The 144,179-nt window shown below is 44.5% G+C and overlaps 1 long non-coding RNA gene and 1 pseudogene across 2 annotated transcripts; both read left to right on the top strand.

Annotated features, from left to right (window-relative positions):
- The first annotated feature begins 18,545 nt into the window (after positions 1–18,545).
- LOC147959096 (uncharacterized) lies at positions 18,546–22,176 on the top strand. Its single transcript, XR_015610685.1, has 3 exons — positions 18,546–18,772; positions 20,192–20,260; positions 21,865–22,176. It is a non-coding gene; the product is annotated as an uncharacterized LOC147959096 (long non-coding RNA).
- A 24,023-nt stretch (positions 22,177–46,199) lies between these two features.
- LOC125518670 (protein decapping 5-like) lies at positions 46,200–141,580 on the top strand (annotated as a pseudogene). The gene is made up of 9 exons (XR_015609839.1): positions 46,200–46,323; positions 134,802–134,902; positions 135,892–135,960; positions 136,091–136,345; positions 138,044–139,303; positions 139,425–139,502; positions 140,449–140,637; positions 140,712–140,822; positions 140,895–141,580. The product of XR_015609839.1 is annotated as a protein decapping 5-like (transcript).
- Positions 141,581–144,179: the final 2,599 nt, after the last annotated feature.

Here is a 144,179-nt window from a genome sequence, read left to right as displayed (position 1 = left end):
ATTCTTCAGCTGGGTGACTTCCTCCACAATTAGGGCATTCATCCTTGTGTTCTTTATGGGTGTGTCCTATTTCTCCACAAATCTTGCATGCACATGGTTTCCTCATATCCTTTCCATAAGGCTTCAACTTCTGGGACACAAACTGTCAACTTAAATTCTTTCCAAGTGGTTACTCCTTGCCATCCATTGATGGGTTGATACATCCTCCACCAAGTAGCAGCACCTCTTTCAAAGCATTGAAGAGCATGCTGGGCCATATCCTTTCCGACTATAGGGTTGTTCTCCATATGATCCTCCATGTTCTGAATCCATCGGTCCGTCTCCAATTGACTCATCGGTCCAGAAAATACAAGCTCATCTCCATTCATCCTCTATTGGGTCCATGGGTTTGGGGTGAGATAAGAGAGATCAAGAGAGGGATGCACACAATGCAAACAAAAGTTTTGAAAAGACAGATTTTATTTGTGGCTGTCGGGAAAACATCAAACAAATGACAGCTCACAATCGTCGCATCTAGCGTAGGTATATAACAGGGGTTTGGTCTTCTAAAGGTCAACGTCGCCAAACTCTTCAAGTCTTGTTCATGCCTCCAATGGCTTCTTCCAATCATGCTTGTCCTTCTCAAGTTCTTTTGCTAGATCAACTCTGTTAACGCGAAGTCTCTCGTGACATCCTTGAATATTCTGGAATTGCATTCCAAACTTCTAGGTTTCAACATCCTTCACATGAACCATGGTCATACTATCCTCCAGTTCCTGACAAATCTCCGGCATCTCAAGGTTTTGCTCCTCCAGCTTGGCTACTCTCATCTTCAGAATCCTGAAATACTTCCTTGTCTAATACGACTTCCTGGAGCTCCACCTTAAACTTCTTGATGTAATACTCCAGATCCTGGTGATACACCGGCTAGGGCTAAAACTTCATCTTATGATAGGTGCTACATCAGCCTTCTACCATTTAATCCTTCCATGCATATGCATGCTTAGCTCAGCTCGGTGACCACAGTATCAATGGTGATGACATCACGGATAACCGTGTTTCTGCCCTTGTCATTGCCATGAGCTATCTTGCCAGTTGATATCTCCTGCCTTAGGGTTTCTTTGACAAAACTTCGAGTTCTCATACTCCTTGTTTCAGTCTTTCTCCGATACACCTTGATCTCGGGTATTGACAACTTCCATAATCTGTCAAGTTCCATAAGGGTAGCCTTCCTAGGTCATACAAATCTGGGAATTCTTCAGAGCGTCCAATTCTCCTAGTCTTCAGAGTCTTCAACAGCTGTAGTTTCCAGTATCATAATGTATGGTAAAATCTCCTTCATTCCATAGTGGTCTCAGTTGTCCGATATCTTGTACTTCTTGGAGTGGTCTCATCCGTCGAATCTTCGAATGGTCAAAAGGGGAAAGGGGTATGGTCTCACTAAAGAGAATTTTTGAATAAGCTTAGAAGAGAAGAGAGGTAAAAGATCTTTTTAAAAGGGAAAGTTGTAGGGAAAATCTTTGCTATGGGCTTGCCAGTTTCTAGGGTCACGTCCTACAGTCAACATGTGCTCTGATACCATCTTGTAGCGACCCGACCCGAATGGATCAAGTCTCTGTGCTTATGTGTCATCCCTGGATCAGTATGCTGACACACACAGTACTCGAAGGATTTATAACAGAGGTAAATCACATGTATAAAGTAACGTAAATACTATTACCTCAATCCAAACTCGCGGAAGCAACAAGGTTGTGGTTACCCATCAACACCAACGGCAAAGTTGAGTGTAGAAATCGTAACCCTAACGTATCACTTACTCGTCGTAAGAAACCTGCAACATAAGACGTTGCAGCCCGAAACGGGTCAGTACATTGAATGTACTGGCAAATTCACACCATAGAGAATGATGAACAATGGCTATCACTATATGCATATTTGGCTGGTGGAAAAGCTCTATGGTTATAAGGTTTTTGCGTAAAGCCAATTTTTCCCTACTGCAAAGGAATAAGATTAATTACTATCAGGGTGGTTGTGAAACATTGAGAATGGTTGACAGCATTCTCAATCCCAATTAAAAATAATTAAAACCCAACAACATTAATTAGAAGTAACATGATGAGATTCACAATGATATTCAAGTACTAGATACTCAAGTTGTCCATAACCGGGGACACGGCTAATCATGATTAGTTTGTAAACTCTGCAGAGGTTTGCGCACTTTTCCCCACAAGACTCGATCGCCTCCGTTTGGTTTCTCGCACTACATGGTGTTTGAGAAGACGGATGACCGAGACATAGTCTTTCAGAAGCGCTAGCACCTTACATGTGGGGTAGACCGGTACACCTACATCCCCTACATCTGCTAGTCCACCCCGTAAGAGTTCGCACTACTTAGTCAACTATGCCAGAGCCCATAATGGCTTGTGGCTGCACACGGAAGTTTCTAGCATGAAAGATCTTATGATCCCTTTGAGCCTGGGTGGCGGTCCAAAAAAAAACAGGCAAGTCCTGATAGACATCAGGTGCCTCAATCCACCCAGATGTGTGTTTAAGTTGCCACCTTAGATAAACCATTAAAATTATCAATCTCACATCTGTCATGGATATCACTCACCCAATCCACGTCTACTAGCACAGCATGGCATAATAAGCAACGTAGAAGTAACTCCCAAGGGTTTGATAATAATACAGGTAATAGGTACTACCTCATCTACTTCCCATCCCACAATTTAATTAGATCCTAATCATGCAATGTGTGAGGATTGATCTAATGCAATAAAACTGGGTTGTAGAAAAGGTATGATCAAAGTGTGAACTTGCCTGCAATGTTGATGAAGATGATGCGCACTCAAAACTCTTGATAGATCTACTCGTCACACTCCGGTCAATCTATCGTAGGCAAGCAATAGTAACCACACAATAAGTACTCATCTAATACACAGGGAAAAATCGAACAAGAGAACGAACCAGAAGGTTCAACTTAAGAACTCCGGTTGCAAAGAAAGAACGAACCGAACAAAGAAACGAAAAACAAACGGCGGCAGAAAACAACTCGGTTCTAGCAAGTTGAAACTAGGTCAAATTTTACTGTAGCAAAAACTTGTTCAAGTTGATTAGACAGAACGGCGGTTTCGAGGCGAAACTCCAGGCGCTTGAATCACCTGATTCCGATAAACGAGCGAGAAGATAAACTAGAACGAAGATCGGATCTGAGATCGCGATCGCGGAATAAATCCGACGAGAAGAAAAAGAAGAACGGTTATACGAACAGGCGTCGTTAACCGAGAAATAATCGGTGATCACGTTCGTTGAGACGAACGGTCCGAAAGAAGAACGAAAACCGATCTAGGGTTTTCGGAAAAAGAGATCGAAACGAAAAACCGATCTAGAACACCGGAACGGTTTAGTGAAAAATCGGAAAGAAAACGAATCGGTAGAGAAGAAAAGAATCGGAACGGTTTATAAGAAAAACCGAACCGAGGGAAAGAAGAGATGCGGCGCGGTACCTCCGGCGAACGGCGGCGACGGCGGTGCACAAGGCGGCGGCGGTGGTGACGCAGGGCGGCGGCGGCGCGGCAAGGTGCGGCGGTGGCGGTGACGCAGGGCGGCGGCGGCGCGGCAAGGTGGGGCGGTGGCGGTGACGCAGGGCGGCGGCGGTGACGCAGGGCGGCGGCGGCGCGGCAAGGTGCGGCGGTGGCGGTGACGCAGGGCGGCGAAGATGCGGCAAGGTGCGGCGCAGGGCGAGAGGCGCGGCGCGGGTGAGAGGCGCGGGGTGGGGCGCGGCTTGGAGAGGAGAGCTTTGATTTGATGTGTTTAGAGGGGGGGTGCTTGGGTATTTATATTGGGGAGGGGAGGGGTTTACTTGGGGTAGAGGACAAGGAATTAGAATAGGAGTAGGAAAGATCTAGAAAATAAACGAAAGTAGATGAATCCTACTAGGAATCCACAAAGGACGGCGGCTCCCTGGCGCCTTGCGCCTGGTGCGGCTCCTCCCTGGGCGTGGCGCGCGAGGGCCTCTGGCCTGGCTGGCTCGGTGGCTTGGGCCTTAGGCCCAAGTTGCTGGAGCTCTCTTTCTCTCTCTTTTTTTTTCTAAAACTGTTCCGCGCTCGGAAAAAAAAAACAAAACGAGATCTAAACGAACTCCAAATCTAATAAAGTAAATTTTCTCCGACTCCTAAAAATGAGTCGAACAAAATGAACTTTACTCCGGGCCTAAAAAGCAAATTTTGAAAACGCGCATTTTTCCCTATCCAAATAAAACGCGAACAAAACTCCGGCAAAAGCAAAATTTGATCTATTTATTAAATCTTCATTTTTTCCATAATTTCGGGAAAGTCATTTTATTCCCTCTCTCTTATATTTTTTTTTGATATCGGAAAAATTATTGAAGATGGAATAAATAAATCAAAAGATCATCTTTCAAATTTGAGAAAACTCCCAACTCATATTTCATATAATTTGAAGAAGTCATTTTATCTTCTCTCGTGAAAATCATTGAGTCGCATAAAGTTTCAGAATTGGAATATTTTCAAATGAAATTCAAATATTTTCAACACCCCTTGTCATTTAAATAAATGGAAGAAGTCATGTCATCTTCTCTCCAGGGTTTTGTGGTGAAAAGGATTTGAATTCACGGAGAGCAGAAAGCAAATATGAAAGTTTGGGAAAGTCCTTTTATTCCCTCTCATTTAACTTTTAAAAAGTTCGAATTCACTCACTTTCAGACAATCAATCAAACAATCAGTCAAATCTATCTATTTGTTTATAACATTCCAAAATTTAGAATTTTGGGATGTTACAAACCTACCACCCTTAAAATGAATCTCGTCCTCGAGATTCGGAGAGGCTAGAAAGAAATAGGTTAGGGTTTGGGGGTCTTCTCCAAATCCATCGATCGTCTTCGGGGTCTGGGGTGCTACCACCCTTAGAATCATTGTTACGGTTCCATCAATACTCATATACTCCATCCATATTCTTGACAGCGTCGGTCTTCTCAAATCCTCGAGAAAATTTCTTCTCTGAGCTCTTCAGGTAGTGGCATAACCTTTACCACAATTCTTTTGTCCTTTCCTCTTGGTCAGGTTATTTCGAGATTGGGTCTTCTTAGCTGACGGGTCTGGCGCCAAAACTAAACAACTATCGATATCTCATGGTGGTCAACAATTTTTGGTTTCTCCTGCAGGAAATGGGTCTGGGTTGATCCTCACCGTATAACCTACGGTTGGCAAAAAGCTGCCGTGTACAAGGGAAAAATTCTTATACCATTCTAAGGTTTAACAAGGTTTAATATCGTCGTCTCTCTACTATAGGTAAGTCACTCAGATTTACCATCCCATATAGCAAGGCGAATAATAAGAGTAAGTCGGTATGGTGATCAATCCATCCCGCACCCAAATCATTACCATGTATACAGTTTAGCGAATCTCGCATTCTAACACTCGGTCATCCTCACAAGCATTGCAGAATTTCTCTTGTCGACGAACTAAGTTCGGATAATCCATGGATTCTGCAAGCCAGACAAACATCTATCGTTCCTTCACAACTCTCAGGTTTTGCGTAAACTCCTATAAAACCGTCTGTCGACAAAGGTATATCCACTTCCAGGGTTTTTCCTTCAGCAAGATGGTGCTTGCTTCTTGGCAGGTCCTGGGGCCTGTGGGTTATGGCACATCTCATCACTTGTAGTCCTTGAACTTATTATCGGGCAACTGTTCATTATTCCAACTTCCAACTTCCTAGTATTCTTAAATCCATCCAATTGTATCATCTTCCTTCCTTCTATTGGCACCAACATTAGGACATGTTTACTCAGACTCATCATGGAGTTTCCATTGATCCATATTTCCAACATCATTCCTCCTGTATATTCAATAGTAATTCAGCTCTTCATCCTCGTGGGTTATTCCACATACCGAGATAAAAACTTATACTTATGAAGTCCATATTCCACTTCATGGAACATCATTATCCTTTCCAGGGTCAAGCGTCCTTACAGGGGAATATTGGCCATCTCCGCATGGCACTTCTTCAACTGGGAAATGTGAAACACATCATGAACTCCTGACAGTCCTTCGGGTGACTCCAACTTGTTGGCCACTTCTCCATACGCTCCAAAACTCGGTATGGTCCTACAAATCTCGGGGCTAATTTTCCCTTAACTCCAATTTTTTTAACTCCTCGCAGAGGGATCACATGAAGACATGCTCTATCTCCAATTTCATAGACTACCTCCTTGCGTTTCTAAGTCTGCATAACTCTTCTGCCTGGACTGAGCTACCTTCAGTCGATTTCGAATAAACTTAACATTCTCTTTTGACTCCTTGATCACAGTTGGTCCAAACAACTGACGGTCTCCAACTTCATCCCACATACTCTTGGGGCATCACACATATCGAGACAAAACTCGTATTCATTTTGTCCAAAATCCACGCAGTGGAGTATCTTTATCCTTTCTGGGGGTCAAAGGTTCTTACAGGGTACTTTCACCCTTAAAATGCACAAATCTTCCATAGACCATATTTCTCTTATCCTCAAAATGGTCAAAATTCTTCTTCATAGAGTAACAACTCATAAAATCCATATCAGTACCAACGATGCTACTTTATTCATTCTCAAATGTTTACAATCTCTCGCTTCTCCATTACATGTCTCAACTCAACACCTCAATATAAAGGAAAATTTCCTCACTACTACGACTATATTTCTTCTGTTACAAACTCAACTATTTATCAGAAGTCTCCTTCTCCTTCGGACAACCTCTGGCAAAGTGCCCTGCTCCATTACAACTGAAACATATTACTTCTGGCAAGTATCGAGGTTTCCTTGTGATTATATAGCCTCCTGGGGTTCTTGGCTTCCTTTTTGGGCAACTGTGGAGGTAGTGCCCTGACTCCTTGCACCTATAACAGGTGATATGACTTAGGTCCTTCCTGGAATCCAGTCTACTTCTCTTTCTGGACTTTTCCATTCCAATCAGGGCTTCTATTTCCTGTGGGTCATATTCTACTTCCTCCGTCGGGAATTCTACTAGATCCCCATTCATACAATTCTGGGAGATGTGTCCCTCTTCTCCACATGAATAGCAAGACTTGGTGTAGGGTTTAATTGGTTCTTCTTTGGGTGTGTCCTCCATCACAGCTTCTTCTAAAATTTCCATGAGGGCTCCCTTCATTACTTCTTCCTTCTGCTGGATGGTTCTTTGTACCAAGGGGTAAATGTGACACTGTGCAGGGTAGTGGGTAGTCCCTTCACACAAGAAACAAGTGATCTGCCTAGTTGGGCATTCTTCAGCTGGGTGACTTCCTCCACAATTAGGGCATTCATCCTTGTGTTCTTTATGGGTGTGTCCTATTTCTCCACAAATCTTGCATGCACATGGTTTCCTCATATCCTTTCCATAAGGCTTCAACTTCTGGGACACAAACTGTCAACTTAAATTCTTTCCAAGTGGTTACTCCTTGCCATCCATTGATGGGTTGATACATCCTCCACCAAGTAGCAGCACCTCTTTCAAAGCATTGAAGAGCATGCTGGGCCATATCCTTTCTGACTATAGGGTTGTTCTCCATATGATCCTCCATGTTCTGAATCCATCGGTCCGTCTCCAATTGACTCATCGGTCCAGAAAATACAAGCTCATCTCCATTCATCCTCTATTGGGTCCATGGGTTTGGGGTGAGATAAGAGAGATCAAGAGAGGGATGCACACAATGCAAACAAAAGTTTTGAAAAGACAGATTTTATTTGTGGCTGTCGGGAAAACATCAAACAAATGACAGCTCACAATCGTCGCATCTAGCGTAGGTATATAACAGGGGTTTGGTCTTCTAAAGGTCAACGTCACCAAACTCTTCAAGTCTTGTTCATGCCTCCAATGGCTTCTTCCAATCATGCTTGTCCTTCTCAAGTTCTTTTGCTAGATCAACTCTGTTAACGCGAAGTCTCTCGTGACATCCTTGAATATTCTGGAATTGCATTCCAAACTTCTAGGTTTCAACATCCTTCACATGAACCATGGTCATACTATCCTCCAGTTCCTGACAAATCTCCGGCATCTCAAGGTTTTGCTCCTCCAGCTTGGCTACTCTCATCTTCAGAATCCTGAAATACTTCCTTGTCTAATACGACTTCCTGGAGCTCCACCTTAAACTTCTTGATGTAATACTCCAGATCCTGGTGATACACCGGCTAGGGCTAAAACTTCATCTTATGATAGGTGCTACATCAGCCTTCTACCATTTAATCCTTCCATGCATATGCATGCTTAGCTCAGCTCGGTGACCACAGTATCAATGGTGATGACATCACGGATAACCGTGTTTCTGCCCTTGTCATTGCCATGAGCTATCTTGCCAGTTGATATCTCCTGCCTTAGGGTTTCTTTGACAAAACTTCGAGTTCTCATACTCCTTGTTTCAGTCTTTCTCCGATACACCTTGATCTCGGGTATTGACAACTTCCATAATCTGTCAAGTTCCATAAGGGTAGCCTTCCTAGGTCATACAAATCTGGGAATTCTTCAGAGCGTCCAATTCTCCTAGTCTTCAGAGTCTTCAACAGCTGTAGTTTCCAGTATCATAATGTATGGTAAAATCTCCTTCATTCCATAGTGGTCTCAGTTGTCCGATATCTTGTACTTCTTGGAGTGGTCTCATCCGTCGAATCTTCGAATGGTCAAAAGGGGAAAGGGGTATGGTCTCACTAAAGAGAATTTTTGAATAAGCTCAGAAGAGAAGAGAGGTAAAAGATCTTTTTAAAAGGGAAAGTTGTAGGGAAAATCTTTGCTATGGGCTTGCCAGTTTCTAGGGTCACGTCCTACAGTCAACATGTGCTCTGATACCATCTTGTAGCGACCCGACCCGAATGGATCAAGTCTCTGTGCTTATGTGTCATCCCTGGATCAGTATGCTGACACACACAGTACTCGAAGGATTTATAACAGAGGTAAATCACATGTATAAAGTAACGTAAATACTATTACCTCAATCCAAACTCGCGGAAGCAACAAGGTTGTGGTTACCCATCAACACCAACGGCAAAGTTGAGTGTAGAAATCGTAACCCTAACGTATCACTTACTCGTCGTAAGAAACCTGCAACATAAGACGTTGCAGCCCGAAACGGGTCAGTACATTGAATGTACTGGCAAATTCACACCATAGAGAATGATGAACAATGGCTATCACTATATGCATATTTGGCTGGTGGAAAAGCTCTATGGTTATAAGGTTTTTGCGTAAAGCCAATTTTTCCCTACTGCAAAGGAATAAGATTAATTACTATCAGGGTGGTTGTGAAACATTGAGAATGGTTGACAGCATTCTCAATCCCAATTAAAAATAATTAAAACCCAACAACATTAATTAGAAGTAACATGATGAGATTCACAATGATATTCAAGTACTAGATACTCAAGTTGTCCATAACCGGGGACACGGCTAATCATGATTAGTTTGTAAACTCTGCAGAGGTTTGCGCACTTTTCCCCACAAGACTCGATCGCCTCCGTTTGGTTTCTCGCACTACATGGTGTTTGAGAAGACGGATGACCGAGACATAGTCTTTCAGAAGCGCTAGCACCTTACATGTGGGGTAGACCGGTACACCTACATCCCCTACATCTGCTAGTCCACCCCGTAAGAGTTCGCACTACTTAGTCAACTATGCCAGAGCCCATAATGGCTTGTGGCTGCACACGGAAGTTTCTAGCATGAAAGATCTTATGATCCCTTTGAGCCTGGGTGGCGGTCCAAAAAAAAACAGGCAAGTCCTGATAGACATCAGGTGCCTCAATCCACCCAGATGTGTGTTTAAGTTGCCACCTTAGATAAACCATTAAAATTATCAATCTCACATCTGTCATGGATATCACTCACCCAATCCACGTCTACTAGCACAGCATGGCATAATAAGCAACGTAGAAGTAACTCCCAAGGGTTTGATAATAATACAGGTAATAGGTACTACCTCATCTACTTCCCATCCCACAATTTAATTAGATCCTAATCATGCAATGTGTGAGGATTGATCTAATGCAATAAAACTGGGTTGTAGAAAAGGTATGATCAAAGTGTGAACTTGCCTGCAATGTTGATGAAGATGATGCGCACTCAAAACTCTTGATAGATCTACTCGTCACACTCCGGTCAATCTATCGTAGGCAAGCAATAGTAACCACACAATAAGTACTCATCTAATACACAGGGAAAAATCGAACAAGAGAACGAACCAGAAGGTTCACCTTAAGAACTCCGGTTGCAAAGAAAGAACGAACCGAACAAAGAAACGAAAAACAAACGGCGGCAGAAAACAACTCGGTTCTAGCAAGTTGAAACTAGGTCAAATTTTACTGTAGCAAAAACTTGTTCAAGTTGATTAGACGGAACGGCGGTTTCGAGGCGAAACTCCAGGCGCTTGAATCACCTGATTCCGATAAACGAGCGAGAAGATAAACTAGAACGAAGATCGGATCTGAGATCGCGATCGCGGAATAAATCCGACGAGAAGAAAAAGAAGAACGGTTATACGAACAGGAGTCGTTAACCGGGAAATAATCGGTGATCACGTTCGTTGAGACGAACGGTCCGAAAGAAGAACGAAAACCGATCTAGGGTTTTCGGAAAAAGAGATCGAAACGAAAAACCGATCTAGAACACCGGAACGGTTTAGCGAAAAATCGGAAAGAAAACGAATCGGTAGAGAAGAAAAGAATCGGAACGGTTTATAAGAAAAACCGAACCGAGGGAAAGAAGAGACGCGGCGCGGTACCTCCGGCGAACGGCGGCGACGGCGGCGTTGGGCGGCGGCGGCGGTGCACAAGGCGGCGGAGGTGGTGACGCAGGGCGGCGGCGGCGCGGCAAGGTGCGGCGGTGGCTGTGACGCAGGGCGGCGGCGGCGCGGCAAGGTGGGCGGTGGCGGTGACGCAGGGCGGCGGTGGCGCGGCAAGGTGCGGCGGTGGCGGTGACGCAGGGCGGCGGCGATGCGGCAAGGTGCGGCGCAGGGCGAGAGGCGCGGCGCGGGTGAGAGGCGTGGCTTGGAGAGGAGAGCTTTGATTTGATGTGTTTAGAGGGGGGGTGCTTGGGTATTTATATTGGGGAGGGGAGGGGTTTACTTGGGGTAGAGGACAAGGAATTAGAATAGGAGTAGGAAAGATCTAGAAAATAAATGAAAGTAGATGAATCCTACTAGGAATCCACAAAGGACGGCGGCTCCCTGGCGCCTTGCGCCTGGTGTGGCTCCTCCCTGGGCGTGGCGCGCGAGGGCCTCTGGCCTGGCTGGCTCGGTGGCTTGGGCCTTAGGCCCAAGTCGCTGGAGCGCTCTCTCTCTCTTTTTTTTTCTAAAACTGTTCCGCGCTCAGAAAAAAAACAAAACGAGATCTAAACGAACTCCAAATCTAATAAAGTAAATTTTCTCCGACTCCTAAAAATGAGTCGAACAAAATGAACTTTACTCCGGGCCTAAAAAGCAAATTTTGAAAACGCGCATTTTTCCCTATCCAAATAAAACGCGAACAAAACTCCGGCAAAAGCAAAATTTGATCTATTTATTAAATCTTCATTTTTTCCATAATTTCGGGAAAGTCATTTTATTCCCTCTCTCTTATATTTTTTTTTGATATCGGAAAAATTATTGAAGATGGAATAAATAAATCAAAAGATCCTCTTTCAAATTTGAGAAAACTCCCAACTCATATTTCATATAATTTGAAGAAGTCATTTTATCTTCTCTCGTGAAAATCATTGAGTCGCATAAAGTTTCAGAATTGGAATATTTTCAAATGAAATTCAAATATTTCAACACCCCTTGTCATTTAAATAAATGGAAGAAGTCATGTCATCTTCTCTCCAGGGTTTTGTGGTGAAAAGAATTTGAATTCACGGAGAGCAGAAAGCAAATATGAAAGTTTGGGAAAGTCCTTTTATTCCCTCTCATTTAACTTTCAAAAAGTTCGAATTCACTCACTTTCAGACAATCAATCAAACAATCAGTCAAATCTATCTATTTGTTTATAACATTCCAAAATTTAGAATTTTGGGATGTTACACTAGGGGAGAATCTTCATCATCACTTTCATCAATATTATCAGTTTCAATAATTTCATTCTCTCTAGCCCTAGCAAGTTGCTAATCAAGAAATTCACCTAATGGCACAGTAGTATCAAGCTTAGAAGTAGTTTCATCATAAATATCATGTGAAGCAAAAGTGGCATCATCAATAACATGTGACATATCAGAATGAATAGCAAGTGTAGGTGTCGCAAGTTTACACAAAACAGAAGGTGAATCAAGTGCAGAGCTTGGCAGTTCCTTACCTCCCCTCGTAGTTGAGGGAAACATCTTGGTTCTTTGATCTTCCAAGTTCTTCATAGTGATAAGCAGATTTAAATCCCAAGTGACTAAAAGAATAGAGCTATGCTCCCCGGCAACGGCGCCAGAAAATAGTCTTGATAACCCACAAGTATAGGGGATCGCAACATCTTTCGAGGGTAGAGTATTCAACCCAAATTTATTTATTCGACACAAGGGGAGCCAAAGAATATTCTCAAGTATTAGCAACTGAGTTGTGAATTCAACCACACCTGGCAACTTAATATCTGCAACAAGGTATTTAGTAGCAAAGTAATATGATAATAATGGTAACGGTAGAAAAAGTAATATTTTTGGGTTCTGTAGTGATTGTAACAATAGCAACGGAAAAGTAAATAAGCGAATAACAATACATGAAAAGCTCGTAAGCATTGGATCGGTGATGGAGAATTATGTCGGATGCGATCGAGCATGCAATCGTTATAACATAGGGTGACACAGAACTATCTCCAGTTCATCAATGTAATGTAGGCATGTATTCCTAATATAGTCATTCGTGCTAATGGAAAAGAACTTGCATGACATCTTTTGTCCTACCCTCCCATGGCAGTGGGGTCCTATTGGAAACTAAGGGATATTAAGGCCTCCTTTTAATAGAGTACCAGACCAAAGCATTAACACATAGTGAATAAATGAACTCCTCAAACTACGGTCATCACCGGTAATGGTCCCGATTATTGTCACTTCGGGGTTAAGAGAACATAACACATAATAGGTGACTATAGACTTGCAAGATAGGATCAAGAACTCACATATATTCATGAAAACATAATAGGTTCAGATCTGAAATCATGGCGCTCGGGCCCTAGTGACAAGCATTAAGAATAGCAAAGTCATAGCAACATCGATCTCAGAACATAGTGGATACTAGGGATCAAACCCTAACAAAACTAACTCGATTACATGATAAATCTCATCCAACCCATCACTGTCCAGCAAGCCTACGATGGAATTACTCACGCACGGCGGTGAGCATCATGAAATTGGTGATGGAGGAAGGTTGATGATGACGATGGCGACAGATTCCCCTCTCCGGAGCCCCGAAAGGACTCTAGATCAGCCCTCCTGAGAGAGTTTAGGGCTTGGCTGCAGCTCTGTATCGTAAAACGCGATGAATCCTTCTCTCTGATTTTTTTCTCCCCGAACACAAATATATGGAGTTGGAGTTGAGGTCGATGGAGCGTCAGGGGGCCAACGAGGCAGGGGGCGCACCTAGGGGGTAGGCGCGCCCCCACCCTCGTGGACAGGGTGTGAGCCCCCTGACGTGGATTCTTATTCCAGTATTGTTTATATATTCCAAAAATAATCTCCGTTGATTTTCGGGTCATTCCGAGAACTTTCATTTCTGCACACAAATAACACCATGGCAATTCTGCTAAAAACAGCGTCAGTCCAGGTTAATAACATTCAAATCATGCAAGTTAGAGTCCAAAACAAGGGCAAAAGTGTTTGAAAAAGTAGAAACGACGGAGACGTATCAGGAATCGATCACGGAGGGCTTCTGTATCAACACCATAGCCTCTTCGAAGATGTGTGAGTAGTTTACCACAAACCTTCGGGTCCATAGTTATTAGCTAGATGGCTTCTTCTCTCTCTTTGGATCTCAATACAAAGTTCTCCTCGATTCTCTTGGAGATCTATTTGATGTAATTCTTTTTGCGGTGTGTTTGTCGAGATCCGATGAATTGTGGGTTTATGATCAAGATTATCTATGAACAATATTTGATTCTTCTCTGAAATGTTTTATGCATGATTTAATATCTTTGCAAGTCTCTTCGAATTATCAGTTTGGTTGGGCCTACTAGATTGATCTTTCTTGCAATGGGAGAAGTGCTTAGCTTTGGGTTCAATCATGTGGTGTCCTTTCCCAGTGACAGCATGGGCAGCAAGGCACGTATTGTATTGTTGCCATCTTGTGACGCCCCCGATTTGACCATACACTAATCATACACACAAATTTGTATGATCAAGATCAAGGACTCACGGGAAGATATCACATCACAACTCTAGACACAAATTAAAATAATACAAGCTTTATATTACAAGCCAGGGGCCTTGAGGGCTCGAATACATAAGCTCGAATACTCCTACGGATAACTTTGTGCACCTATCGAGTATCCGCTCATCCTCAGTTGATTCTTGTACTTCACAAAAGTCTTCGTAATACCATTCGTTCTTGTGAAAATCCTCAACAGCCTATTGTTCTTGAATTTCCTGCTTGGTTGCATTATGGTTAATACCATAAGTCTAGTAATCTTATTGTCAGCCTTGTCATTATCATTTTGAGTCCGTTGATACAATATGTTGCGAATGCTCGCAACCCTCAATCAGGTCCTAGAATTCATCCTTCCGGCTCAGACGTCATTTTAACATGTGCTGAATCTCGATCAATCAAATCGCCATCTATTGTACCCCTAAGGCTATTCTACCTATACATCCCTAATCAGAGCATTGCTTCTGATCCCTTGTCATGGAATTCATAATTCCTTTGCAATTGAACTTTGAGTTAGTCAGTTGTTTCTATAATCTGATCTCCTTGCATTCTTTCTTCCTCTGGTTGAGTACTGATGCTCACATCAGATCCCTTGTGGACCACCAAACCCCCCTTTTTCGGATTTTACCCGACAACGTCCTTCATATTCAATAAGCTTGTGAGCCTTTCCTCGGATACATAATGCTTTTGGTAAATTGTATCCTCTGCTTTCTCAAGCATGCTCTACTACCGAGATCGCGTTATTTATTCTTGGAATTTATGATATATGTTCCTAAGATGCCTCGATGGGTTGAACCTATGCCTTCCCTAATCTATGTGAACTCGGGAGTTATGCGGGTTATACTCTACTGGCTTTTCGTCAGATAAATTTCAATACTACAGTTTCATCAAGAGCGAGAAATAAAATGAAAGGTTGTGGATTGTAGAAGTGGGAGTTGACCTTGAACCTTTGTGTTCATGCCCACAGACATGGTGTGGAACTTATCATGAAAGCTTCTTGCAAGGATATTTAATCTTTTGAATAATTCTTCCGGTATCTTCTTGCAAGGATATTTAATCTTTTGAATAATTCTTCCTAAGATCCCTTGCATTTATGGTCCCGACCATATTTCCTCCTTGATCCCATTTACTGGGTAAGTTAAATTACTTATCCTCTACAACTCATTTCCCCTGTCCAATCTCTACTCTGATTTACCTTCTGGCATTGCACCTAGTACTTGATACTGGGAAGCTTTATACCCCATCACATCATTCCTAGCCCGATCAGCTATATTTTTATCATATAAACTTTTTAACTGTGCTACCTGGTCCTTATGCCCGGAGCAACTTCCGAAGATGATCTAAGCTTACGTCGATCTTCCTCATCTTATCATTTCGCCTTGAACAACAAGCTTAATTTCGAGTTTGTGTCGTACCCATGGTCCCAATAATATTTCGATTCATCATTCCTTTGACTAGATGTCATCACCGATCGATTACGTCTTCATGAAATCTCTCGACAAATGTGTCATGATCATCATCAACATTCTGAGCTTTTCCAGGCTATCAATCGAATTCATGATGAGAAATACAATCCTTGCCCCTCGATGATTTGTGTTATCATTGACAACATTCTTATATTTTCCCCAACACAAACTTGTTCATATAATTTTGGAATTACATCCTTTTTGACAGGTCGATGGATCACAGCTGAACCCATCGGCCACATCCCCATCTATTTCCTGATAACAAATTCATGATATGTTGTAGAAAATTCCTGATGGATCCGTTGTGAATCCAAGGTCCGACCTTTACCCGATGACCATGTCAATGCTATCCCGAAGCATGATTGTTGTACTCAAACATCAACAAGAACATTGGAATCATAATGCTAAATGTTTTTTTATCATCTATCCAAACACCGTTGTACAGGTAACATCATGAATTCCCTCACCCCTTTACCTAATTGGTTATCTACTTACTATCGTATCGTGGATATCATCCTCTGCTTGTCCTTGGGAAGGATATACTCCTGATAATTTTGTTTAACCACATTTTCCCTTCCATTATTTTGATTAATATACTAATCATATTTTCCTTTCCATTCTTTTGTTTAACCTTTCTGGTAAACTAACTTATCTCATTAGAGATAATTTCCTACTTATGTAAACACCTCGGTGTACAATTTGTCAGTAATACCCTGTTACTATTGTTGATGACATTTTGGTAACCACCGATGGACGAGAACTTTGCCTATTGGTCCGCCTCGTTTCAACGAGCAGGAAAATAGTTCTCTTCGTCCCTCGCCCTTGGTACCAACGTTGTTGGCAACATAATTGGCAGTCTATCATCTGCCATGCCTTGCTATCGGTCCCCTTTCTACTTTAAACCCACATGGTGGGCCCATAACCCACAGTTCCACAGGATCGAAACCTTACTCTCATGTACAATATTGTTTTCGAAACATTCTTTGCACTTGGCTTTGTATGTAATTCACGAGCCAACTTCCACCCCATGTTTCATTCTGGTATCAGAGGCAACATTATTCTTCATTGCTCTGAACCCCATCATCACTTGTTTTAGGCATCCGCTGGATGCCTACCTGGTTGAAACTTGTTGAACCTCCTTATAGCACTCTTGATACATTGCTTGGTGCTTCTAAGATCTCCTTCCTTGAGATAACTATCGGATGTCGATCCTTTCAGACATCCGCTCTTATAGCTTCCCTCTTATTTCACTCCTTAAATCTCGGGACGAGATTTCTTGTAGTGGAGGAGAATTGTGACGCCCGAAAAATTAAGCTACAGTAATCCAAAGTTAATTGTGCCATGTCATCATTTTTTTCTGTTGCTAAATCCCACGTTGTTCCAAACCGGTTCAAAATTCAATTTCAAATTAAAGTCAAAATTCAGATTTGTCGAACGGTGAAACTAACATGTTTGAATAATTCTATAAATTCCCCTAATCATTGTCATGTTGGAACCAACCTCATTTGAATTCCCGAAATGCCCGTGAAATTTAATTTGGTGGTCCAGCAACAATTAAATTGGCCTATCCAATTTCTAAAAATCGTTAGGCAACTCCTTTTGAGCCCAAACTTTTTCGTGCCTTATAAGAATATTGTCTAGTATTTATATGACATGTTTCACATTTTACAAAAGTTTGTTTGGTGGGTCAACCAAATGCAAAAGTGGAGCTAAAAACTAAAACAGAAAAGTTTAAAAGGAAAACAAGAGAAAAATGAAAAAAAAGCCTCCCCCCAGGCTTCATAGCCCACTTGGCCACTAGGCCGGCCCACCTACCCCACCCTCCTGCTCCTTCCTGTTCACGAGAGGTGGTGGCGCGCATCCGACCACCATGGCCGCGGCTGTGAGTGCGTGGCGGCCATCCCGCGGTTCCCCGTCATGTATAAGCTGGCCCCGACGCCCTCCTCCCTCCCTTGACGAACCCTAGCCGTTTCCCCCCCCCCCCCCCACTCGATCGCTCCACTCCTCTTGCTCCCCTCTCTCTCCCGAATACAGCCGACACCATGCATCGCTCGTAAGGATGGCAATGGGTCAGGTTTGGATCAGGTTGAACAATATCAAATCCATATCCATATCCATGAAGACAGTCTTTGCCCGTCCATGAATAAGTCCACGGGTGAAAAATTGTGTCCATGTCCAAACCCGATGGATATCCATACCCACTGGATATCCATTGGGTCCTCTCAATATATACAAATATGACATAAGACAATGTTAACATAAGATCTTCCATTCTTCACCTCGTGGCAAGCTAGACTTCACTTATTGTAAACATCATCTTATGGTAAATGAGCGTCCAGTAACAATCTAATATCATTTAGTATTTTACTAAAAGATGGAATAATGAGTCATTTAACGAGGAGATAAAAATAAAGGAAGGGGCGCTGGAGTATGTTAGTGGGGATTGAATGTCAACTAATGAAAGTTACGATGGGGATTGTGCAATTCCTTTTGCATGATTTACATAACAAAGTTTAAAATTGCAATGGGAGATGTGACTATGGGGTAGGGATAGCAGATTTTTGCCCATTAATGCATACTATCGGGTCGGATTTGGATATATCCATGGATACAAGATTATATCCATGCCCTACCCGCGAGCAATCGGGTCGGATTTGGGCACCGCCCATGGGCACAAAAATATATCAAAACCCTATCCATTCGGATCGAATATCCATGAATATGCATGTCCATGGTTAAAATTGCCATCCTTAGTCGCTCGATTCCGCGGCCACCGGCGCCCCCGCGCTCGGGAGCCTTGTCTGCGAGGTGCGCCGGCCACCACTTCTTCTTCCTCGACCATTGGTTGAAGCCGGGGCGATCTACAGCGAAGGAATCGAGCCCTTCTTTGTCCTCGAACGGGCTTCTTCCCGGCGAACTCCGGCGCCGTCGATCCTCCCCGAGCCTGCTGCCCTCCCCTACCGAACCATAGTGAGCACATGCTCCCCCTCGTCCTGTTTGCTTTGATCCTCGTGCCCCTAGCATTTTTTTGCCTTAGCCGTTGACCGTCGCGCCGCGCCAGAGCTCGTGTCGAGCTCACGCTCGCAACCGCCATCGCCTGCTACCTGCGCCGCACGAACCTCGGCTGAGCTCGCAGTCGCCCTGACCGTCCGCGCTTCGGACGCGCTCACCGCGCCCGCACACCGAGTCCCGTCCGCACCCTGACCGCCTATGTCTGCTCAGGGCCGCGCCCTCGCACGTGCGCGCGTGCTCGGGGGCCGCCCTCCCTGCCTTGTGGGCTGCTGCTACCTGCTGCTTGTGCTGCTGCATGTGCACGCCCGCATTATGCCCGCAATTGCTCGCCGCGCCCCCCTGACTTGAGCTGTTGCCGCTGCTAGCTGCTCTGCCCGCACATCACCTCTGCCGCTCGTGCGCTCGCCCCCTGGCTAATGCCGTGACCTCCGGCGCGCCCGTATGTGTGCGTGCGTGCAGTGTGTGTGCGTTGAGTGGGTGGTCGAGCCCGCTCTGCCCGGCCATGCCCACCTCCAGCCTCGCCGCACCGCTGCACTACTGCTGCTTTCCTGCTCCCGCGGTGCCTGCTGCTATGCTACACTGCTACAGTAACATTCAGTTACTGTAGCTAGTGCTAGCTTTTCTAATTTGACATTGTCTGGCCCTCTGTACAGCCTCTAAAGAACGTCTAATCAGCGGTTAACATGGGTAAAATTAATATGAGTAGAAAGTACACTTGACAAACTTCATTTTATCCCACTAGACGAAATCCTTTCGATGCGTGGATTAATTCCTACGAAAATCACAAAGTTCAACGTTCTGTTAACTGAAAAACTGAAAACAGCTTTATTTTCATAGCTACTTTAGAGCTCTTGATGATCAAGCAAATGAACTCTAATATGGATGTAGTTGGTACTAACATGTAGATCACAGAAAAATTCTCAAAATTGATATAAGACACAAAATCATAGGAGGTACAGATCCATAGTTGTAGCCTTTTGAAAACAGCTAAGTGATGTTAAAAACTGGCAAATTCTCAGACTTAGCAGAATTTCAGAGGTTTTTCAGAATATTATTTAAATCTTTGAAAAATCTTAGAAAATAATCCGTAACTCGGATGAAAAAGTTTTATACATGAAAGTTGCTCAGAACGACGAGACGAATCGGAATACGCTCTTCGTTCGTCTGTCACATGCCCCTAGCATAGCAAACATCGAACTTTTCCCCTCCGGTTCATCTGTCCGAAAATGCCTAACTCCGGGAAAACATTCCCGGATGTTCTCCCCCTTCTCCGGTATCGTGTAGCACCGCGTTAAAACATACCTAGCTCTGCATGTTGTCCTGTTATGCATTGTTTGCTCTATATTTACTATTTCTTCCCCCTCTTCTCTCCGGTAGACCCCGAGACCGATGTCGCCCCTGTGTTTGACTACGTCGACGACGACCCCTCCTTGCTAGAGCAACCAGGCAAGCAAACCCCCCCTTGAGCATTCCGATATCGCCCATTTTCTTTCCCTCTCATGCTTGCATTAGAACTGCTACTGCTTTCTGTATGATCCTACTCGGATGCATAGCCTGTTTTTGTTACCTGCTTTCATACCTTACTTGCTTATCCTAAACTGCTTAGTATAGGTTGGATAGTGATCCATCAGTGACCCCCACCTTGTCCCAGTTGCCCCGCTTTATGTTCAATGGCTCGATCAACGTGATCGACGTCCAGGCCCCGACACCGCACATCACCCCCTAGTTGTATGACTCTGTAGAGTTACCATCGAGTGCCGAGGGTGGAACCTCTTACATCACTCCTGATGAGATCTCTGTAGTGTAGCTATATGGTCGAGGTCATCGAGGGTGATTTCCTCCTTAACCACTTCCGTTACGGCTCTGTCGTGCAACCCATCAAATGTGAACCTCGAGGGTGGATCCTCTTACGTTCACCTTGATGATAACATCGAGTGGGATTCACCGGGGGTAATTCCTCGGGTTTTCCCCTTGGTGTTCGACACACAGTTACTATGGTTACTATGACTTTGCACTGAGCCATGTTACTAAAGACGGGTCGACCCCGAGGGGTACCCGCGCGAGCTTAGTAGCGAGTGATGTGGAGTCGGGTTGACCTGGAAGGTGCCCGCGAGATACTTATGAGGCGTGGCCGGGCATTATTAGCCCTTGCCGCAAGTACTCAAGATGGGGCGACGGGGTCACATTGATCGTGAGTCTCTGCTCGTTACCGCGTGCTCCTAATCCACTACAATTTGGATATTTGATCCGAGGGGCCTCTGGCCTGATAGCACTAACCATCACGTGGGCATAGTATGGGTGTTCTACGTCGTATTCATCAGCTGAAGTTTAATAGACGTCAGCGACTGAGCGGCGCGCGCCGGGTTGGACTGCGTAAGCTCCTTCCTTGTTGAAGGAGGTAGCTAGGTCTGCTCACCGGCCGCCCACGCAACGTGCAGGAGTTCCCGGGGAGATGGCCCATGACCCCTGGGGGCACAGGTTTAGTCCTGCGTGCTGACCTCTCTATTAAGCCTAGGTCGGGTTGCGGCGTATTGTTTGGCCGAGGCCGGTCATGACCCAAGAAAGTGTGTCCGGCCGGAGTTAATCAAGCATGGTGGGTAAGTTTGTGCACCCCTGCAGGGAAGAAAACATCTACCGATAGCCTGTCCTACGGTAACGGACCCTTGGAGTTGTATCCCGATCGATACAACTAGAACTGGATACTTGAGTTGAGAAATGGATATGAGAAATGGATAGTATGTCTCTGGGATTGCTTTCTCGCAGGGAGTCGAGAAAGGATCTCTGGCCGAGGTTGATAACACTACTACTTTACTTTATGCTACTCTTATCTCTCCTGACGCTTGAAGATGCTTGAAGATGCTAGTCTTCGATAGGCTAGGCTTTCTCCTTCTCTTCTGGAATTCTGCAGTTTAGTCCACAGATACAGCCCATTTCATCTGATACAGATGCATACTTAGTTTAGATCTGATGTAAGTCTTGCGAGTACTTTGGATGAGTACTCATGGTTGCTTTGCTACTTCTTTTCCCCCATACCCGTTTGTTGCGACCAGATGACGGATCCCAGGAGCCAGACGACGCCACTGATGACTACTACTACCCGAAGGATGCCTACTACTACGTGGAGACCGCAGACGACTAGGAGTATTTAGGAGGCTCCCAGGCAGGAGGCCTTGCCTTTTCGATCATTGTTGCTTTTGTGCTAGCCTTCTTAAGGCAATCTTGTCTAACTTATGTCTGTACTCAGATATTGTTGCTTCCGCTGACCCTTGTCTATTCAAGCTTATGTATTCGAGCCCTCGAGGCCCCTGGCTTGTAATATAAAGCTCGTATTATTTTAATTTGTGTCTAGAGTTGTGATGTGATATCTTCCCGTGAGTTCTTGATCTTGATCATACACATTTGTGTGTATGATTAGTGTATGGTCAAATCGGGAGCGTCACAAGTTGGTATCAGAGTCGACTGCCTGTAGGAATCCCCCTTCCAAACTCTTCGGCCGAAGTCGAGTCTAGACATTGAAAAACTTTTACTAACATGGATGTGTGCCTTACGGGCCCACGTCGCCATTTGGGTGGTATTAGGATCTTTTACTCCTCGATCTATACTCTGGGACTCTGATCTCTCTTCTATTCGGGTTAAATGATTTTACTAAATCAGACTCTAGGTTCTCGTAACTACATCCGCCCGGAGAGTCCCTTATTTCAGATGATCGCCTGCTGCATCAGAAGATTCCGAAGATACTCGACGATTTTCTCTCAAGACTTTGTGCCTGTTGCCTTTGCAATTCCCTACCACCGAAATATCCTTATGGATAACTACACACACTTACCAACCTTACATTATATCCCATTGATCTTGTTATTACAAGATGCCCTGAACTGCTCTCCTTTTCCAAGAATCCTTTGAGCTTACTGCCTTGCAGTTCCTTGTCATCTGAATACTCCTACGGATAACTTTGTGCACCTATCGAGTATCCGCTCATCCTCAGTTGATTCTTGTACTTCACAAAAGTCTTCGTAATACCATTCGTTCTTGTGAAAATCCTTAACAGCCTATTGTTCTTGAATTTCCTGCTTGGTTGCATTATGGTTAATACCATAAGTCTAGTAATCTTATTGTCAGCCTTGTCATTATCATTTTGAGTCCGTTGATACAATATGTTGCGAATGCTCGCAACCCTCAATCAGGTCCTAGAATTCATCCTTCCGGCTCAGACGTCATTTTAACATGTGCTGAATCTCGATCAGTCAAATCGCCATCGATTGTACCCCTAAGGCTACTCTACCTATACATCCCTAATCAGAGCATTGCTTCTGATCCCTTGTCATGGAATTCATAATTCCATTGCAATTGAGCTTTGAGTTAGTCAGTTGTTTCTATAATCTGATCTCCTTGCATTCTTTCTTCCTCTGGTTGAGTACTGATGCTCACATCAAATCCCTTGTCGACCACCAAACCCCCCTTTTTCGGATTTTACCCGACAACGTCCTTCATATTCAATAAGCTTGTGAGCCTTTCCTCGGATACATAATGCTTTTGGTAAATTGTATCCTCCGCTTTCTCAAGCATGCTCTACTACCGAGCTCGTGTTATTTATTCTTGGAATTTATGATATATGTTCCTAAGATGCCTCGATGGGTTGAACCTATGCCTTCCCTAATCTGTGTGAACTCAGGAGTTATGCGGGTTATACTCTACTGGCTTTCCGTCAGATAAATTTCAATACTACAGTTTCATCAAGAGCGAGAAATAAAATGAAAGGTTATGGATTGTAGAAGTGGGAGTCGAGCCTGAACCTTTGTGTTCATGCCCACAGACATGATGTGGAACTTATCATGAAAGCTTCTTGCAAGGATATTTAATCTTTTGAATAATTCTTCCGGTATCGTACAGAGGTGGGCATGGCCGGGCAGAGCGGGCTCGACCACCCACTCAACGCACACACATTGCACGCACGTAAACACACGGGCGCGCCGGCGGTCACGGCATTAGCCAGGGGGCGAGCGCGTGAGCGGCAGAGGCGATGCGCGGGCAGAGCAGCTAGCAGCGGCAACAACTAAAGTCAGGGGGGCGCGGCGACCAGTTGCGGGCACAATGCGGGCGTGCACACACAGCAACACAAGCAGCAGGTAGCAGCAGCCCACAAGGCAGGGAGGGCGGCCGCCGAGCACGCGCGCGCGCGCGAGGGCGCGACCCTGAGCGGACAGAGGCGGTCAAGGTGCGGACGGGACTCGGTGTGCGGGCGCGGTGAGCATGTCCGAAGCGCGGACTGTCAGGGCGACCGTGAGCTCAGCCGAGGTTCGTGCGGCATGGGTAGCAGGTGATGGCGGTTGCAAGTGTGAGCTCGACACGAGCTCGGGCGCGGTGCGACGGTCGACGGCTGAGGCAGAAAAAGGTTAGGGGCACGAGGATCAAAGCAAACAGGACGAGGGGGAGCATGTGCTCACTGTGGTTCGGTAGGGGAGGGCAGCAGGCTCGGGGAGGATCGACGGTGCCGGAGTTCGCCGGGAAGAAGCCACGGTCGAGGACTAAGAAGGGCTCGATTCCTTCACTATAGATCGCCCCGGCTTCAACCAATGGTCGAGGAAGAAGAAGCGGTGGCCGGCGCACCTCGCAGACAAGGGTCCCTAGCGCGGGGGCGCCGGTGGCCGCGGAATCGAGCGACGCATGGTGTCGGCTGCATTCGGGAGAGAGAGGGGAGCAAGAGGAGTGGAGCGATCGAGTGGGGGCGGCTAGGGTTTGTCAAGGGAGGGAGGAGGGCATCGGGGCCACCTTATACACGACGGGGAACTGCGGGATGGCCGCCACGCACTCACAGCCGCGGCCATGGTGGTCGGATGCGTGCCACCACCTCTCATGAATAGGAAGGAGCAGGAGGGTGGGGTAGGTGGGCCGGCCTAGTGGCCAAGTGGGCTGTGAAGCCCGAGGGGAGGCCTTTTTTCCTTTTTCTCTTGTTTTCCTTTTAAACTTTTCTGTTTTAGTTTTTAGCTCCACTTTTGCATTTGGTTGACCCACCAAACAAACTTTTGTAAAATTTGAAACATGTCATATAAATACTAGACAATATTCTTAGAAGGCACGAAAAAGTTTGGGCTCAAAAGGAGTTGCCTAACCATTTTTAGAAATTGGATATGCCAATTTAATTGTTGCTGGACCACCAAATTAAATTTCACGGGCATTTCGGGAATTCAACTGAGGCTGGTTCCAACATGACAATGATTAGGGGAATTTATAGAATTATTCAAACATGTTAGTTTCACCGTTCGAGAAATCTGAATTTTGACTTTAATTTGAAATTGAATTTTGAACCGGTTTGGAACAACATGGGATTTAGCAACAGAAAAAAATGATAACATGGCACAATTAACTTTGGATTACTGTAGCTTTATTTTCCGGGCGTCACACCATCGAGGATAAAAAGATGGGGTTTATATCATATTGATTGAGTTTATCCATCTACATCATGACATCTAGCCTAATGCGTTACTCTGTTCTTATGAACTTAATACTCTAGATGCATGCTGGATAGCGGTTGATGTGTGGAGTAATAGTAGTAGATGCAGAATCGTTTCAGTCTACTTGTCGCAGATGTGATGCCTATATATATGTTCATGCCTAGATATTCTCATAACTATGTGCCTTTCTATCAATTGTTCGACAGTAATTTGTTCACCCACCATAGAATTTGCTATCTTGAGAGAAGCCACTAGTGAAACCTATGGCCCCCAGGTCTATCTTCCTTTATATTATTCTCCCGTCAACAAGCCATTTTTGTCACCTTTATTTTGCAATCTTTATTTTCCAATATATACAATAAAAATACCAAAATATTTCTCTTATTATCTCTATCAGATCTCACTTTCGTAAGTGACCGTGAAGGGATTGACAACCCCTTTATCACGTTGGTTGCGAGGTTCTTGTTTGTTTGTGCAGGTACGAGGGACTTGCGTGTAATCTCCTACTGGATTGATACCTTGGTTCTCAAAAACTGAGGGAAATACTGACGCTACTTTGCTGCTTCACCCTTTCCTCTTCAAAGGAAAACCAACGCATGCTCAAGAGGTAGCAAGAAGGATTTCTGGTGCCGTTGCCGGGGAGATCTACGCACAAGCCAAGACATACCAAGTACCCATCACAAACTCTTGTCCCTCGCATTACATTATTTTCCATTTGCCTCTCGTTTTCCTCTCCCTCACTTCACCTTTGCCACTTCTTCGCCTTCTTCCCATATGTCTTTTTGTTTGTGTTTCCATGTGCCTTCTATTTGCTTGCTTCTTTGCTTGCTAAAAATCTATTGATATGGATCCACTTAAAGTGTTCTACTTGGATCATCTTTGATCCTTATGCGCTCGTGCTGAAACCCCAACTAGCCTAGTTTATGGGAAATCTTTAGATGAGCATGCTCATTTTGTGCGTCATCGTTTGTCTGAAAAGGGGAAGCTCTTATGGTATCAAATAAATAGTTTGCTATGCTATGCTTGGAATCTTTGTGAAATTTATGACTTTAATTGTTGCTCTAAGAACCCTAAAAAACACCTTCCCTACCTATGTGAGTTTAATGATAATGAAATCTTATCTTCTTATGGAAAAGGTGTTTATAGTTACTATGATATCGAACAAATTGAAGAATTTTTCATTTTTAAGGGTGCTCATGAAGTTGCTTCTTTGATTGAAAAGTATGATATTACTCTCTACAAATCTGAAAATTCCGACATACTTAAATATTGCTATGAAAACTATGCTCACAATGCCTATGTTAAGGAATTTATTGAGAGAATGACCGTTTCTTTGGAAGAAAATAATGATATGCACGAATCTATAGATAATTATGATTCCGATGATTTGATTGAAATATCCCTTGATGAACATGATGCTTTCTCTTCTTATAGCCATGATGCCAATATTTATGGAGATGAACTTGCTATAGTTCCTTATGTTAAACACGATATTATTGCTATTGCACCCATACTTGATAGTTCCTTGAATCAAAAGCATGATTGCAATGATTTTACTATAAATTCTATTGATGTCAATTGTGCTAATAATATGCAAAACCCTAAGCTTGGGGATGCTAGTTTTGCTCTGACTACTATTTATTGTAATGATCATGATTGGGGTGATTCTTCTTTTGATATTGAAAATTTATTTAATCTCCATGACGAATATGATATTGATAATAGTGTTTGCAATAATATTGAAAGTGGTTTGGAGAGGTCATGACTTCAGTTAATGGTAATCCCACTATTTTGGAAGAGTGTCAACTTCGTATGCATGTGGATCGTGTTGAGAATATGTTGTGTGATAGCTATTTTATTGAATTTGCTTATGCTCCTACATGTAATTATTATGAGAGAGGAAAATATGGTTGTAGAAATTTTCATGTTACTAAATTACCTCTCGTTATGTTGAGATTGCTATTGTTTCTTCCTCCTTCGTTGCATATGCTAGTTTTTGCTTGTCTTGATAATTTGTTTGCTTATATAATGCCTATGCATAGGAAGTATGTTAGACTTAGATGTTATTTTCATATGTTTCATGATGCTCCCTTCGCGTTTCAATTGCTATCTTTCATGTGAGCATCATTAAAATTATAGATGCCTAGCTAGGGGCGTTAAACGATAGTGCTTGTTGGGAGGCAACTCAATTATATTTTTTGTTTCTTGTTTTTTGTTCCTGTTTAGTAATAAATAATTCTAGCTTCTGTTTATATGTGGTTTTATGTTTTTAATTAGTGTTTGTGCCAAGTAGAACCTTTGGGAAGGCTTGGGGGAAGTCTTTGCGATCTTGCTGTAAAAAACAGAAACTTTAGCGCTCACGAGATTTGATGCCCTTTTTTACTGGAGAGTGCGATTAGGTTGATTCTTTTTGAAGATGATTAATAGGAAAATTCCTCACGTCCAAAAATTTATTTCAGAATTTTTGGGGTTACATAAGTATTCGAAACCTATAGATTAATACAGACTGTTCTGTTTTTGACAGATTCTGTTTTTCGTGTGTTGTTTGCTTATTTTGATGAATCTATGGCTAGTATCGGGGGGTATGAACCATAGAGAAGTTGGAATACAGTAGGTTTAACACCAATATAAATAACTAATTAGTTCATTACAGTACCTTGAAGTGGTGGTTTGTTTTCTTATACTAACGGAACTCATGAGATTTTCTGTTGAGTTTTGTGTTGTGAAGTTTTCAAGTTTTGGGTAAAGATTTGATGGATTTTGGAATAAGGAGTGGCAAGAGCCTAATATTGGGGATGCCCAAGGCACCCCCAAGGTAAAATTCAAGGACAACCAAAATCCTAAGCTTGGGATGCCCCGGAAGGCATCCCCTCTTTCGTTTTCGTCCATCGGTAACTTTACTTGAGGCTATATTTTTATTCACCACTTGATATGTGTTTTGCTTGGAGCGTCTTGTATGATTTGAGTCTTTTATTTTTAGTTTACCACAATCATCCTTGCTGGACACACCTTTTGGAGAGACACACATGAATCAGAATTTATTAGAATACTCTATGTGCTTCACTTATGTCTTTTGGGCTAGATAAATTTTGCTCTAGTGCTTCACTTATATCTTTTTAGAGCACGGTGGTGGTTTTATTTTATAGAAATTATTGATCTCTCATGCTTCACTTATATTATTTTGAGAGTCTTATAGAACATCATGGTAATTTTCTTTGGTTATAAAATTAGTCCTAATATGATAGGCATCCAAGATGTGTATAATAAAAACTATCATAAAAGTGCATTGAATACTATGAGAAGTTTGATACTTGATGATTGTTTTGAGATATGAAGATGGTGATATTCGAGTCATGCTAGTTGAGTAGTTGTGAATTTGAGAGATACTTGTGTTAAAGTTTGTGATTCCCGTAGCATGCACGTATGGTGAATCGTTATGTGATGAAGTCGGAGCATGATTTATTTATTGATTGTCTTCCTTATGAGTGGCGGTCGGGGACGAGCGATGGTCTTTTCCTACCAATATATCCCCCTAGGAGCATGCGCGTAGTACTTTATTTCGATAACTAATAGATATTTGCAATAAGTATGTGAGTTCTTTATGACTAATATTGAGTCCGTGGATTATACGCACTCTCACCCTTCCACCATTGCTAGCCTCTCTAAGACCGCGCACCTTTCGCCGGTATCATACACCCATCATATACCTTCCTCAAAACAGCCACCATACCTACCTATTATGGCATTTCCATAGCCATTCCGAGATATATTGCCATGCAACTTACCACCGTTCCGTTTGTTATGACACGTTTCATCATTGTCATATTGCTTTGCATGATCATGTATTTGACATCATATTTGTGGCAAAGGCATCTTTATAATTCTTTCATACATGTCACTCTTGATTCATTGGATATCCCGGTACACCGCCGGAGGTATTCACATAGAGTCATATGTTGTTCTAGTATCGAGCTATAATTTTTGAGTTGTAAGTAAATAAAAGTGTGATGATCATCATTATTAGAGCATTGTCCCAAGTGAGGAAAGGATGATGGAGACTATGATTCCCCCACAAGTCGAGATGAGACTCCGGACAAAAAAAATAAAAAAAAGGCCATAAAAAAGAGAAGGCCCAAATAAAAAAGGAGAAAAAAGGAAAAAAAATGAGAGAAAAAGAGAGAAGGGACAATGTTACTATCCTTTTACCACACTTGTGCTTCAAAGTAGCACCATGATCTTCATGATGGAGAGTCTCCTATGTTGTCACTTTCATATACTAGTGGGAATTTTACATTATAGAACTTGTCTTGTATATTCCAATGATGGGCTTCCTCAAAATGCCCTAGGTCTTCGTGAGCAAGCAAGTTGGATGCACACCCACTTAGTTTCTTTTGTTGAGCTTTCATACACTTATAGCTCTAGTGCATCCGTTGCATGGCAATCCCTACTCATTCACATTGATATCTATTGATGGGCATCTCCATAGCCTGTTGATACACCTAGTTGATGTGAGACTATCTTCTCTTTTTTTGTCTTCTCCACAACCACCATTCTATTCCATATATAGTGCTATGTCCATGGCTCACGCTCATATATTGCGTGAAGGTTGAAAAAGTTTGAGAACATCAAAAGTGTGCAACAATTGCTTGGCTTGTCGTCGGGGTTGTGCATGATTAAATACTTTGTGTGATGAATATAGAGCATAGCCAGACTGTATGATTTTGTAGGGATAACTTTCTTTGGCCATGTTATTTTGGGAAGACATGATTGCTTTGTTAGTATGCTTGAAGTATTATTATTTTTATGTCAATATTTAACCTTTATCTTGATCTTTTGGATCTGAATATTCATGCCACAATAAAGAAAATTACATTGAGAATTATGCTAGGTAGCATTCCACATCAAAAATTCTGTTTTTATCATTTACCTACTTGAGGACGAGCAGAAATTAAGCTTGGGCATGCTTGATACGTCTCCAATGTATCTATAATTTTTGATTGTTCCATGCTATTATATTATCTGTTTTGGATGTTTAATGGCCTTCATTATACCTTTTTATATTATTTTTGGGACTAACCTACTAACCAAAGCCCAGTGCGAATTGCTAATTTTTTTTGCCTATTTCAGTGTTTCGCAGAAAAGGAATATCAAACGGAATCCAAATGGAATGAAACCTTCGGGAGAGTTATTTTTGGAACAAACGTGATCCAAGAGACTTGGAGTGGACGTCAAGAAAGAAGTGAGGAGGCCACGAGGCAAGAGGGCACGCCCAGGGGGGTAGGCGCGGCCCCACCCTTGTGGGCCCCTCGTAGCTCCACCGACCCACTTCTTCCTCCTATATATACCCATATACCCTGAAAACATCCAGGAGCACCACGAAACCCTATTTCCACCACCGCAACCTTCTGTACCCGTGAGATCCCATCTTGGGGCCTTTTCCGGCGCTCCGCCGGAGGGGGAATCGATCACGGAGGGCTTCTACATCAACACCATAGCCTCTCTGATTATCTGTGAGTAGTTTACCACAGACTTTCAGGTCCATAGTTATTAGCTAGATGGCTTCTTCTCTCTCTTTGGATCTCAATACAAAGTTCTCCTCGATTCTCTTGGAAATCTATTCGATGTAATTCTTTTTGCGGTGTGTTTGTCGAGATCCGATGAATTATGGGTTTATGACCAAGATTATCTATGAACAATATTTGATTCTTCTTTGAAATCTTTTATGCATGATTTAATATCTTTGCAAGTCTCTTTGAATTATTAGTTTGGTTTGGCCTACTAGATTGATCTTTCTTGCATGGGAGAAGTGCTTAGCTTCGGGTTTAATCTTGCGGTGTCCTTTCCCAGTGACAGCAGGGGCAGCAACGCACGTATTGTATTGTTGCCATCGAGGATAAAAATACGGGGTTTATATCATATTGATTGAGTTTATCCCTCTACATCATGACATCTTGCCTAATGCGTTACTCTGTTCTTATGAACTTAATACTCTAGATGCATGCTGGATAGCGGTCGATGTGTGGAGTAATAGTAGTAGATGCAGAATCGTTTCGATCTACTTGTCATGGATGTGATGCCTATATACATGATCATGCCTAAATATTCTCATAACTATGCGCTTTTCTATTAATTGCTTGATAGTAATTTCTTCACCCACCGTAGAATTTGCTATCTTGAGAGAAGCCACTAGTGAAACGTATGGCCCCGGGTCTATCTTCCATTATATTATTCTCCCGTCAACAAACCATTTCTGTCGCCGTTTATTTTGCAATCTTTATTTTCCAATCTATACAATAAAAATAAAAAATATTTATCTTATTATCTCTATCAGATCTCACTTTCGTAAGTGACCGTGAAGGGATTGACAACCCCTTTATTGCCTTGGTTCCGAGGTTCTTGTTTGGTTGTGCAGGTATGAGGGACTTGCGTGTAATCTCCTACTGGATTGATACCTTGCTTTTCAAAAACTGAGGGAAATACTTACGCTACTTTGCTGCATCACCCTTTCCTCTTCAAGGGAAAACCAACGCATGCTCATGAGGTAGCAATCAACCCGACTCCACATCACTCGCAATTAAGCTCGTGCGGGTACCCCTCGGGGCCGACCCGTCTTTAGTAACATGGTGATGTCTACTACACAACCTTCTTCTTGTAGACGTTGTTGGGCCTCCAAGTGCAGAGGTTTGTAGGACAATAGCAAATTTCCCTCAAGTGGATGACCTAAGGTTTATCAATCTGTAGGAGGCGTAGGATGAAGATGGTCTCTCTCAAGCAACCCTGCAACCAAATAACAAAGAGTCTCTTGTGTCCCCAACACACCCAATACAATGGTAAATTGTATAGGTGCACTAGTTCGGCGAAGATATGGTGATACAAGTGGTATATGGATAGTAGATAAAGGTTTTTGTAATCTGAAAATATAAAAACAGTAAGGTAACTAATGATAAAAGTGAGCACAAACGGTATTGCAATGATAGGAAATAAGGCCTAGGGTTCATACTTTCACTAGTGCAAGTTCCCTCAATAATAATAACATAATTGGATCATATAACTATCCCTCAACATGCAACAAAGAGTCACTCCAAAGTCACTAATAGCGGAGATCAAACGAAGAGATTATGGTAGGGTACGAAACCACCTCAAAGTTATTCTTTCCAATCAATCCGTTGGGCTATTCCTATAAGCGTCACAAACAGACCTAGAGTTCGTACTAGAATAACACCTTAAGACACAAATCAATCAAAACCCTAATATCACCTAGATACTCCAATGTCACCTCAAGTATCCGTGGGTATGATTATACGATATGCGTCACACAATCTCAGATTCATCTATTCAACCAACACATAGAACCTCAAAGAGTGCCCCAAAGTTTCTATCGGAGAATCATGATGAAAACATGTGCCAACCCCTATGCATAGGTTCATGGGCGGAAGCCGCAAGTTGATCACCAAAACATACATCAAGTGAATCACGTGGTATCCCATTGTCACCACAGATACACACAGCAAGACATACCTCAAGTGTTCTCAAACCTTTAAAGACTCAATCCGATAAGATAACTTCAAAGGGGAAACTCAATTCATTACAAGAGAGTAGAGGGGGAAGAGAAACATAAGATCCAACTATAATAGCAAAGCTCGCGATACATCAAGATCGTGCCAAATCAAGAACACGAGAGAGATAGAGAGATCAAACACATAGCTACTGGTTCATACCCTCAGCCCCGAGGGAGAACTACTCCCTCCTCGTCATGGAGAGCACCGGGATGATGAAGATGGCCACCGGAGAGGGATTCCCCCTCTGGCAGGGTGCCGGAATGGGTCTAGATTGGCTTTCGGTGGCTACGGAGGCTTCTGGCGGCGGAACTCCCGATCTATTGTGATCCCCGATGTTTTTAGGGTATATGGAGATATATAGGCGGAAGAAGTACGTCAAGGGGGCCACGAGGGGCCCATGAGGGTGGAGGGCGCGCCCTAGGGGGGTGGGCGCGCCCCCCTACCTCGTGGCCTCCTCGAAGGTCCCCTGACGTGCACTCCAAGTCTTCTGGGCTTCTTCTGATCCAAAAATAGGTTTCGTGAAGTTTCAGGTCAATTGGACTCCGTTTGATTTTCCTTTTCTGCGATATTCTAAAACAAGGTAAAAACAGAAACTGGCACTGGGCTCTTGGTTAATAGGTTAGTCCCAAAAATGATATAAAAGTGTATAATAAAGCCCATAAACATCCAAAACAGTGGATAATATAGCATGGAGCAATCAAAAATTATAGATACGTTGGAGACGTATCAGCATCCCCAAGCTTAATTCCTGCTCGTCCTCAAGTAGGTAAATGATAAAAACAGAATTTTTGATGCGGAGTGCTACTTGGCATAATTTCAATGTAATTCCTCTTAATTGTGGCATGAATATTCAGATCCATAAGATTCAAGATAAAAGTTCATATTGACATAGAAATGATAATACTTCAAGCATACTAACTAAGCAATTATGTCCTCTCAAAATAACATGGCCAAAGAAAGTTCATCCCTACAAAATCATATAGTTTAGTCATGCTCCATTTTCGTCACACAAGAATGTTCTCATCATGCACAACCCCGATGACAAGCCAAGCAATTGTTTCATACTTTAGTAATCTCAAACCTATAAACTTTCACGCAATATATGAGCGCGCGCCATGGATATAGCACTATGGGTGGAATAGAATAATGAGGGGGTTATGTGGAGAAGTCAAAAGGGAGAAAGTCTCACATCAACGAGGCTAATCAATGGGCTATGGAGATGCCCATCGATTAATGTTAATGCAAGGAGTAGGGATTGCCATGCAACGGATGCACTAGAGCTATAAATGTATGAAAGCTCAACAAAAGAAACTAAGTGGGTGTGCATCCAACTTGCTTGCTCACGAAGACCTAGGGCACTTGAGGAGGCCCATTGTTGGAATATACAAGCCAAGTTCTATAATGAAAATTTCCCACTAGTATATGAAAGTGACAAAACAAGAGACTCTCTATCATGAAGATCATGGTGCTACTTTGAAGCACAAGTGTGGCAAAGGATAGTAGCATTGTCCCTTCTCTCTTTTTCTCTCATTTTCATTTTTTCATTTTTTTGGGCCTTCTCTCTTTTTTGTGGCCTTTTTCTCTTTTTTTCTTCTTTTTTTTGGGCCTTCTCTTTTTATGGCCTTTCTCTTTTTTTTATTCCTCACTTAGGACAACTCTCTAGAAAATGATGATCATCACACTTCTATTTATTTACAACTCAATGATTACAACTCGATACTTAGAACAAGATATGACTCTATATGAATTCCTCCGGCGGTGTACCAGGATTGCGATGATGCATGAGTGACATGTATGAAAGAATCATGAGAGGTGGCTTTGCCACAAATACGATGTCAACTACATGATCATGCAAAGCAATATGACAATGATGAAGCGTGTCATAATAAACGGAACGGTGGAAAGTTGCATGGCAATATATCTTGGAATGGCTATGGAAATGCCATAATGGGTAGGTATGGTGGCTGTTTTGAGGAAGATATAAGGAGGTTTATGTGTGACAGAGCGTATCATATCACGGGGTTTGGATGCACCGGCGAAGTTTGCACCAACTCTTAATGTGAGAAAGGGCAATGCACGGTACCGAAGAGGCTAGCAAGGATGGAAGGGTGAGAGTGCGTATAATCAATGGACTCAACATTAGTCATAAAGAACTCACATACTTATTGGAAAAATCTACAAGTCATCAAAAACCTTGGTACTACACGCATGCTCCTAGGGGGATAGATTGGTAGGAAAAGACCATCGCTCGTCCCCGACCGCCACTCATAAGGAGGACAATCAAATAACACCTGATGTTTCAAATTTGTTACATAACTTTACCATACATGCATGCTACGGGACTTGCAAACTTCAACACAAGCATTTCCCAACTTCACAACTACTCAACTAGCACGACTTTGATATTATTACCTCCATATCTCAAAACAATCATCAAGCATCAAACTTCTCTTAGTATTCAAAACACTCATAAGAATTTTTTTACTAATCTTGTATACCTAGCATATTAGGATTTTAAGAAAATTACCATGCTATTTAAGACTCTCAAAATAATCTAAGTGAAGCATGAGAGTTCATCTATTTCTTCAAAACAAAACTACCACCATGCTCTAAAAGATATAAGTGAAGCACTAGAGCAAATGACAAACTACTCTGAAAGATATAAGTGAAGATCAATGAGTAGTCGAATAATTATGCAACTATGTGAAGACTCTCTAACATTTAATAATTTCAGATCTTGGTATTCTATTCAAACAGCAAGCAAAGCAAAATAAAATGACATTCTAAGAATGGCAAACATCATGTGAAGAAGCAAAAACTTAGGATCAACCGAAACTAACCGATAATTGTTGAAGAAGAAAGGTGGGATGCCAACTGGGGCATCCCCAAGCTTAGATGCTTGAGACTTATTGAAATATTATCTTGGGGTGCCTTGGGCATCCCAATCTTGAGCTTTTGTGTCTCCTTAATTCCTCTCATATCAAGGTCTCCCTAAATCTCAAAAGCTTCATCCACACAAAACTCAACAAGGACTCGTGAGATAAGTTAGTATAAACCATTGCCAAAACCTTATCATACTCTACTGTAGCAAATCACTAAAATTATAATTCAACATTGCATACTAAATGCCTCTGCATATTTAATAGTCCTATCCTCAAATAGAATCATTAAAGAAGCAAACATATGCAAACAATGCAAACATAACAGCAATCTGCCTAAAAAGGACAGTCTGTAAAGAATGCAGCAACATCCATACTTCTCTAGATCCAAAAATTATGAAAGAAAATTACCACTTCATTAAATTTATCAGAGCTTAATATGCAAAAGGTTTCAACATTTTATCACATTCTGACTTTTCTAGGGAATTATTGCAACAGCGGTAAACTTTCTGTTTTCAAACAACAACATGAAGACTTGTAACATAGGCATAGTAAAGACTATTAATGCCACTTTTATTGAAGTAAAAGATGCAAAACATTGTTATAAATAACAGAAAGAAAATATTAACAAAATAAATTGACGCTCCAAGAAAAAAACATATCATGTGGTGAATAAAAATATAGCTCCAAGTAAAGTTATCGATGAACGAAGACGAAAGAGGGGATGCCTTCCGGGGCATCCCCAAGCTTAGGCTCTTGGCTATCCTTGAATATTACCTTGGTGTGCATTGGGCATACCCAAGCTTAGGCTCTTTCCACTCCTTATTCCATAGTCCATCGAATCCTTACCCAAAACTTGAAAACTTCACAACACAAAACTTAACAGAAAACTCGTAAGCTCCGTTAGTATAAGAAAATAAATCACCACTTCAAGGTACTGTAATGAACTCATTCTTTATTTATATTGGTGTTAAACCTACTGCATTCCAACTTCTCTATGGTTTATAAACTCTTTTGCTAGCCATAGATTCATCAAAATAAGTAAACAACACATGAAAAACAGAATCTGTCAAAAACAGAACAGTCTGTAGTAATCTGGATCAAACTTATACTTCTGGAACTCATAAAATTCTCAAATAGATTTATGAACCTGAGGAATTTATCTATTAATCATCTGCAAAAAGAATTAACTAAATAGCACTCTCAAATAAACATGGAAGCAATTCTCGTGAGCGCTAAAGTTTCTGTTTTTTACAGCATGATCAACAAGACTTTCCCCAAGTCTTCCCAACGGTTCTACTTGGCACAAACACTAATTAAAAGCATAAAACCACATCTAAACAGAGTCTAGATGAATTATTTATTACTAAATAGGAACAAAAAGCAAGGAATAAAAATAAAATTGGGTTGCCTCCCAACAAGCGCTATCGTTTAACGCCCCTAGCTAGGCATGATGATTTCAATGATGCTCATATAAAAGATAAGAATTGAAACATAAAGAGAGCATCATGAAGAATATGACTAGCACATTTAAGTCTAACATACTTTCTATGTATAGGGATTTTGTGATCAAACAACTTATGGGAACAATAATCAACTAGCATAGGAGGGCAAAACAAGCATAACTTCAAAACTTTAAGCACATAGAGAGGAAACTTGATATTATTGTAATTCCTACAAGCATATATTCCTCCCTCATAATAATTTTCAGTATAATCATGAATGAATTCAACAATATAACCAGCACCTAAAGCATTCTTTTCATGATCTACAAACATAGAAAATTTACTACTCTCCACATGAGCAAAATTCTTCTCATTCGGAATAGTGGGAGTATCATAAGAGACTCGAATACTATAAATTGTTTCCACATTAAAAGAGTAATGTTCAGAAAATGGGCAACCATAATCATGAAAAGTTTTATAAATATAATCACTACTTTTTATAGCATAAGTATCATCACAATAATCATCATAGGTAGGAGGCATGCTATCATCATTATAAATTTGCATATCAAAACTTGGGAGACTAAAAATATCATCTTCATTAAAATAGCTTCCCCAAGCTTAGGACAAACATTAATTTCAGCAAATATATTCTCAAAAACATCATCTTCATCAAACATAACATCCCCAAGCTTGGGCCTTTTCATATCATAAGCATAATCACTCTCATAATTAATAGTATGGATAGCACCAATAGTATAGCAATTATCATATTCTTCCAAGCAAGTGCCAAAAAGATTTTCAAGATCATAAGAAGTATCATTATCTTCCACAATTATATTTTCATGAGGCACAATAGTAACAGTAGCAACATTATTTGGGAGAGATATCTTCTTACCTCTCTTCCTTTTTCTTTTTTTCTTCTTCACCACATCATGTGTGGGTTCAATCCTCTTCTTGGAGCTCCTTATTAATGAGATTGGTTGAATAGGAGGCTCCTCCTCATTACCTGATTCATCATAAGAAATAATAGGAGGGTATTGGGAAGCCTCTTCCCTTTCATTAGTATTCTCTTCATCTTCTATTTGTTTTCTTTTCTTTATGTAATTGGCAATATAAGGATTTTCAATACAGTTCACCGCACAATACATATAAATCTCCTCTAAATCAAAATGAAGAACTCTATCAAGGGAAAATTTTGGAATATCCTTAGTTATACGTTTCATTTCTTCATAACCCAAGAGCAAACTAAGTTTTTTTTGAATATTAAGAGCAAACTAAGTTCATTATGATGTGCAAGGGAAATCAAGTCATCACAATTTTTGGACACGATACGATCATGAAACAATTTGCATCGGATAGCTAAATGACTCTGTTCATTGCAAAGTCCACAAGTACGGCCAAGAAAATTTAAATTTTCAGCACAATCATCTAGCCTTTCTTGCAACAATTTAGTTTCTAAGTACTTATGCCTCTTGCAATATCTATCTTCCCTATTTGGTGTGTTTGTACAAACCCAATGTACTCCACAAAAATTGACATGTTTATAGGAGACAACATAACTAGTGCAATCATCATTAGTATCATGGATATTCAAAGAATTCGTACTAACAACATTGCAATCATGCTCATCATTCAAAGATTTAGTGCCACACATTTTATAGATTTCTTCTTCTAGCACTTGAGCACAATTTTCCTTTCCACCATACTTACGAAAGATATTAAAAGGTGAAGCGTATGAGACAAACTAAATTCCATTTTTTATAGTTTTCTTTTATAAACTAAACTAGTGATAAAATAAGAAACTAAAAGACTTGATTGCAAGATCTAAAGATATACCTTCAAGCGCCAACCTCCCCGGCAACGGCGCCAGAAAAGAGCTTGATGTCTACTACACAAACTTCTTCTTGTAGACGTTGTTGGGTCTCCAAGTGTAGAGGTTTGTAGGACAGTAGCAAATTTCCCTCAAGTGGATGACCTAAGGTTTATCAATCCGTAGGAGGCGTAGGACGAAGATGGTCTCTCTCAAGCAAGCCTGCAACCAAATAACAAAGAGTCTCTTGTGTCCCCAACACACCCGATACAATGGTAAATTGTATAGGTGCACTAGTTCGGCGAAGAGATGGTGATACAATTGGTATATGGATAGTATATAAAGGTTTTTGTAATCTGAAAATATAAAAACAGCAAGGTAACTAATGATACAAGTGAGCACAAACGGCATTGCAATGATAGGAAATAAGGCCTAGGGTTCATACTTTCGCTAGTGCAAGTTCCCTCAACAAAAATAACATAATTGGATCATATAACTATCCCTCAACATGCAACAAAGAGTCGCTCCAAAGTCACTAATAGCGGAGAACAAATGAAGAGATTATGGTAGGGTACGAAACCACCTCAAAGTTATTCTTTCCAATCAATCCGTTGGGCTATTCCTATAAGCATCACAAACAGCCCTAGAGTTCGTACTAGAATAACACCTTAAGACACAAATCAATCAAAACCCTAATGTCACCTAGATACTCCAATGTCACCTCAAGTATCCGTGGGTATTATTATACGATATGTGTCACACAATCTCAGATTCATCTATTCAACCAACACATAGAATCTCAAAGAGTGCCCCAAAGTTTCTACCGGAGAATCACGACGAAAACGTGTGCCAACCCTTATGCATAGGTTCATGGGCAGAACCCGCAAGTTGATCACCAAAACATACATCAAGTGAATCACGTGGTATCCCATTGTCACCACAGATATGCACGGCAAGACATACATCAAGTGTTCTCAAATCTTTAAAGACTCAATTCGATAAGATAACTTCAAAGGGGAAACTCAATTCATTACAAGAGAGTAGAGGGGGAAGAGAAACATAAGATCCAACTATAATAGTAAAGCTCGCGATACATCAAGATCGTGCCAAATCAAGAACACGAGAGAGAGAGATCAAACACATAGCTACTGGTACATACCCTCAGCCCCGAGGGAGAACTACTCCCTCCTCATCATGGAGAGCACCGGGATGATGAAGATGGCCACCGGAGAGGGATTCCCCCTCCGGCAGGGTGCCGAAACGGGTCTAGATTGGCTTTCGGTGGCTACGGAGGCTTCTGGCAGCGGAACTCCCGATCTATTGTGCTCCCCGATGTTTTTACGGTATATGGAGATATATAGGCGGAAGAAGTACGTCAGGGGGGGCACGAGGGGCCCACGAGGGTGGAGGGTGCGCCCTAGGGGGGTGGGCGCGCCCCCTACCTCGTGGCCTCCTCGAAGGTCCCCTGACGTGCACTCCAAGTCTTCTGGGCTTCTTCTGATCCAAAAATAGGTTCCGTGAAGTCTCAGGTCAATTGGACTCCGTTTGATTTTCCTTTTCTGTGATATTCTAAAACAAGGTAAAAACAGAAACTGGCACTGGGCTCTGGGTTAATAGGTTAGTCCCAAAAATGATATAAAAGTGTATAATAAAGCCCATAAACATCCAAAGCAGTAGATAATATAGAATGGAGCAATCAAAAATTATAGATACGTTGTAGACGTATCACATGGTTCAGTGTAAAGTCATAGTAACCATAGTAACCGTGTGTCTAAAACCAAGGGGAACCCTGAGGAACCACCCTCGATGAAATTCCACCTGATGTTATCGTCAAGGTGAATGAAGGAGGAATCACCCTCGAGGTCCACTCTTGAGGAGTTGCACGAAAGTGACGTTATCGGGAGTGGAGAAGGACGAATCACCCTCGATGGCCATAACCGATGAACTAACCTACAAGGTTAGCATCAGAAGTGCCGATGAGGTATCACCCTCGGCACTCGATAGTAACCCAGTAGTGTCGAGCAACTAAGGGGAAAGTGATGTGCAGTGCGGGGGCCTGGTCTTGGATCCCGTTGCTCGGGTCTTCTGATAATCCAGTGGGGCAGTCGGCACAAAGTGGGGGCCTCTGATGGGTCTCTACCCAGCCTATACTAAACAATTTAGGATAAGCAGGTAGGTAACAACAGCAGGTTACAATAAACAGGCTATGTAGCAGAAATAGGATAACAGTAGTAGCAGCAGAGTCTAATGCAAGCACAATAGAGAAGGGAATGGGTGATATCGGAATGCTCAAGGGGGGGGGGGGGGGTTGCTTGCCTGGAAGCTCTGTCGAAAAGGAAGAAGTGTCGTAGTCGACGTAGTCGATCACGGGGGCATCATCGGCCTCGGGGTCTATCGGAGAGAAGAGGGGGGGGGGGGACAGTAAATTTAAGCAAACAGATGCAACACTAAGCATGAAAAGACGATATGCAGAACTAGGGTCGACCTAACGTAGTGCTGCACGAAATAGATGAAGGGGGAATTCAACCGGGAATGTATTCCCGGTTTCGGACCGTGTCAGACAGATGACCAGAGGGGGAATGTTCCATGTTCAGATAGTTAGAGGCATCTAACAGGTAAACGGACCGGGTATTCGGATTCGTTGGATTTTTCTGAGCAACTTTCATATAAAAAACATTTTCATCAGAGCTACGGTTTATTTTCTAGGAATTTCTAAAGTTTTAACCATTTTTCTAAATTGTTTAACTCAAATTTTATTACAGAAATACATTTGTTACCCTATGTCTGTCTAGCCATAGTGTATGACTAGTGGTCCAAGTAGTGCTGAGTCAGCTAGGTCAATAGCAGTTGACCAGTCAACATTGACTGGTCAACAAGGTCAAGGGGACCCACATGTGGAATTTTAACACTAGTTTATCATTATTTTTAAAGTAGTGGGCTCCAACTGTCATTGATACAAAAGGGTAATTAGAGGGGGGGTTAGTTTGACAGTGGGTTAGCCCCTAATTAACAAGGGCAGGGCCCGCTGACAGTGGCCCAGGGGCGGCTGCAGTAGCCGGCTAGCCACGCTGGGCCGCATGCGCGCGACCTCTGGTCGAAGCCACGGGCGCGGCAAGGCCGACCGGCCGGGACTCCGGCGGGCGTGGCACCGGCAGCCGGTGGCGGGCACGGCCGCGAGCACAGTAGGGCGAGCAAGCGATGGAGGGCTGTGGGGGCACGGTGAACTGGAGGGGAGGCGGTTGCAGGAGTGCGGGGCGAGGGCCGGCGCGAGGCAAGGCTTGGCGGGCGCGTGCCTGGGCGCAGCCGGGCCACAGGGTGTGTGTGTGTGTGTGTGGGGGGGGGGGGGGGGGGGGGGGGGTGTAGCAACGACACATAGCGGGGCGAGGGTGCAGCCGGCGGAGCATCCTCGGCGGCGAGCAGCAGCAGGGCAAGCGGTGGCGGCGAGCAGCAGCAGGGCAAGCGGTAGAAGGCTGCGAGCGGCGAGCGGGAGGTGAGGAGCACGGGTGAGGAAAGCCGCAGACAGCGGCAGCAGCGCGGGGTGCAGCCGGACATCGGCCGGAGCAGGCAGGCGCGCGATCGGGTCGGCGGCTGCGGGCGAAGGCGGGCGCAGGACGGAGCGGACAGGGGCGCAAGAGACGCAGACCGGGCATAGGTCCGGCGGCCTATGTCAAGAGGAAAACGGGAGGAGGAGCAGGGGAACCGGAGGAGGGCTCACTACGAGAAGGTCGTGGATGAGCTCGAGGGGGTTGGGGACGGCCGGAGCTCGCGGTACGATGGCGAGATGGCGGCGGTCGAGGTTGGTGGAGCCGGTCGATGCCGTCGTTGTGGTGCTGCTCCCGACGAACGGTGACTCGAAGAAGACGCGGTGGTCCACGGGGGTCCGCCTGGACAACTCCTCCAACGCCGGGGAGTACGCAGGCCACGGCAACGGCGACGACACACACGGTCACAACGCGATCTCGCGAGCTCGTTTTCAAGCGGAAGGAGAGGGGGCACGATGGGGAAAGAGAGGGGATCAGATGCGCTCGATCTAGGGTTCCCAAGGGACGTTCTTAAAGGGCTGGGGGTACTGTGATGTGCGTGGCGGCTATCTAGCCGTGGTGGCCATGGATGTGCACCACGCACATGTCCCTGCCTCCTCCCTGTTGAGAGATAGGAGAAGGCCTTAGGTGGGCTGGACTTTAGACTGTAGCATTGGGCTATAAGTGAACAGTGCTCATTTCTATCCCCTTTACATTTTCTCCAGTGTTTTGCATTTAGAATTCATACCAAATAAATTTAGTCGATTAAGAAACTTGCTACATAAATATTAGTCATTATTTTGGAGAGGCCCGCAATGTTTCAAGTCAAATGGAAAATACATAAACATTCGTTTATTTTGAAAAGGGTATTTTTGTTGTTTCTGAACCACTTTATATTTTACTAGGGATTAATTGGTGAGTAAAATGATGTTGGTTCAACATGTTAAAAGATCAGGGGAATTTATACTAAATTTTGAACATTTTAGTTTTATACTTTGGAGAAATAAACATTTGACTTGCAATTTAAATTTGAATTTGACTTTGATTTTTGGACAAGTGGCAAGTTGCATAGTAATCATGATGATATGGCCACCATTAGGGGGGATTACTGTAGCAAGATTCTCGGGGTGTTACATCCAATCTAGGAGCAACGAATGTTTTACTAGCATGTTCTTTAGCAAAGACAAAAGGATTCCGGCTTTGGTTCTCTCATGAATAATGTTCAAAAAAAATCGGTCAATGCAGCGATTTATCAGTACTCGGTGGGTGAACGAAAAGATTATGCCATATCATCACCGTTTATCATTTGGGCCAATTTATTGCTCTGATAAGCGATTTATCGGGAATCTATCGATAAATCAGACCTATTCATAGCACTATGTGTGTGCCTTGTTTTGTGTACAACTATCCTATTTTGTTTGTCATTGGACAAGGATTCAAAGGCAAAAAATCAAGGTAACACTTCTGTCCAATATTATTTTGTGTTGGATATAGCATATTTTAGTGCTGAAAACCAGGGATTTGTAAAAAATGGCCGATTAATGGTCAAGTGGTCATAAAATCGATTAATCGTCTAATTTTTGATTAATCCCCAATCCCTAGCCGACCGAGACGCTAATAATAATCGATATCCGCAACATGTCATGATTAGGCTCAATACTCACATGAACATTCGACCATAAGCTCCCCTCTGAACTCAGCAATCGGGTTCTCCTGCATAGATTGAAGGGGGTTGAACCGATGAGAGCATCGGGGGATTATGCAGCACAACTTCTATATTGAAGAAGCGTGCACAGTATTGTTGATTTGGACTCTAGCATTGGCACGCTTGCCTCATAGGAACATTGTGCAGTCGCCGCCAGAAGCGGCACCACACTATCACGTGCGGACGGACCTGTGCTGGATGTGCTACATGCAAGATTGTGGAGAGGCAGTCGGCCAGTAGGTGAGTGGGTTTTGATCGAATGGGTGGAAGTACACTAAGAATTTGATGGGTAGAATTTAGTGAGCGAGTAGTCGATGATAATTTGGTCATCCAGATTTTAGCATGTCTAGCCGGACTTACTATTAAAGCGTACACATGTCCAATACTCCAATACCAGATGAAACTTAGTGCTACATGACAAGAAGTATCTAGTACTCCCAACCTTGGATGTTCCCATGCTCCCATGTTTTAAAAAATATATTCAATATTTCAGAAAGTTCTAAGACTTTTAAGAATGTTCATAAGACATGTGCCTACAATCACTATTTTTTTTAAATCTACCCTCGAAACATATAGAGAAACAAAAAAAAGGCATCTAAATGTGGTTTTTTGCTTGTCTTTTGGTGACACTAATTGTCCTATTTCTTTTTAATTTGTCAATGTGTATTTTGATTGGATTGCAAAAATTACGGGCATAAACACATGTCTCATGAACATTCACACTTTCTTTGAATTTTTTGAAACATAAAAATCAACCTTTTTATACATGAGAGTACCAAGGCCTCCTTTGGTTCATATTTTTTTTGAGCATCAGTACAGACACAAACGCTCATATACACGCGCATACACTCACCGCTATAAACGCATACACGCACACCCTACCCCTATGAGCACCTCCGAGAGACTGAGCCGGCATATCATCTTGAGATTTACGAAGTCACCGTAGACGCCTCGTCGTCGACGGGAACGTCTCCTCCCGCTGAAAGCGCATCGCCGGAAATCCTGAAATAAATTCAGAAATAATGCGAGCACCAGGATTTGCACCCTGGTGGGTTGGGGATACCACTGTCCGCCTAACCATCTCAACCACAGATTGGTTCGCCTCCTTTGGTTCATATGATAGGAATGGAATAAATAAATTATAGAAAATAAAATGGCATGTATCTTGATTCCTACAGGGAAAACGATGTCATTTCATTCATAGGGTAAGAAAAGTTTCCATTAGATCTTACCCTTTTTTTCTTCCTTTGAAATGCGAAAGATAGGAATCAATCCTACGACAGGAACCCACAAACCTATATAATTCCTATAGAATTTTTTTTATTTTAGAGCCATTTGATTTGTAGAAATCAATTCCTATTTTCATGTAGGATTGGTTTCTCTCCTTCATATTTAAGAAATTTTTAGCTCAGATCCAATATATTAATGAAAAAAATCCTATCGTATGAAAAACTAAGATACGTGCAGCTTCAGTTCCTACAACTTTTTTATTGCCATGCTATTTCCTACCCTATGAACAAAAGAAGACCTTAAATAAAAAAACTTCTTGCAAGAATCCTATCATATATAATTCATACAAAATTCCTAATATTCAAAGTTCCCAAGATTGGGAGCATTAGACATTCTGCCTGCTACAGGACTCCACTAGATTGCGGGCCCTTCTAAAAAAACTAGATTGCGGGCCCGTGGTGTCAGATTTAGTGAGTCCACGCTCCTCATGCCACATGAATCTGCCATTATGCTGCCACTACCTATCCATTGGATCTATCGTACATGGACCGTCCGTGCTAAACACTTGTCACTGCCATATGGGCCCAAGAATCGTAATCATCAGTAGGCCCTACCTGTAGTGGACAGCCAACAGGTAGCATAATCTTCCATGAAAGAGACGAGGGGAGAGCGATTAGCTAAGGCTTTAAAAAAGAAGAGGGGGAATAACCGGAAAAAATAACGTGGAAAAACATAGCGAACTCAGAGTGGGGGATTGGATCCCTAGGCGAGGCCGGCGGCGATGGCGGCAGCTTCGGAGATGTACATTGGGAGCGTGATAAGCCTCATGTCGAAGAGCAAGATCCGGTACGAGGGCGTCCTGTACACCATCAACACCGAGGAGTCCAGCATCGGGCTCAGGAATGGTGGGTGTCCCGCATCCCTTCCGTCGTTACCCTCCTTCGCTTCCTGGTCGGTCGCAATTTGTGGAGCGAGTACGCAGTGCCCCACGATGTTGTTGAATTGTCGTAGATTTTAGTTTATTTTCATTTCCTTTGCTCAACTTTGTGTTGCCGGTGGTGCGAAATTTTAGTCCCCCTTTTGCAGGATTTATGTCGAAGTTGGGATTTAGGTTTTATTCCTACATCTTTTCAATTTCCAAACAAAAGCATTCTATCAATTATCTTCTAGTGAATTATTAGGTGGCGTTGGGGAAGGCGAATTCAAATTCATGAAGTTGGTGATTAGTTGAAGATTTGTTACTTATCTCTTTGTTTCCTTGTGCTTAGTAAAAGTTCATCATCTTCGGCATAGCCTAGCACAATTACTTTAGTTCAACAGCGAGTCTGACTTAAATGTGGGGTGGGGGATTGTTCACAGTGATCCCGTAGTCAAGCTGTGGCGCCCCCATTCAATCGTACACTAATCATACACGCAAACGTGTACTATCAAGATTAGGGACTCACGGGAAGATATCACAACACAACTCTACAAATAAAATAAGTCATACAAGCATCATATTACAAGTCAGGGGCCTCGAGGGCTCGAATACAAGAGCTCAGTCATAGACGAGTCAGCGGAAGCAACAATATCTGAGTACATACATAGGTAAACAAGTTGCCATAAGATGGCTGGCACAAACTGGGATACATATTGAAAGAGGCGCAAACCTCCTGCTTGGGATCCTCCTAAACTACTCCTGGTTGTCGTCAGCGGCTTGCATGTAGTAGTAGGCACCTCCAGAGTAGTAGGAGTCATCGTCGACGGTGGCGTCTGGCTCTTGGACTCCAAAGTCTGGGCACAACAACCGGGTATAGAAAGGGGAAAAGGGGGAGAAAAGCAACCGCGAGTACTCATCCAAATTACTCGCAAGCAAGGAGCTACACTGCATATGTGGACTGAACTGCAGAATGCCGGAATAAGAGGGGGATAGCTAGTCCTGTCGAAGACTACGCTTCTAGCAACCTCCATCTTGCAGCATGTAGAAGAGAGTAGATGGTAAGTTCACCAAGTAACATCGCATAGCATAATCCTAACCGATGATCCTCCCCTCGTCGCCCTGTGAGAGAGCTATCACCGGTTGTATCTGGCACTTGGAAGGATGTGTTTTATTAAGTATCCGGTTCTAGTTGTCATAAGGTCAAGGTACAACTCCAAGTCGTCTTGTTACCGAAGATCACGGCTATTCGAATAGATTAACTTCCCTGCAAGGGTGCACCACATTTCCCAACACGCTTGATCCCCTTTGTCCGGACACACTTTTCTGGGTCATGCCCGGCCTTAGAAGATCAACATGTCGCAGCCCTACCTAGGCACAACAGAGAGGTCGGCACGCCGGTCTAAATCCTATGGCGCAGGGGTCTGGGCCCATCGCCCATTGCACACCTGCACGTTGCGAGGGCGGCCGGTGAGCAGACCTAGCAACCTCCATTTCCAAGGAAGTTGCGTTACGCGGTCCAACCCGGAGCACGGCGCTCAGTCGCTGACGTCACGAAGGCTTCAGCTGATACCACGACGTCGAGTGCCCATAACCGTTCCCGCGTGGTTGGTTAGTGCGTATAGGCCAGTGGCCAGACTCAGATCAAATACCAAGATCTCGTTAAGCGTGTTATTTAGAAGTAACCGCAGACGCCGACCAGGGCCAGGCCACCTCTCTCCTAGGTGGTCTCAACCTGCCTTGTCGCTCCGCCACAAAGATCCACCCAGAGGACCGTCGGGACAAAGGGCCTTTCAGCCCCCAATCTGTGAATCACTCGCGGGTACTCTACGAGCCGACCCGTATTTAGTCATCACATGTATCATGTATAAAATATATAATATATACCCGTGATCACCTCCCTAGTGGTCACGACCCGATAGTATATCATGGAAGACGGACAAGAATGTAGGGTCACTGATGATAAACTAGCATCCTATACTAGGCATTTAGGATTGCAGGTAAGGTATCAACGACTGTAGCAACAATGACAGGCTATGCAACAGAATAGGATTAACCAAAAGCAGTAACATGCTACACTACTCTAATGCAAGCAGTAAAGAGAAGAATAGTCGATATCTGGTGATCAAGGGGGGGGGCTTGCCTGGTTGCTCTGGCAAGTAGGGGTCGTCAACAACGTAGTCGACCGGGGCACCAGCAGTGGCGTCAGTCTCGTAGTCTACCGGAGAGAAGAGGGGGAAGAAACAATGAATACAATGCAAACAGATGCATATCGATGCATGACATGACAAGTAACGGTGCTAGGTGTGCCCTAACGCAGTAGGAGGTGATACCGACGAAGGGGGAAAACATCCGGGAAAGTATCCCCGGTGTTTCGCGTTTTTGGACAAATGAATCGGAGGGGGGAAGTTGCGTGTTTGCTATGCTAGGGATGTGTGGCGGACGAACGGGCTATGAATCCGGATTCGTCTCTTCATTCTGAGCAAGTTTCATGTACAAAGTTTTTCCATCCGAGCTACGGTTTATTTTATATTAATTTTAAAAGATTTAAATCATTTTGAGGATTTATTTAATTATTTTAAATAAATATTATCCAGAATAGTGTTTGTTGGCGTCATCATGACGTCAGCATGATGTCAGCAGTCAACTATGACCGTTGACCGGTCAAACTAACGTGTGGGTCCTGCATGTCATACACTGCTAACTAATTAACCAATTTAATTAGTTTAATTAATAGATTAGTTAGGTTAGGTAATTGATTAGGTTAATTAAACATGATTAATTAAGTTAATTAATCGATTTTTAATTAATTCTTTTTTTAAATGTCCTCGGCAGTGGGTCCCGTTCGGCAGTGGCCTAGAGGGGGCCTAGCGGGCGCTGGGGACGGGCATGCGGGCATAGCCACAGCCCGCCCGTTAGCGATGCGAGGCCGGGGCCATCGGCAGCGGGGGCAGGAGGGGGGCTCGGCGAACGGCGGTGAGCAAGGAGGGGCCGGCGAGGCGCGGCGTGGCCGGTAGAGGCACGAGGCACGGCGAGCCACGGGAGCAGTGGGGCGCCGGTGGTCATGGCCACGGTCGTAGGCAACGGCGGGCGTCGCCAGGGCGTGCAGCAAGAAGGCCAAGAGCGGGGCCGGCGACGAGCGGGCGCGGTGGAAGTGGCCAGCGCGGTGGCGGCGGGCACGCGGCGGTTGCAGCAGCCGGCAGCAGCAGCAGTGGCGGCACGGTCGGGCCGGCAAGCTAGCCAGGGGCTCCGGTGACAGGGGCCATCCCAAGCGCGCGCGTGAGGGCGAGGTAGGGCACGGGCCAGTGGTGGACGGCGCCACGGGGAGGGAGAAGGGGCCGGGGTGTGGTGAGCGGCAATGACGGACTAGCAACAGGGGACAAGGCTACGGGCGGTTGCGGGTGTGCACGCATAGGCACGTGCAGGGGGCGCAGCTCGACGCGTGTATGGGGTGGTGTGCGCGTGTGTGCTGTGGACGGCGCCGACAACAGAGGAAAAGGAAGGGAGCTCATGGCGGGTCGCAGGGAACGGGGTAGTGGGGCATGGGGAGGACGACGAGGACGACGGCGTCGGAGACGGGGAGGTAGTCCGATGAGGTGGTCCTCCAGGGGGTGCCGATGCGACATCGACGAGGTGGCTGTGATAACCCACAAGTATAGAGGATCACAACAGTTTTCGAGGGTAGAGTATTCAACCCAAATTTATTGATTCGACACAAGGGGAGCTAAAGAATATTCTCACGTATTAGTAGCTGAGTTGTCAATTCAACCACACGTGGAAACTTAATATCTGCAGTAAAGTGTTTAGTAGCAAAGTAATATGATAGTAGTAGTAACGATAGTAAAAGGTAATGATAGCAAACGTAATGTTTTTGGTATTTTTTAGTGGTTGTAACAATAGCAACGGAAAAGTAAATAAGCAAAGAACAATATATGGGAAGCTCGTAGGCAATGGATCGGTGATAGAGAATTATGCCAGATGCGGTTCATCATGTAACAGTCATAACATAGGGTGACACAGAACTAGCTCCAATTCATCAATGTAATGTAGGCATGTATTCCGAATATAGTCATATGTGCTTATGGAAAAGAACTTGCACGACATCTTTTGTCCTACCCTCCCGTGGCAGCGGGGTCCTAATGGAAACTAAGGGATATTAAGGCCTCCTTTTAATAAAGTACCAGACCAAAGTATTAACACATAGTGAATACATGAACTCCTCAAACTACGTTCATCACCGAGAGTGGTCCCGATTATTGTCACTTCGGGGTTGCCGGATCATAACACATAGTAGGTGACTATAGACTCGCAAGATAGGATCAAGAACTCTCATATATTGATGAAAACATAATAGGTTCAGATCTGAAATCATGGCACTCGGGCCCTAGTGACAAGCATTAAGCATAGCAAAGTCATAGCAACATCAATCTCAGAACATAATGGATACTAGGGATCAAACCCTAACAAAACTAACTCGATTACATGATAAATCTCATCCAACCCATCACCGTCCAGCAAGCCTACGGTGGAATTACTCACGCACGGCGGTGAGCATCACGAAATTGGTGATGGAGGAAGGTTGATGATGACGATGGCGACGGATTCCCCTCTCCGGAGCCCCGAACGGACTCCAGATCAGCCCTCCCGAGAGGTTTTAGGTCTTGGCGGCGGCTCCGTATCATAAAACGTGATGAATCCTTCTCTCTAATTTTTTTCTCCCCGAAAGCAAATATATAGAGTTGGAGTTGAGGTCGGAGGAGCTCCAGGGGGCCCATGAGGTAGGGGGCGCGTCCAAGGGGCAGGCGCGCCCCCATCCTCGTGGCTAGGGTGTGGGCCCCCTGGTCTTCATCTTTTGCAAGGACTTTTTATTATTTCCAAAAAGACGTTCCGTGAAGTTTCAGGTCATTCCGAGAAATTTTGTTTCTGACATAAATAACACCATGGCAATTCTGCTGAAAACAGCGTCACTCCGGGTTAGTTCCATTCAAATCATGCAAGTTAGAGTCCAAAACAAGGGCAAACGTGTTTGGAAAAGTAGATACGACGGAGACGTATCAACTCTCCCAAGCTTAAACCTTTGCTTGTCCTCAAACAATTCAGTTGACAAACTGAAAGTGATAAAGAAAAACTTTTACAAACTATGTTTGCTCCTGTTGTCGTAAATATGTAAAGCCAGCATTCAAGTTTTCAGCAAAGATTATGAACTAACCATATTCACAATAACGCTTAGGTCTCATGTTTACTCATATCAATGGCATAATCAACTAGCGAGCAATAATAATAAATCTCGGATGACAACACTTTCTCAAAACAATCATAATATGGTATAATAAGATGGTATCTCGCTAGCCCTTTCTGAGACTGCAAAACATAAATGCAGAGCACCTTTAAAGATCAAGAACTTACTAGACATTGTAATTGTAACGCCTGGATAATCATGCTACAGTAGTCCCACTTAACGATGCCACGTCACCTCTCTCATTGTAGTTAATCTCGGGTTAGTTCAAAACCGATTCAAATTCAAATTTAAAATAAAGTTAAATAATAAAAGTTTTCAAAAGTTAAAACAAAAATGTTCGAGCGGTGCAATAATTTGCATATGTAATTATGGTGTAATAAACACATTTTTATAAAGTGCCTAAGTATTTTAAAATGAATTAAAACAGAAAAGAAAATAAATAAAAAGAAAAACTAAAACTAAAACAAAAAAAGAAAAGGGGAACAAAGCCCCCCCGGCCATTTGTGGCCCAGCTGGCCAGCCCAACTGGGCAAAGGGCCAACCAGGCTGGCCCAACCGGCCACTCCCCTCCATAACCCCCCACCCACTACCTAGACCCCGACCGACACACCCCCACTCCCCCCCTCCCGCAAAAATATCTCCCCCCTCTCCCCCGACTGGATCGGGATCAAGGGAGGAGACCGCCGCCGCCGCTCAGACCCCCTCGCCGGCCTGCCTCCCGCTCCGCCGCGTCGTCTCCATCCTCCTCCTCACGCCCCGCTGCCCCCGTCCCTATGATTCCCCCGTGAGGCCCCCTCCTCCTCTCTCCCCCGCACGTGCCCGCACCGGCCGCGCTCACCATGCGCCCGCGCTGCCCCGTGCCCGTGCAAGCGCCGTGGCCGCGCCCTCTTCCCCCCCACGGCTCCCTCGCCCCGCGCTCGTCCCACGCCTGCTGCCGCTCTGCACAGCTGTTGCCGCTCGAGCTGCCCCCCTCCCTGCGCGCACAGCTCGCCTCCGCCGCATGCAGCTCGCGCGTGCGCGTCCCTGACGCGGCCGCGCCCGCCCTGCTGCCGCCTTTCCTCGACCGCCTCCGCCTTGCCCGCAGCCTCGGCTGCTAGCACAGCCGCCGCCGCCCGAGCTCCCACTCACGGCCACCACGGCCCCTGCCGCTCCCCACCGCGCGGCCTCACGCACGCGCTAGCACCGTCCCATCGCCGCGCGCCGCTCCCCAGCTCCCCACGTCGTGAGCTCCTGCCCCTCGCCTGGCCTCCACTCGCCGGTGGCCGCGCTTGGGTCCTACGCCCGCGCCCTGGCTACTCTGGCGCTCGCCCCGCCCTGCCCTTGCTGTCCGCCACCACCGCCCGTCGCAGCGCTCGCGACCCCTAGACGCGTGCCTGCCTCATTGAAGTGCCCCACCTGCTGGTCGTCGCTCTGCTCGGCGCCGCCTCCTCTGCCGCGCCACCGCGGCCCCTCCCATCTCCGGCCGCTGCAGGCCCTACCCCGCTGCGCCATGCTCGCTGGCGGCGCGCCTTGGCCGCGGCCACGCCTCGGGCGTGTGCGCGTGAGCCCTGGAGGGTCCGTCCCGCCCCGCCGCCCATTACGTCCGCCCGTTAAGGCTCCCCTCTGGGCCACAGACAAGTGGGGCCCAGCCCCTAAAACGTTTTTATAAAATAAAAGAAAAAGAAATAAAAATAAATTAATAATTAATTAATTAATTAATCATGTTTAAATTAATCTAAGTAATTATTTAATTTAATTAAATAGTAATTAATTAGCTAAACCCTAATTAAAATAAGCAGTGTATGACATGCGGGACCCACCTGTCAGGTTGACCAGGTCAACTACTGACGTCATGCTAACGTCAGCAAACACTATTCTGGATAATGTTGAATTAGAATAATTAAATAAATCCTAAAAATGATTTAATTCTTTCAAAATTAATAAAAAATAAACCGTAGCTCGGATGGAAAAACTTTGTACATGAAAGTTGCTCAGAACGATGAGACGAATCCGGATACGCAACCCGTTCGTCCGCCACGCATCCCTAGCATAGCGAACATGCAACTTTTCCCCTCTGGTTCATCTGTCCAAAAATGCGAAACACCGGGGATATTTTCCCGGATGTTTCCCCCCTTCACCAGTACCACCTCTTACCGCGTTAGGGCACCCCTAGCACCGCTACTTGTCATGTCATGCATCACTATGCATCTGTTTGCTTAATATTTATTGTTTCTTTCCCCCTCTTCTCTCGCAAGACACCGAGATCGACGCCGCTGCTTCCCAGTACGACTACGGTGTTGACGACCCCTCTCTCTTGCCAGAGCAACCAGGCAAGCCCCTCCTTGATCACCAGATATCGCCTACTCTTCTCTCTACTGCTTGCATTAGAGTAGTGTAGCATGCTACTTCTTTCCGTTAATCCTATTCTGATGCATAGCCTGTCATTGTTGCTACAGTTGTTGATACCTTACCTGCAATCCTAAATGCTTAGTATAGGATGCTAGTTTATCATCAGTGGCCCTACATTCTTGTCTGTCTGCCATGCTATACTATCGGGCCGTGATCATGTCGGGTGTTGATCACGGGTATATACTATACCCACTACACATGATATATGTTGTGCCTAAAGTCGGGTCGGCTCGTTGAGTACCCGCGGTGATTCACGAATTGGGGGCTGGAAGGACATACTTTCCCGACGGCCCTCAGTGTGGATCTTTGTGGCGAAGCGACAGGCCAGGTTGAGACCACCCAGGTGAGAGGTGGGCCTGGCCCTGGTCGGCGTTCGCGGTTACTTCAAGATAACACGCTTAACGAGATCTTGGTATTTGATTTTAGTCTGGCTACTGGACTATACGCACTAACCAACCACGCGGGAACGGTTATGGGCACTCGACGTCGTGGTATCAGCTGAAGCCTTCGTGACGTCAGCGACTGAGCGGCGTGCTCCGGGTTGGACCGCGTAACGCAACTTCCTTGGAAATGGAGGTTGCTAGGTCTGCTCACCGGCCGCCCTCGCAACGTGCAGGTGTGCAATGGGCGATGGGCCCAGACCCCTGCACCATAGGATTTAGACCGGCGTGCCGACCTCTCTGTTGTGCCTAGGTAGGGCTGCGACATGTTGATCTTCTAAGGCCGGGCATGACCCAGAAAAGTGTGTCCGGACAAAGGGGATCAAGCGTGTTGGGAAATGTGGTGCACCCTTGCAGGGAAGTTAATCTATTCGAATAGCCGTGATCTTCGGTAACAAGACGACTTGGAGTTGTACCTTGACCTTATGACAACTAGAACCGGATACTTAATAAAACACATCCTTCCAAGTGCCAGATACAACCGGTGATCGCTCTCTCACAGGGCGACGAGGGGAGGATCATCGGTTAGGATTATGCTATGCGATGTTACTTGGTGAACTTACCATCTACTCTCTTCTACATGCTGCAAGATGGAGGTTGCTAGAAGCGTAGTCTTCGACAGGACTAGCTATCCCCCTCTTATTCCGGCATTCTGCAGTTCAGTCCACATATGATACCCCCTTTTCCATTTGATACCAATGCATACATTTGTAGTGTAGCTCCTTGCTTGCGAGTACTTTGGATGAGTACTCATGGTTGCTTTTCTCCCTCTTTTCCCCTTTCTATACCCGATTGCTGCGACCAGGCGATGGAGCCCAGGAGCCAGACGCCACTGTCGATGACGACTACTACCACTCGGGAGGTGCCTACTACTATGTCCACCCCGCTGATGATGACCAGGAGTAGTTTAGGAGGATCCCGCAGGAGGCCCGTGCCTCTTTCGATCTGTATCCCAATTTGTGCTAGCCTTCTTAAGGCAAACTTGTTTACTTATGTCTGTACTCAGATATTGTTGCTTCCGCTGACTCGTCTATGATCGAGCTCTTGTATTCGAGCCCTCGAGGCCCCTGGCTTGTAATATGATGCTTGTATGACTTATTTTTATTTGTAGAGTTGTGTTGTGATATCTTCCCGTGAGTCCCTGATCTTGATCGTACACGTTTGCGTGTATGATTAGTGTACGATTGAATCGGGGGCGTCACAAGTTCGTATCAGAGCCGACTGCCTGTAGGAATCCCCCTTCCACACTCCTTGGCCGAAGTTGAGTCTAGACATTGCAAAAACTTTTACTAACATGGCTGTGTGCCTTACGGGCCCACGTCGCCATCTGGGTGGTATAATGATCTTTTACTCCTCGATCCTTACTCTAGGACTCTGAACTCTCTTCTACTCGGGTTAAACGATTTTACTAACTTTAACATTAGGATCCCGTGACCACCTTCACCCCAAAGTTGGATAAGCCCTAGTTATTCCTTAGAGTAGTACATTCAACTTTATCCACACTGTCATTTGACTCCTTTGAAACACCCTTGTTTTCAGATGGAGCCCACGAGACAGGTTGTGCACCACACGACGGCCATTGGTGCCTCGGGATCACCTGCTGTGTTGGTTGAGATGATGACCTATCTGGGTTATCGCTGGCACCCTGAGTACACCGTCTACGAGGAGTACCAGGACTTCAACCAGGAGCGGTACCGTGCCATCGTCCACCTCTACTCTCGGGAGTATGACTCCACTACCGTGCTGCACACTGCTCATGGTGTTGGAGTGACTATCGACATGGCAGTCCACGATGCTGCTTATGCTGCTCTAACATGGCTTCGTGGCGAGTACCGGGAGTTGGACACCTCCCCCTTCAGGCACATTGCTATCGCATCCGATGTTGGTGCGGAGGGATACTACACTGCTGCCTACTCTACTGTCACCCGAGAGCCCTTCTACCATCAGAACCTGGTTCTGCATGCTGATGGGCTGGATAGAGCTAACCGAGCTCTTCACCACGAGTTGTACACCGCCCGTCAGCACCTGTACCATGCTCTGACGCTGTTGCACTACCCCTCTGTCTGATCTGGTGATCCGCCGTGTTCTGCTATCTACCCTACCAGGACCGTGATGCCCCAGGGTGTCGGCTGGCCGGATGTGGGAGGCTACTCTCCCGCACTTGGTCCTCTCCTACCACCTGCGTGTCGGGTTCCGCACCAGAGTATCCGCTGACCCCAGGCTACTCACGTAGAGGACTTCCCTTCGCGTCACTACCAGCTGTCAGGCTACACCTACCTCCATAGTTCCTCCTGGGACTGATGTAGGCTTGCTTGTTAGTGTTAGATGCATTCACTGCGAGCCTGCGTGCCGCCTATGATGTTCTTAGGCTATGTACTGAACTCTGTGTATCGAATTCTATGCATGATCTCTTCTGTAAGATATGCCAACTACTAAGTAGTATCTATCGTGTTCCTTTCATTATGTATGTTTCATCATGAATGATTCTTGTCCTTGCAAATTCTCAATACTGAACTACCCTTGTTATATATTAGCAGGATGGTTAGACCAGGTGGTCGTGGTCGTGGTGGCCATGCCCCACCACCGCCTGAGTACATGGCTGGTATGATCCAACAGTTCGAGCTGAACCGCCAATTCATGGAAAATATGATGGCTCAGTTTCCTCGCCCCAATACGGACCAGCAGCCAGCCCAAGTGACTCTGCAGGATTTCATGCGCCTCAACCCAACTGTGTATCGCAGATCAACTCAGCCTCTGCATGATGATGACTGGCTCCGTGACATCACCTATGAGATGGAGTCTGCTGATGTAGCCCCTGCCAGCTATGTCACATTAGCTTCCTTCTTCCTGAAAGGACCCGCTGCTCAATGTGTTGGAAATATGCCCTAGAGGCAATAATAAAAGCATTATTATTATATTTCCTTGTTCATGATAATTGTCTTTATTCATGCTATAATTGTGTTATCCGGAAATCGTAATACATGTGTGAATAATAGACACCAGCATGTCCCTAGTAAGCCTCTAGTTGACTAGCTCGTTGATCAACAGATAGTCATGGTTTCCTTTCTATGGACATTGGATGTCATTGATAACGAGATCACATCATTAGGAGAATGATGTGATGGACAAGACCCAATCCTAAACATAGCATAAGATCGTATAGTTCGTTTGCTAGAGTTTTCCAATGTCAAGTATCTTTTCCTTAGACCATGAGATCGTGTAACTCCCGAATACCGTAGGAGTGCTTTGGGTGTGCCAAACGTCACAACGTAACTGGGTGACTATAAAGGTATACTACGGGTATCTCCGAAAGTGTCTGTTGGGTTGACACGGATCAAGACTGGGATTTGTCACTCCGTATGACGGAGAGGTATCACTCGGCCCACTCGGTAATGCATCATCATAATGAGCTCAAAGTGACCAAGTGTCTGATCACGGGATCATGCATTACGGTACGAGTAAAGTGACTTGCCGGTAACGAGATTGAACGAGGTATTGGGATACCGACGATCAGATCTCGGGCAAGTAACATACCGATTGACAAAGGGAATTGTATACGGGATTGATTGAATCCTCGACATCGTGGTTCATCCGATGAGATCATCGAGGAGCATGTGGGAGCCAACATGGGTATCCAGATCCCGCTGTTGGTTATTAACCGGAGAGCGATCTCGGTCATGTCTACATGTCTCCCGAACCCGTAGGGTCTACACACTTAAGGTTCAGTGATGCTAGGGTTGTAGGGATATGTATATGCAGTAACCCGAATGTTGTTCGGAGTCCCGGATGAGATCCCGGACGTCACGAGGAGTTCCGGAATGGTCCGGAGGTAAAGAATTATATATAGGAAGTGCTATTTCGGGCACCGGGACAAGTTTCGGGGTCACCGGTATTGTACCGGGACCACCGGAAGGGTCCCGGGGGTCCACCGGGTGGGGCCACCTGCCCCGGGGGGCCACATGGGCTGTAGGGGTGTGCGCCTTGGCCTACATGGGCCAAGGGCACCAGCCCCAAGAGGCCCATGCGCCTAGGGTTCAAGAAGGGAAGAGTCCCAAAGGGGGAAGGCACCTCCTAGGTGCCTTGGGGAGGAGGGATTCCTCCCTTGGCCGCACCCCCCTAGGAGATTGGATCTCCTAGGGCGGCGCCCCCCCTTGGACTCCCTATATATAGTGGGGAAAGGAGGGCCTCTCACCCCACGCCTTTGGTGCCTCCCTCTCCCTCTCCAACACATCCTCCTCCTCCATAGTGCTTGGCGAAGCCCTGCCGGAGTACTGCAGCTCCACCACCACCACGCCGTCGTGCTGCTGCTGGAGCCATCTTCCTCAACCTCTCCTTCCTCCTTGCTGGATCAAGAAGAAGGAGACTTCACGCTGACCGTACGTGTGTTGAACACGGAGGTGCCGTCCGTTCGGCGCTAGGATCTCCGGTGATTTGGATCACGTCGAGTACGCCTTCCTCATCCCCGTTCTTTGAACGCTTCCGCGCCTGATCTACAAAGGTATGTAGATGCAATCTGATCACTCGTTGCTAGATGAACTCATAGATGGATCTTGGTGAAACCGTAGGAAAATTTTTATTTTCTGCAACGTTCCCCATCAGTGGCATCATGAGCTAGGTCTATGCGTAGTTCTCTTGCACGAGTAGAACACAATTTGTTGTGGGAGTAGATGTTGTCAACTTTCTTGCCGCTACTAGTCTTATCTTGCTTCAGCGGTATTGTGGGATGAAGCGGCCCGGACCAACCTTACACGTACGCTTACGTGAGACCGGTTCCACCGACTAACATGCACAAGTTGCATAAGGTGGCTGGCGGGTGTCTGTCTCTCCCACTTTAGTTGGAGCGGATTCGATGAAAAGGGTCCTTATGAAGGGTACATAGAAGTTGACAAATCACGTTGTGGCTTTCACGTAGGTAAGAAAACGTTCTTACTAGAACCCTATTTCAGCCACGTAAAACTTGCAACAACAATTAGAAGACGTCTAACTTGTTTTTGCAGCAAGTGCTTTGTGATATGATATGGCCAAAGTTGTGATGAATGATGAATGATATATATGTGATGTATGAGATGTTCATGCTATTGTAATAGGAATCACGACTTGCATGTCGATGAGTATGACAACCGGCAGGAGCCATAGGAGTTGTCTTTATTTTTTGTATGACCTGCGTGTCATTGAGAAACGCCATGTAAATTACTTTACTTTATTGCTAAACGCGTTAGCCATAGTAGTAGAAGTAATAGTTCGCGAGCAACTTCATGGAGACACGATGATGGAGATCATGATGATGGAGATCATGGTGTCATGCCGGTGACAAGATGATCATGGAGCCCCAAGATGGAGAGCAAAGGAGCTATGTGATATTGGCCATATCATGTCACTATTATTATTTGATTGCATGTGATGTTTATCATGTTTTGCATCTTGTTTACTTAGAACGACGGTAGTAAATAAGATGATCCCTCATAATAATTTCAAGAAAGTGTTCCCCATAACTGTGCACCGTTGCGATAGTACGTTGTTTCGAAGCACCACGTGATGATCGGGTGTTAGATTCTAACGTTCACATACAACGGGTGTAAGACAGATTTACACATGCAAACACTTAGGTTGACTTGACGAGCCTAGCATGTACAGACATGGCCTCGGAACACAGAAGACCGAAAGGTCGAGCATGAGTCGTATAGAAGATACGATCAACATGAAGATGTTCACCGATGTTGACTAGTCCGTCTCACGTGATGATCGGACACGGCCTAGTTAACTCGGATCATGTTATACTTAGATTACAGGAGGGATGTTTATCTAAGTGGGAGTTCATTGAATAATTTGATTAGATGAACTTAATTATCATGAACTTAGTCTAAAATTTTACAATATGTCTTGTAGATCAAATGGCCAATGTAGTCCTCAACTTCAACGCGTTCCTAGAGAAAACCAAGCTGAAAGACGATGGCAGCAACTACACGGACTGGGTCCGGAACCTGAGGATCATCCTCATAGCTGCCAAGAAAGATTATGTCCTACAAGCACCGCTAGGTGACGCACCTGTTCTCCCTGTAGAACTAGACGTTATGAACGCTTGGCAGGCACGTACCGATGACTACTCCCTCGTTCAGTGCGGCATGCTTTACAGCTTAGAGCCGGGGCTCCAAAAGCGTTTTGAGAGACATGGAGCATATGAGATGTTTGAAGAGCTGAAAATGGTTTTTCAAGCTCATGCCCGGGTCGAGAGATATGAAGTCTCCGACAAATTCTTCAGCTGTAAGATGGAGGAAAACAGTTCTGTCAGTGAGCACATACTCACTATGTCTGGGTTACATAACCGCTTGACTCAGGTGGGAGTTAATCTCCCGGATGACGCGGTCATTGACAGAATCCTCCAGTCGCTTCCACCGAGCTACAAGAGCTTTGTGATGAACTTCAATATGCAGGGGATGGAAAAGACCATTCCCGAATTATTTGCAATGCTGAAATCAGCAGAGGTAGAAGTCAAAAAGGAACATCAAGTGTTGATGGTGAATAAAACCACTAAGTTCAAGAAGGGCAAGGGAAAGAAAGCTTTCAAGAAGGACGGCAAGGGAGTTGCCGCGCCCGGCAAGCAAGCTGCCGGGAAGAAGCCAAAGAATGGACCCAAGCCCGAGACTGGGTGCTTTTATTGCAAGGAAAGTGGTCACTGGAAGCGGAACTGCCCCAAATACTTAGCGGACAAGAAGGCCGACAAAACAAAAGGTATATGTGATATACATGTAATTGATGTGTACCTTACCAGTACTCACAGTAGCTCCTGGGTATTTGATACCGGTGCGGTTGCTCACATTTGTAACTCAAAACAGGAGCTGCGGAATAAGCGGAGACTGGCGAAGGACGAGGTGACGATGCGCGTCGGGAATGGTTCCAAGGTCAATGTGATCGCCGTCGGCACCTACCTCTACATTTACCTTCGGGATTAGTTTTAAACCTTAATAATTGTTATTTAGTGCCAGCTTTGAGCATGAACATTGTATCAGGATCTTGTTTAATTCGAGATGGCTACTCATTTAAATCCGAGAATAATGGTTGTTCTGTTTATATGAGAGTATGTTTTATGGTCATGCTCCGATGGTGAATGGTTTATTCTTAATGAATCTCGAGCGTAATGCTACACATGTTCATAGTGTGAGTACCAAAAGATGTAAGATTGATAATGATAGTCCCACATACTTGTGGCACTGCCGCCTTGGTCACATAGGTGTCAAACGCATGAAGAAGCTCCATGCTGATGGACTTTTAGAGTCTCTTGATTACGAATCATTTGACACGTGCGAACCATGCCTCATGGGTAAAATGACCAAGACTCCGTTCTCAGGAACAATGGAGCGAGCAACCAACTTATTGGAAATCATACATACTGATGTGTGCGGTCCAATGAGTGTTGAGGCTCACGGTGGCTATCGTTATGTTCTCACCCTCACTGATGACTTGAGTAGATATGGGTATGTCTACTTAATGAAACACAAGTCTGAAACCTTTGAAAAGTTCAAGGAATTTCAGAGTGAGGTTGAGAATCAACGTGACGGGAAAATCAAGTTCCTGCGATCAGATCGCGGAGGAGAATACTTGAGTCACGAGTTTGGCACGCACTTAAGAAAATGTGGAATAGTTTCACAACTCACGCCGCCTGGAACACCTCAGCGTAATGGTGTGTTCGAACATCGTAATCGCACTCTATTAGATATGGTGCGATCTATGATGTCTCTTGCCGATTTACCGCTTTCTTTTTGGGGCTATGCTTTAGAGACTGCCGCATTCACTTTAAATAGGGCTCCGTCGAAATCCGTTGAGACGACACCGTATGAATTATGTTTTGGGAAGAAACATAAGCTGTCGTTTCTAAAAGTTTGGGGATGCGATGCTTATGTCAAGAAACTTCAACCTGAAAAGCTCGAACCCAAGTCGGAAAAATGCGTCTTCATAGGATACCCTAAAGAAACTATTGGGTATACCTTCTACCTCAGATCCGAAGGCAAGATCTTTGTTGCCAAGAATGGATCCTTTCTAGAGAAGGAGTTTCTCTCGAAAGAAGTAAGTGGGAGGAAAGTAGACCTTGATGAAGTATTACCTCTTGAACCGGAAAATGGCGCAACTCAAGAAAATGTTCCTGAGGTGCCTGCACCGACTAGAGAGGAAGTTAATGATAATGATCAAGATACTTCTGATCAAGCTCCTACTGAAATTCGAAGGTCCACAAGGACACGTTCCGCACCAGAGTGGTACGGCAACCCTGTCTTGGAAATCATGTTGTTAGACAACAGTGAACCTTTGAACTATGAAGAAGCGATGGTGGGCCCGGATTCCGACAGATGGCTGGAAGCCATGAAATCCGAGATAGGATCCATGTATGAAAATGAAGTATGGACTTTGACTGACTTGCCTGTTGAGCGGCGAGCCATAGAAAATAAATGGATATTTAAGAAGAAGACAGACGCGGATGGTAATGTGACCATCTATAAAGCTCGGCTTGTCGCTAAGGGTTATCGACAAGTTCAAGGGGTTGACTACGATGAGACTTTCTCACCGGTAGCGAAGCTAAAGTCCGTCCGAATCATGTTAGCTATTGCCGCATTCTACGATTATGAGATATGGCAAATGGACGTCAAAACGGCATTCCTTAATGGTTTCCTTAAGGAACAATTGTATATGATGCAGCCGGAAGGTTTTATCGATCCTAAGAATGCTGACAAGGTGTGCAAGCTCCAACGCTCGATTTATGGGCTGGTGCAAGTATCTCGGAGTTGGAACATTCGCTTTGATGAGATGATCAAAGCGTTTGGGTTTATGCAGACTTATGGAGAAGCCTGTGTTTACAAGAAAGTGAGTGGGAGCTCTGTAGCATTTCTCATATTATATGTAGATGACATACTTTTGATGGGAAATGATATAGAACTCTTGGACAACATTAAGGCCTACTTGAATAAGAGTTTTTCAATGAAGGACCTTGGAGAAGCTGCATATATATTAGGCATCAAGATCTATAGAGATAGATCAAGACGCCTCATAGGTTTTTCACAAAGCACCTACCTTGATAAGATATTGAAGAAGTTCAATATGGATCAGTCTAAGAAGGGGTTCTTGCCTGTGTTGCAAGGTGTGAAATTGAGCTCGGCTCAATGTCCGACCACGGCAGAAGATATAGAAGAGATGAGTGTCATCCCCTATGCCTCAGCCATAGGTTCTATTATGTATGCCATGCTGTGTACCAGACCTGATGTAAACCTTGCCGTAAGTTTGGTAGAAAGGTACCAAAGTAATCCCGGCAAGGAACGCTGGACATCGGTCAAGAATATCCTGAAGTACCTGAAAAGGACTAAGGAAATGTTTCTCGTTTATGGAGGTGACGAAGAGCTCGTCGTAAAAGGTTATGTCGACGCTAGCTTCGACACAGATCTGGATGACTCTAAGTCACAAACCGGATACGTGTATATATTGAATGGTGGGGCAGTAAGCTGGTGCAGTTGCAAGCAGAGTGTCGTGGCGGGATCTACATGTGAAGTGGAGTACATGGCAGCCTCGGAGGCAGCGCATGAAGCAATTTGGGTGAAGGAGTTCATCACCGACCTAGGAGTCATACCCAATGCGCCGGGGCCGATCAAGCTTTTCTGTGACAACACTGGAGCTATTGCTCTTGCCAAGGAGCCCAGGTTTCACAAGAAGACAAGGCACATCAAGCGTCGCTTCAACTCCATTCGTGAAAATGTTCAAGATGGAGACATAGAAATTTGTAAAGTCCATACAGATCTCAATATAGCAGATCCGTTGACTAAACCTCTCCCTAGAGCAAAACATGATCAACACCAGAATTCCATGGGTGTTCGATTCATCACAATGTAACTAGATTATTGACTCTAGTGCAAGTGGGAGACTGTTGGAAATATGCCCTAGAGGCAATAATAAAAGCATTATTATTATATTTCCTTGTTCATGATAATTGTATTTATTCATGCTATAATTGTGTTATCCGGAAATCGTAATACATGTGTGAATAATAGACACCAACATGTCCCTAGTAAGCCTCTAGTTGACTAGCTCATTGATCAACAGATAGTCATGGTTTCCTGACTATGGACATTGGATGTCATTGATAACGAGATCACATCATTAGGAGAATGATGTGATGGACAAGACCCAATCCTAAACATAGCATAAGATCGTATAGTTCGTTTGCTAGAGTTTTCCAATGTCAAGTATATTTTCCTTAGACCATGAGATCGTGTAACTCCCGGATACCGTAGGAGTGCTTTGGGTGTGCCAAACGTCACAACGTAACTGGGTGACTATAAAGGTATACTACGGGTATCTCCGAAAGTGTCTGTTGGGTTGACACGGATCAAGACTGGGATTTGTCACTCCGTATGATGGAGAGGTATCACTGGGCCCACTCGGTAATGCATCATCATAATGAGCTCAAAGTGACAAAGTGTCTGGTCACGGGATCATGCATTACGGTACGAGTAAAGTGACTTGCCGGTAACGAGATTGAACGAGGTATTGGGATACCGATGATCGGATCTCGGGCAAGTAACATACCGATTGACAAAGGGAATTGTATATGGGATTGATTGAATCCTCGACATCGTGGTTCATCCGATGAGATCATCGAGGAGCATGTGGGAGCCAACATGGGTATCCAGATCCTGCTGTTGGTTATTGACGGGAGAGCGATCTTGGTCATGTCTACATGTGTCTCGAACCCGTAGGGTCTACACACTTAAGGTTCGGTGACGCTAGGGTTGTAGGGATATGTATATGCAGTAACCCGAATGTTGTTCGGAGTCCCGGATGAGATCCCGGACGTCACGAGGAGTTCCGGAATGGTCCGGAGGTAAAGAATTATATATAGGAAGTGCTATTTCGGGCATCGGGACAAGTTTCGGGGTCACCGGTATTGTACCGGGACCACCGGAAGGGTCCCGGGGGTCCACCGGGTGGGGCCACCTGCCCCGGGGGGCCACATGGGCTGTAGGGGTGTGCGCCTTGGCCTACATGGGCCAAGGGCACCAGCCCCAAGAGGCCCATGCGCCTAGGGTTCAAGAAGGGAAGAGTCCCAAAGGGGGAAGGCACCTCCTAGGTGCCTTGGGGAGGAGGGATTCCTCCCTTGGCCGCACCCCCCTAGGAGATTGGATCTCCTAGGGCCGGCGCCCCCCCCTTGGACTCCCTATATATAGTGGGGAAAGGAGGGCCTCTCACCCCACGCCTTTGGTGCCTCCCTCTCCCTCTCCAACACATCCTCCTCCTCCATAGTGCTTGGCGAAGCCCTGCCGGAGTACTGCAGCTCCACCACCACCACGCCGTCGTGCTGCTGCTGGATCCATCTTCCTCAACCTCTCCTTCCTCCTTGCTGGATCAAGAAGAAGGAGACGTCACGCTGACCGTACGTGTGTTGAACGCGGAGGTGCCGTCCGTTCGGCGCTAGGATCTCCGGTGATTTGGATCACGTCGAGTACGCGTTCCTCATCCCCGTTCTTTGAACGCTTCCACGCGTGATCTACAAAGGTATGTAGATGCAATCCGATCACTCGTTGCTAGATGAACTCATAGATGGATCTTCGTGAAACCGTAGGAATTTTTTTGTTTTTTGCAACGTTCCCCATCACAATGGTGGGAAAGCCACATGCCTACTCTGCCAGTTGGAACAATTCACCTGGCCAGACTTCCAAGCTACTTTCCGTGCCCGCTTCATTCCTCAGGGAGTCATGGACCGGAATTAGCGTGAGTTCCGCAATCTTACCCAGGGCAACAAAACTGTGGAAGCTTATCAGCGGGAGTTTCTGGATTTATCCCGCTATGCTGAAGAAGACATTGCAACTGATGCACGCAGATAGGAGAAGTTCCATGATGGCCTTCAAGTTGACATCAAGCTCGCGCTTCTAGTGCATGACTGTGCTGATTTCGCCACCTTGGTGAACAAGGCCATCAATGTCGAAATTGGTCTGCAGGAACACCAGAGCTCTCACAGGCGCAACCATGACACGGGCTCATCTTCGGGCCCGTCCTCGCAGAAGCGTAGGATATGAATCCCAATGGCACGTACCAGCCAACTGCACCTGCTCCAAGGCAGTCTTATGCGGCACCGCGTCTGCCTCCCCCACCAACTAGGCAGCCGAGACTTCTAGCTCCACCACCCCGAGCTCCTGTTCTCACTCCCAATAATGGTCTGTGCTACAAGTGTGGCCAACCAGGTCACCTCGCCAAGAACTGCCTTCAGAACCAGAATCAACTGGCCCTTCCCGCAGCTGGCCGTGGAAGCAACCAGCCTCGCAACAACAATGCCAGGTCTTATGGTCGTGTTCATGCTAACCACATTGATCTCAATGAAGTTCTAGACCAGCCTGCTACTGTGATGGGTACACTCCTCGTAAATTCAGTACCTGCATCTGTTTTATTTGATATAGGTGCATCGCATTCATTCATGTCAGAAGATTTCGCATGCTTGCACGACATTAAATGTGAGGACATGAACACTTCGCTATTAGTACACACTCCCGCGGGCCAATGTCGGACCTCCATGATTTGCAACGACGTCCCCGTTGAAATCGAAGGACTGGAATTCCTTGTCTCTCCCATCGTACTGAACTCTTGTAGCATCGACCTCATTCTGGGAATGGATTGGTTGAAAGCCCATACTGCTTCTATAGTTTGCACCACTAAGACCGTCCATCTGCTACACCCTTCTAATGAAATAATTACCTACCAAACTCATCTAGTTCAGAACACCGAGGCACGGCTTTATGCCTTGAATGCGTTAAATGCTGCACCACTTGAGGGCATTGAAAACATTCCCGTCATTTGTGAATTCCAAGGCGTCTTTCCGGAAGAACTTCCAGGGATTCCCCCTGCTAGAGTTGTCGAATTCATCATCGACTTGAAACCAGGCACCACTCCTATAGCCAAACGACCCTACAAGATGCCGCCACATGAACTCATTGAGCTTAAGGAGGAAATTGACAAATCTCTTAGCAAAGGTTTCGTTCACCCTAGTTGCTCTCCTTGGGGAGCACCTTCTCTCTTTGTTAAGAAGAAGGATGGGACAAACCGATTAGTCCAAGACTACCGTCCTATAAACCAAGCTACCATTCAGAATAAATATCCTCTTCCTCGGATCAATGATCTTTATGATCAACTGGCTGGCTCATCAGTGTTCTCCAAACTCGACTTGAGGTTGGGTTACCACCAGATCCGTGTTCGTGAAGAGGATATCCCAAAAACCGCCTTCGTGACTCAGTATGGATCATACGAGTACACCGTCATGTCATTCGGCTTAACGAATGCTCCAGCCACTTTCTCTCGTCTAATGAACTACATATTCATGGATTACCTCGACAAGTTCGTTGTGGTTTATCTGGATGATATCATGGTATTTTCTAAGAACAAAGAAGAACATGATGAACATCTTCGTCTTGTGCTGGAAAACCTTCGAGAGCATCAACTCTATGCTAAGTATTCCAAGTGTGAGTTCTGGCTCCCCGAAGTAACCTATCTTGGGCATGTCATCTCCAAGGATGGTATTGTCGTTAACCCTGAATGAGTCTATTCTATTCTCGATTGGACTCCTCCGAAGAATGTCAAGCAAGTCCAAAGTTTTCTCGGTCTCACCAGCTATTGCCGTCGATTTGTCGAGAACTTCTCCAAGATCGCTAGGCCTCTGACTAATCTGTTGCATAAGGGTGTCAAGTTCCAATGGACAGACAAGTGTCAGGAAAGTTTCCAGGCGCTCAAAGACAAGTTGACCTCTGCCCCAGTCCTTGTTCCACCTGATAATAAGAAGGACTTCGTCATTTACTGTGACGCTTCCCGTCAAGGATTAGGCTGTGTCGTAATGCAAGAGCGAAGAGTGATAGCTTACTCCTCTCTTCAACTGCGCCCTCATGAAGAAAACTACCCAGTTCACGACCTCGAGCTTGCTGCTGTCATTCATGCTTTGAAGCAGTGACGACATTACCTTATCGGTAATCGATGCGAGATCTTCACCGACCACCAAAGTCTGAAGTATCTATTTACTCAGCCAGACCTGAACCTCCGACAACAGAGATGGATGGAGACTGTTGCAGACTTTGACGTGGGTATATCCTATACCCTGGGCAAGGCTAATGTAATGGCTGATGCCTTGAGCTTCAAGTCTTACTGCAACCACCTCCAGGTTCACAAGGTTGAGCCCTCGCTTGTTGAAGAATTCAGAAAGCTGAACCTCCATATAGTTCCTCTGGGTGCACTCGCTCCCCCTCCCCCGAGTGCCGCAAGATGAACATCCACGTAATTACCCAGGGTTCTCTCAATACCCTGGTTGCTAAACCTGATCTCGTGGACAACATCAAAACTCTACAGAATTATGACTCTCAAGTCCACAAGATTAAGCACTACCTCGCTGAAGGAAGGCCCTCGTTCTTCACTATTGCTGATGATGGCATCTTGTACTTCAAGGGCCGCCTAGTAGTGCCATGTTCAGAGGAAAACCATGATATGACACAGGAGGTTATGAAAGAAGCTCATGATACACCTCTATCTATCCATCCTGGTAGTAAAAATATGTACTAAGACATCCGTCAGAGATTCTGGTGGTCTAATATGAAGCAAGACATTGCTCGTTATGTTGCTGAGGGTGACGTTTGCCGTCGTATAAAAGATGAACATCAAAGGCCTACTGGAACTCTGCAACCTATCTCTATTCCTGAATGGAAATGGGACCATGTTGAAATGGACTTCGTCACTGGATTACCCAAATCACAGAAAGGTAATGATGCTATTCTTGTCATCATTGACCGGTTTTCTAAAGTTGCACATTTTCTGGCAGTCAAAGAAACAATCACTGCTAGTCAGCTTGCAACTCTCTACATGTCCAGAATTGTTTCACTTCACAGTATTCCACTGGTTATCAGTTTGGACCGTGGCAGCTTATTCACTTCAAGATTCTGGGCAAGTTTCCAAGAAGCTATGGGAACTCATCTGTCGTTCAGTACTGTGTTTCATCCTCAGTCGCAATGACAGGTTGAACGTGTCAACCAAGTTTTCGAAGACATGCTTCAAGCTTGTGTAATTTCCTTCGGCAAGAAATGGGAGGAATCTCTTCCATATGCCGAGTTCTCTAATAATAATAGCTATGAAGCTAGTCTGAAGATGTCCCCCTTCGAAGTGTTATATGGACGAAAGTGTCGAACCCCTCTGAACTGGTCAGAAACTGGGGAACGTCCACTCTTCGGTCCGAATATTATCCAACAGGCCGAAGAACAAGTCCGCATTATTCGCGAGAATCTCAAGACTGCTCAGTCACGTCAGAAAAGTCAGTATGACCGTCATCACAAAGACATTGTCTATCAACCTGGCGAAAAGGCTTATCTTCGAGTTACACCAATGAAGGGTGCTCACCGCTTCGGGATCAAGGGAAAGCTAGCTCCTCGCTATATCAGTCCCTTCACTATTCTCGAAAGGCGTGGAAAGGTGGCATATCAACTGGAGCTTCCGCCGAACCTTTCTCAGGTTCATGATGTGTTCCACGTGTCATAGCTCCGCCGTTGCTTCAAGGACCCAATTCGAGTAGTGGATCATGAAGTGCTCGAATTGCAACAGGACCTCTCCTATAAAGAGCATCTGGTCCACATTCTCGACCAAGCTAAACGCCGCACACATCAGAAAGCGATCAAGTTCCTCAAGGTCCAATGGTTGCATGACTCTAATGATGAAGCCACTTGGGAACGCGAGGACCGCCTCTGTGATGAATACCCCGCACTGTTTCCTTCTACCTCCTAAATCTCGGGACGAGATTTCTTGTAGTGGAGGAGTTTTGTAACGCCTGGATAATCATGCTACAGTAATCCCACGTTAATGATGCCACGTCACCTCTGTCACTGTAGTTAATCTCGGGTTAGTTCAAAACCGATTCAAATTCAAATTTAAAATAAAGTTAAATAATAAAGTTTTCAAAATTTAAAACAAAAATGTTCGGGCGGTGCCATAATTTGCATATGTAATTATGGTGTAATAAACACATTTTTATAAAGTGCCTAAGTATTTTAAAATGAATTAAAACAGAAAAGAAAAAAAATAAAAAGAAAAACTAAAACTAAAACGAAAAAAGAAAAGGGGAGAAAGCCCCCCCGGGCCATCTGTGGCCCAGCTGGCAAGCCCAACTGGGCAAAGGGCCAACCAGGCCAGCCCAACTGGCCACTCCCCTCCATAACCCCCCCCCCCCACACACACACACTACCCAGACCCCTACCAACACACCCCCACTCCCCCCCGCAAAAATATCTCCCCCTCTCCCCCAACTAGATCGGGATCGAGGGAGGAGACCGCCGCCGCCGCCCGGATCATCCATCGCCGCCCAGACCCCCTCGCCGGCCTGCCTCCCGCTCCGCCACGTCGTCTCCATCCTCCTCCTCACGCCCCGCTGCCCCCGTCCCTACGATTCCCCCGTGAGGCCCCCCTCCTCCTCTCTCCCCCGCATGCGCCCGCACCGGCCGCGCTCACCGCGCTCCCGCGCCGCCCCGTGCCCGTGCACGCGCCGTGGCCGCACCCTCTTCCCCCCACGGCTCCCTCGCCCCGCGCTCGTCCCACGCCTGCTGCCGCTCTACACAGCTGTTGCCGCTTGAGCTGCCCCCCTCCCCGCGCGCACAGCTCGCCATCACCGCACGCAGCTCGCACGCGTGCGCCCCTGACGGGGCCGTGCCCACCCTGCTGCCGCCTTTCCTCGACCGCCTCCGCCTTGCTCGCTGCCTCGGCTGCTAGCACAGCCGCCGCCGCCCGAGCTCCCGCTCACGGCCACCACGGCCCCTGCCGCTCACCGCCGCACGGCCTCATGCACGTGCTAGCACCATCCCGTCACCGCGCGCTGCTCCCCTGCTCCCCGCGTCGTGAGCTCCCGCCCCTGGCCTGGCCTCCACTCGCCGGCGGCCGTGCTCGAGTCCTACGCCCGTGCACTGGCTACTCCGGCGCTCGCGCCGCCCCTGCCCTTGCTGTCCGCCACCGCCGTCCGTCGCAGCGCCCACGACCCCCTGGATGCGCACCTACCTTGTTGCCGTGCTCCGCCTGCTGGTCGTCGCTCCTCTCGGCGCCGCCTCCTCTGCCGCGCCACCGTGGCCCCTCCCATCTCCGGCCGCTGCAGGCCCTGCCCCGCCGCGCCATGCTCGCTGGCGGAGCGCCTTGGTCGCGGCCACGCCTCGGGCGTGTGCACGCGAGCCCTGGAGGGTCCGTCCCGCCCCGCCGCCCGTTACGTCCGCCCGTTAAGGCTCCCCTCTAGGCAACACACAAGTGGGGCCTAGCCCCCAAAACATTTTTATAAAATAAAATAAAATGAAATAAAAATAAATTAATAGAATTAATAATTAATTAAGTTAATTAATCATGTTTAAATTAATTAAGTTAATTAATCATGTTTAAATTAATTAAGTTAATTAATCTAATTAATTAGTTAATTAAGTTAAACAGTAATTAATTAGCTAAACACTAATTAAACTAAGCAGTGTATGACATGCGGGACCCACCTGTCAGGTTGACCAGGTCAACTGCTGACGTCATGCTGACATCAGCAAACACTATTCTGGATAATGTTGAATTAAAATAATTAAATAAATCCTAAAAATGATTCAAATATTTTAAAATTAATATAAAATAAACCGTAGCTCGGATGGAAAAACTTTGTACATGAAAGTTGCTCAGAACGACGAGACGAATCCGAATTCGCAGCCCGTTCGTCCGCCACGCATCCGTAGCATAGCGAACACGCAACTTTTCCCCTCCGGTTCATCTGTCTGAAAATGCGAAACACCAGGGATATTTTCCCGGATGTTTCCCCCCTTCATCGGTACCACCTCTTACCGCATTAGGGCACCCCTGGCATGTAACGCCCCGAGACCGATGTGCCATGTGTCTTCCTGTTATTCGCTGTTGTTGCCTTGTCATTGCTTGCGTGTCATGCATTGCATATCATGTCATCATGTGCATTTCATTTGCATACGTGTTCGTCTCATGCATCCGAGCATTTTCCCCGTTGTCCGTTTTGCATTCCGGCGCTCCGTTCTCCTCCGGTGGTCATTTCTACCTTCTTCTCGTGTGTGGGGATTAAACATTTCCGGATTGGACCGAGACTTGCCAAGCGGCCTTGGTTAACTACCGGTAGACCGCCTGTCAAGTTTCGTACCATTTGGACTTCGTTTGATGCTCCAACGGTTAACCGAGTAACCGAAAAGGCCTCGTGTGTGTTGCAGCCCAACACCCCTCCATTTTGGCCCAAAACCCACCTAAACCTGCTCTATTATCTCGGTCGTTCAATCACGATCGCGTGGCCGAAAACCGCACCTCATTTGGACTCTCCTAGCTCCCTCTACCTATAAATAAGTGCACCCCGTTCATTTTCGCGGACGAAACCCTAGCCATCTTCTTCACCGCGTCGCCGGACACGTCCGGGCGGAGCCGGACATGTCCACCGCCGCACTGCCACGTCGCTCGACCAATAGGAGTGCGCCACGTCACCCCGCCGCTGATCTCCACCAACCACGCGCTGCCACGTCGCCAGCGCCGCGCCCTCCTCTCTCCTCCGCCGCCGCGGCCCGAGGGAGCCCAGATCGGGCCCGCCCCGGGCCAGATCGGGCCACCGCCGCCCTAGCGCCTCCTGTCGGCCGCGAGCATCTCCGCCGCCACCGACGCTCGCCGGTGTCGACCGCCGGCTCGCCTCACCTTCCCCGCCGCCGTTTCTTCGCCGGAGTGCGCGCCCCGGCCGGATCCGCCTTATCCGTCGCACCTCGCCTCCACTCGAGCGCCACCGGGCGCCGCTTCCACCGGACGGCACCTCCTCGGCGGCCGGGAGCCCGGCGCCTCGCCGGACCTCGCCGGTCGTACCGGACTCGAGCTCGCCGGAGTGCCTCGGTTTCCGTGCCAAACCCTAGATCTGTTTTCAGAGGGTATATTTTTCCTAAGTCCCCGAAATTCCCAGATTCAAATGCTCATGTTCATCGCATCGTAACTTTGCATCCGTAGCTCCGTTTTGGGCATATAGCATATCAAAATGTTCGTCTCAGAGAGTACATCATTTCATCTCATTGCATCATTTTCATTTGAGTTCTTCTTGATGCCCGAAATGCTGTTAGAAGAGTGCTACTTGAGATAATTGTTAGATCTGCTGCTCCATTTAGATATTTGTCATTTTTGCCATGATTATTGTGTGCATGATATGCCCATGAGCTCTACATATGTTTTGTTAAGGGTTTTGCCATCTTTCCAGAGGTGCAACCCATGTATTTTTTTGATGTGTGTGGTGACTAGCACAAGCTTGCAAAGTGAGGCACTTGGTAATGCTGATTTCAGGGACTTACCATTTCCACCAAGTCTTTGAGCTGTTTATCTCATATGGCCATATGTTCATGTTGTTTCCTAGTGATCCGTGCATCTTTTGAGGATGATTAGTAAGGATGTTTTGTTACTCTTGTAGTGCTTTATCCATCCATGTCTTTGTTTGCAATTATGGAGCACCCTAGCTTGAGTCAATCGAGCTCTACTTTTTCTATTTCGTGAATCTGGGCAGATTGTCTACTTGTTAGCAATTTTGCCGATGATGTTGTAGTTGATACGTGCATGCTATGGTATTGTTCTTGCCATGTCTAGCTTGTATAATGTGTATTCTTGATGGGTGTATGCTTATATTGTCATGCCTTGCTCTGTAGTGAGTGCATCGAGCTCGTAAACATGCCTACTTGATATCTGTTTTTAGCATGCTCCGGTTTTCACTAAGTCTGTGATTTGATTATGTTTTTGCCATGTTCACATGCTTGCAAATGTATTTTCTGATCCCTTTTGGCTCAAGGACACTAAGGGACTTTTGTTAATATCTTTGATTAGCTCCATGCCATGCTTTACTTTTCCATGTTCAGGTCCTGTAGCATGTAGTTTTGTTGCTACAAAGTGTGCTACCTGATCTGAAATTCCAGACAAGTGTTAATTTCACTAAGTCTGAAATCTGTTTACCATATGCATTTTTGCCATGCTTGTTTGAACCTGTTAATGCATGAATTGGCCGTAGCTCAGTGCTAGACTTTTGTTAAGCATCATGAATGGATCCCTTCCATGTATTTTGTTGTCATGTTTGAGTGCTCTAGCATGTTCATCTCATTGCATTTAGATGGCTACTTGCTGTAAATCGCAGACCGGTGCCATATTTGAATCGCTTGCCATTTCCAAACCGTAACTCCGATTCCGGTGATCTTTATATCGTTTTCAAGCGATTTCATCTCACCTTTCCAGTGGCACGCTTGGATTTCCATGTTGAGTCCAGGTTCAATCATTCCTTGTAAAATCATGCATATGCATTGCATACCGCATCTCGCATATCATACCATGTTCATGTGTTGGTTGTTTACTATGTTGTGTGCTTCTTTTCCGGTGTTTGCTTCTTCGGGTTGCTTCTGATAACGTCGCGATTGTGAGGACCCGTTCGTCTACGTCCGTTTGTCTTCTTCATGGACTTGTTCTTCTTCCTTGCGGGATTTCAGGCAAGATGATCATACCCTCGAAAGCACTTCTATCTTTGCTTGCTTAGTTGCTCGCTCTTTTGCTATGCCTATGCTGCGATACCTATCACTTGCTTATCATGCCTCCCATATTGTTGAACCAAGCCTCTAACCCACCTTGTCCTAGCAAACCGTTGTTTGGCTATGTTACCGGTTTGCTCAGCCCCTCCTATAGCGTTGTTAGTTGCAGGTGAAGATTGAAGTTTGTTCCTTGTTGGAACATGGAGATGTTGTTCCTTGTTGGAACATGTTTACTTGTTGGGATATCACATTATATCTTATTTTAATTAATGCATCTATATACTTGGTAAAGGGTGGAAGGCTCGGCCTTATGCCTGGTGTTTTGTTCCACTCTTGCCGCCCTAGTTTCCGTCATATCGGTGTTATGTTCCCGGATTTTGCGTTCCTTACGCGGTTGGGTTATAATGGGAACCCCTTGACAGTTTGCTTTGAATAAAACTCCTCCAGCAAGGCCCAACATTGGTTTTACCATTTGCCACCTAGCCTTTTTTCCTTGGGTTAGGCCAGCCCAAGGGTCATCCTTATTTTAAACCCCCCCCCGGCCAGTGCTTGTCTAAGCGTTGGTCCAAACTAGAGCCCCTTGCAACGCCACCTCGGGGAAACTCGAGGGCTGGTTTTAGTTGTACGGATTGCTTATCCGGTGTTGCCCTGAGAACGAGATATGTGCAGCTCCTATCGGGATGTCGGCGCATCGGGTGGTCTTGCTGGACTTGTTTTACCATTGTCGAGGATGTCTTGTAGAACCGGGATACCGAGTCTGATCGGAACGTCTCGGGAGGAGGTCTATTCCTTCGTTGACCGTGAGAGCTTGTGATGGGCTAAGTTGGGACACCCCTGCAGGGATTTGAACTTTCGAAAGCCGTGCCCGCGGTTATGGGCAGATGGGAATTTGTTAATGTCCGGTTGTAGAAAACCTGAAGTTGACCTTAATTTAAAATGCATCAACCGTGTGTGTAACCGTGATGGTCTCTTTCCGGCGGAGTCCGGGAAGTGAACACGGTGTTGGAGTTATGCTTGACGTAGGTTGTTCTAGGATCACTTCTTGATCATACTTCTATCGACTGTTCTTTGCCTTCTCTTCTCGCTCTCATTTGCGTATGTTAGCCACCATATATGCTAGTCGCTTGCTGCAGCTCCACCTCATACCTTTTACCTTACCCATAAGCTTAAATAGTCTTGATCGCGAGGGTGCGAGATTGCTGAGTCCCCGTGACTCACAGGTACTTCCAAAACCAACTTGCAGGTGCCGATGAGTCCGTGCAGATGATGCAACCAAGCTCAGGAGGAGCTCAATGAAGATCTTGTCCTTTGTGTTGTTTCATTCTAGTTGATCAGTAGTGGAGCCCAGTTGGGGTCGATCGGGGACCGTGTCGCATTTGGGGTTCTTCTTTTATTTTGGTTCCGTAGTCGGACCTTGATTGTATCTGGATGATGTAATGCTTTATTCCTGTAATTGTGTGAAGTGGCGATTGTAAGCCAACTATGTATCTCTTTTCCCTTATTGTATTACATGGGTTGTGTGAAGATTACCTCACTTGCGACATTGCTTTCAATGCGGTTATGTCTCTAAGTCGTGCTGCGACACGTGGAAGATATAGCCGCATCGAGGGCGTTACAAGTTGGTATCAGAGCCTTCCCCGACCTTAGGAGCCCCGTTGCTTGATCGTTTTTAGCGGCCGAGTTGTGTCTAGAAAATTTTTTTGAGTCATTTAGGATTTATATATCGGAGAGTTTAGGAATTCTTTTTACTTCCCAGTCTCCTCATCGCTCTGGTAAGGCATCCTGACGTAGAGTTTTGACTCTTCTCTTCTCAAATTTCACTAAAAAAATTTAGGATCACGCGGGTATCTTGGAATCGTTCCGATGGTTTTGTGACGAGAACATTGTCTTGGTGCCTCCTGTCAGGGGTTTTGTGGAAGTGTCCCGGGGAGTTGAGCTCTGAGGTGTTGTCGTCATAATTTTATCGTTGCAGTTCGGGAATATCTGAGTTTAGTACGCCGACATCGAAAATCTCTTTTATGCAGTTCGTTGGTGAGATAACCTCGATGCCACCCAGTACTGGGGCGGGAGTTCGGGAGTATTGCCATAACTTGTATAACGGATGCTTTTTGAAGGTTGAGGTAGACGATTTCCGAAGGTTTCTTGGTTATGTGTTGAAGGATGGATACAGCTGGATGTAGGATTTGTTAGTTTTGGGTGAGATATTATGCTTCCCCTGTATCCCCAACACCTGATTGCATAACCGGAAAGGTTCGGGAGTTTCATAGGTGGGAATTCAAGTAGCTCTTAGGATATCTTTCCGACAGATGTATGATATGAAATTGGGGTTCGACGTCTAGTGGTCCGCCTATTCACGGTCGGTTTTACAGTGGTCTCGTTGTGTCTTAAAGAGTCCTTGGCTATGCCGACTCGGGGACGCTTTGTATGTCATGTGCACTGTCTTGTACATGATGGTGTTGTACGATCGAGCCCGTGTAGGCCCCACCACGAAAACTTCGGACGAAATCTCTATCATATGTTTGTTCCGGCTTATTCTGCAAGCCAACCTTTTGTTTTTGTTTTGAGTTGTGGTATTCGAGTTGCTTCAAAGTCAAGTGTTGATTCCATACCTTTTCCAAGCGGTGTTCTCATATTTCTATGTGAATACTAATCCTTCTCGACCATCGAGTCTGTCATGTCAATCATTTTCACCGGTGTGTTTCTCTTCAAGTGGATCCAAACATTTCAACATTCGCAAGATCCAATCTCAGCTTTCTCAACGGTGTTCGTTCATCCATCCCAAGTTGTCTTTGTTTTCCCACCCTCCCACCCTTGTTTCTCCTAGGACTCAGATTTCTTTATCGAGTATCCATCTTATTGATGTGAAGTCTCTCCATTCTTCTCCATCAATGTTCTTACCCGGTGATGCTCATGAAGATTTTAGCGAAGTTTCTAGTTCACCATTATTCATTCTTTTTCTTCTCTGGTGGAACCAATTCAAGCTTTCGATGTTGATCATATTCTTTTCCGTATTTCAATGTTTTCTCATGCCGGTGCAATTCTTAATCGTTCACCTCTCGCTATTCTATTGTCCCGGAGTGCTCAAGATATCTCAGAAGGCTCGTTTTTTTCATTCAAGATCAGTGCAATCTATTTCGAGGTTGTTATCTCTTTCAAGCCATTTAATTCAACCGGTGCTTTCTCTCTTTTGAATTGTTCTATGGTGTTTCTTTTGAGTGGGCCCTAACCCACAGGTTTTTCCCAGGATCTTACCTGACTCTTCTATTTTTCCCGGAGCTATCCTCAAATTCTTTTGAAGTTTGACGTAAGAATGATTTATCATCAGTCATATGTTTTTCTCCAAGATCTTTCAATTTTTTTTCATCTTTGGTTCAACCTTTCTAATTTTTATCCCGGAGTATCTCAACAATTTGGTGGTGTTTCTCATCGTCATTCCCTGCATTTGAAGACCGAAGAAGATTTTTCTCTCAATCTTGCTCCATTCTCTTCAAGATTCGTGATTCTAGCTTGTTGCCATCCTCTCATAATTATTTGCGATTGTGAGATATTCTTTTCAACCATCCGGAGTAATTCAGAGTATTTTCAGTTCGATTCTCTGGAGCCCATCATCTCATAATTATTCTTTCCCAGCTTTCAGTTATCGTTCTCCTAATCTTACCGGTGCATCGATCAATTATCCTCTAATCAGTTCTTGATCTCTTCGTTCTCATGTAACTAAATCCCCTCAAGCTTCTTCGTTCATTTGCTAATCCTTCCTGGTGTTCTTCATGTTTTATTCGTTCTTTTTCAATTCTTACGGTGGTTCGTTCAAGATTCTTCTTCCTTCGTGTATCATATCATGCATTCATGCTTTTCAAATTCTACCGGTGGATCGTTGAAGACTTTCTCAAGTTTGTGCCATATCTCTCTAAAACCTTCCAACGGGAATAAGTTGTCTGCAATCCGTTGCTTGTCATCAACTTAAATTGATGAAGGATACGCATAACATAATTCTTATTCTTGTTTCATTCTAGTGATCTAATTTCCTGCTTTCCGGCATGGTTAATCATATCACATTCTCGGTTTGAGATGCTTTATCTTTCTTTTCCAGAGTTCCAAGCTCTCGCATTTATATCACCACGAAGATTCATCTAAATCGTCGCAAGGCTTCACCTTGTGTTTTCAACTTCTTTTTCCTTCCGTTTGATCATCCTTTTGTCACCGGAGTTCTTTAGGGAGGCTCGACATGGTGTTTCATCAAGGAATTAATTCCTTCTCGAAGTGTTCATCGAGATTCTTTTCTAAGAAACTCAAGCTTTCATCATCTTGCTATCCGGAGTGCAATTCTTTCTTCCGTATGATTGGAGGTGGTATTATGTCATTCTTAATAATTTGAGTTCATGATTCACATGTTATTAAGAATGAGGTATTTTAAATCCATCAATCTCTTCTTTGGAGTTATCTTGGGTTATATTTCACCAAAGCCTTCCCTAAGGATTGTTGCTATTTATGGTGCTTATAAAGGATCCAAGTTCTTCTTTTATCCTCCCGGTGATATAGCTTTCTCGTCTCCTTGTTCTTATCAATCCAATTCTTTTCCCGTGAGTGGCAGGTTTTCACCTCATAATTTGAGTTGTATTCCATAAGTCCATATCAAGCGTATTCTTTTCGTTGTTGGTTTTTCTAACAACTCCGTGCGAACCTTCTCCTTAAAATGCTTTTCAAGCTCATCGGAGGTAGAAGATGTTGTTTTCTTCTTCGTTCTTATGTTCCGACGATCCAACTTCTATTCTTTCATTTCGGAGGCATTGTGATGTTGCTCTCTGCAACCCATCTTCTTGTTTTGTCAGGATCGTGTTCTTTTTGTCCTTATCCTTTTAACCGGAGTGTCGCGCCCGCTTTTCGAGTTCTTCCCTTCCTGTCAAGTTTTTGCCTCCCTTCTCAACCGGAGTGCCGCCTGAAATCGTTCTTACCCATTGTGCCATTCTTTCAATAGTTCTGGAGGCAGTGTATTGTTGTTTTCATCAAGTATCCCCTCATCTTGTCAAATTCAAGTTCAATTCCTTCCATTTACAGTCGGAATGCTGTCCAAATTATATAATTCTTAATCCTTCTATATCTTGTTTTAGCCGGAATGGTTTCAATATATATCTTGCCCTTCAACCTCAAGGTTTTTCGCAATGTTCGTTGTTCCTCTTTTCTAACGGAGTATTTTTGACTTTGTTCACCTTCGTTGTATTCTTTTCTTCTATTTGTTTAACCTCTCAAGGTTCTTTGGTCTCACTCGTTTGTCAAAGAAGCAACTTAGCTTTACCTCTTCTCTTTCTTTTCCGTTTTTCCCTCTGGTTCCATTCTAGATCTCGGGACGAGATCCTCTCGTAGTGGTGGAGTGTTGTAACGCCCCGAGACCGATGTGCCATGTGTCTTCCTGTTATTCGCTGTTGTTGCCTTGTCATTGCTTGCGTGTCATGCATTGCATATCATGTCATCATGTGCATTTCATTTGCATACGTGTTCGTCTCATGCATCCGAGCATTTTCCCCGTTGTCCGTTTTGCATTCCGGCGCTCCGTTCTCCTCCGGTGGTCATTTCTACCTTCTTCTCGTGTGTGGGGATTAAACATTTCCGGATTGGACCGAGACTTGCCAAGCGGCCTTGGTTAACTACCGGTAGACCGCCTGTCAAGTTTCATACCATTTGGACTTTGTTTGATGCTCCAACGGTTAACCGAGTAACCGAAAAGGCCTCGTGTGTGTTGCAGCCCAACACCCCTCCATTTTGGCCCAAAACCCACCTAAACCTGCTCTATTATCTCAGTCGTTCAATCACGATCGCGTGGCCGAAAACCGCACCTCATTTGGACTCTCCTAGCTCCCTCTACCTATAAATATGTGCACCCCGTTCATTTTCGCGGACGAAACCCTAGCCATCTTCTCCACCGCGTCGCCGGACACGTCCGGGCGGAGCCGGACATGTCCACCGCCGCACTACCACGTCGCTCGACCAATAGGAGTGCGCCACATCACCCCGCCGCCGATCTCCACCAACCACGCGCTGCCACGTCGCCAGCGCCGCGCCCTCCTCTCTCCTCCGCCGCCGCGGCCCGAGGGAGCCCAGATCGGGCCCGCCCCGGGCCAGATCGGGCCGCCGCCGCCCTAGCGCCTCCTGTCGGCCGCGAGCATCTCCGCCGCCACCGACGCTCGCCGGTGTCGACCGCCGGCTCGCCTCACCTTCCCCGCCGCCGTTTATTCGCCGGAGTGCGCGCCCCGGCCGGATCCGCCTTATCCGCCGCACCTCGCCTCCACTCGAGCGCCACCGCGCGCCGCTTCCACCGGACGGCGCCTCCTCGGCGGCCGGGAGCCCGGCGCCTCGCCGGACCTCGCCGGTCGTACCGGACTCGAGCTCGCCGGAGTGCCTCGGTTTCCGTGCCAAACCCTAGATCTGTTTTCAGAGGGTATATTTTTCCTAAGTCCCCGAAATTCCCAGATTCAAATGCTCATGTTCATCGCATCGTAACTTTGCATCCGTAGCTCCGTTTTGGGCATATAGCATATCAAAATGTTCGTCTCAGAGAGTACATCATTTCATCTCATTGCATCATTTTCATTTGAGTTCTTCTTGATGCCCGAAATGCTGTTAGAAGAGTGCTACTTGAGATAATTGTTAGATCTGCTGCTCCATTTAGATATTTGTCATTTTTGCCATGATTATTGTGTGCATGATATGCCCATGAGCTCTACATATGTTTTGTTAAGGGTTTTGCCATCTTTCCAGAGGTGCAACCCATGTATTTTTGTGATGTGTGTGGTGACTAGCACAAGCTTGCAAAGTGAGGCACTTGGTAATGCTGATTTCAGGGACTTACCATTTCCACCAAGTCTTTGAGCTGTTTATCTCATATGGCCATATGTTCATGTTGTTTCCTAGTGATCCGTGCATCTTTTGAGGATGATTAGTAAGGATGTTTTGTTACTCTTGTAGTGCTTTATCCATCCATGTCTTTGTTTGCAATTATGGAGCACCCTAGCTTGAGTCAATCGAGCTCTACTTTTTCTATTTCGTGAATCTGGGCAGATTGTCTACTTGTTAGCAATTTTGCCGATGATGTTGTAGTTGATACGTGCATGCTATGGTATTGTTCTTGCCATGTCTAGCTTGTATAATGTGTATTCTTGATGGGTGTATGCTTATATTGTCATGCCTTGCTCTGTAGTGAGTGCATCGAGCTCGTAAACATGCCTACTTGATATCTGTTTTCAGCATGCTCCGGTTTTCACTAAGTCTGTGATTTGATTATGTTTTTGCCATGTTCACATGCTTGCAAATGTATTTTCTGATCCCTTTTGGCTCAAGGACACTAAGGGACTTTTGTTAATATCTTTGATTAGCTCCATGCCATGCTTTACTTTTCCATGTTCAGGTCCTGTAGCATGTAGTTTTGTTGCTACAAAGTGTGCTACCTGATCTGAAATTCCAGACAAGTGTTAATTTCACTAAGTCTGAAATCTGTTTACCATATGCATTTTTGCCATGCTTGTTTGAACCTGTTAATGTATGAATTGGCCGTAGCTCAGTGCTAGACTTTTGTTAAGCATCATGAATGGATCCCTGCCATGTATTTTGTTGTCATGTTTGAGTGCTCTAGCATGTTCATCTCATTGCATTTAGATGGCTACTTGCTGTAAATCGCAGACCGGTGCCATATTTGAATCGCTTGCCATTTCCAAACCGTAACTCCGATTCCGGTGATCTTTATATCGTTTTCAAGCGATTTCATCTCACCTTTCCAGTGGCATGCTTGGATTTCCATGTTGAGTCCAGGTTCAATCATTCCTTGTAAAATCATGCATATGCATTGCATACCGCATCTCGCATATCATACCATGTTCATGTGTTGGTTGTTTACTATGTTGTGTGCTTCTTTTCCGGTGTTTGCTTCTTCGGGTTGCTTCTGATAACGTCGCGATTGTGAGGACCCGTTCGTCTACGTCCGTTTGTCTTCTTCATGGACTCGTTCTTCTTCCTTGCGGGATTTCAGGCAAGATGATCATACCCTCGAAAGCACTTCTATCTTTGCTTGCTTAGTTGCTCGCTCTTTTGCTATGCCTATGCAGCGATACCTATCACTTGCTTATCATGCCTCCCATATTGTTGAACCAAGCCTCTAACCCACCTTGTCCTAGCAAACCGTTGTTTGGCTATGTTACCGCTTTGCTCAGCCCCTCCTATAGCGTTGTTAGTTGCAGGTGAAGATTGAAGTTTGTTCCTTGTTGGAACATGGAGATGTTGTTCCTTGTTGGAACATGTTTACTTGTTGGGATATCACATTATATCTTATTTTAATTAATGCATCTATATACTTGGTAAGCATTACCAAGTGCCTCACTTTGCAAGCTTGTGCTAGTCACCACATTATAACCCAACCGCGTCGCCGGAGTTCCTTACGCGGTTGGGTTATAATGGGAACCCCTTGACAGTTTGCTTTGAATAAAACTCCTCCAGCAAGGCCCAACATTGGTTTTACCATTTGCCACCTAGCCTTTTTTTCCTTGGGTTAGGCCAGCCCAAGGGTCATCCTTATTTTAAACCCCCCCGGGCCAGTGCTTGTCTAAGCGTTGGTCCAAACTAGAGCCCCTTGCAACGCCACCTCGGGGAAACTCGAGGGCTGGTTTTAGTTGTACGGATTGCTTATCCGGTGTTGCCCTGAGAACGAGATATGTGCAACTCCTATCGGGATGTCGGCGCATCGGGTGGTCTTGCTGGACTTGTTTTACCATTGTCGAGGATGTCTTGTGGAACCGGGATACCGAGTCTGATCGGAACGTCTCGGGAGGAGGTCTATTCCTTCGTTGACCGTGAGAGCTTGTGATGGGCTAAGTTGGGACACCCCTGCAGGGATTTGAACTTTCGAAAGCCGTGCCCGCGGTTATCGGCAGATGGGAATTTGTTAATGTCCGGTTGTAGAAAACCTGAAGTTGACCTTAATTTAAAATGCATCAACCGCGTGTGTAACCGTGATGGTCTCTTTCCGGCGGAGTCCGGGAAGTGAACACGGTGTTGGAGTTATGCTTGACGTAGGTTGTTCTAGGATCACTTCTTGATCATACTTCTATCGACTGTGCTTTGCCTTCTCTTCTCGCTCTCATTTGCGTATGTTAGCCACCATATATGCTAGTCGCTTGCTGCAGCTCCACCTCATACCTTTTACCTTACCCATAAGCTTAAATAGTCTTGATCGCGAGGGTGCGAGATTGCTGAGTCCCCGTGACTCACAGGTACTTCCAAAACCAACTTGCAGGTGCCGATGAGTCCGTGCAGATGACGCAACCAAGCTCAGGAGGAGCTCAATGAAGATCTTGTCCTTTGTGTTGTTTCATTCTAGTTGATCAGTAGTGGAGCCCAGTTGGGGTCGATCGGGGACCGTGTCGCATTTGGGGTTCTTCTTTTATTTTGGTTCCGTAGTCGGACCTTGATTGTATCTGGATGATGTAATGCTTTATTCCTGTAATTGTGTGAAGTGGCGATTGTAAGCCAACTATGTATCTCTTTTCCCTTATTGTATTACATGGGTTGTGTGAAGATTACCTCACTTGCGACATTGCTTTCAATGCGGTTATGCCTCTAAGTCATGCTTCGACACGTGGAAGATATAGCCGCATCGAGGGCGTTACATGGCACCACTACTTGTCATGTCATGCATCGCTATGCATCTGTTTGCTTAATATTTATTGTTTCACCCCCCTCTTCTCTCGCTAGACACCGAGACCGACGCCGTTGCTTCCCAGTACGACTACGGTGTTGACGACCCCTTTCTCTTGCAAGAGAAACCAGGCAAGCCCCCCCTTGATCACCAGATATCACCTACTCTTCTCTCTACTGCTTGCATTAGAGTAGTGTAGCATGTTACCGCTTTCCGTTAATCCTATTCTGATGCGTAGCCTGTCATTGTTGCTACAGCTGTTGATACCTTACCTGCAATCCTAAATGCTTAGTATAGGATGCTAGTTTATCATCAGTGGCCCTACATTCTTGTCTGTCTGCCATGCTATACTATCGGGCCGTGATCATGTCGGGTGTTGATCACGGGTATATACTATACCTACTACACATGATATATGTTGTGCCTAAAGTCGGGTCGGCTCGTTGAGTACCCGCGGTTGATTCACGAATTGGGGGCTGGAAGGACATACTTTCCCGATGGCCCTCTGTGTGGATCTTTTTGGTGGAGCGACAGGGCAGGTTGAGACCACCCAGGTGAGAGGTGAGCCTGGCCCTGGTCGGCATTCACGGTTACTTCAAGATAACACGCTTAACAAGATCTAGGTATTTGATATGAGTCTGGCTACTGGCCTATACGCACTAACCAACTACGCGGGAACAGTTATGGGCACTCGACGTCGTGGTATCAGCCGAAGCCTTCGTGACGTCAGCGATTGAGCGGCGCGCGCCGGGTTGGACCGCGTAATGTAACTTCCTTTGTAATGGAGGTTGCTAGGTCTGCTCTCCGGCCGCCCACGCAACGTGCAGGTGTGCAATGGGCGATGGGCCCAGACCCCTGCGCCATAGGATTTAGACCGGCATGCCGACCTCTCTCTTGTGCCAAGGTAGGGCTGTCCGTGTTGATCTTCTGAGGCCGGGCATGACCCAGAAAAGTGTGTCCGGACAAAGGGGATCGAGTGTGTTGGGAAACGTGGTGCACCCCTGCAGGGAAGTTAATCTATTCGAATAGCTGTGATCTTCGGTAACAGGACGACTTGGAGTTGTACCTTGACCTTATGACAACTAGAACCGGATACTTAATAAAACACACCCTTCCAAGTGCCAGATACAACCGGTGATCGCTCTCTCACAGGGCGACGAGGGGAGGATCATCAGTTAGGATTATGCTATGCGATGTTACTTGGTGAACTTACCATCTACTCTCTTCTACATGCTGCAAGATGGAGGTTGCCAGAAGCGTAGTCTTCGACAGGACTAGCTATCCCCCTCTTATTTCGGCATTCTGTAGTTCAGTCCACATATGATACCCCCTTTTCCATTTGATACCAATGCATACATTTGTAGTGTAGCTCCTTGCTTGCGAGTACTTTGGATGAGTACTCACGGTTGCTTTGCTCCCTCTTTCCCCCCTTTCTATACCCGATTGCTGCGACCAGACGATGGAGCCCAGGAGCCAAACACCACTGTCGATGACGACTACTACTACTCGGGAGGTGCCTACTACTACGTGCAGCCCGCTGACGACGACCAGGAGTAGTTTAGGAGGATCCCAGGCAGGAGGCATGAACCTCTTTCGATCTGTATCCCAGTTTGTGCTAGCCTTCTTAAGGCAAACTTGTTTACTTATGTCTGTACTCAGATATTGTTGCTTCCGCTGACTCGTCTATGATCGAGCTCTTGTATTCGAGCCTCGAGGCCCCTGTCTTGTAATATGATGCTTGTATGAATTATTTTTATTTGTAGAGTTGTGTTGTGATATCTTCCCGTGAGTCCCTGATCTTGATCGTACACGTTTGCGTGTATGATTAGTGTACGATTGAATCGGGGGTGTCACAGTAATTCATGGTAAATGAGATCCAGTCAAGTCATACTCAATGTAAACTAACAGTAATGAATGCAAATGACAGTTGTGCTCTCCAGCTAGTCTTTTTTAATAAGAGGATGATGACTCAACATAAAAGTAAATAGATAGGCCCTTCGCAGAGGGAAGCAGGGATTTGTAGAGGTGCCAGAGCTCGGTTTTGAAATAGAGGTGAATAATATTTTGAGCGGTATACTTTCATTGTCAACATAACAACCAAGAGATGGCGATATCTTCCATGCTACACACATTATAGGCGGTTCCCAAACAGAATGGTAAAGTTTATACTCCCCCTCCACGAACAAGCATCAATCCATGGCTTGCTCGAAACAACTTGTGCCTCCAACTAACAAGAATCCCAGGGGGAGCTTTGTTTGCAATTATTTTGATTTGATTTGCTTAAAGCATGGGACTGGGCATCTCGGTGACTAGCCATTTTCTCGTGAGTGAGGAGCGGAGTCCACTCTTCTTGAGAATAACCCGCCTAACATGGAAGATATGGACAACCCTAGTTGATACATGAGCTATTCGAGCATACAAAATAGGATATTTATTTGAAGGTTTAGAGTTTGGCACATACAAATTTACTTGGAACGGCAGGTAGATACCGTATATAGGTAGGTATGGTGGACTCATATGGAATAACTTTGGGGTTTATGGAGTTGGATGCACAAGAAGTATTCCCGCTTAGTACAGGTGAAGGCTAGAAAAAGACTGGGAAGCGACCAGCTAGAGAGCGACAACAGTGATGAACATGCATTAAAATTAATCAACACCGAATGCAAGCATGAGTAGGATATAATGCACCATGAACATAAATATCATAGAGGCTATGTTGATTTTATTTCAACTACATGCGTGAACATGTGCCAAGTCAAGTCACTCGAATCATTCAAAAGAGGATACCACCCTATCATACCACATCACAACCATTTTAATAGCATGTTGGCATGCAAGGTAAACCATTATAAGCTCCTAGCTAATTAAGCATGGAACAAGAAACTATGATCTCTAGTTGTCATTGCAAGCATGTTTATTCATAATAGGCTGAATCAGGAACGATGAACTAATCATATTTACAAAAACAAGAGAGGTCGAGTTCATACCAGCTTTTCTCATCTCAGTTAGTCCATCATATATCGTCATAATTGCCTTTCACTTGCACGACCGAACGATGTGAATAATATTAAGAGTGCACGTGCATTGAACTAAGCTGGAATCTGCGAGCATTCAATAAACAGGAGAAGACAAGGCAATATGGGCTCTTGGTTAAATCAACAATAATGCATATAAGAGCCACTTCAACAATTTAATCATGGTCTTCTCCTATCGCCCCCCAAAGAAAAGAAAAGAATTAAAACTATTTACATGGGAAAGCTCCCAACAAGCAAAAGAAGAATAAGAAATCTTTTTGGGTTTTTTTATTACTACTATAAGCATGGAAATTAAAACTAGCTAAAAGCTACAACTATTTTTTTGTTTTTCTTAAAGTTTACTAAACACACAAGAAGAAAGCATAAAAAGTAAATAAACTAGCATCGATGATACAACGAAAAAGTATGAGCACCGACATCTAACAATGAGTGTGTGAACATAAATGTAATGTCAGTGAGAAATACGTACTCCCCCAAGCTTAGGATTTTGGCCTAAGTTGGTCTATGGCCACGGTCGGCCTGGCTGATATCCATAGTAACAGTTGGGGTCGTACTGCGATGCAGCGGCTATTGCCTCCTGAGCTGCAGCGTGGCGGCGAGCTGCCTCCACCCTCCTCTCATACTCATCTGCCTCCTCTCTGGTAATAAAATGTCTTCCTTTCACCTGATAATCAAAGAAGGCAGGAGCAGGGAGAGTAATACGGACAACATGACGTCTGTCAAAGATTAAGCGATACTGGAGAGGTGATTCATTCCTCTCGACAAACTGGTGGTGAACCATAGCATTAAAGTCTAGGTAAGTAGGAGGCAATTCAATATCATCATTACGTATGGTTACACCAAGAAAATCAGCTAAGCGGGTTGCATAAATTCCTCCAAAGAAATCTCCATTAAATCTATTATGATGCAACCTACGTGCAACAATGGCTCCCAAATTATAAGATTTATCTCCTAACACAACACTCCTAAGAATACTGAGGTTAGGGACACACATGTGACATGCCTCATCTTTACCATTAATGCATCTACCTATGAAGAGAGCAAAATAATGTATAGCAGGAAAGTGAATGCTCCCTATGGTAGCTTCTGTTATATCTCTAGATTACCCCACAGTTATACTAGCAAGAAAATCTCTAAATTCAGATTTGCGAGGTTCCATGACACTACCCCATTGTGGAAGTTTGCAAGCAGTGGTAAAATCCTCTAAGTCCATAGTATACGATTTTTCATAAAGATCAAACAGGACAGTTGGAGAATTACGTGAAGATGAAAATTCAAACCTCCTCACAAAGGAACTAGTGAGATAGTGGTACTGGCGGCACTTTTCCTCCTCGAAGCTCACAAGATCAGCGTTACACAAATATGCGTTAAATTCTTCCTTGATTTATGCTCGATCCATAAAGTCCTCTGAAGGCCATTCACAGGGCCGCACTGGAGCGTCCCTTGGTGGCTCATCATCAGCATCACGCATTGCAAGCTTGGGCTCTTGTTTCCTTGAAGAGCCGCCTTGGTACATTTTCCTGAACATATTTCTTCCTCTGAAAAATTTCTGAAATTTTTAGTAACTTCAAAAATAAAAGTGAACCAAACTCAACAAAATTGATAGCAACAACTCCTACAAGTGCCTAGAGCCTTGATACGTCTCCAACGTATCTATAATTTTTGATTGCTCCATGCTATATTATCTACTGTTTTGGGCAATATTGGGCTTTATTATCCACTTTTTTATTTTTTGGGACTAACCTATTAACCGGAGGCCCAACCCAAATTTGCTGTTTTTTTGCCTATTTCAGTGTTTCGAAGAAAAGGAATATCAAACGGAGTCGGAACGGAATGAAATCAATTGGAGAAGTTATTTTTGGAAGGAAAGCTACCGGAAAAGCTTGGAGTGCACGACAGGAAAGAAGGGAGGTGCTCACGAGGGTGGGGGGCACGCCCACCCCCCTAGGGCGCGCCCCCTGCCTCGTGGCCCCCCCTTCGGTCTCCTGATGTATCTCTTTCACCCATATATACCTACGTATCCTAAAACTTCCAGAACAGACAATAGATCGGGAGTTCCGCCGCCAGAAGCCTTCGTAGCCACCGAAAACCAATCTAGACCCGTTCTGGCACCCTGCCGGACGGGGCAATCCTTCTCCGGTGGCCATCTTCATCATCCCAGTGCTCTCCATGACGAGGAGGGAGTAGTTCTCCCTCGGGGCTGAGGGTATGTACCAGTAGCTATGTGTTTGATCTCTCTCTCTCTCTCGTGTTCTTGAGGTGATACGATCTTGATGTATCGCGAGCTTTGCTATTATATTTGGATCCTATGATGTTTCTTCCCCCCTCTACTTTCTTGTAATGAATTGAGTTTCCCCTTTGAAGTTATCTTATCAGATTGAGTATTTAAAGATTTGAGAACACTTGATGTATGTCTTGCCGTGGATATCTGTGGTGATAATGGTATATCACGTGATTCACTTGATGTATGTTTTGGTGATCAACTTGCGGGTTCCGCCCATGAACCTATGCATAGGGGTTGGCACACGTTTTCGTCGTGATTCTCCGGTAGAAACTTTGGGGCACTCTTTGAGGTTCTATGTGTTGGTTGAATAGATGAATCTGAGATTGTGTGATGCATATCGTATAATCATACCCGCGGATACTTGAGGTGACATTGGAGTATCTAGGTGACATTAGGGTTTTGGTTGATTTGTGTCTTAAGGTGTTATTCTAGTACAAACTCTAGGGCTGTTTGTGACACTTATAGGAATAGCCCAATAGATTGATTGGAAAGAATAACTTTGAGGTGGTTTCGTACCCTACCATAATCTCTTCGTTCGTTCTCCGCTATTAGTGACTTTGGAGTGACTCTTTGTTGCATGTTGAGGGATAGTTATGTGATCCAATTATGTTATTATTGTTGAGAGGACTTACACTAGTGAAAGTATGAACCCTAGGCCTTGTTTCCTAGCATTGCAATACCGTTTACGCTCACTTTTATCATTAGTTACCTTGCTGTTTTTATATTTTCAGATTACAAAAACTATTATCTACTATCCATATACCACTTGTATCACCATCTCTTCGCCGAACTAGTGCACCTATACAATTTACCATTGTATTGGGTGTGTTGGGGACACAAGAGATTCTTTGTTATTTGGTTGCAGGGTTGCTTGAGAGAGACCATCTTCATCCTACGCCTCCTACGGATTGATAAACCTTAGGTCATCCACTTGAGGGAAATTTTCTATTCTCCTACAAACCTCTGCACTTGGAGGCCCAACAATGTCTACAAGAAGAAGGTTGTGTAGTAGACATCAAGCTCTTTTCTGGCGCCGTTGTCGGGGAGGTGAGTGCTTGAAGGTATATCTTTATATCTTGCAATCGAGTGTTTTAGTTTCTTATTTTATCACTAGTTTAGTTTATAAAAGAAAACTATAAAAAAATGGAATTGAGTTTGTCTCATACGCTTCATCTTTTTAATATCTTTCGTGAGTATGATGGAAAGGAAAATTGTGCTCAAGTGCTAGAAGAAGAATGCATTAGAATGTTTGGCATTAAATATTTGAATGATGAGCATGATTGCAATGTTGTTAGTATGAATTCCTTGAATATCTAAGATGCTAATGATATGCAAAGCCACAAGCTTGGGGAAGCTATGTTTGATGAAGATGATATTTTTTGTCCCCCAAGTTTTGATGAGCAAATTTATTATGATGAAAGCATGCCTCCTATATATGATGATTATTGTGATGACACATATGCTTTAAATAATAATGATAACAATGAAACTTGTCATCTTGATTTCAATTTTCAATCCCATGATAGTTACTTTGTTGAGTTTGCTCCCACTATTCCGAATGAGAAGAATTTTGCTTATGTGGAGAGTAATAAAATTTCTATGATTGTAGATCATGAAAAGAATGCTTTAGGTGCTGGTTATATTGTTGAATTCATTCATGTTGCTACTGAAAATTATTATGAGGGAGGAATATATGCTTGTAGGAATTGCAATAATATCAAGTTTCCTCTCTATGTGCTCAAAGTTTTGAAGCTATGCTTGTTTTACTTTCCTATGCTAGTTGATTGTTGTTCCCATAAGTTGTTTGCTCACAAAATCCCTATGCATAGGAAGTGGGTTAGACTTAAATTTGCTAGTCATATTCTTCATGATGCTCTCTTTATGTTTCAATTCTAATCCTTTATGTGAGCATCATTGAAATCATCATGCCTAGCTAGGGGCGTTAAATGATAGCGCTTGTTGGGAGGCAACCCAACTTTATTCCTTATTTTTTGTTCCTGTTTAGTAATAAATAATTCATCTAGCCTCTGTTTATATGTTGTTTTATGTGTTTAATTAGTGTTTGTGCCAAGTAGAACCTTTGGGAAGACTTGGGTGAAGTCTTTGTGATCATGCTGTAAAAAACAGAAACTTTAGCGCTCACGAGAATTGCTGCCATTTTTTATTGGACAGTGCTATTTAGTTAATTATTTTTGCATATGATTAATATATAAATTACTCAGGTCCAGAAATTTATTTTAGAATTTTATGAGTTCCAGAAGTATACGTTTGATCCAGATTACTGCAGACTGTTCTGTTTTTGACAGATTCTGTTTTCAATGTGTTGTTTACTTATTTTGATGAATCTATGGCTAGTAAAATAGTTTATAAACCATAGAGAAGTTGGAATACAGTAGTTTTAACACCAATATAAATAAATAATGAGTTCATTACAGTACCTTGAAGTGTTCTTTTGTTTTCTTTCGCTAACGGGGCTTACGAGTTTTCTGTTAAGTTTTGTGTTGTGAAGTTTTCAAGTTTTGGGTAAGGATTCGATGGACTATGGAATAAGGAGTGGCAAGAGCCTAAGCTTGGGGATTCCCAAGGCACCCCAAGGTAATATTCGAGGACAACCAAGAGCCTAAGATTGCGGATGCTCCGGAAGGCATCCCCTCTTTCGTCTTCGTTCATCGGTAACTTTACTTGGAGCTATATTTTTATTTGCCACATGATATGTGTTTTGCTTGGAGCATCAATTTATTTTGTTAGGATTTTCTTGCTTTTATTTATAACAATGTTTTGCATCTTTTATTTCAATAAAAGTGGCATTTATAGCCTTTACTATGCCTATTTTAGAAGTCCACATGTTGCTGTTTGAAAACCGAAAGTTTACCGCTGTTGCAATAATTCCCTAGAAAACTCAGAATGTGATAAAATGTTGAAACCTTTTGCACATTAAGATCTGATAAATTTACTACAGTGGGAATTTTCTTTCATTATTTTTGGAGCTAGGTAAGTATGGATGTTGCTGCATTCTTTACAGACTGTCCTGTTTAGGCAGATTGCTGTTATGTTTGCATTGTTTGCATATGTTTGCTTCTTTAATGATTCTATTTGAGGATAGGACTATTAAATATTCATAGGCATTTAGTATGAAATTTTGAATAATAATTTTAGTGACTTGCTACAGTAGAGTATGGTAAGCTTTTGGCAACGGTCTATACTAACTTATCTCACGAGTCCTTGTTGAGTTTTGTGTGGATGAAGCTTTTGAGATTTAGGGAGACCGTGATATGAGAGGAATTAAGGAGACACAAAAGCTCAAGCTTGGGTATGCCCAAGGCATCCCAAGATAATATTTCAAGAGGTCTCAAGCGTCTAAGCTTGGGGATGCCCCGGTTGGCATCCCACCTTTCTTCTTCAACAACTATCGGTTAGTTTCGGTTGATCCTAAGTTTTTGCTTCTTCACATGATGTTTGCCATTCTTAGAATGTCATTTTATATTGCTTTGCTTGCTGTTTGAATAAAATACCAAGATCTGAAATTCTTAAATGTTAGAGAGTCTTCACATAGTTGCATGATTATTCGACTACTCATTGATCTTCACTTATATCTTCCGGAGTAGTTTGTCATTTGCTCTAGTGCTTCACTTATATCTTTTAGAGCATGGTGGTAGTTTTATTTTGAAGAAATAGATGAACTCTCATGCTTCACTTATATTATTTTGATAGTCTTAAATAGCATGGTAATTTGCTTAAATAATCCTAATATGCTAGGCATCCAAGAATAGTAAAAACTTTCTTATGAGTGTGTTGAATACTAAGAGAAGTTTGATGATTGATGATTGTTTTGAGATATGGAGGTAATAATACCAAAGTCGTGCTAGTTGAGTAGTTGTGAATTTGAGGAATACTTGTGTTGAAGTTTGCAAGTCCCGTAGCATGCACGTATGGTAAACGTTGTGTAACAAATTTGAAACATGAGGTGTTATTTGATTGTCCTCCTTATGAGTGGCGGTCGGAGACGAGCGATGGTCTTTTCCTACCAATCTATCCCCCTTGGAGCATGCGCGTAGTGCCGAGGTTTTTGATGACTTGTAGATTTTTGCAATAAGTATGTGAGTTCTTTATGACTAATGTTGAGTCCATCGATTATACGCACTCTCACCCTTCCATCCTTGCTAGCCTCTTCGGTACTGTGCATTGCCCTTTCTCACATTGAGAGTTGGCGCAAACTTCGCCGGTGCATCCAAACCCCGTGATATGATACGCTCTGTCACACATAAACCTCCTTATATCTTCTTCAAAACAGCCACCATACCTACCTATTATGGCATTTCCATAGCCCTTCCGAGATATATTGCCATGCAACTTTCCATCATTCCGTTCATCATTGTCATATTGCTTAGCATGATCATGTAGTTGACATAGTATTTGTGGCAAAGCCACCATTCATAATTCTTTCATACACGTCACTCTTGCTTCATTGCATATCCCGGTACACCGCCGGAGGCATTCATATAGAGTCATATCTTGTTCTAGTATCAAGTTGTAATCATTGAGTTGTAAATAAATAGAAGTGTGATGATCATCATTTTCTAGAGCATTGTCCCAAGTGAGGAATAAAAAAGGCCATAAAAAGAGAAGGCCCAAAAAAGAGAAAGGCCATAAAAAAAGAAGAAAAGGCTCAAAAAATGAGAGAAAAAGAGAGAAGGGACAATGCTACTATCCTTTGCCACACTTGTGCTTCAAAGTAGCACCGTAATCTTCATGATAGAGAGTCTCTTGTTTTGTCACTTTCACATACTAGTGGGAATTTTTCATTATAGAACTTGGCTTGTATATTCCAACAATGGGCTTCCTCAAGTGCCCTAGGTCTTCATGAGGAAGCAAGTTGGATGCACACCCACTAGTTTCTTTTGTTGAGCTTTCATACATTTATAGCTCTAGTGCATCCGTTGCATGGAAATCCCTACTCCTCGCATTAACATCAATCAGTGGGCATCTCCATAGCCCATTGATTAGCCTCGTTGATGTGAGACTTTCTCCTTTTTGTCTTCTCCACATAACCCCCCTCATTATATTCTATTCCACCCATAGTGCTATGTCCATGGCTCGCGCTCATGTATTGCGTGAAAGTTTATAGGTTTGAGATTACTAAAGTATGAAACAATTGCTTGGCTTGTCATCGGGGTTGTGCATGATGAGAACATTCTTGTGTGACGAAAATGGAGCATGACTAAACTATATGATTTTGTAGGGATGAACTTTCTTTGGCCATGTTATTTTGAGAGGACATAATTGCTTAGTTAGTATGCTTGAAGTATCATCATTTCTATGTCAATATGAACTTTTGTCTTGAATCTTATGGATCTGAATATTCATGCCACAATTAAGAGGAATTACATTGAAATTATGCCAAGTAGCACTCCGCATCAAAAATTCTGTTTTTATCATTTACCTACTCGAGGACGAGCAGGAATTAAGCTTGGGGATGCTTTATACGTCTCCAACGTATCTATAATTTTTGATTGCTCCATGCTATATTATCTACTGTTTTGGGCAATATTGGGCTTTATTATCCACTTTTTTATTATTTTTGGGACTAACCTATTAACCGGAGGCCCAACCCAGATTTGCTGTTTTTTGCCTATTTCAATGTTTCAAAGAAAAGGAATATCAAACTTAGTCGGAACGGAACGAAATCAACTGGAGAAGTTATTTTTGGAAGGAAAGCTACCGGAAAAGCTTGGAGTGCATGACAGGAAAGAAGGGAGGTGCTCGCGAGGGTGGGGGCGTGCCCACCCCCCTAGGGCACGCCCCCTGCCTCGTGGCCCCCCCTTCGGTCTCCTGACGTATCTCTTTCACCCATATATACCTACGTATCCTAAAACTTCCAGAACAGACAATAGATCGGGAGTTCCGCCGCCAGAAGCCTCCGTAGCCACCGAAAACCAATCTAGACCCGTTCTAGCACCCTGCCGGAGGGGGCAATCCTTCTCCGGTGGCCATCTTCATCATCCCGGTGCTCTCCATGATGAGGAGGGAGTAGTTCTCCCTCGGGGCTGAGGGTATGTACCAGTAGCTATGTGTTTGATATCCACTAGTAGAAAACGGGCCTATTGTCCCAGTTCGTAAGGGTCTTTTGTCCCGGTTCGTGAACCGGGACTAAAGGGTCATTACTAATGCTCTGTCCCTTTAGTCCTGGTTCAGTCCAGAACCGGGACAGATGGGCCTCCACGTGGCCTGTGCGCGGAGCCCAGGCAGGAGGGCCTTTGGTCCCGGTTGGTGGCACCAACCAGGACCAATAGGCATCCACGCGTCAGCATTTCTGTGGCTGGGGTTTTTGTTTTTTTTTGGAAGGGGGGGGGGGTTGGGGGGTTAATTTAGGTGTTTCATATATTGTGTTAGCTAGCTACAATTAATAGAGAGAAGTGTCCTCTCTTATGTCCGTGCTTGGTCGATGCTACGTACTATACATACGTATAGAGAGGACTAGACACGCTAGCTAGCTAGTAAGCAAATGAAGGAAACAGAAGATCGTCATGAACATATATGCATACAGAGAGAAGTGATATTGACCACCTCTCCTTCTCCGAGAGATTGGTCGAACAACAAGTTCTCTTATATCTATCCGACACTATCGGCTACATATATACAATAATTATCTCTTACAAATATAATCTCCTAACATACGGATGCATGGTCCACATAGTATTCTCCGTCTTCAGCGATCACGTGGTCAAGAAAGAATGCCGCCAATTCCTCTTGAATTGCTCGCATGCGAGCTGGTGCTAGGAGTTCATCCCGCTTCCGAAACATCTAATTTGAAGAAGGGGGTCAATACATATATATATATATATATATGAATGAATGAAACTCAATACAAATGATGGTAATAAAATAAAATTGTGAATATTGTTATTTACGCACTTAATATTGTTCGCCAGAGTAGCCCCGCTCACAGGGCGTGTGGCGGATGGACTCGCAAACGTAGTATCCACAGAAATCATTCCCTTGTTCCTGCCACAACCACTTTACAAGAAATAGAGGTCGATCAAACTGATAAGCAAGAATGCCAAATGGTATTGATGAAACTAGCGCTTGAATCACTAGGAGATGCGCGGAACATGCTACTATAGTACTTACTTTCGGGTGTCTAAATTCCAGCTTCTTCGGCAGTCCCGGAGCTTTTTTGGTGAATTTTCTCCAAACCCTGCCAAACAAAGAAAACAATTACTTGATATCAGAAATGAACAAAGTTGCTGATATGGTGGATAATGATTGATTTAACTTACTTCTCGAGCATTTGAGTCATGTCCGCATACTCCTGGGGATCTTTTCATTTAGAGTCCAAGACAGTTACTACTCCCTGCTCAAGCTTAATCTCTAGGAGAATATAGTGGAACCTGCGCACGCATGCATAACTCATCAATTACATTACTATAACCTTGACTAATATATAAGGGAAACCGAATATGCACAAGACAGTAACACTCACTTGAAGTTGTAAGGAAAGAGTATTATATCTTTGTTTTCATTTATTACCAACGATCGTAGAAAGTTGGCCTCGGTATCTGCGACATGAAATTTAACCTCAGTTGCATCTATGAGATTTGTGTTAATGAACCCAATATCACCGATTTGTCTTTTCTTTAATTCGACGATCTTCAATCTGCATAATATAGTGAGGATAATTATAAATACATGCAATGAAAGAGCTGAACTATATAGAGAGACTTAATGACAGAAGTAGTACTACTTACAGACAGTAGCAGGTGACCGTTGCTTTATCGAGGGCCAATTGATTGAAAAACTGAAAGAACTCCTCAAATGGAACATGCAACAGTTCAATTCCAACGAGGTCATGCTCCTTTTTAACTCTCACATACAAAGTATTCCTCCCCCCAGACTCTCTGCAGATTTTCAAGTACCAACCATGCAATCTTCGCATCATCGTTGATAGAGATCTTTCATCTTTGACGAGAGGCTTCCCGTACTCGTATCTTTGTATCTGCACCTCCAAGAAATCATAATGTACATCGTCGGGCAGGTAATCTCCAAGATTGCTATAACCGGGCACCATCCTCAGATCATTAGCGACGATGTCGCTAGGCACCTTGAGCGGGGGGCACGATTGCTTCGCTTGTTCGCCGAGCTGGGCAATTTGTTTCCCAGCTCGTTGTTCTTTCATCCTTTGATCACTGACAGTACTTCCCGACCGCTCCGCTTCGGCAAATGCCTTTCCAATAATGCGCTCATAGTTTCCTTTCGGCGGAGACTTGGGTGGTTTTATCAGGGCAGCCAGAGTGCGCTTCGCTTTCACCGGATCTACCTTCTCCTCCGGAGGTGGATGTTTCTTTGCTTTCACCCCTTCAAAGAAGTTCCTCACTTCTTCTCGCGCAATCTCGGCGTTCTCCTCTGGGGTCCTCTCGTATGGTAACTTCTCTGGAGTCTTCAGAGAAGGACTAAATCTATATGTCCTCCCGCCTCTGGCTGTACTGCTAGACGTCGGCAGAGCAGATGGAGCAGCTATCTTCTTTACTTACTTACGAGGCGGAGGAGAAGGAGTACGATGCACCGGAGCAGCCGGAGCAGCGGAGGGTCTCTTCCGCCCTTGCTGACGAGGCGGGGAAGGAGGAGGCTGGCTGCTCAGGCGCGCCGGCACAGGCGGAGAAGGAGGCGGAGTGCTGCCACACGCCGGAGAAGGAGCCGGCCGAGTGCCCTGATCGTCACTCGCCGGAGGAGGAGGCGGTGGAGGAGGCGGAATGCCCTGACTCGCCGGAGGAGGAGGCGGTGGAGGAGGCGGAATGCCCTGACTCGCCGGAGGAGGAGGAGGCGGAGGCGTCCAGTTCGGAAGGTTGATGAGCTCCTTCCGCCATAGGCATGGAGTCTTCAGAGCAGAACCCAGCCGAGTCTCCCCTTCACCAGTAGGGTGGTCAAGCTGGAGGTCCTCAATCCCTCCGTTATTTCATCCACCATGACCCTAGCATATCCTTCTGGAATCGGCCGGCAGTGAAAAGTTGCGCCGGGTTCAGTAGGAAAAACAGAGCCAACAGCCGCCTTGACCTTCATATTAATCCATTGCATCATAAGGTGGCAATTTTGAGACTCCGTGATAGCATCCACGGGATAGCTGGCAGGATCCATCAAGACATGCTCCGGCTGAAGCAGCTCGGTGGAAGCCACGCTGCTTCTCCGCTGAGATGGCGGGGTAGCTTCGGGGGAAGCTTCGGCAGTTCTTTTGCTGCGATTTGCTTCTCGTTCCTCTATCGCTTGTACCCTAGCGTGCAGCGCCTACAGTTGGGTCTGCTCCACTTTCTTCCTCCTCTCGTGGCATTTGTAACCGCCTGCGTCCGGAAACCCAGCCTTCCACGGAATGGAGCCTGGCGTGCCTCATGTCCGTCCAGGGTGCTCAGGATTCCTGAGGGCCATTGTGAGCTCGTCGTTCTCTCTGTCTGGAACGAACGTCCCTTGCTGTGCTGCTTCGATATAGTGCTTAAGCCTCTTGACTGGTATTTCCATTTGCTCGTCTGTCCAAATGCACTTCCCTGATACAGGGTCCAAGGTTCCGCCAGCCCCGAAGAACCAAGTCAGGCAACGGTCTGGCCAGTTAATTGTCTCTGGTTCGATCACTTTATCAACCAGATCATTCTCAGTCTTGGCCCACTTAGGCCGGGCTACGAGGTAGCCACCTGACCCCGTGAGATGGCAATGCTTCTTCTTTGCAGCATTTTGCTTGTTTGTCGCCGACATCTTCTTACTCTTTTTCGATGTCTTGTGGGCCACAAATGCGGGCCAGTGATCTCTGATCTTCTCATATCTGCCCTTGAATTCTGGTGTCTCTTTTTTATCGACAAACTTATTCAGCTCGTTCTTCCACCTCCTGAATAGGTCTGCCATCCTCTTAAGAGCAAGAGACTTGATTAATTGCTCTTTAACTGGCTTCTCCGGATCATCCTCTGGCAGTAGGGTGAAATTTGACTTCAGCTCAGTCCAAAGATCATTTTTCTGCATATCATTGACATAAGACACCTCAGGGTCTTCTGTAGTCGGCTTTAACCATTGCTGGATGCTGATCGGGATCTTGTCCCTAACCAGAACCCCGCACTGAGCAACAAATGCGTTCTTTGTCCAGATGGGTTCAATCGGTTGGCCGTCGAGCGTGATTGCTATGATCTCAAACCTTTCATCCGAGCTCAACTTTTTCTTCGGGCCTCGTCTCTTTACCGAAGTTGTGCTCAATCCGTAGGGCTAGAAAAAAGAACAAAGACTTAATTAATATGTGTACATACCAAAACAATGAATGCATCAATTAGCTAGTTAGCACAGGCTTAACTAATATATATACCTGGCCGGACTCGGTTCGGTCACCGGAGCCGTCATCACGGTCTCCTTCTTGCACCGGCATTGGGTCACCGGAGCCGTCCTCACGGTCTCCTTCTTGCACCGGCATTGGGTCACCGGAGCCATCATAATCATAGCCAGCTGCTTCTAGACCATCGGTGTCGTTGAGAAACAACGAGGAAACGACATCACTTCCTCGTGCGATCATGTCCCCCAACAACTCTTCTTGTACTTCGTCTCGGGCAGTGTCCATAGTTTCTACAAATATTTACAACATGGCAATTATTATTCAAACATGACAGATGGATATATTAGTGGCAAACATAGAACTAATATTAATTAGTGGCCTCGACGCTGCTTCTCTAGGGTTTGGGGTGGCCTCGACAATGCTTCAAGTGTTTGGGGTATATCGACAACGACAACACACGTACATGGGAAAATAATATTATCGGGGAGGGGGTATATTGACCCCCCATGTGTTGAAGTTATTGGGAGGGGGTATATCGACCCCAACCCCCATGTGTTGAAGTTATCGGGAGTTTATATCGACACAAAATACGTACATGGGAAAATAATATTATCGGGGAGGGGGTATATCGACCCCCCCCCCACGTGTCGAAGAAAAAAAGAAGAAAAAAAATAAGAGAAGAAGAAAGGAATAGAGGAGAAGAAGAAAAAATAGAATATATCTTTTTTTCTTCGACACGTGGGGGGGGGGGTCGATATACCCCCTCCCCGATAATCTATCTTTTGCATATATACATGAACATATATACGTGTGGCTTGTGGGACATGGATGTAGTGTCCGACATCGACGACCACATGTATCTCACACCGACGATACTTGCTATTTAGGGTTTTCCTCTACCGCTCGGCGACCCTCGACGACCCTCGTTCCCGATAAAAAAAAGAGGAAGAAGAAGAAAAAAAAGAGGAGAAGAAAGAATAGAGGAGAAAAAAGAGGAGAAGAAAGAATAGAGGAGAAGATTCTCCTCTATTCTTTCTTCTCCTCTTTTTTTTCTTCTTCCTCTTCTTTTTTCATCCTCCTCTTCCTCTCATGTTCGACGACCCTCGACCCCTCGGCGGCCCTAGACCCCCTCTCGACCCTCGACCCCTCGGGGACCGTCGACCCCCTCTCGACCCTCGACCCCTCGGCGACCCTCGACCCCTTGATGATCCTATAACTTTTTTTCTCCCCGATAATTTTTTTTCTCCGAGAGAGTTAGTGTTCCCGAGTGAACCGGAGGGGGCATTGGTCATATCGGATTCGTCATATTTTCTATGAATGTTCTATATACATACATCCATCGATATCATTCCATACATACATAGACATCTACATTATATATGAACAAAAAATATCAAAATTTACATATACATACACACATACATACATACACATGACCCCCCTCATTCATCATATCAAATTCATCATATCAATATTTTGCAAGGGGAAGGAAGGAATGGGGGAGGATGGGGCGGTAGCTACCTCTCCCGGCAGGATCGGGGAGGAGACGCGGGCGGCCGGCGTCGGGGGCGACGGCGACGAGGACGGGCTCGGGGTCGGTGAGGGCGACGGCCGGGCGCGCTCGGCGACGACGGCGAGGCAGGGCGCGCTCAGTGGGGCGGACGGGCTCGGGGGCGCAAGGGGTGCGGCAGGGCACGCTCGGGGGCGGCGGACGGCAACGGCGTGGGCAGCGGACGGCGTCGGCGTGGGCTCGGGGGCGGGGCAGGGGCAACGACGTGGGCGGCAACGGCGAGGCAGCCTGGCGGCGATGAGCTCGGCGGCGTCGGGGGGAAATGGGCGATGTAAACTGAAACCGCTAAGTGGTGGGTATATATACATGAAGCATTGGTCTCGGTTCGTGGCACGAACCGATACCAATGCCACCTATGGTCCCGGTTCGTGCTACCAACCGGGACCAAAGGTCTCATTTCGGCAGCCCAAAGGGCGGGAAGCAGAGGCCATTGGTCCCGGTTCGTCGCACGAACCGGGACCATAGGTAGGCATTCGTACCGGTTTGTGCCACGAACCGGTACGAATGCCCCCTATGGTCCCGGTTCGTGCTTCTAATCGGGACCAATGGCCTGCGCCGCGGTGCGGTGGGAGTTTTAGTCCCACCTCGCTAGCTGAAGAGCTCCCGCACCTATTTATAAGCCCTGCTTTGTGTTCCCTTTCGAACTCCTCTGAACTGCAGGCTTACGAGCCTAATGGGACACTGCAATGCCTGTGGGCCAATGGGCCTGCTGCGGGCCTGAATCCTGGCCCATGCTTGGGTTTCTAGTCGTATTCAGGCCGTGCTGGCCTAGTAGGTGGCATTTTTTTCTTTTTTGCTATTTATTTTTTCATTTCTACTTAGAACTAAAAACTTATAGTTTTTTAGTGATTTCTTTTTTCTTTTAGGTCACAAAAATTATAAACTTTCTGTTAGTGCCATTAGTTTTAAAATTTGAATAGTTTAAATTTGAATTTTTTAAAATTTGTGTGAATCACTAGTTTATGAATAACTTTACTATAAAAATTGATTTTTGAGTCATTCTTTTTCCTGCTATTTAATATTACCGTGTTTTATCATTATACTCAATTTGGTAATTTTAGTTAGTCATAACAAATATTATAGGCATTTTTTTCTTTTTTGCTATTTATTTTTTCATTTCTACTTAGAACTAAATACTTATAGTTTTTTAGTGATTTCTTTTTTCTTTTAGGTCACAAAAATTATAAACTTTCTGTTAATGCCATTAGTTTTAAAATTTGAATAGTTTAAATTTGAATTTTTTAAAATTTGTGTGAATCACTAGTTTATGAATAACTTTACTATAAAAATTGATTTTTGAGTCATTCTTTTTCCTGCTATTTAATATTACTGTGTTTTATCATTATACTCAATTTGGTAATTTTAGTTAGTCATAACAAATATTATAGGAATTTTTTTTCTTTTTTGCTATTTATTTTTTCATTTCTACTTAGAACTAAATACTTATAGTTTTTTAGTGATTTCTTTTTTCTGTTAGGTCACAAAAATTATAAACTTTTTGTTAGTGCCATTAGTTTTAAAATTTGAATAGTTTAAATTTGAATTTTTTAAAATTTGTGTGAATCACAAGTTTGTGATTAACTTTACTAAAAAAATGAACATAGATGCACCTATAGAGAAAATTCAACCTAAATTCATAATCAATTTCTATGAATTTCAGAGAAATTCATTATGAATTTAGGTCAAATTCCCTGTATAGGAGCATCTATTTTCACTTTGAGAGGAGCTCAACAAGGCAGAGAGGGACGGGCTTATAAACCGGTGTGGGCGCCCTTCGGTTGGCGAGGTGGGACTAAACTCTGAGCGCAACGAGGACCAACCCTTTAGTCCCGGTTTGTGGCACAAACCGGGACTAATGGTCATGGGCCAGGGGCGAGCCCTATTTTTTCCAGTTTTTTTGTTTTGTTTTCTGCATTATTTATTTTCTTTTGTTTTTTGCTTCATTTTTAAATTCTTTTTGCTTTTAGTTTTAGAAAAATTATAAACTTTCTGTTAGTGCCATTAGTTTTTAAATTTGAAAACACTTTTTTAGTTTTTTTGTTTTCTTTGTTGCTTTATTTATTTTATTTTGTTTCTACTTACAACAAAATACTTATTGTTGCTATTTCTATGTTTTTCCGGTTTTTTTTATTTTGTTTTCTGTATTATTTATTTTCTTTTGTTTTTTGCTTTATTTTTTAATTCTTTTTGCTTTTAGGTCAGCAAAATTATAAACTTTGTGTTAGTGCCATTAGTTTTAGAAAAAATTATAAACTTTCTGTTAGTGCCATTAGTTTTCAAATTTGAATAGTTAAAATTTGAATTCTTTGAAATTTGTGTGAATCACAAGTTTGTGATTAACTTTACTAAAAAAAATGAACATAGATGCACCTATAGAGAAAATTCAACCTAAATTCATAGTTTTCAAATGAACTCTGAAAAAGTTGGCATAGCATACTCGTGTGTTACAAAGTTGGCATGGTATCATCATAATAGTTGCGGGAGAAAGTCTTCACTTTTTCTTCGCTTGTGTCATTTGCTTATTGCGCCGTAACCATGGATAATCTTCATCGTTTATCAGGATGCTTGGGTCAGCCTTGACATTGAAGGGAGGAATTTCATGAAACTTTTCATAATCTTCAGACATGTCTGTCTTGCCCTCCACTCCCAGGATGTCCCTTTTTCCTGAAAGAACTATGTGGCGCTTTGGCTCATCGTATGATGTATTCGCTTCCTTATCTTTTCTTTTTCTCAGTTTGGTAGACATGTCCTTCACATAGATAACCTGTGCCACATCATTGGCTAGGACGAACGGTTCGTCAGTGTACCCAAGATTTTTCAGATCCACTGTTGTCATTCCGTACTATGGGTCTACCTGTACCCCACCTCCTGATAGATTGACCCATTTGCACTTAAACAAAGGGACCTTAAAATCATGTCCATAGTCAAGTTCCCATATGTCCACTATGTAACCATAATATGTGTCCTTTCCGCTCTCGGTTGCTGCATCAAAGCGGACACCGCTATTTTGGTTGGTGCTCTTTTAATCTTGGGCGATCGTGTAAAATGTATTCCCATTTATCTCGTATCCTTTGTAAGTCAATACAGTCAAAGATGGTCCCCTGGATAACAAGTACAGCTCATCACAAACAGTGTTGTCAGCTCTGAGACGTGTTTCCAGCCAACTGCTGAAAGTCCTGATGTGTTCACATGTAATCCAGTCGTCGCACTGCTCCGGGTGTTTGGAGCGCAGACTGTTCTTGTGTTCATCGACATACGGGGTCACCAAGGTAGAGTTCTGTAGAACTGTGTAGTGTGCTTGAGACCAAGAATATCCGTCCCTGCATATTATTGAGTCACTTCCAAGAGTGCCTTTTCCAGTCAGTCTCCCCTCATACCGCGATTTAGGGAGACCTATCTTCTTAAGGCCAGGAATGAAGTCGACACAAAACCCGATAACATCCTTTGTTTGATGGCCCATGGAGATGCTTCCTTCTGGCCTAGCGCGGTTACGGACATATTTCTTTAGGACTCCCATGAACCACTCAAAGGGGAACATATTGTGTAGAAATATGGGCCCCAGAATGACAATCTCGTCGACTAGATGAACTAGGACGTGCGTCATGATATTGAAGAAGGATGGTGGGAACACCAGCTCGAAACTGACAAGACATTGCGCCACATCACTCCTTAGCCTTGGTACGATTTCTGGATCGATCACCTTCTGAGAGATTGCATTAAGGAATGCACATAGCTTCACAATGGCTAATCGGACGTTTTCCGATAGAAGCCCCCTCGATGCAACCAGAAGCAGTTGCGTCATAATCACGTGGCAGTCATGAGACTTTAGGTTCTGGAACTTTTTCTCTGGCATATTTATTATTCCCTTTATATTCGACGAGAAGCCAGTCGGGACCTTCATACTGAGCAGGCATTCAAAGAAGATTTCTTTCTCTTCTTTTGTAAGAGCGTAGCTGGCAGGACCTTCATACAGCTTCAGAGGCATGCCGTCTTTTTCGTGCAAACATTGCAGGTCCTCCCGTGCCTCAGGTGTATCTTTTGTCTTTCCATACACGCCCAAGAAGCCTAGCAGGTTCACGCAAAGGTTCTTCATCACGTGCATCACATCGATTGAAGAGCGGACCTCTAGGTCTTTCCAGTAGGGTAGGTCCCAAAATATAGATTTCTTCTTCCACATGGGTGTGTGTCCCTCAGCGTCATTCGGAACAGCTAGTGCGCCGGGACCCTTTCCAAAGATTACGTGTAAATCATTGACCATAGCAAGTACGTGATCACCGGTACGCATGGCAGGCTTCTTCCGGTGATCTGCCTCGCCTTTGAAATGCTTGTCTTTCTTTCGACATTGATGGTTGGTCGGAAGAAATCGACGATGGCCCAGGTACACATTCTTCCTGCATTTGTCCAGGTATATACTTTCAGTGTCATCTAAACAGTGCGTGCATGCGTGGTATCCTTTGTTTGTCTGTCCTGAAAGGTTACTGAGAGCGGGCCAATCATTGATGGTCACGAACAGCAACGCCTTTAGGTTAAATTCCACCTGTCTGTGCTCATCCCACGTACGTACACCGTTTCCATTCCACATCTGTAAAAGTTCTTCAACTAATGGCCTTAGGTACACATCAATGTCGTTGCCGGGATGCTTAGGGCCTTCGATGAGAACTGGCATCATAATGAACTTCCGCTTCATGCACATCCAAGGAGGAAGGTTATACATACATAGAGTCACGGGCCAGGTGCTGTGATTGCTGCTCTGCTCCCCGAAAGGATTAATGCCATCCGCGCTTAAAGCAAACCATACGTTCCTTGGGTCCTTTGCAAACTCATCCCAGTACTTTCTCTCAATTTTTCTCCACTGCGACCCGTCAACGGGTGCTCTCAACTTCCCATCTTTCTTACGGTCCTCACTGTGCCATCGCATCAACTTGGCGTGCTCTCCATTTCTGAACAGACGTTTCAACCGTGGTATTATAGGAGCATACCACATCACCTTCGCAGGAACCCTCTTCCTGGGGGGCTCGCCGTCAACATCACCAGGGTCATCTCGTCTGATCTTATACCGCAATGCACCGCATACCGGGCATGCGTTCAGATCCTTGTATGCACCGCGGTAGAGGATGCAGTCATTAGGGCATGCATGTATCTTCTCCACCTCCAATCCTATAGGGCATACGACCTTCTTTGCGGCGTATGTACTGTCGAGCAATTCATTATCCTTTGGAAGCTTCTTCTTCAATATTTTCAGTAGCTTCTCAAATCCTTTGTCAGGCACAGCATTCTCTGCCTTCCACTGCAGCAATTCCAGTACGGTACCGAGCTTTGTGTTGCCATCTTCACAATTGGGGTACAACCCTTTTTTGTGATCCTTTAACATGCGATCGAACTTCAGCTTCTCCTTTTGACTTTCGTATTGCGTCCTTGCATCGACAATGACCCGGCGGAGATCATCATCATCGGGCACATCGTCTGGTTCCTCTTGATCTTCAGCAGCTTCACCCATTGCAGCATCATTGGGCACATCGTCTGGTTCCTCTTGATCTTCACCAGCACCCGCCGTTGCAGCATCACCGTATTCAGGGGGCACATAGTTGTCATCGTACTCTTCTTCTTTGCCGTCTTCCATCATAACCCCTATTTCCCCGTGCCTCGTCCAAACATTATAGTGTGGCATGAAACCCTTGTAAAGCAGGTGGGAGTGAAGGATTTTCCGGTTAGAGTAATACATCGTATTCCCACATTCAGTGCATGGACAGCACATAAAACCATTCTTCTTGTTTGCCTCAGCCGCATCGAGAAACTCATGCATGCCCTTAATGTACTCGGAGGTGTGTCTGTCACCGTACATCCATTGTCGGTTCATCTGCGTGCATTATATATAATTAAGTGTGCAAATTAATAGAAGTTCATCATCACATTAAAACCAAAGTACATACATAGTTCTCATCTAATAACATATAGCTCTTCAGAGCATCTAATTAATTAAACCATACATTGAAACTATGTAAAACATTTCAATGCGAAAACAAATGCGATCATAATCGCAACCAAGGTAACAATTGATCCAACGGCATAATGATACCAAGCCTCGGTATGAATGGCATATTTTCTAATCTTTCTCATCTTCAAGCGCATTGCATCCATATTGATCTTGTGATCATCGACGACATCCTCAACATGCAACTCCAATATCATCTTCTCCTCCTCAATTTTTTTTATTTTTTCCTTCAAGAAATTGTTTTCTTCTTCAACTAAATTTAACCTCTCGACAATAGGGTCGGTTGGAATTTCTGGTTCACATACATCCTAGATAAATAAAATCTATGTCACGTTGGTCGGCATAATTTTCATAAACAATAAATGAACCAATAGTTATAAAGATAATATATATACCACATCCGAATCATAGACAGGACGAGGGCCGACGGGGGCGGATACCAAAACCATCGCACTATATAAGATGAAATAATAAAAGTAAGAAAATAATACAAGTATCTATGTAAACATACAAGTAAGAATATTTTTTCCTTTCAGAAAGAAGATAAGAACAAGAGGCTCACCACGGTGGTGCCAGCGATGAGCTCGGTGCGGGTGATCGACGGCGGTGAAGACGGGGACGAGGCGTGACGGACCGCTAAACCTAGACAAATATTGAGGAAAATGGAGCTTGGAGGTCGAGCTTGGAGAGGAGAAAGCTTAAGTAGTGTGGCTCGGGCATTCCATCGAACACCTTGTGTGCATAGGAGGTGAGCTAGAGCACCACCAAGCCCTCTCCCCCTCGGCCAGAAAAAACAGAGCAGTGTGCTCTACTCTTACGCAAGGGGGTATATATAGGCACCTCATTGGTCCCGATTGGTCGCATGAACTAGGACTAAAGGGGAGCCTTTGGTCCCGGTTCAAGCCACCAACCGGGACCAATGGTGGTGGGCTAGGAGCGAGGCCCATTGGTCCCGGTTCATCCCACCAACCGGGACCAAAAGGTCCAGACGAACCGGGACCAATGGCCCACGTGGCTCGGCCGGCCCCCTGGAATCACGAACCGGGTCCAATGCCCCCATTGGTCCTGGATCTGGACTGAATCGGGACAAATGGGCTGACCCGGCCTGGACCTTTGCCCCCTTTTCTACTAGTGCTCTCTCTCTCTCGTGTTCTTGAGGTGATACAATCTTGATGTATCGCGAGCTTTGCTATTATATTTGGATCCTATGATGTTTCTTCCCCCCTCTACTTTCTTGTAATGAATTGAGTTTCCCCTTTGAAGTTATCTTATCAGATTGAGTCTTTAAAGATTTGAGAACACTTGATGTATGTCTTGCCGTGGATATCTGTGGTGACAATGGGATATCATGTGATTCACTTGATGTATGTTTTGGTGATCAACTTGCGGGTTCCGCCCATGAACCTATGCATAGGGGTTGGCATACGTTTTCGTCATGATTCTCCGGTAGAAACTTTGGGGCACTCTTTGAGGTTCTATGTGTTGGTTGAATAGATGAATCTGAGATTGTGTGATGCATATCGTATAATCATACCCGCGGATACTTGAGGTGACATTGGAGTATCTAGGTGACAATAGGGTTTTGGTTGATTTGTGTCTTAAGGTGTTATTCTAGTACGAACTCTAGGGCTGTTTGTGACACTTATAGGAATAGCCCAACGGATTGATTGGAAAGAATAACTTTGAGGTGGTTTCGTACCCTACCATAATCTCTTCATTCATTCTCCACTGTTAGTGACTTTGGAGTGACTCTTTGTTGCATGTTGAGGGATAGTTATGTGATCCAATTATGTTATTATTGTTGAGAGGACTTACACTAGTGAAAGTATGAACCCTAGGCCTTGTTTCCTAGCATTGCAATATCGTTTACGCTCGCTTTTATCATTAGTTACCTTGCTGTTTTTATGTTTTCAGATTACACAAACTATTATGTACTATCCATATACCACTTGTATCACCATCTCTTCGCCGAACTAGTGCACCTATACAATTTACCATTCTATTGGGTGTGTTGGGGACACAAGAGACTCTTTGTTATTTGGTTGCAGGGTTGCTTGAGAGAGACCATCTTCATCCTACGCCTCCTACGGATTGATAAACCTTAGGTCATCCACTTGAGGGAAATTTGCTACTGTCCTACAAACCTCTGCATTTGGAGGCCCAACAACGTCTACAAGAAGAAGGTTGTGTAGTAGACATCAAGCCTATATCATGCATCAAGACTACTTGGAACCACATAAATTTGACATGCAAGCTCAAGAACAGGGTCACCTAGGCAGCACAAATTTGCAATGAATAAAGTACTAGAACAAAAACTAATTGGACCAATGGAGGAGTCACATACCAAGGAACAATCCCCCCAAGCAGTTTTGTGAGAGGTGCTTTGAGCAAGGAGATCGAAAATGGCAGCAAAATGAGCTTGGACTCGGGTTTGAATTGGATAAATGTGTTTGTGGGAGGAAGGAGTGTGTGGGTGCAGGAATAAGTGGAGGAGGGCCATCGTGGGCCCACGAGGCAGGGGGGCGCGCCCTCCACCCTCGTGGCCAGGTGTATGCCCCGCCTGCTGTGTTCTCAGTGCCAAATATTCTCAAATATTCCAGAAAAAACATATTTAAATTTCAGGGAATTTGGAGAACTTTTATTTTTGGGGTATTTTTATATTGGACGGATAATTCAGATAACAAACAGAAAATACTAATTTTATTTTATTTAATATAAATAACAGAAAGTAAATAACAGAAAGTAAACGGAGGGTACAGAGAGTTGTGTTTTCTAAATTCATCCATCTCATGATCATCAAAAGGAATCCATTAACAAGGTTGATCAAGTCTTGTTAACAAACTCATTCCGAATAACATGGAACCGGAGATTTCTCGAATAACACTAGGTTACCTCAACGGGGATATGCACATCCCCAACAATAAGAATATCATATTTCTTCTTGACAGTAGGTAGAGGAAATTCAAAACCTCCAAAAATAATCGATGGAATTTTTCCAATAGAATTGATACTATGAACTTGAGGTTGTTTCCTCGGAAAGTGTACCGTATGCTCATTACCATTGACATGAAAAGTGACATTGCCTTTGTTGCAATCAATAACAGCCCCTGCAGTATTCAAAAAGGGTCTTCCAAGAATAATAGACATACTATCATCCTCGGGAATATCAAGAATAACAAAGTCCGTTAAAATAGTAACGTTTGCAACTACAACAGGCACATCCTCACAAATACCGACATGTATAGCTGTTCATTTATCATCCATTTGCAAAGATATTTCAGTAGGTGTTAACTTATTCAAATCAAGTCTATGATATAAAGAGAGAGGCATGACACTAACGCCGGCTCCAAGATCACATAAAGCAGTTTTAACATAGTTTCTTTTAATAGAGCATGGTATAGTGGGTACTCCTGGATCTCCAAGTTTCTTTGGTATTCCAGCCTTAAAAGTATAATTAGCAAGCATGGTGGAAATTTCACCTTCCGGTATCTTTCTTTTATTTGTAACAATATCTTTCATATACTTAGCATAAGGATTCATTTTGAGCATATCAGTTAATCGCATACGCAAAAAGATAGGTCTAATCATTTCAGTAAAGCGCTCAAAATCCTCATCATCCTTTTTCTTGGATGGTTTGGGAGGAAAAGGCATGGGTTTCTGAACCCATGGTTCTCTTTCTTTACCGTGTTTCGTAGCAACAAAGTATTTCTTATCATAACGTTGATTCTTTGATTGTGGGTTATCAAGATCAACAGCAGGTTCAATTTCTATATCATTATCATTGCTAGGTTGAGCATCAACATGAACATTATCATTAACATTATCACTAGTTTCAGGTTCATTACCAGATTGTGTTTCAGCATCAGAAATAGAAATATCATTTGGATTCTTAGGTGTTTCAGCAATAGGTTCACTAGAAGCATGCAAAGTCCTATCATCTTTCTTTTTCTTCCTTTTAGAAGGACTAGGTGCATCTATATTATTTCTCTGAGAATCTTGCTCAACTCTCTTAGGGTGGCCTTCAGGATACAAATGTTCCTGAGTCATTTTACCAGTTCTAGTAGCCACTCTAATAGCAAAATCATTATTCTTACTATTCAATTCATTGAGCAAATCATTTTGATCTTTAAGTACTTGTTCTACTTGAGTGGTAACCATAGAAGCATGTTTACTAATAAGTTTAAGTTCACCTTTGACATTAGCCATATAATCACCCAAGTGTTCAAGCATATCAGCACTGCGTTTTAATTCTCTACCAAAATAAGCATTGAAGTCTTCTTGCTTAACCATAAATTTATCAAACTCATCTAAGCATGGGCTAGCAAACTTAGTAAATGTGATTTCAGCTTTATCATATCTATAGAGAGAATTTACCTTTACTACCTCTGTCGGGTTATCAAGACCATGTATTTCTTCAATAGGAGATGGATTAAAATTATGCATTTCTTCGACAGGCGGTAAATTAAGACCATGTATTTCTTCAATAGGAGGTAAATTCTTAACATCTTCAGCTTTAATACCCTTTTCTTTCATGGATTTCTTTGCCTCTTGCATATCTTCAGGACTAAGAAATAGAACACCTCTCTTCTTCGGAGTTTGTTTAGGAATAGGCTCATGAAGTGTCCAATTATTTTCATTAGTCAACATATTGTTTAATAGAATTTCAGCTTCATCCGGTGTTCTTTCCTTGAAAACAAAACTAGCACAACTATCCAGGTAATCTCTGGAAGCATCGGATAGTCCATTATAAAAGATATCAAGTATTTCATTTTTATTAAGAGGATGATCAGGCAAAGCATTAAGTAATTGGAGAAGCCTCCCCCAAGCTTGTGGGAGACTCTCTTCTTCAATTTGCACAAAATTATATATATCCCTTAAGGCAGCTTGTTTCTTATGAGCAGGGAAATATTTAGCAGAGAAGTAATAAATCATATCCTGGGGACTACGCACACAACCAGGATCAAGAGAATTAAACCATATCTTAGCATCACCCTTTAATGAGAACGGAAATATTTTAAGGATATAAAAGTAGCAAGATTTCTCATCATTAGTGAAGAGGGTGGCTATATCATTTAATTTAGTAAGATGTGCCACAACAGTTTCAGATTCATAGCCATGAAAAGGATCAGATTCAACCAAAGCAATTATATCAGGATCAACAGAGAATTCATAATCCTTATCAGTAACACAGATAGGTGAAGTAGCAAAAGCAGGTTCAGGTTTCATTCTAGCATTAAGGGATTGCTGCTTCCATTTAGCTAATAACCTCTTTAGATCATATCTATCATTGCAAGCTAAAATAGCTCTAGCAGATTCTTCATCCAGAACATAACCCTCAGGAACAACGGGCAATTCATATTTATTAGGGGAGGAGTCTTCATCATCACTTTCATAAATATTATCAGTTTCAATAATTTCATTCTCTCTAACCCTAGCAAGTTGTTCATCAAGAAATTCACCAAGTGGCACAGTAGCATCAAGCATAGAAGTAGTTTCATCATAAGTATCATGCATAGCAGAAGTGGCATCATCAATAACATGCGACATATTAGAACGAATAGCAGAAGCAAGTTTAGGTGTCGCAAGCTTACTCAAAACAGAAGGTGAATCAAGTGCAGAGCTAGATGGCAGTTCCTTACCTCCCCTCGTAGTTGAGGGATAAATTTTTGTTTTCCCGTCTTTCAAGTTCTTCATAGTGACCAGCAGATATAAATCCCAAGTGACTCAAAGAATAGATCTATGCTCCCCGGCAATGGCGCCAGAAAATAGTCTTGATAACCCACAAGTATAGGGGATCGCAACAGTTTTCAAAGGTAGATTATTTAACCCAAATTTATTGATTCGACACAAGGGGAGCCAAAGAATATTCTCAAGTATTAGCAGCTGAGTTGTCAATTCAACCACACCTGGAAACTTAATATCTGCAGCAAAGTGTTTAGTAGCAAAGTAATATGATAGTAGTGGTAACAGTAGCAAAAGGTAATGATAGCAAAAGTAATGTTTTTGGTATTTTTGTAGTGGTTGTGACAATAGCAATGTAAAAGTAAACAAGCAAAGAACAATATATGGGAAGCTCGTAGGCAATGGACCGGTGATAGAGAATTATGCCGGATGCGGTTCATCATGTAACAGTCATAACATAGGGTGACACAGAACTAGCTCCAATTCATCAATGTAATGTAGGCATGTATTCCGAATATAGTCATACATGCTTATGGAAAAGAACTTGCATGACATCTTTTGTCCTACCCTCCCGTGGCAGCGGGGTCCTAATGGAAACTAAGGGATATTAAGGCCTCCTTTTAATAGAGTACCAGACCAAAGCATTAACACATAGTGAATACATGAACTCCTCAAACTATGGTCATCACCGGGAGTGGTCCCGATTATTGTCACTTCGGGGTTGCCTGATCATAACACATAGTAGGTGACTATAGACTTGCAAGATAGGATCAAGAACTCTCATATATTGATGAAAACATAATAGGTTCATATCTGAAATCATGGCACTCGGGCCCTAGTGACAAGCATTAAGCATAGCAAAGTCATAGCAATATCAATCTCAGAACATAATTGATACTAGGGATCAAACCCTAACAAAACTAACTCGATTACATGATAAATCTCATCCAACCCATCACCGTCCAGCAAGCCTACGATGGAATTACTCACGCACGGCGTTGAGCATCATGAAATTGGTGATGGAGGAAGGTTGATGATGACGATGGCGACGGATTCCCCTCTTCGGAGCCCCGAACGGACTCTAGATCAGCCCTCCCGAGAGGTTTTAGGGCTTGGCGGCGGCTCCGTATCGTAAAACACGATGAATCCTTCTCTCTGATTTTTTTCTCCCCGAAAGCAAATATATAGAGTTGGAGTTGAGGTCGGAGGAGCTCCAGGGGGCCCACGAGGTAGGGGGCGCGCCTAGGAGGGCAGGCGCACCCCCACCCTCATGGCTAGGGTGTGGGCCCCCTGGTCTTCATCTTTTGCAAGGATTTTTTATTGTTTCCAAAAAGACGTTCCGTGAAGTTTCAGGTCATTCCGAGAACTTTTCTTTCTGCACATAAATAACACCATGGCAATTCTGCTGAAAACAGCGTCAGTCCGGGTTAGTTCCATTAAAATCATGCAAGTTAGAGTCCAAAACAAGGGCAAAAGTGTTTGGAAAGTAGATATGACATACATGTATTAGGCTGCGATAGCGCGGCGACGGGGTAGGGGTCGCCCAATCCCGATCCAGTCGGGGGAGAGAGGGAGGAGTGAGTGGGGTTCGTGGGGCGGTTGGGCTAGGGTTTCGGGGTCCATGGGATAAGGAGAGGAGTGGGGGTGGGCTACTTGGGCCGGCCTGGTGGCCAGCTGGGCTAGTTGGCCCAATGGGAGCGGGGGGCTTTTCTTTGTTTTTCTTTTGTTTTGTTTTATTTTCACTTTTACTTTTTTTTCTTTTTTGTTTTATTTCACTTTAAAATATTTAGGCATTTTCAAAAACAATTCTCCACAATATCAGTGCGGGGTATTCATCACGCAGGCGGTCCTCGCGCTCCCAAGTGGCTTCATCTTCAGAGTGATGCGACCACTGGACCTTGAGGAACTTGATCGCCTTCTCACGTGTGCGGTGTTCAGCTTGGTCGAGAATGCGGACCAGATTCTCTTTATAGGAGAGGCCATGTTGCAATTCGAGCACTTCATGATCCACTGCTCGGATTGGGTCCTTGAAGCAGCGGCGGAGCTGTGATACGTGGAACACATCGTGAACCTGAGAAAGGTTCGGCGAGAGCTCCAGTTGATATGCCACTTTTCCACGCCTTTCCAGAATAGTGAAGGGACCGATATAGCGAGGAGCTAGCTTGCCCTTGATTCCGAAGCAGTGAGCACCCTTCATTGGTGTAACTCGAAGATAAGCCTTTTCACCAGGTTGATAGACCATGTCTTTGTGATGACGGTCATCCTAACTTTTCTGACGTGAGTGAGCAGTCTTGAGATTCTCGCGAATAATGCAGACTTGTTCTTCGGCCTATTGGATAATATCCGGACCGAAGAGTGGACGTTCCCAAGTTTCTGACCAGTTCAGAGGGGTTCGACACTTTCCCCCATATAACACTTCGAAGGGGCCCATCTTCAGACTAGCCTGATAGCCATTATTATAAGAGAACTCTGCATAAGGGAGAGATTCCTCCCATTTCTTGCCTAAGGAAATTACACAAGCTCGAAGCATGTATTCGGGTACTTGGTTGACACGTTCAACTTGACCTTGCGACTGAGGATGAAACGCACTACTGAACGACAGATGAGTTCCCATAGTGTAACATCCCAAATTTTCAATTTGGAATGTTATATATAGGTCATCATTGCATATCATATTTTATTGCATTTTGGCTTGATCCTCGAAATCCTAAGCAACTCAAGGACCCTCGGAGAGAGTTGGGGATTTCCCTGTCTTCATATTTGAGTTTTATCAAATATTGAAACAATGATTTTGGTTTTAATTATTTTTCTCTCTGAAAATATTTCATATTAAAATATATGAGAGCATTGAGAGGAGATAATATGACTTCTCCAAAATAAATGAAATATTGGTGGAAAAAGATTAAAATCAAATATTTAATTTTTTTATCCGGAGTTTATTGCTATTTTATTTGAATTAGAAAAATTGCACGTTTTTCAAATTGCATTTTAGGGCCAAGAAAATGTTCATCTTGTTCTAAATATATTGTTTAGACGGTGAAAATTTGTTTTGGCATTTTTAGATTTTTATTTTATTTTCTAGGATTTATTTGGTTTCGGTGAAATTATTTTAAAAAACGTGCAGCACCCGACTGGGCCAAGGCCCAGCCGAGCCAGGCCGCCGGCCCAAGCCGCCCGCGCCTCGTCTCCGAGCTGGAGACCGCGAGCGCCACCGCCGCCGCTAGTGGAGTCCGGCTGGGACTCCTCCCACACCGCTTGCCCCTTCCCCAAGCCGCCGCACCCCCCTCCCCTTATAAGCCGCCGCACCCCCCCCCCTTGGACTCCGAGCCGCCCTGCGCCACCTGCCACCGCAAGCCGCCCGCGCCGCCGCCTCGCGCTGCCGCTGCCGCTGCCGCTTGCCGCTGCCGCCGCTACCCCGCGCCGCCGCTTGCCTCCGCTGCCCCGCGCCGCCCCGCCCCACTCGCCGGAGCCGCCCCGCCGCGCCGGACCTCGCTGGAGGTATAAGCGCCGTTCATTTTTTTTATAAAAACTGGTTCGTTTTTTTAGAAAACCCTAGTTTTTTTGGATAGATTGGTTCGCCGGTTTTTCTCGGTTTAGTTACTTTGCGGATGTTCGTCCATACGTTCGTCATAACGAACGTGTTCACTCGTTAGCCGCAGACAACGAACGTCGTTCGTTAGCCTTTTCGTCAGTTTTCTTTTTTTGGAACTTTCCGCGATTATTTTCAATCGCGATTTCTGATCCGATTTTCGTTTTAGTTTATCTTTTCGCTCGTTTCTCAGAATCAGGCGATTCAAGCGCCTAGATCTTCGTCTTGAAACCCTCTTTCCGTTTAACCAACTTGAACAAGCTTTTGCTACTATAAAATTTGACCTTAGTCCAGATTAGTAAACGGATCTTGTTTCTTTCGCAGTTTGAGTTTCGTTGCTCCGTTTGACTTGATTCTTTTCGCAAACCGGAGTTCTTAAGTTGAACTTTCTGGTTAGATCTTCTTATTTGAGATTTGCCCATGTTTCTTTGCTTGATTGCTTATGTATGCTATTGTTTGTTTGCGATAGAACACCCGGAGTGCGAAGCGTGCTACTACGAGTCCCTAGGTTTTGCAGATCATCAGCAGGGCAAGTAACACTTTGATCATACCCCTTTATCACCCAGTTTTATGCATTAGATCCAATCCTCAAACATTGCATGGTTAGGATGTGATTAACATGTGGGTTGGGAAGTAGTTGATGAGGTAGAACCTATTGCCCTGTTATATTCAAACCCTTGGGAGTTACTTCTATGTATTGCTTTTATTGCTATGCTATGCTCGTAGACGTGGTTGGGTGAGTGAAATCCATGACAGATGTGAGATTGTTAATTAATGGTTCAACTTAAGGTGGCAACTTGAATACACATCTGGGTGGATTGTTTGTTGGGCACCTAGGGAATCCAGTGTTGTCCTAGGATATCCTAGAGTACCGGTGTGATAATCCTATGGTCCGCCAACCAGGCTCAAAGGGAACTGAGATATTTTCATGCTAGAAACTTACATGTGCATCCACAAGCTATTATGGGCTCTAGCATAGTTGAGTAAGTTGCGTGAAGCTCCCGAAGAGGTGGATCAGCAGGTAGAGGGATGTAGGTTGGTATGGTCTGCCCGGAGTAAGGGGTTAATGCTTCTGAAAAACTGTCTCTCGATCATCCGTTTCTCAAACACCTTGTAGTGCGAGAAATCCATCGGAGGAGATTGGGTCTTGTGGGGAAAAGTGTGCAAACCTCTGCAGAGTGTATAAACTAATCATGGTTAGCCGTGTCCCCAGTTATGGACATCTTGAGTATCTAGTACTTGGAGTATCATAAGTATCTCATCACTCTAAACTAATAATGTTGGGTTGATAATTACTTTAATTGGGATTGAGTTGGAGGAACCTTCTCAATGATGTTTCAACTACCATGATAGTTAAATAAAATCTATTCCTTTGTTGTAGGGAAAAATTGGCTTTTCACAAAAACCATAACCATAGAGCTTTCCACCAGCCAAATATGCATGTAGTGATAGTATTATTCTGTTCTTGCTCTATTGTGTTACTTTGCCAGCATATTCCATGTGCTGGCCCGTTTTCGGGCTGCAACGTATTATGTTGCAGACTTTTCAGACGAGGAGTAAGGTCCGTTAGGTCGTTGCCGTGCAGCTCAGCTATGCCGTTGGAGTTGATGGACTCACTTTATCTTCCAAGCCTTCTGTTGTTATCGTATTAGATGGCCTTAAGCCATATTTATTGTAATAAGTTCTCTTTTGAGACATTCGATGTAATAATTGTGTGATTGCTACTCTGTTATAAATCCTCGAGTACTGTGTGTGTCAGCATTACCGATCCAGGGATGACACTAAAGCACAGAGACTTGACCGTTTGAGGTCGGGTCACTACACATAGCTTCTTGGAAACTTGCCCAGAATCTTGAAGTGAACAAGCTGCCATGGTCTGAACTCATAACCAGTGGGATACCGTGAAGTGAAACAATTCTGGACTTGTAGAGAGTTGCAAGCTGACTAGCAGTGATTGTTTCTTTGACCGCCAGAAAATGTGCAACTTTAGAAAGCCGGTCAATGACGACAAGAATAGCATCATTACCTTTCTGTGATTTGGGAAATCCAGTGACAAGTCCATTTCAACATGGTCCCATTTCCATTCAGGAATAGAGATAGGTTGCAGAGTTCCAGCAGGCCTTTGATGCTTTGCTTTGATACGACGGCAAACGTCACACTCAGCAACATATCGAGCAATGTCTTGCTTCATATTAGACCACCAGAATCTCTGACGAATGTCTTGGTACATCTTTGTACTACCGGGATGAATAGACAAAGGCGTATCATGAGGTTCTTTCATAACCCATTTAGTCTGATCCAGGTTTTTTCTTCAAACATGGTACCACTAGGCAGCCTTTGAAGTACAAGGCGCCATCATCGGTGATACTGTAGAATGATGGCTTTCCTTCTGCGAGATAGCGTTTAATCTTCTCGACTTCAGAGTCATAAAATTGAATAGTCTTGATACCGTCTAGGAGATCTGGTACGACAGCCAGGGTATTTAGAGAACCCTTAGTAACAACACAAAGATCAATGTTTTGGAACTCTGAGGGAGGGGGAGTGCTACCTCCTGAGCACTGTGTTGGTTTTCCCCGAAGAGGAAGGGATGATGCACCAAAGTAGCGTAAGTATTTCCCTCAGTTTTTGAGAACCAAGGTATCAATCCAGTAGGAGGCTACGCGCGAGTCCCTCGTACCTGCACAAAACAAATAAATCGTCGCAACCAACGCGAATAGGGGTTGCCAATCCCTACACAGCCACTTACGAGAGTGAGATCTGATAGATATGATAAGATAATATTTTTGGTATTTTTGTGATAAAGATGCAAAGTAAAATAAAGGCAAAGTAAAATGCAAAGGAAATAACTAAGTAGTAGGAGACTAATATGATGAAGATAGACCCGGGGGGCATAGGTTTCACTAGTGGCTTCTCTCGAGAGCATAAGTATTCTACGGTGGGTGAACAAATTACTGTTGAGCAATTGACAGAATTGAGCATAGTTATGAGAATATGTAGGTATGATCATGTATATAGGCATCACGTCTGAGACAAGTAGACCGACTCCTGCCTGCATCTACTACTATTACTCCACTCATCGACCGCAATCCAGCATGCATCTAGAGTAATAAGTTAAAAACAGAGTAACGCCTTAAGCAAGATGACATGATGTAGAGGGATAGACTCATGCAATATGATGAAAACCCCATCTTGTTATCCTCGATAGCAACAATACAATACGTGCCTTCCTGCCCCTACTATCATTGGGAAAGGACACTGCAAGATTGAACCCAAAGCTAAGCACTTCTCCCATTGCAAGAAAGATCAATCTAGTAGGCCAAACCAAACTGATAATTCGAAGAGACTTGCAAAGATAACCAATCATACATAAAGGAATTCAGAGAAGATTCAACTATTATTCATAGATAGACTTGATCATAAACCCACAATTCATCGATCTCAACAAACACACCGCAAAAAGAAGATTACATCGAATAGTTCTCCACAAGAGAGGGGGAGAACATTGTATTGAGATCCAAAAAGAGAGAAGAAGCCATCTAGCTAATAACTATGGACCCGTAGGTCTGAGGTAAACTACTCACACTTCATCGGAGGGGCTATGGTGTTGATGTAGAAGCCCTCCGTGATCGATGCCCCCTCCGGCGTAGCTCCGAAACAGGCCCCAAGATGGGATCTCGTGGATACAGAAAGTTGTAGCGGTGGAATTAGGTTTTTGGCTCCGTATCTGATCGTTTGGGGGTACATAGGTATATATAGGAGGAAGGAGTACGTCGGTGGAGCAACAGGGGGCCCACGAGGGTGGAGGGCGCGCCTGGGGAGTAGGCGTGCCCCCTACCTCGTGGCCTCCTCTTTTGTGTCTTTATGTAGGGTCCAAGTCTCCTGGGTCTTGTTTGTTGAGAAAATCACGTTCCCGAAGGTTTCATTCCGTTTGGACTCCGTTTGATATTCCTTTTCTTTGAAACCCTAAAACAGGCAAAAAACAGCAATTCTGGGCTGGGCCTCCGGTTAATAGGTTAGTCCCAAAAATAATATAAAAGTGGATAATAAAGCCCAATAATGTCCAAAACAGTAGATAATATAGCATGGAGCAATCAAAAATTATAGATACATTGGAGACATATCAAGCATCCCCAAGCTTAATTCCTGGTCGTCCTCGAGTAGGTAAATGATAAAAACAGAATTTTTGATGCGGAGTGCTACTTGGCATGATTTTAATGTAATTCTTCTTAATTGTGGTATGAATATTCAGATCCGAAAGATTCAAGAATTTTTTTTAATATTGACATAAAAATAATAATACTTCAAGTATACTAACAAAGCAATTATGTCTTCTCAAAATAACATGGCCAAAGAAAGTCATCCCTACAAAATCATATAGTCTGGCTATGCTCCATCTTCAGCACACAAAATATTTAAATCATGCACAACCCTGATGACAAGCCAAGCAATTGTTTCATACTTTTGACATTCTCAAAACTTCTTCAATCTTTACGCAATACATGAGCGTGAGCCATGGACATATCACTACAGGTGGAATAGAATGGTGGTTGTGGAGAAGACAAAAAGGGAGAAGATAGTCTCACATCAACTAGGCGTATCAACGGGCTATGGAGGTGCCCATCAATAGATATCAATGTGAGTGAGTAAGGATTGCCATGCAACGGATGCACTAGAGCTATAAGTATATGGAAGCTCCAAACGAAACTAAGTGGGTGTGCATCCAACTTGCTTGCTCATGAAGACCTAGGGCATTTTGAGGAACCCCATCATTGGAATATACAAGCCAAGTTCTATAATGAAAAATTCCCACTAGTATATGAAAGTGATAACATGAGAGACTCTCTACTATGAATATCATGGTGCTACTTTGAAGCACAAGTGTGGTAAAAGGATAGTAACATTGTCCCTTCTCTCTTTTTCTCTCATTTTTTTAGTTGGGCCTTTTCTCTCTTTTTTTGGCCTCTTTTCTTTCTATTTTTTTCGTCCGGAGTCTCATCCCGACTTGTGGGGGAATCATAGTCTCCATCATCCTTTCCTCACTGGGACAATGCTCTAATAATGATGATCATCACACTTTTATTTTTCTTACAACTCAACAATTACAACTCGATACTTAGAACAAAATCTGACTCTATATGAATTCCTCCGGCGGTGTACCGCGATATGCAATGAATCAAGAGTGACACGTATGAAAGAATTATGAATGGTGGCTTTGCCATAAATACGATGTCAACTACATGATCATGCTAAGCAATATGCCAATGATGGAGTGTGTCATAATAAACGGAAAGGTGGAAAGTTGCATGGCATTATATCTCGGAATGGCTATGGAAATGCCATAATAGGTAGGTATGGTGGCTTTTTTGAGGAAGGTATATGGTGGGTGTATGATACCGGCGAAAGGTGCGCGGTATTAGAGAGGCTAGCAAAGGTGGAAGGGTGAGAGTGCGTATAATCCATGGACTCAACATTAGTCATAAAGAACTCATATACTTATTGCAAAAATCTACAAGTTATCAAAGCAAAGTATTACGCGCATGATCCTAGGGGGGTAGATTGGTAGGAAAATACCATCGCTCGTCCCCGACCGCCACTCATAAGGAAGACAATCAAAAAATAAATCATGCTCCGACTTCATCACATAACGATTCACCATACGTGCATGCTACGGGAATCACAAACTTTAACACAAGTATTTCTCAAAGTCACAACTACTCAACTAGCACAACTTTCACCATCTTTATATCTCAAAACAATTATCAAGCATCAAACTTCTCATAGTATTCAACACACTCATAAGAAAGTTTTATTATTAATCTTGTATACCAAGCATATTAGGATTTTAAGCAAATTACCATGCTATTTAAGACTCTCAAAATAATCTAAGTGAAGCATGAGAGATCAATAGTTTCTATAAAACAAATCCACCACCGTGCTCTAAAAGATATAAGTGAGGTACTAGAGCAAAACTACATAATTCAAAAGATATAAGCGAAACACATAGAGTATTCTAACAAATTCCAAATCTTGTATGGCTCTCTCAAAAGGTGTGTACAGCAAGGATGATTGTGGTAAACTAAAAAGTGAAGACTCAAATCATACAAGACGCTCCAAGCAAAACACATATCATGTGGCGAATAAAAATATAGCTCCAAGTAAAGTTACCGATAGAAGTAGACGAAAGAGGGGATGCCTTCCGGGGCATCCCCAAGCTTTAGCTTTTAGGTGTCCTTAGATTATCTTGGGGCTGCCATGGGCATCCCCAAGCTTAGGCTCTTGCCACTCCTTGTTCCATAATCCATCAAATCTTTACCCAAAACTTAAAAACTTCACAACACAAAACTTAAAGTAGAAAATCTCGTGAGCTCCGTTAGCGAAAGAAAATAAAAGACCACTTCAAGGTACTGTAATGAACTCATTCTTTATTTATATTGGTGATATACCTACTGTATTCCAATTTCTCTATGGTTTATAAACTACTTTACTAGCCATAGATTCATCAAAATAAGCAAACAACACACGAAAAACAGAATCTGTCAAAAAACAGAATAGTCTGTAGTAATCTGTAGCTAGAACAAGATCTGGAACCCCAAAAATTCTAAAATAAACTTCTGGACGTGAGGAATATATCTATTAATCATCTGCAAAAAGAATCAACTAAATATCACTTTCCAAATAAAAATGGCAGTAGTTCTCGTGAACGCTAAAGTTTCTATTTTTTACAGCAAGTGTAACAAGACTCTCCCCAAGTCTTCCCAACGGTTCTACTTGGCACGAACACTAATTAAACACAAAAAACACAACCAAAACAGAGGCTAGATAAATTATTTATTACTAAACAGGATCAAAAAGAAAGGAATAAAAATAAAATTGGGTTGCCTCCCAACAAGCGCTATCGTTTAACGCCCCTAGCTAGGCATAACAAGCAAGGATAGATCTAGGTATTGTCATCTTTGGTAGGAAATTCTTCAATGAGGCATCTACCATACTTAGGAATTTCTTCATTTTTATTGATTATCAAATTTTTAGGCACAAGATCGAAAACCAAGCTTTAGCATGATCTCTAAGCGGAAAAGGAAATAGTTTCAATTTAACAATATCATTATCCACATCTTTCTTCTTTTGCATATCACACAAATCAACGAAGCTAGTTAGATGGGTAGCGGCATCTTCACTAGGAAGGCCGGAAAACGGATCTTTCATGACATGATTCAGCAAAGCAGTATTAATTTCACAAGATTCAGCATCGGTAAGAGGAGCAATCGAAGTGCTAATAAAATCATTGTTGTTGGTATTGGTGAAGTCACACAATTTAGTATTATCTTGAGCCATCATGAGAAGCAAGCAAACTAACACACAAGCAAACAAAAAGCAAGTGGGCAAAAAGAGGCAAATAGAGAAAGAGAGGGAGGATAGAGAGAGAGGGCGAATAAAACGGCAAGGGTGAAGTGGGGGAGAGGAAAACGAGAGGCAAATGGCAAATAATGTAATGCGGGAGATAAGGGTATGTGATGGGTACTTGGTATGTTGACTTTTGCGTAGACCTCCCCGGAAACGGCGCCAGAAATCCTTCTTGCTACCTCTTGAGCACTGCGTTGGTTTTTCCCGAAGAGGAAGGGATGATGCGCCAAAGTAGTGTAAGTATTTCCCTCAGTTTTTGAGAACCAAGGTATCAATCCAGTAGGAGGCTACGCGCGAGTCCCTCGTACCTGCACAAAACAAATAAATCCTCGCAACCAACGCAAATAGGGGTTGTCAATCCCTACACGCCCACTTACGAGAGTGAGATCTGATAGATATGATAAGATAATATTTTTGGTATTTTTGTGATAAAGATGCAAAGTAAAATAAAGGCAAAGTAAAAAAGCAAAGGAAATAACTAAGTAGTAGGAGATTAATATGATGAAGATAGATCCGAGGGCCATAGGTTTCACTAGTGGCTTCTCTCGAGAGCATAAGTATTCTACGGTGGGTGAACAAATTACTGTTGAGCAATTGACAGAAATGAGCATAGTTATGAGAATATCTAGGTATGATCATGTATATAGGCATCACGTCCGAGACAAGTAGACCGACTCCTGCCTGCATCTACTACTATTACTCGACTCATCGACCGCTATCCAGCATGCATCTAGAGTATTAAGTTAAAAACAGAGTAACGCCTTAAGCAAGATGACATGATGTAGAGGGATAGACGCATGCAATATGATGAAAACCCCATCTTGTTATCCTCGATGGTAACAATACAATACGTGCCTTGCTGCCCCTACTGTCACTGGGAAAGGACACCGCAAGATTGAACCCAAAGCTAAGCACTTCTCCCATTGCAAGAAAGATCAATCTAGTAGGCCAAACCAAACTGATAATTCGAAGAGACTTGCAAAGATAACCAATCATACATAAAGGAATTCAGAGAAGATTCAAATATTATTCATAGATAGACTTGATCATAAACCCACAATTCATCGGTCTCAACAAACACACCGCAAAAAGAAGATTACATCAAATAGTTCTCCACAAGAGAGGGGGAGAACATTGTATTGAGATCCAAAAAGAGATAAGAAGCCATCTAGCTAATAACTATGGACCCGAAGGTCTGAGGTAAACTACTCACACTTCATCGGAGGGGCTATGGTGTTGATGTAGAAGCCCTCCGTGATCGATGCCCCCTCCGGCGGAGCTCCGGAACAGGCCCCAAGATGGGATCTCGTGGATACAGAAAGTTGCGGCGGTGGAATTAGGTTTTTGGCTCTGTATATGATCGTTTGGGGGTACGTAGGTATATATAGGAGGAAGGAGTACGTCGGTGGAGCAGCAGGGGGGCCATGAGGGTGGAGGGCGCACCTGGGGGGGGGGGGGGGGTAGGCGCACCCCTACCTCGTGGCCTCCTCTTTTGTGTCTTGATGTAGGGTCCAAGTCTCCTGGGTCTTGTTCGTTGAGAAAATCACGTTCCCGAAGATTTCATTCCGTTTGGACTCCGTTTGATATTCCTTTTCTTCGAAACCCTAAAACAGGCAAAAAAAACAGCAAGTCTGGGCTGGGCCTCCGGTTAATAGGTTAGTCCCAAAAATAATATAAAAGTGGACAATAAAGCCCAATAATGTCCAAAACAGTAGATAATATAGCATGGAGCAATCAAAAATTATAGATACGTTGGAGACGTATCAGGGAGCGAGGAACAATATGAAGGTTCAGCTTCCTAAAATCTTTGACAAGCGAGGGCTGAACTTTTCGAACCTGGAGGTGGTTGTAGTAAGACTTGTGGTTCAAGGCATCAGCCATTACATTAGCCTTGCCTGGGGTATAGGATATACCCACGTTAAAGTCTGCAACAGTCTCCATCCATCTCTGCCGACGGAGGTTCAGGTCTGGCTGAGTAAACAGATACTTCAGACTTTGGTGGTCGATGAAGATCTCGCAATGATTACCGAGAAGGTAATGTCGCCACTGCTTCAGAGCATGAATGACAACAGCAAGCTCGAGGTCGTGAACTGTGTAGTTTTCTTCGTGAGGGTGCAGTTGACGAGAGGCATAAGCAATCACTCTACGCTCTTGCATTAGGACACAACCTAATCCTTGACGGGAAGCATCGTAGTAAATGACGAAATCCTACTTAGTATCAGGTGGAGCAATCACTGGGGCAAAAGTCAACTTGTCTTTGAGTGCCTGGAAACTTTCCTGACACTTGTCTGTCCATTAGAACTTGGCGTCCTTATGAAACAGGTTAGTCAGAGGCCTGGCGATCTTGGAGAAGTTCTCGACAAATCGACGACAATAGGTGGCGAGTCCGAGAAAACTTTTGACTTGCTTAACATTCTTCGAAGGAGTCCAATCGAGAATAGCCTGGACTCGTTCAGGGTTGACGACAATACCATCCTTGGAGATGACATGCCCAAGATAGGTTACTTCGGGTAGCTAGAATTCACACTTGGAATACTTAGCGTAGAGTTGATGCTCTCGAAGATTTTCCAGCACAAGACGAAGATGTTCAGCATGTTCTTCTTTGTTCTTGGAAAATACAAGGATATCATCAAGATAAACCATGACGAACTTGTCGAGGTAATCCATGAATATATAGTTCATCAGACGAGAGAAGGTGGTTGGAGCATTCATTAAGCTGAATGACATGACGGTGTACTCGTATGATCCATATCGAGTCACGAAGGCGGTCTTTGGGATATCCTCTTCACGAACACGGATCTGGTGGTAACCCAACCTCAAGTCGAGTTTGGAGAACACTGATGAACCAGGCAGTTGATCATAAAGATCATTGATCCGAGGGAGGGGATATTTGTTCTGAATGGTGGCTTGGTTAATAGGACGGTAGTCTTGGACTAATCGGTTCATCCCATCCTTCTTCTTAACAAAGAGAGAAGGTGCTCCCCAAGGAGAGTAACTACGGCGAATGAAACCTTTGCGAAGAGATTTGTCAGTTTCCTCCTTAAGCTCAATGAGTTCATGCGGTGGCATCTTGTAGGGTCGTTTGGCTATAGGGGTGGTGCCTGGTTTCAAGTCGATGATGAATTCGACAACTCTAGCAGGGGGAATTCCTGGAAGTTCTTCCAGAAAGACGTCTTGGAATTTTCGAATGACGGGAATGTTTTCAATGCCCTTGAGTGGTGCAGCGTTCAAAGCATTCAAGGCATAAAGCCGTGCGTCGGCATTTCGAACCAGATGAGCCTGGTAAGTAACTATTTCATCAGAAGGGTGTAGCAGATGGACGGTTTTAGTGGCGCAAACTATAGAAGCAGTATGCGCTTTCAACCAATCCATCCCTAGAATGAGGTCAATGCTACAAGACTTCAGTACGATGGGAGAGACAAGGAATTCTAGTCCTTCGATTTCAACGGGGACGTCGTTGCAAATCATGGAGGTCCGACATTGGCCCGCGGGGGTGTGTACTAATAGCGAAGTGTTCATGTCTTCGCTTTTAATGCCATGCATGAATGCAAAATCCTCTGACATGAATGAATGTGATGCACCTGTATCCAATAAAATAGATGCTGGTACTGAATTTATGAGGAGTGTACCCATCACAGTAGCAGGCTGGTCTTGAGCTTCATTGAGATCAACATGATTGGCATGAACATGACCATAAGGCTTGGCATTGTTGTTGCGGGCCTGGTTGTTTCCACAGCCAGCTGCGGGAAGGGCCAGTTGATTCTGGTTCTGATTCTGATAGCAGTTTCTGGCAAGGTGACCTAGTTGACCACACTTATAGCACAGACCATTACTGGGAGTGGGAACAGGAGCTCAGGGTGGTGGAGCTGGAAGTCTTGGCTGCCTAGATGGTGGGGGGAGGCAGACGCGGTGCAACATAGGACTGCCTTGGAGCAGGTGCAGTTGGCTGGTACATGTTGTTGGGAATCCATATTCTACGCTTCTGCGAGGGCGGGCCCGAAGATGAGTCTGTGTCACGGTTGCGCCTGTGAGAGCTCTGGTGTTCCTGCAGACCAGTTTCGACATTGATGGCCTTGTTCACCAAGGTGGCGAAATCAGTAAAGTCATGCACTAGAAGTGCGAGCTTGATGTCAGCTTGAAGGCCATCATGGAACTTCTCCTGTCTGCGTGCATCAGTTGCAATGTCCTCTTCAGCATAGCGGGGTAAGTCCAGAAACTCCCGCTGATAAGTTTCCACAGTTTTGTTGCCCTGGGTGAGGTTGCGGAACTCACGCTTCTTCCGGTCCATGACTCCCTGAGGAATGAAGCGGGCACGGAAAGCAGCTTGGAAAGTCTGGCCAGGTGATGATTGATCCAACCGGCAGAGTACGCCTGTGGCTGTCCCACCATTGAGCAGCGGGTCCCATCAATAAGAAGGAAGCAAAGGTGACATAGCTGGCAGGGGCTACATCAGCAGACTCCATCTCATAGGTGATGACACGGAGCTAGTCATCAGCATCTAGAGGCTAAGTTGAGTTGTGGTACACAATTGGGTTGAGGCACATGAAATCCTGCAGAGTCACTTAGGCTGGCTGCTGGTTCATATTGGGGCGAGGAAACTGAGCCATCATATTCTCCATGAACTGGCGATTCAGCTCGAACTATTGGATCATACCAGCCATGTACTCGGGCGGTGGTGGGGCGTTGCCACCACGACCACCTGGTCTAACCATCCTGCTAAAATATAACAGGGGTAGTTCAGCATTGAGAAATTTGCAAAGACAAGCATCATTCACGATGAAGCATGCACAAGGAAAGAAGAACGATAGTTACTACATAGTAGTCGACATATCTGACAAAAGGGATCATGCATAGAGTTCGGTACACAGAGTTCGGTACATAGACTAAGAACATCATAGGCGGCACGCGGGCTCACGACGAATGCATCTAATACTAATAAGCAAGCCTACATCAGTCCCAAGAGGAACTGTGGAGGTAGGTGTAGCCTGACAGCTAGTAGTGACGCGGCGGGAAGTCCTCCACGTCAGTAGCCTGGGGTCTGCGGATACTCTGGTGCAGAACCCGACGCTCAGGTGGCAGAAGAGGACCAAGTGCGGGAGAGTAGCCTCCCACATCTGGCCAGCCGACACCCTGGGGCATCATGGTCCTGGCTGGGTAGATCACAGAACGCGGCAGATCACCAGATCGAACAAGGGGGTGCAACAACATTACAGCACGGTAAAGGTGCTGACGGGTGGTGTACAACTCGTAGTGAAGAGCTCGGTTAGCTCTATCTAGCCCATCAGCATGCAGAACCAGGTTCGGATGGTAGAAGGGCTCTCGGGTGACAGTGGAGTAGGCAACAGTGTGGTGTCCCTCCACACCAACGCCGGACGCGATAGCAATATGCCTAAAAGGGGAGGTGTCCAATTCCCGATACTCTCCACGAAGACGTGTGAGAGCAGCATAGGCAGCATCGTGTACTGCCATAGCGATAGTCACTCCAACACCATGAGCAATGTGCAACACAATAGTGGAGTCATACTCCCGAGAGTAGAGGTGGACGATGGCATGGTACTGCTCCTGGTTAAAGTCCTGGTACTGCTCGTACCCGGTGTACTCAGGGTGCCAGCCATAACCAAGATAGGTCATCATCTCAGCTAACACAGCAGGTGATCCTGAGACACCAATGGCCATCGTGTGGCGCACGAGCTGCCTCGTGGGTTCCATCTGAAAACAAAGATGTTTCAAAGGAGTCAAATGACAGTGTGGATATTATTCAATATACTACTCTAACGGATAACCTGGGCTTATCCAACTTTGGGATGAACGTGGTCACGGGATCCTAATGTTAGAGTTAGTAAATTTGTTTAACCCGAGTAGAAGAGAGTTCAGACTTCCAGAGTAAAATTGAGGAGTAAAAGATCCTAATACCACCCAAATCGCTACGTGAGCCCGTAAGACACACAACCATGTTAGTAAAAGTTTTGTAATGTCTAGACTTGACTTCGGCCAAGGAGTGTGGAAGGGGATTCCCACAGGCAGTCGGCTCTGATACTAACTTGTGACGCCCCCGATTCAATCGTACACTAAACATACACGCAAACGTGTATGATCAAGATCAGGGATTCGCGGGAAGATATCACAACACAACTCTACAAATAAAATAAGTCATACAAGCATCATATTACAAGCCAGGGGCCTCGAGGGATCGAATACAAGAGCTCAATCATAGATGAGTCAGCGGAAGCAACAATATCTGAGTACATACATAGGTAAACAAGTTGCCATAAGATGGCTAGCACAAACTGGGATACATATCGAAAGAGGCGCATGCCTCCTGCCTGGGATCCTCCTAAACTACTCATGGTCGTCGTCAGCGGCCTATACGTAGTAGTGGGCACCTCCATAGTAGTAGGAGTCGTCGTCGATGGTGGCGTCTGGCTCCTAGACTCCAACGTCTGGTTACAACAACTGGGTATAGAAAGGGGAAAAGGGGGGAGAAAAGCAACCGTGAGTACTCATCCAAAGTACTCGCAAACAAGGAGCTACACTACATATGTATGCATTGGTATCAAATGGAAAAGGGTAACATATGTGGACTGAACTGCAGAATGCCAGAATAAGAGGGGGATAGCTAGTCCTATCGAAGACTACGCTTCTGGCAGCCTCCATCTTAAAGCATATAGAAGAGAGTAGATGGTAAGTTCACCAAGTAGCATCGTATAGCATAATCCTACCCGGCGATCCTCCCCTCATTGCCCTGTCAGAGAGCGATCACCGGGTTGTATCTGGCACTTGGAAGGGTGAATTTTATTAAGTATCCGGTTCTAGTTGTCATAAGGTCAAGGTACAACTCCGGGTCGTCCTTTTACCGAGGGACACGTCTATTCGAATAGATAAACTTCCCTGCAGGGGTGCACCACATTTCCCAACACGCTCGATCCCCTTTGGCTGGACACACTTTCCTGGGTTGTGCCCGGCCTCGGAAGATCAACACGTCGCAGCCCCACCTAGGTACAATAGAGAGGTCAGCACGCCGGTCTAAATCCTATGACGCAGGGGTCTGGGCCCATCACCCATTGCACACCTACATGTTGCGAGGGTGGCCGGTGAGCAGACCTAGCAACCTCCATTTCCAAGGAAGTTGCGTTACACGGTCCAACCCGGCGCGCGTCGCTCAGTAGCTGACGTCGCGAAGGCTTCGGCTGATACCATGACGTTGAGTGCCCAGAACTGTTCCCGCGTAGTTGGTTAGTGCATATAGGCCAGTGGCCAAACTCAGATCAAATACCAAGATCTCGTTAAGCGTGTTATTTAGAAGTAACCACGGACGCCGACCAGGACCAGGCCCACCTCTCTCCTAGGTGGTCTCAACCTGCCCTGTCGCTCCGCCACAAAGATCCACCCAGAGGGCCGTTGGGACAAAGATCCTTTCAGCCCCAATTCGTGAATCACTCGCGGGTACTCTACGAGCTGACCCGTCTTTAGTCATCACATGTATCATGTATAAAATATATAATATATACCCGTGATCACCTCCCTAGTGATCACAGCCTGACAGTATATCATGGCAGACGGATAAGAATGTAGGGTCACTGATGATAACCTAGCATCCTATACTAGGCATTTAGGATTGCAGGTAAGGTATCAACGACTGTAGCAACAATGACAGGCTATGCAATAGAATAGGATTAACCGAAAGCAGTAACATGCTACACTACTCTAATGCAAACAGTAGAGAGAAGAATATGCGATATCTGGTGATCAAGGGGGGCTTGCCTGGTTGCTCTGGCAAGTAGGGGTCGTCAACAACGTAGTCGACCGGGGCTCCAGCAGCGACGTCAGTCTCGTAGTCTACCGGAGAGAAGAGGGGGGAGAAACAATGAATACAATGCATATCGATGCATGACATGACAAGTAAAGGTGCTAGATGTGCCCTAACGCACTAGGAGGTGATATCGGCGAAGGGGGGAAACATCCGGGAAAGTATCCCCGGTATTTCGCATTTTCGGACAAATGAATCGAAGGGGGGAAGTTGCGTGTTTGCTATGTTAGGTATGTGTGGAGGACGGATAGACTGCGTATCCGGATTTGTCTCGTCGTTTTGAGTAACTTTCATGTACAAAGTTTTTCTATCCGACCTACGGTTTATTTTATATTAATTTTCAAAGATTTAAATCATTTTTAGGATTTATTTAATTATTTTAAATTCACATTATCCAGAATAGTGTTTGCCGACGTCATCATGACTTGATTGGTCAAACTGATGTGTGGGTCCCGCATGTCATACACTGCTAACTAATTAACCAATTTAATTAGTTTAATTAACGGATTAGTTAGGTTAGTTAATTGATTAGGTTAATTAGACAGGATTAGTTAAGTTAATTAATTAATCAATTTATTTTATTTATACTTTTTAATTAATTCTTTTTTAAATGTCCTGGGCAGTGGCCCTGTTCGGCAGTGGCCTAGAGGGGGCCTAGCGGGCGCTGGGGACGGGCATGTGGGCGTAGCCACAGCCCGCCCGTTAGCGATGCGAGGCCGGGGCCATCGGCGGCGGGGGCAGGAGGGGGGCTCGGCGAACGGCAGCGAGCAAGGAGGGGTCGGCGAGGCGCGGCGGGGCAGCGGGAGAAGTGGGGCGCCGGGGCGGTGCGCCGGTGGTCATGGCCGCGGTCGTAGGCAACAGCGGGCGTCGCCGGGGTGTGCAGCGAGAAGGCCAAGAGCGGGGTCAGCGGCGAGCGGGCGCGGTCAGCGCGAGAAAGGCGCGCGGCGGTTGCAGCAGCCGGCAGCAGCAGCAGGGGCGGCGTGGTCGGGCCGGCAAGCGAGCCAGGGGCTCCGGCGACAGGGCCATCCCAAGCGCGCGCGTGAGGGCGAGGTAGGGCGCGAGCCAGTGGTGGACGGCACAGCGGGGAGGGAGAAGGGGCCGGGGCGTGGTGAGCGGCTACGGCGGACTAGCAGCAGGGGGCAAGGCCACAGGCGGCTGCGGGTGTGCACGCACAGGCACGTGCAGGGGGCGCGGCTTGGCGCGTCTATGGGACGGTGTGCGCGTGCGTGCTGTGGACGGCGCCGGCGACAGAGGGGAAGGAAGGGATCTAACGGCGGGTCGCAGGGAACGGGGCAGTGGGGCGTGGGGAGGACGACGGGGACGACGGCGTCGAAGACGGGGAGGCAGTCCGACGAGGTGGTTCTCCAGGGGGTGGCGATGCGACGTCGACGAGGTGGCTGCGACGGCGCGGCGACGGGGTCGGGGTCGCCCGATCCCGATCCAGTCGGGGGAGAGAGGGAGGAGTGAGTGGGGTTCGTGGGGCAGTTGGGCTAGGGTTTCGGGGTCCAGGGGATAAGGAGAGGAGTGGGGGTGAGCTTCTTGGGCCGGCCTGGTGGCCAGCTGGGCTGGTTGGCCTAGTGGGGGGCTTTTCTTTGTTTTTCTTTTCTTTTGTTTTATTTTCACCTTTTCTTTTTATTTATTTTCTTTTATATTTTATTTCACTTTAAAATATTTAGGAATTTTCTATAAAAAAAATTTCTCCACAATAATTATCAGTGCAATATTTGGCACCAACCGAACATTTTTGTTTCAATGTTTGAAAACTTTTGTTGTTTGCCATATTTTGAATTGATTTTTGAATCGGTTTTTGAACTAACGATAGATTAGCAACAGTAGCGGAGGTGACGTGACATCATTAACATAGGTTCACTGTAGCTTAATTATCCTGGCGTTACACAAGCACATAACCACTTGAAAGTCTTCTATTTTCTGTCCATTTACAGTAATCAAATTGCAAGTAGCAACACATTAACATTAATGACTTCGCGCCAAATCTTGTGAGAGTTTATATTCGGGATGTTGTTGTACAGCTGAAAGGGGCTTGGAACCTTTGCCATGTTTGGAGTGTGGATTAATGCATGTTCAAGGCCCCCATTGTGTCTGTGCGCGCATTTGTTTAACTATCAATTATGGACAAGCAAGCAAAGGCTTTAATTTTTGGCAACATATTCCACTTCATAGATTTTTCCTTTTTGGGAATGGTTGGCAAACAGTAAAGGCCACACATTTTTTTAGTAGCGCTGAAGAAGCAAAATTTTCTCTTATAGACATATGTTCGACCTTCCTGATCTTTCTCCCATACTTGGATAGGTACATAATAGGAGCTAACTATATTTGATCTACGTAGAAGTGGGATCCATTAGGAAATGTTTGCTGCAAGAAATTTTGACGTCTGAACAATATTTTGTCCATACATCAATAAGAGATTGGAGTCTGGAAGTCACTAAGTTTAAGTAATTCTTCTCATGTGGCATATTCACATTTTTACTGGACTATTCTGTATTGTACTACATCGCAGTTCGTTCATTTGGAAGTGAAGGTCGTAAGAAGGATGGTCAACAGATTCCTGCTAGTGATAAGATATATGAATACATACTCTTTCGAGGAAGTGATATAAAGGTAATGATGATTGATGGAAATCAGATACATTACTACAATTTCTTGCCATGTTTTTGCTGTTAGAATTGAAGTAGTAATCAGAATATGTTCAATACTTGTATAGTTTGTAGCTATATCCGTACGTTGTTATTACATTGCACATCTATTTTTTTTTCTGGTTTGACATGGTAGAATTTGGAAATTTCACCACATGCTTTCCTCACACCACGTTCAAAAAGGTTTATGGGAAATGTTGGAAAGCAACTTAATTATTTTGCAATCCCAAGTTTGGCACAACCAAAATGGGAAGTTGATTAGTTAGAGGTTTATAAACCTTAGCTATGTGGTACTTCCTCTGTCTGTAATTAGTTGACGCTCAAACAGATGTATCTAGCACTACAATACGTGTAGATACATCTGTTTGAGCTCCTATTATGTACCTATCCTCTGTCTAGAATTAGTTGATGCTCCAACAGATGTATCTAGCACTCAAATACGTCTACATACATCTGTCTGAGCGTCAACTAGTTCCAGGCGGAGGGAGTATTTTATTAGATTTGAGCATTGATGGAAAATTGTGGGATGATAGACGCTCATTAGCAAGCTTGCCAAGATTGGGATCCTAGCAGGTTCATTTTCATGCTAGCTGATTTGGGTTCGCAGGATCATTGTTAGGGTACCTTAAAAACTGTCATTCTAGAGATTATGACATTTAGATCATTATTCTATATGTTTTTACTTTATTTACATCCTACACGGGACTAGTTTCAGAATGCTCGAAACAAGATCATAGGTTCGTAAAGAGTTCTCGAGTCAAGATCTGAACAACCCTGTCCATAAGCGTTTTGAACACATATATGATACTGGGTCAGATCTGGAGAAGGACAAAGACATGATAAATGTCCTTGGTTTCTATACTACTTTCATCACTACTGTACCGAGTATAGTCTGTTAGTCCTGTCTTAAATATCTTCATAGTTGTTGTCTTACCTTTAGTTGCTTTACTTCAGGATTTAAAAGTCAAATCCTCTCCACCAGCTCAGCCTGCTTCTTTACACAATGATCCAGCTATTATTCAGGTAAATGTTGCTCCCTGGTTGTTTAAAAAGTAGACACCTTTTATTGTTTTTTCTGTTTGAAGTCTTGTTTTAGATTACTTAGATATCCAAGGCTCTGTTTTGTGCTCACCGTGATTTTCTGTTTGTGTAGTCACATTATGCTCGTCCTTCCTCATCGTCAACAAACTTGCCTCCTGCTGCAAGCACAACAATAGATGAACCTACCTCACAAAATGTTCAGTCAATGGTTCAGCTGCCACCACCATCTCAAGGGAATTTGCATCCTACCCCACAAAATGTCCAGTCAGGAATTCAGATGCCACCTCCATTTCAAGGGAATTTGCCTCCTACCTCACAAAATGTGCAGCCAGGCATTCAGATGCCACCACCATTTCAAGGGAATTTTGTTGGGGAACATAGTATTTGAAAATTTTCCTACGATAACGCAAGATCTATCTAGGAGAAACATAGCAACGAGCGGGGAGAGTGTGTCCACGTACCCTCGTAGACCGAAAGCGGGAGCGTTTAGTAACGCGGTTGATGTAGTCGAACGTCTTCACGATCCAACCGATCAAGTACCGAACGCACGACACCTCCGTGATCTGCACACGTTCAGCTCGATGACGTCCCTCAAACTCTAGATCCAGCTGAGGCTGAGGGAGAGTTTCATCAGCACGATGGCGTGGTGATGGTGATGATGAAGTTACCGACGCAGGGCTTCGCCTAAGCACTACGACAAATATGACCGAGGTGGAAATCTGTGGAAGGGGGGCACCGCACACGGCTAAGAAATCAACTTGTGTGTCTATGGGTGCCCCCTCCCCCGTATATAAAGGAGGGGAGGAGGGGGGCGGCCGGCCTCAAGGGGAGCACCCCAAGGGGGGAATCCTACTCCTACTAGGAATAGGTTCCCCCCCTTTCCTAGTCCAACAAGGAGGGGAAGGAAGGAGGAAGGGGAGATAAGGAAGGAGGGGGACGCCGCCCCCACCCCTTGTCCAATTCGAACTGTGGCGCGCACCACCTCCTGGCCGTCCCTCTCTCCTCTGAGGCCCATGATGGCCCATTAACTTCCCGGGGGGTTCCGGTAACCCTCTAGCACTCCGGTTTTATCCGAAACTCTCCGGAACACTTCCGGTGTCCGAACAACATGGTCCAATATATCAATCTTTATGTCTTGACCATTTAGAGACTCCTCGTCATGTCCGTGATCTCATCCGGGACTCCGAAAAATCTTCGGTACATCAAATCACATAAACTCATAATACCAATCGTCATCGAACGTTAAGCGTGCGGACCCTATGGGTTTGAGAACTATGTAGACATGCCAGCGACACTTCTCTGATCAATAACCAACAGCGGAACCTGGATGCTCATATTGGTTCCTACATATTCTACGAAGATCTTTATCGGTCAAACCGTACAACAACATACGTTGTTCCCTTTGTCATCGGTATGTTACTTGCCCGAGATTCGATCGTCGGTATCATCATACCTAGTTCAATCTCATTACCAGCAAGTCTCTTTACTCGTTCCGCAGTGCATCATCCCGCAACTAACTCATTGGTCACATTGCTTGCAAGGCTTATAGCGATGTGCATTACCGAGAGGGCCCAGTACCTCTCCGACAATCGGAGTGACAAATCCTAATCTCGATCTATGGCAACTCAACAAACACCATCGTAAACACCTATAGAACATCTTTATAATCACCCAGTTACGTTGTGACGTTTGATGGCACACTAAGTGTTCCTCCGGTATTCGGGAGTTGCATAATCTCATAGTCATAGGAACATGTATAAGTCATGAAGAAATCAATAGCAATAAACTAAACGATCATATTGCTAAGCTAACGGATGGGTCTTGTCCATCACATCATTCTCTAATGATGTGATCCTGTTCATCAAATGACAACACATGTCTATGACTAGGAAACTTAACCATCTTTGATTAACGAGCTAGTCTAGTAGAGGCATACTAGGGACACTCTGTTTGTCTATGTATTCACACATGTACTAAGTTCTCGGTTAATACAATTCTAGCATGAATAATAAACATTTATCATGATATAAGGAAATGTAAATAACAACTTTATTATTGCCTCTAGGGCATATTTCCTTCAAATTTGCCTCCTACCTCGCAAAATGTGCAAGCAGGACTTCGGATACCACCCCCATATCAAGGGAATTCGCCCCTACCTCCCAAAATGTTCAATCAGGGATTCAAATGCCACCTCCATTTCAAGGCAATTTGCCTCCTACCTCACAAAATGTTCAGTCCGGAATTCAGATGCCACCACCATTTCAAGGGAATCCATTTCAACCTCTACATAGCTTACCTACATGGAACTCTTCATCTATGCCATCATCTGTCAATGGAAGTGGCCTTGCAATGCCATCAATGTACTCGCCAGGATACTACACTGCACCAACTGGGTTTGCTCATTTGCAGCAACCACCCTTTCTTCGCCCCCCACATGGTTTGACAGTTCCACAGGCCCTTCAGCAGTTTGTACAATATCCTGGACTCAACGCATCTTTGCCAGCTGGCTTTCCAAGCATGCCCTACTTTCCTTATTTACTGCAACCTAGTAACAGTTAAAGCCAAACTTTAGGTGCATCTGCATCTACATTGTTGTCAGTTCCTGCCTCATCAAGTGCTTCATCAAGTGCATCTACAACTGAAACCCAAGTGAGCCGGCTGCCAAATAAGTTGTCATCTGTTTTTGCTTCTACATTCTCTGTGGGTTTAACGCCCCCACCTGTCAACCCTTCCACTTCCACAATTGAAACCAGCACCCCCCTATCCCAAGGCATGCCTTCTGTAGTGAAGAATAAGCCAGTTGTTCTACCTGACAGTAGTGTGGCTTGTCTTAGCGGTGACAAGCCTGAAAATATACCTGTTTCTATGTCAACTTATCAAACTTCTCAACCACCAACTGCTGACATTGCATCTAGTGCAATCACTGTTGCGGAGTCAATTGCATTGGTCACTCCTGGACAACTTTTGCCAACTAATTCCGTGACTTCATCACAGACCATGCAAACTACTGATGTGGCTACATCTTATAAGTCTCCATCTGTGGTTTCATCCACTCAGGCAGCCTCTACGGCTCCATCCGCTCCATCTTATAAGTCTCCTTACGTGGTTTCATCCTCTCAGACTGCCTCTACAACTACATCCGCACATGCCAATTCTTTTGCAGGTTCACACTCGCAGGTTGCTTCTTGTTATATCATCACGACAGCTAGAGCCAAATAATGAAAAGAAAGACGCTAAGCAGACTGAACTGAAGGCTAAACATGTGGGGTCTCCATCTGAAAATAAGGAGCCTCTGTTGCCACCACCAAAGCCCATTCGTCAGAAGGTAATATTGAATGTTTGATTACTAATAGTTGAACTGAAGGCTACTACTTATTTCACTAAGCAAGTAATCTGTTTCTTCTACATTGTGATTAGTCCCTTTGTATTTAATACTTTTATTTCAGCCTGTTGAAGCTTCCTCATATGCTCAGTACAATAATAGAGGCCGAGGCCATGGAAGAGGTCGGGGAAGAGCAAATCGGGTATGCGTTTTTAGTAATACAAGATTTGCTGTCTTGAAGCTTTTCAAATCTGGAATCATTAATTCTTTTGAAGTTATTGCTTTATATATAGTACTAACCGGGTTTGTAACATTTTTTCTAGAACAACATTTGGAACATTTAACTATCAGTCTTTCTTTTTCTTGAACTTTGTAAACATCAAGGGTGACCTGATGGTATTCAATATTTCAGAGATAGTATTTGTGAAATAGTACATCTTCTATTACCGCTCCCTCTGTCTGGAATTAACTGTCGCCGAAATGAGTTTATCTAGTATCTACACAGCGAAACGCGTCTAGATACACTCATTTCTGCGACAGTTAATTTTGGACAAAGGTTGCACATTATTGGTATTAAATGCTTATACATTTTTTAATTTCACCAGCATGCTCGTGAAAGCACCAATAGACAACAACCTCACTGTTCATTACTTGTGGATTGTTGCAACAAGCAAATACATATTTCTATTTGCTAGAACTATGGCAATTTTGACATGGAATGCCTACTAAATAATGTAGCACAACAGAGTAGATACTAGAGAGATGGATCTGCTCTCTTCTCTCTAGTATTCGAGTAGTGCCAAAGCTATGTAATGGGGATGAATTTGGTTGCTCGAAGCATATTTTTTCCAGTGTTTTGCAGAACAATGCAACTAGCTGGGTGTCATTGTCGTAACGTATTTTAGATTCTTTAAAAGAGTGAATACAAATTAGGTTTTACTAGTCCATAATATTATCCAAGAGGGGGTATGTCTTGTGATCAGCTAACTTAACTGTCAATTGCACATGCATCTAATAGCTTGAATTAAATCATTTATATATATTATTATGATCGATGTATTCTTCTTTAAAATAGTGGAATGTAGTCTTACTAATTTCCCATCCACAGCAATCATGTCTGATACAGTCTTACTTATTTCCCTCTCTAGCAAGCACGTCCCGTAGCCAAGTTTGCAGAGGACTTTGATTTCATGGCTATGAATGAGAAATTCAACAAAGATGAAGTATGGGACGACCATCTAGGTAAAAGCAATGGATAGTTTGCTGACAATCCAAATGAATATGATGACAACATTGTAGAAGACGATGTGGTGTCTCCTGGAAAACCAGAGGTTAAGGTATGTATTTTTCATGGGTTGCTATTTATGAATCATCAATGTCTTGTCGATGCTGATTAGCCTCTTTTGTGAAGCCTGTGTATGTCAAAGATGAATTTTTTGATTCACTCTCAAACAACACAATTGATAATGGAGCTAGAAATGGAAGAATCAAATTCTATGAGCAGAGAAAAATAGACAGAGAGGTATTGTCATTGCATCTATAATCTTACCACGTTGCTTGACATTCAGCACTAATGATAAGAAACTGTTTGTAGACATTTGGTGACTCTGCAAGGCATCGACCTATGGGCATGCGGGGTGGAGGAAGGGGAGGCCCCCGTGGTGGAGGTCCTCGTGGTCATGGTGGCTACTATGGAAGAGGGTATGGATATACAGGGAGGGGGAGCGACTACTCTTACCAAAACCATCAGTCTTGATACAACAAAAGGCAGATTTGCTTACAACACATGTAATACAAGTGATTATGGGGGAGGCTATATCACTACTGTAAACTGTATTTTGGCTATTGGAGGCAGAAAACATGGTGGTCATTATCTTCCAGCCTGGCTGACAAAGCACTCAATTATCTAGCAGCTGATTTGGTAAATTAAGAATCATTGGGCTGACCACAGATTGGGTCCCCGTGGTTATAGAAATCTATCCACTTTCCTGATGGTCTTGATGCCCATTTTTTGCCGTATGGAGGTATGAACCAGACTTCTCCAGTGGGTGATTAAGCATTCCTATTGTGGCGATGGGACTGGTTATACCAGCAGAATTGCTATGGATTTTACAAGTGCCTTGTACAATTGTCAAACTTAGAAACTGAGTGCTCCGATTTTATCGCATGCTATTTAACTTGCCCCCATCTTGTGGCTTGTGGTGCTAATTGAAGAATTTGCATGATCACCTTCTGGATATGAACAAGTTTATTATACAATCTGGAATTGTAAGTTTTGAGGTTACACCGTGATAGTTCACTGAAAACCCAGATTTGCTTCTGTGTTATTTTTATTTTACTGCTTTTAAATTGTAAGCAATACAATTTTGCCCTTTGGACGATGTCTGTTTTTTTGGGTGAAATAAAAAGCATGCTGTTGATTAAAAGAAGTTAATAGAAACCTCAGGAGGGGGGAAAATGCCCTAGATTATATGTGCCGCTCACAAACATGCAGGGAAAGGGCACATGGATGGCCACACATCTAGCAAACACTAGGAGTTGTGGCCACTGATCGCCATTGAGGAGGATATGTGGCGAAACGTTGGTGGCAGGTTCATGGCCGATGACCTGGGAGAGGACCAAGACAACTTCGTAAGCAACATCTGAACATAGAGGATCAAGAGCGTGCCAAAGGACCCGAAGCCCCATCAATGAGTGGTGGCCTCATTGTGGAAAACGAAGGAGTGCCAAAGACCAGAACGCTAAGGAATTGCATCCAAAGATCACAATGTGGGCCTCCAGTGAAGGAGGTTGAGATGGATGGCTCCCTCAAAGCACACTTGACTTTGGCTAAAATCCCCATCATGCTAGAGACAAGATGGGATATGATACAATCCCCAACTTGAGTGAATGAAATGAGCACCAATCCATGGAAGATATAACATGCACTGTTTCCAAAGGGTGCTTCAGCTATCAGAAATCCATAAGTGAAGCACAGGATCTATTAGAGATACAACACACAATTGAAACGACGAAGAACAAAATCAACATAGAGGGGATACAAGAGTTTAACGTGTAAAACCCCTCCAACACGAAGGGGAAAAAACCAAGGGCGCCACCCAACAAATCTTCACTATGTGGGAAAGGTTACAAATGCAAGGGATTTATAGCTGGTCAACTTATTTCGTGTGGCGACTTACTAGAGGTATATATAACAACAGTGACCTAGGTCAATACTGATATGCTCCGTCCTAAGCCTCCCAGCGACGGGCGTCCACTCCGCTCGTCAGAAGTTAGCGTTTTATACTTATATATGAATTTGGATCACAACATAACAAGATCTATGGATTAAGTGATTTTTTTGAATCTCCATATATCCAGTGGGAATAATCTATCAGGAGAGCGAGGGATAGGAAAGGGGATTTGATCAAGTGGAATCCTAGATGCAACCCTTCCTCGATAGCTTCGCACTACCTCCATGCTAAGAATCAGAAGAGGAGACAATATCTAAGAGAACTGCATAAAAAGAGAGGCTATTTATGAGGGCACTGTTGGGTTTCGTAGTAATTTTAAAAAAATTCCTACGCACACGCAAGATCATGTGATGCATAGCAACGAGAGGGGAGAGTGTTGTCTACGTACCCACGCAGACCGACTGCAGAAGCGTTGACGCAACGTAGAGGAAGTAGTCGTACGTCTTCACGATCCAACCGATCAAGTACCGAAACTACGGCACCTCCGAGTTCGAGCACACGTTCAGCTCGATGACGATCCCCGGACTCCGATCCAGCAAAGTGTCGGGGAAGAGTTCCGTCAGCACGACGGCGTGGTGACGATCTTGATGCACTACAGCAGCAGGGCTTCGCCTAAACTCCGCTACAGTATTATCGAGGAATATGGTGGCTGGGGGCACCGCACACGGCTAAGGAATAGATCACGTGGATCAACTTGTGTGTTCTAGGGTGCCTCTACCTCAGTATATAAAGGACCAAAGGGGGGAGGCTGGCCGGCCACTGGGGGTGCGCCAGGAGAGTCCTACTCCCTCTGGGAGTAGGATTCCCCCCCCCCCCCCCCAATCCTAGTTGGAATAGGATTCGCGGAGGGGGAAAAGAGAAGGAGGGGGCCGGCCACCTCTCCTAGTCCTAATAGGACTAGGGGAAGGGGGAGGCGCGCAGCCCATGTAGGGCTGCCTCTTCTCTTTTCCACTAAGGCCCATCATGGCCCATTTAGCTCCCGGGGGGTTCCGGTAACCTTCCCGGTACTCCGGTAAAATCCTGATTTCACCCGGAACACTTCCGATATCCAAACATAGGCTTACAATATATCAATCTTTATGTCTTGACCATTTCGAGACTCCTCGTCATGTCCGTGATCACATCCGGGACTCCGAACAACCTTCGGTACGTCAAAATGCATAAACTCATAATATAACTGTCATCGTAACCTTAAGCGTGCGGACCCTACGGGTTCGAGAACAATGTAGACATGACCGAGACACGTCTCCGGTCAATAACCAATAGCGGGACCTGGATGCCCATATTGGCTCCTACATATTCTACGAAGATCTTTATCGGTCAGACCGCATAACAACATACGTTGTTCCCTTTGTCATTGGTATGTTACTTGCCCGAGATTCGATCGTCGGTATTCCTATACCTAGTTCAATCTCGTTACCGGCAAGTCTCTTTACTCGTTCTTTAATACATCATCCCGCAACTAACTCATTTAGTTGCAATGCTTGCAAGGCTTAAGTGATGTGCATTACCGAGAGGGCCCAGAGATACCTCTCCGACAATCGGAGTGACAAAACCTAATCTCGAAATACGCCAACCCAACATGTACCTTTGGAGACACCTGTAGTACTCCTTTATAATCACCCAGTTACGTTGTGACGTTTGGT

Source organism: Triticum urartu, chromosome 7A (assembly GCF_056163025.1).
Source record: "Triticum urartu cultivar PI428250 chromosome 7A, HENAU_Tu73, whole genome shotgun sequence".
Taxonomy (NCBI): Eukaryota; Viridiplantae; Streptophyta; class Magnoliopsida; order Poales; family Poaceae; genus Triticum; species Triticum urartu.
Note: the sequence above shows the minus strand (reverse complement) of the source record. Positions and strands in the feature narration are given on the sequence as shown.